The 144,179-nt window shown below is 39.4% G+C and overlaps 3 protein-coding genes across 14 annotated transcripts in view; 1 reads left to right on the top strand and 2 right to left on the bottom strand.

Annotated features, from left to right (window-relative positions):
* ATF7IP (activating transcription factor 7 interacting protein) overlaps window positions 1-48,538 on the top strand; it is an 82,587-nt gene extending 34,049 nt beyond the window's left edge. For 7 of the 12 annotated variants that reach the window (XM_054631607.2, XM_054631613.2, XM_054631609.2 and 4 more), the window contains 15 exons: window positions 2,764-3,812; window positions 7,857-7,943; window positions 9,935-10,080; window positions 11,220-11,357; window positions 12,460-12,525; window positions 13,052-13,125; window positions 13,612-13,700; window positions 15,002-15,640; window positions 17,173-17,240; window positions 18,666-18,884; window positions 32,611-32,689; window positions 38,254-38,433; window positions 39,301-39,486; window positions 41,658-41,770; window positions 43,166-48,538. In XM_054631607.2, the coding sequence (XP_054487582.2) occupies window positions 2,771-3,812; window positions 7,857-7,943; window positions 9,935-10,080; window positions 11,220-11,357; window positions 12,460-12,525; window positions 13,052-13,125; window positions 13,612-13,700; window positions 15,002-15,640; window positions 17,173-17,240; window positions 18,666-18,884; window positions 32,611-32,689; window positions 38,254-38,433; window positions 39,301-39,486; window positions 41,658-41,770; window positions 43,166-43,582 (3,543 nt within the window). In that variant the 5' untranslated portion in view covers window positions 2,764-2,770 and the 3' untranslated portion in view covers window positions 43,583-48,538. The remainder of the gene's footprint in view (window positions 1-2,763; window positions 3,813-7,856; window positions 7,944-9,934; window positions 10,081-11,219; window positions 11,358-12,459; window positions 12,526-13,051; window positions 13,126-13,611; window positions 13,701-15,001; window positions 15,641-17,172; window positions 17,241-18,665; window positions 18,885-32,610; window positions 32,690-38,253; window positions 38,434-39,300; window positions 39,487-41,657; window positions 41,771-43,165) is intronic. The other 5 variants (XM_054631614.2, XM_054631615.2, XM_054631616.2 and 2 more) reach the window with 5 other exon arrangements.
* A 3,718-nt stretch (window positions 48,539-52,256) lies between these two features.
* Window positions 52,257-90,374, bottom strand: PLBD1 (phospholipase B domain containing 1). The gene is made up of 11 exons (XM_054631772.2): window positions 90,238-90,374; window positions 83,610-83,829; window positions 77,045-77,128; window positions 74,996-75,134; window positions 68,393-68,557; window positions 67,086-67,230; window positions 59,926-60,126; window positions 59,675-59,815; window positions 55,710-55,895; window positions 53,958-54,064; window positions 52,257-52,505 (listed from the first exon to the last, which is right to left on the bottom strand). Exons 1-11 carry the CDS (start codon window positions 90,317-90,319, stop codon window positions 52,338-52,340), a joined length of 1,638 nt encoding a protein of 545 aa, XP_054487747.2. The 5' UTR covers window positions 90,320-90,374; the 3' UTR covers window positions 52,257-52,337.
* A 2,666-nt stretch (window positions 90,375-93,040) lies between these two features.
* Window positions 93,041-137,262, bottom strand: GUCY2C (guanylate cyclase 2C). The gene is made up of 27 exons (XM_054631904.2): window positions 137,052-137,262; window positions 136,005-136,117; window positions 134,743-134,810; window positions 132,641-132,856; window positions 130,160-130,281; window positions 129,196-129,292; window positions 126,387-126,516; window positions 125,026-125,161; window positions 123,173-123,258; window positions 122,634-122,745; window positions 119,198-119,279; window positions 116,252-116,357; window positions 115,688-115,750; window positions 115,052-115,123; window positions 114,010-114,114; window positions 112,740-112,826; window positions 108,527-108,659; window positions 106,572-106,709; window positions 102,501-102,589; window positions 101,691-101,782; window positions 99,952-100,110; window positions 98,373-98,565; window positions 97,801-97,975; window positions 96,766-96,864; window positions 95,898-95,992; window positions 95,203-95,279; window positions 93,041-93,416 (listed from the first exon to the last, which is right to left on the bottom strand). The coding sequence occupies exons 1-27, from the start codon at window positions 137,260-137,262 to the stop codon at window positions 93,242-93,244; spliced, it is 3,231 nt and encodes a 1,076-aa protein (XP_054487879.2). The 3' UTR covers window positions 93,041-93,241.
* Between the last annotated feature and the right edge of the window lie 6,917 nt (window positions 137,263-144,179).

Here is a 144,179-nt window from a genome sequence, read left to right as displayed (position 1 = left end):
GTGGCTCATCTGTTAGGAGTTCTTGGACTTGTTCAATGTTAGCCAAGCCTGATTTCTTTTTCCAAATTTCCTTTACAAGATAAAAATCTGTAACAGCATGTGTGTTGGTTGTAGGGGTTTATATGAATGAAGGGGTTGATATCATGTGAATATGTCTGCCTTCCATTCTGAGTTCTTGGGAAAACAGATGGGATGTGCTTTCTGTACTTTCAGGTCTAAAATTCTTGCATTAAATGTATTCTCTTCTGAAGGAATATGAAGAAATTTTAGTTAGGGTGTAGACAGCTCTGGAAAGGCATTAACAGCTCACCTGGAGTTCTTAAGTCATCTGACTGAAAATGGTTGTGATGAGAACCATTTTTCAACTCAAGTAAACTGGTGTTTCAGATCAGTGTTTCTGTAGGCATTGTGTTTTGCTCCCACTAGTGGCAATGCAGTAGTAGACAATCCAGTTCAGAAAATCTAGGTCAGAATGGCAGAAAATCATCATAATGGTATTATTGCAAGTTCATAAATAGACCTGATACAACTTTGTGTCAAAATTTGTTCATCTGTTCCTGAGGTGTGAGTCAAACTGTTAAGTGCTATCAGTAACACAAATCTGAGGATTCTAGATTGTTTTGCAGAAAAGACCTCAAAAGGGTAAGGGAAGCTCAGTGCTAAGTTAAAAGGAAATATTAAAAATTGCTTTGTCCCTGTTTTTGTCAGGTCGTGTTAACTAAGTACGAAATAAGCCTTAGAATTGTAAAGTAAGGTACATCATGATTGTGGGGTTTATAGTAGCATTCATATTGTACTTTAGAATATATATTCTTACCTTACAATGTAGAATATTGTAGTTAGGGATAAACGTTAAATAATTTTCTTCACAAAAAATTGTTCCAAATAAACTAGGAAAGATCCAGCAAACCCAAATGATAGGAGCTGAAGCATGTGACCCATGATGAGATGCTGAAGGAGCTCAACAGCTTCAGTCTGCTGAAGAGGAGGCTACAGGGCAATCTTAGCATTGCCTGAGTAAAACTTGTAGATGAGGTCGGGTACAAAATGGAGTGGAGCCATTGTTATTTAGAGGCTGTGGCATCTGTATTCTGAATTTTGCGGCTTGGTTCATACAATTGTCAAATATCCTGAGTTGTAAGGGACCCACAGGGATTGAGTCCAGCTCCTCAGGTGGCACAGGACACCACCAAGAATCATTCCACCTGCCCAAGAGGGTTGTCCAAATGCTCTTGAGTTTGCGGCTACACAAAACTGTCATTGATCTGAGCGAGTGTTGGCAGTAGTCGTGCTTTCTTTTCCCAAAAAAAATTTAAAATAATTTATACCCCACCTGAATAGACAAAATGCAATATATTTAGTAATTTCTTAGCTCTGTAAATGAAGATTAATTGGGAGCTGACACAAAATGAATCATACTAAGTATTTAAAGTGCATCCTTTGCCTAATAATTCTTCTGTGTCAGTGTTATAAACATTTGTCTATCTGGTCCTTGTGGGCAAAAAAGTCACATTGAGATAACTGTCTGATGATTTTTCTCTTTTAATTACTGTTAATGTAATTTTTGTATGTTTTTGAGAAACTTATAAAGCTGTATGCTTGATGGGAGTAACTTTATGGTGGTTTGTAGCTTCAGCAGACCTAAATTGGTTAGCACCAGCTGATTCAAGATCTTGGTTGTTGAGTTACATTTAGAATATAGAAACTTTCTTAGCTGCCTCCTGCTTCTGAACATTATCTTATGTAATGCTTTAAAACTAGACCATTAAGCAGGACCACATGGGGGAAAACATATATTTAAAAGATCCCTATGGATTTGTTTTGTTTAATGGAAACAGATGAAATCAGATTTTGGTGTATTTCAACAAAATCATTATAGCTTCCTAGGTAATGCTGGATTTAACTCCATGTTTTGATTTGATGAAATAGATTTTCTAACATTTTTCTTACACTTTTCGTAAACATTTATATTTTTCTTCATACTTGTGTGGGTGGATGGAATGAATATAACTGTTGAGGGCAAACCCACCAGTTTTCCTTGAAAGAGGGAGTTTTTCTACAAGGCGCTCCTAAAGCTCCTATAGCTGTAGTTTTTATGGTCTCAAATAGTCTTAGTATTCAGTTTGTATACTACAAACTGAATGAAAGTGGTCTAAAAATCCAAGTTCATTTAACCATTGTATAGATGTGGAGGATGAAAGTCTATTGTATTTATGCAGAAAAAAGTATCTTAATGATACATTGAGAAATTCTTTGTATATAATGAAGTTTTCTTGAAAGTGATTTGATTAAAAAATCTTGTCATTTACTCCAGTTATTAATTCTCTTTGTAACTTATGAAATTAAATATATTTGGAAGGATGGAAATATTCTTCAGTGGATCTTCAATGGATCTATCAGTTTCCATTTATTTTTACCTTTTGATGAGAAGAGAGGCTGCTGGCTCTTACCTTAGTATAACATCTATTTTTATTGGATTCTATGAGACAAGTGGTCTAAAATGTGTAGTTAGAATATTACTGCATGATGTCTTAGTGTGACCTCTGTGACCTTTGCATAAATGTGTTTGTGCAGCATATTGAGAAACTTGGATTCACTTTTTGGTAAGTCAGATGAAGTGTTGACAGGTGTTTCTTTGTTTTTGTCAGTAGCATTTCAACTGGTTTACTTTAAAATGTGCTAAATGTTATAGTCTTTCTTAGTAGCAGTGTAATATGACAATGATAAATCTTAATCTTCACGGTTCTTTCTGAATTTTTTAAGGGCTAAGATGGATAGCACAGAGGAACCTCAGAAAAAAGTCTTTAAAGCACGAAAAACCATGAGAGTAAGTGATCGGCAACAACTTGAAGCTGTCTATAAGGTTAAAGAGGAGCTGTTGAAGACAACTGAAGTGAAACTGTTGAATGGAAAACATGAGAATGGAGACTCTGATATAAATTCCCTTTTAAGCAATACAGATAGTACAGAAGTCAAGAAAGAAATTAATGGTGTGGTTGACTTGTGTGTGAACTCTGAAGAAGGAAGAACAGCTTGTGATGAAATTAGTGAGACCAAAAGCCCTGAAAGTAGGGCAGGAAACATGGCCAATGACATAGAATCCAAACCTCTAGTGCTGTCTTCAGAAAATGTTACTCTTGAACAAGCTAAAGATACTGACATTGCAGTAAAATGTGAGGCTGAAAATGGAGTTGGTAGCAGTAAAGATAACTTCCATGAAGAAAATAATAAAAAAGATCATTTGGACCAAAGAAAGAATGATATCCCATTGGAAGGTGAAAGTAAACCAGTCTGTGATATTAGTGACTCTTCTGAAGAGAAGGGAGAAACAAGTTATTTACCTGTTAATTCCAGTTCATCTGGTGATGAAAAGAGGACTGAAGAAGTAACTCCTGAAGAGGTTGTTGGAGAAGCAGCCATCTCTAGCAGTATGGAAGCTGACGAGGAAAAACAAGAAGGCAGTGCAGGACCTGCAGAAACCACTGTTTCAAAGACAGTAGATGAGCCAAGTGAAAGTATCTTGGACAATGCAGACTCTATGGAAACAGATGACATTATTCCAATTCTGGAAAAACTAGCCCCTGCTGAAGATGATCTGAGCTGTTTTTCTAAAAGTTCTCTGCTTCCAGTGGATGACACAGTCCCAGATTTAGAAGAGAAAATAGACAATTGTTTGGGTTCACCATCCAAGCAGGAAAGCAATGAAAGTCTGCCAAAAGAGGCTTTCTTAGTACTGTCTGATGAAGATGATCCCTGTGATGAGAAGGAGGAACTTGTTGAAGGGATATTGCCAAACAAGTCAAGTCTTCCAGGTAAGAGTTTTCTAAATCGTTCATTTCCATTCAAGTTTGGGATTTTGTTCATTTCTTAGAATGACACACTTGTGTCAGGTTTCTAAATCAAAGAGGCAATCTTACCCACCAATGATGTTATGGAGTCATAGTTTTTTAAGGATGGTATTTGAGGCACAGGAAAAAGACTTTGCACTGAAAAATGGTCATCTTCCAGATTTGGAAGATGACCATTTGATTTTGATTTTTTTTTTTAATTTGTTTTGGATTTTGGTTTTAGGGTTTGTTGTTTTCTTGTTGGTTTGCTTTGGGGTTTTTTCATACTCTCTAAATTTGGGTGCCAACTTGGATGAGGTAGTGGGTAGAAAAAGAGGAAAGATGAGTAATTGTCAGAGAAGGAACAGAAGGATTTGGGAGAAGAGGAACTGCATTCATTTACTGCTTTCACAGGGAAGAAAGTATTTCAGCTTTCTTTAGCATGCAAATAAATGATAAGGAAAATATGCATATAATCCAGATGTGCCTCATCTTCTAACTTTTTTTTTCCCCACTGAAAGACAATATTGGAAAAGTTGAATGAAAAATGCATGTCATGTATTGTTTTTATATTATATAGCTTTTATTCATTTAACTCAGTGGTTTTTATCTAAGTTTTCTTTGACTATGGCAACTGATTGATGCTTTTAGATGTTAAGTGTGGAATCTCTTCATGTAGTTAGCAGAACATTTTTTCTAAGTTAAACTCAATGGATGTCCTTTGTAGTATACTGTTTAATACAGTTTTGTAAGCTTTTTTCTTTTTGATAATGGACAGTCATTGTTGTACTATTGCACTTCTGAAAATAAAACAGATGAATAATTTACAAATAAGTTGACAGTGTTCTTTTATATGTAATTAAGAGAGATGTTTCAGATTATCTTGGAGATGGAATTATTTTGTTGGGTTTTTTTCATCACCCTCTTCTCCCCAGCACCTTCCCCCCCACCTTGCCCCTATATAGCTTTTATTTATATGCTTATTTAGGCATTAGCTGTTGTCAATGAGATTGAAAAAGTGATACCCTTGTTCTGCACTGAAAGTCTTCCAGAAACTATTGGAGGTGGGGGAAGTAGGGGGAAAGAAAGTTGTGTGTAGTTGTGTCAAAATCATAGTGTTACTAGTCCCTTTTATGAAATAAACAGTACAAATAAATTGGTTATCTTTGTTCTCACTGCAGTTTGAGTTCTCTCATTGAAGCCATTAAGTTTACTTTTTTCATCTTACCCAATGAGAAAACACTCTGAGATCAGAGAGGAATTTGCTATGGAGTAAAAAGACGGAAGTGAATATTAAATACTGTACTATAGTTTGCAGAAGCTTAAAATTAATGTATCCAGCAATAGATTTTTAAGATCCTAAATTCTGGTGACAAGACAAATTCTTTTGACTAGTTGTTTTATTTTTTGGCTAATAACAGCTTATGACTCTTACAGTTGTGTGGCTGTAAACTGAGACTGTTTATGAAATGAAAATTGGTCACTGCGATGTTCTGCCTTAACCAGCCACAAAGATAATAGCAGAGAGGTTGCATAGGCAGGAAACAGTTTTATGAGAAAACAGGTAGAGTTACCTTATAAAGAGTAACTTTTGGAAAGGGTCTGGGAAAGTTAAAACTGTGGAGACTGTATGGAGATCATTTCAAGAAGCTATATTGGAGAAACAGGTGCAAACTGCTGAGTTAAGAAGCAAGATTTCAACAAGTCCAGATAAAAGCCAACATGGCTAAACAACAATGAAAAAATGGTACTAGAAGACTGGATTCAAATGTACAGATTAATGGAATGTCTTTCCCAAGTGGAATTAGTAACTATAATAGCTAAGTTGTCACAGATTTTTTTAATGAAAGACCATCCATCAGAAAGCCTTGGAGCTTTTTGTGTAAGGAAACAAGCTTGTGACAAGGAAGCCCTGATGTGAATTATCTTGGATGTCCCAACACAAATGATTTCTTATCAAGAAATTTTGGAAATGAAACAGTAAAACAGAAAGTCCTCGTGGAGGAAATAATCAGCTGAAGAATAAAAAATAAATTCAGAGTTCCAGAGACTAGTTCCTGAGACTGTGCTGTATGACAGAATTAATAAATAGCCTAAAATGAATGGTAACTAGTGATGTCACAGTTTGCTGATATGAAGAACTGGAGAAGAATTTTACAATGCTGATTGACTGAGAAACAAACGTGGCAGGTGAAATTCACAGTGGTTATCTACAAAGTGGTGCACATGAGTACAAAACTCATAACTTCATCAGAAGGTAGAACTGACTCACCACTCAATAAAAATGTTTCAGTATTATAGTAGGTGCTTTTGAGAAAACCTCGATAAAATGGCAGTTGAAGAAATCAAGTGAAAAATTATTTGAATCAGCTGGGAAACAGGAAAACTCTACTATGATACACCAAGCTCATAGGAGGCCGACAAGGTTGCATTCATAGCTTCTGCTTGTCTAGCATCAAGATAATGAGATCACAGCTTAGCAGTGGAAACTAAGCTGATAGCCAGTTTTAAAATCTTCTCCTCAGCTAGAGAGTTCTGCTGTGCATCATGTTGAAACCACTTGTAGTTAAATGACAGATTTGTTCATAGTAATGGAAGTTAGTAAGGAAAGGGCTTTCTCATCCCTGAAATTACTTGTCCTCTATATAGAGGTTTTTTGGGGCAAAATAAAATAAATATATATATATATATAAAGTTTTTTGAAAAATAAGACCTCAGCTTTGAAGCTTGTAACATGTTTTAAAGACATTCTAGGTATGTGTATCTTTCCATGAATATTTGTGTCTTTCAGCGGAATATTAAAATCTCTGAGTTGTGGGAAAAGTTGTCTTAAACTTAGCAATTCTCCTTTAAATTCATAGGTAAATGAGTCCTATTTTATTCATAGCAATTAAATACATGAAATTTATCTATAAGTCTTAAGAAGCAGGTGGCATAGGCATTATGCTAATTTATTACCTTAAAAGTAAATCATATTTGGATTGAAGAATTTGTATTATGAATATTATTTTTACATTTATAAGAAAAATTAAAATCCCATAGAGCCAGGTTATTGGGTTTTGACTCCTCCTTTTTCTGATTTATTGGGTAACTTGTTTTAAGTCATTTAAATGTTCTTCATAATAGAAGGGAGACTTATGTTAAGAGAGCATCAAGCATACCTTTGCAACCAGAACTTTCCTTAGAAAAGCGGTAAACTCTCCTGTAAATAACAAAATGAATACAGGAAAATGAAGTGTACAGATCAAGATGTGCATAAGAGTGCTTACTTGCTCTCTTATATTCTGGATAGATTTTAATGTAATCTTAAAAGCAATAGAAACACATAATGGAAGCTTGTTTCATTCACATTTGTACAAAACACATAATGGAAGTTCATGGTACATATAATAAAATTTTTCAGGAAGTGCTACCATTTTTATTTTTGTATGTGTGGTGGCTTCAGGTTTTTCTTCTTTTAAGCATTTCCTAAACTCAATATTTTTAAATGGTTAGTCCTAAGTTGTGATACTTTGTATTAGCAAGAAACGTCAAATTAAAATTCATATTTGTTAACCTAAATCTAGGCCTTTCCTACCATTAAGATTATGGTTGCAGTTGCCAATTGTAAATAGAGAAATTTATTAGTATTTTAGTATTCTGTTACTGAAATTGTTATGCTTTGTCCCTAAGTGGGAAAATAAGCTGAAATAAATTGTTGAGAACTTCAGCTGCATTAAAAAGATATCATTATGTTTCAGAAGTAACTGAAACATGTTTCAGTCATAATTGCAGTTTGGTAATTCTGGTTAAAATGTTAAGCAAATTCAAAAGTGAGTCTTCATGTGTTGCATGATAGTTCAAATTTTTGTTTTGAGGGTATTCCCTTATTTTTTCATATCTGCATTCCTTCTTTGTCATGATTATTTCTCTTGCCTTCCCTCACATGGCTTATTTTTCATATGTTTTTTACATTCATTAGTCAAAATAGGACTGTTACAAAACTTTTGTAGATCTGAGAAAGTGTGGATTTTTTTCTTCTGTTTATAGAAGAGGTGGAGGGGGAGAGAAAAAAGGAATGTGAAGATAAGGAAGGAGAAGAGGCCCACAAAGAAGAGGAGATACAAATAGAGAAAAGTATGTAATGTTAAAACCATTGTGTTTCACTGTGTTGTATGTTTTAGAAGCACAAAATCATTAGGTTTGGAAGGGACTTGTGATGATTATCTAGTCCAATGCCCCTGTTAAAAACCAGGTCAATTAGAAAGCAGTTCGCCCAGAACTATGTCCTGACAGGTTTTGAGTATTTCCACAAATTTCCTGTGTTCTGATCCCAGTGTTTGACCACCCTCACAGTAAAAAAGTTTTTAAATGTTTGAGTGGAAATTCTTGTATTTCAGTTTGCATCCATTTCTCTTGTCCTGTCTCTGCTACTCACTAAGAGTCTTGCTCTGGTTATTCTCCACCTGTCTGGTAGTTCACACACAATAAAATCTCCCCTAGTGGCCTTCTCCAATTGAACAATTCCAGCTCTCCTATCTCAAAAACATCTTGGTGGTTCTACACTGCACTCTCTACAGTATGCTCACATATTTTTTTGTATTTAGAAACCCAGAACTGGACAAAAGACTCAAGCTTCAGGCTCACATTCCCTGGTTAGAGGGGAACCTCTAACCTCCCTCAGCCTGCTGTCAGTACTCATTCTCAGGCAGCCAAGAATGTTGTTGGCCTTCTTTGTCAACAGGGCACATTGCTGGCCCATGATCAACTTCATGTACATGGAGACCACCAGGGCCTTTTCTGAAAAGGGGTTTTCCAGCCAGTGAATTCCCAACCTGTACTAATTGCTATCCAAGTGTAGCACTTGGGCATCTCCTTTTCTTAAACTTCATGAGGTTCTTGCTTGCCCATTTCTCCAGTTTGTCAGTGTGACTGAATGGCAGCATAACTACTTAGGAGTGTACAAATCACTCCTTCCAGTTTTCTATCACCTGCAAGTGGCTGCAGATATCTTCTTACCCCATTTTCTAGGTCATGAATGAAGATGGTGGTGTTGGTACCAGTGGCATCTGCTAGTGTGCCTTACTGAGCTCCAGCTGGACTGTGTTCCAATAATCATGGCTCCTGGAGCCCAATAGTTGAGCCAGTAAAATTATCTGGGCCATATATCAAGAATTTGAAGATGGTTTGGGTGTCAGAAGCATTATTAAAGAGGCCCTCCTCTCATCCACCAAGCTAGGTAGCAGGCTATCAGGCTGATGGTGCCTGATTTCCCCTTTGATAAATCCATTCAATTCCCCATCATCTCCTTCTTGATAGGCCTTGAGATGATTTCTATCTAGATTTACTTGTTCCATCATGTTCCCAGGGATTTAAGTAAAGCTGATAATCCTGTAGTTCCCTGGGTCCTTGTTATGTAAATCTGAAGATTTTTTAAAAGCAGCTGTCCCTCTTTGTCCTCAAGAACCTTCTGGACACAGTGCCAGGAGCTGGAGGAGTGACTGAGGTCTCTTCGGTTCTTTTGTGCTTCATCATTGTAAAAGTCCTTTTTAATAACAATCTAGGTCTGTTTTGAGCCTGTTCTTTTGTTTGTTTTTTTACTTTCCATCTTAACCAAGAAGTGGAAGAAAAAGTTTGAATGGTTTTTCAATCACGTGTTGGAGGTACAAGTTAAAACTTCATGGCAAGTAAATACAGTTAATTGCTGGCATAGTTAAATGAGATGTAGTTTTATTTGGCTGGAATTCTGAGAAGAGGATTCCTGTTTCAGAAGAAGGTTTTCTTTTATTTCTCAGAAGCCATGTTTCATTACAGGATGGTGCTGATAGGGGCAGGATGAACTGGAGGGAGGCTCTGGAGAGAGGACTGGTGGTAGTAGAACCATTTTGCATTTGGGGCAGTGACTGGGTGAATCACAAAGCAGAACTCACTGACAGGGCAGTAATGTACAGATACCAGAAGGACTGGTTTTGTACTTTGATGTCATCAAGCATGTTCTTCCAAAGGCATTCCTACTGGTTTACCATGCAAAAGCTTAAACTGAGAACAACTTCATGGTAATTATGGCATTCTGAAGATACCTGTTTTTTCAGGAGTTCCTCATGAGCAGTTTTCTCTAATTGTTCCAGATGAAGCATCAAAGAGAAAGCGTTCCAAATCTGAGGACATGGACAATGTTCATTCTAAACATCGTCGGTACATGGGAGAAGATTATGAAGCAGAACTCCAAGTCAAAATTACAGCCAGAAAGGATGTTGACCTAAAATTACAAAAGGTAAAATAGAGGTGCAGAGCAAAGTACATAAAAACATGCCTGTCACTTGTGTTACATCTTTGAATTAGCAGTCCTTCTGCACACACTCTGTGTCCTCCAACATTTTCTCTTTTTTGTGGTTGAACATTGGATGTTATTCGAATAACAAAGGTGCTTAATTCATATAAAGTTCTACATAGCCCTTCTTTTAAGAAGAGACCAAATACCATTTGAAGACTATGCTGCAGGAGTTATATTTGAAATGTATAAAATACTTGAAGTCTCATGTGACTCTAGATGTAAAATGTTAGTAAAGGTTGTATTTCACCATGATGAGTTATATGTGATGCACTTTATTCTGTGCCTAGCTTTTAAAACAAGGCAGTCTCCAAAGCAGAGTGTAATCCACCTGGCATTTTGCAGATTTTTGTAGAGTTAATAGCCTGATTGCACTATTGCTGTATAAGGAACCTGTGGTCATGAAGAAAAGAAAATTGTGCTGTTCTTCTGTTAGTTCATTAGCTAGCATGTGTTGTAACTTCATTAATTTAGGATGGCAAAAACTGAACCACATTAGTGGCTTATTTAGTTTTATTTCCTATGAAAACTTTTTAGAGTGCAGTAGGTATAGATGGGAGAAGAACATTAAATAATAACTTCTGTCAAGTAAACTTTGTGAAAACCAGTCTTCTTACGTTTTTAGCTTCTGCAAGGAAGGCAACACTGAATTTTTGCTAGGAGAAAATATATCTCAGAAAAATTTTTTGTTGAATGTTTTAAGTTTCTGTTCTTTGAATGCCAATGTCCCTCTCAAAAATAGAAAAGTAAGAAGAACAACTAAGCACTGCACTTTAAAAGAATACCTTCTGTTGTTAAGGTTCTTTTTATATATAGTAAGATTTTATACCCTTCTTATACTGCAAGGAAATTAATTTGTTGAATTAATTGAAAACCATTTGTATTTTCCAAAATGATGTCAAAACTTATCTGTGCAACCACATGCTTATTGCTGACTGTAGATTTATTTGATTGACAGGGTACAACAGTTGTCATTGTTCTGTTTATAGCAAGATATTTATTAAGAGTTGAGAATATTTTTATAGGTAGTCCCCCAAAGTCTGGGATTGCATTGTTGTATTTTTTATATAACAATTTTGCAGATTATCCAGAGACTGTTAGAAGAAAAACTTACCGCTTTACAGTGTGCGGTATTTGACAAGACTCTGGCAGACTTGAAAACCCGAATGGAGAAAGTAGAATGCAACAAGAGGCATAAAACTGTGCTTACTGAAATGCAGGTGAGTGTTTGTGTTCAGCTCCATACTAAGGTCAAATCCAAAAATAAGTTCCTCATGTTTAGTAGTAAGGTTCCTAGAGTTGCCAGTAGGGAAACCATTGTGACTCTGCAAGGGGAGGAGGTGGTGGGGGGAGCAGCAAATACTAATGTTCCTTTTGAGTTGTGAAACTATTTTCCTGCTCAGAAGGAGGGAAGCAACCAGTTAATCATACAGAAACTCCAAAGGGTATCTTCCATGTGGCAAACCGATTCATTAGCTGTTAGTAGATTACTTTTCCACTCTTCTGTTCCATTTAGGCATTTTCAAAAAAATTCCAAGTATGAAAATATCTAAGGTCTTTATGAAGCTGGAAAGTTGCTTAAAAATGGGAACATGCAGAAAGGAGAGGACAGTAGCGCTGGACTTGGAACATCCTACATCACATGTTTCCCCAGAGTGCAAATAGTTGATGTTCTAGCAAGGAGGCAAATAGCTAGTGTTGAATGCAGTATGCTTTCCTGCATTATTTATAGAAAATATGTGCATAGTGGTGACATGAAGAACATCACAAAAAAGAATTTTGAACTGACAGGACAATTAAAAGCTTATCTCATTACAAATTCAAGCAATAAGGCCATTTTACTTTTTTATGAAAAGAAACATGGAGTTTGCCAGATCACTTCCCACTATACAACTCTTGTTGCCAAAGACAATTTATGTTGACTTCTTAAGTGCTTTCTAAGATGCTTTCAATATACTTGTTCACCAGTGTCTTTCGCCATCAGCTAAAGTGTCAAAGGAATAACATCATATAAGGCTTTCATGTATGTAGTTTTGTGTGAATATGCCAGATGGATTCAGTTTGTAGAGTTGTGAATAGGAAGGAAAATAATTAAACCTTTCTCTAAGATACCTTGACTGTGATGCATACGTTTGTCTTTCTGCTATAATATAGTTGAAAATAACATAGTTGTACTGGATTTCAAGGAAGAATTATTTCCCTGATATGAAAATAGCATTTGGTTTAACTATGTCTTAGTTATATATCTTTCAGTTTATAAAATTTCTTTGATGGTTCTTGGGGATTTATGGTTTTGTTTGTTTTCGCCTTCTTCCTGTTTAGGCTAAAATTGCAAGATTGACAAAGCGCGTTGGAGCAGCCAAGGAGGACTTGAAGAAGAGACAGGAAGTAAGAACTAGATTTGTTGGGGTCTGGGGGTTTTTTCTGAGTTAGCCTAAACCTTGTGTTGGAAAACAAAGAAAATTTATATGCAGAAAGATGTGACTTGTTTATTCAATGATATTAACAATTGGGTTTGTCAGGTTTAGTTAAAGAAATCTTAACATCTGTTATGTAATTCTGAATTATACAGAACCTTCTTTAGCTGTTTTTAGTGTGAAAACGCCTTAAGCTGTATATAACTGAATCAAATTTCCTTCAGTATGAAGAGTACCATGTAAATAAAAGTGCATCCCACTACTGTGATTGTGAGAGATGAGAGAGGGAAGAAGACAGGATATAGGAGAGGGAGGCAGTAGGACCAAGGAGATTTTGTGTAGTTGTAAATTATGTCAAATTCTCCTGCAGTGTTGACTTCAGAAAATGAATCACTCGCACAGCAGTGAATGGATATGAAATAGAATGAAAATATAAGTTTGCAAGCTGCCTTAGAGTTGTTCTGTTATGGCCTCTCTCTCTCTCTCATTCTGTGTAGAATGTGGCAAATGCACCTGTATCTCCAGGGAAAGCAGCACCCGACCCTGCAAATGTAAACAATGCCACGTATCGGTAAGCAAAGCACATCATGGGACTGTGTTAAAATGCACAATAGGACACTTCAGATACTCTCTGTACTTCCTTTTTTTAATTCAAGTGTTTTCTCCTTTTCCCTCATTGCTCTTCACTTGTAAAATTTGATTTGCTTTTACAGAAGTCTTAAATTAACAGAATTGAACCCATTCTTGGTTAAATCTAGACGGTATTTAGCATCAGTTTCAGTGTTTAAAAAATTACAGATAATAGTGGAAGTTTAATTTCAAGAACAGGAAAATTCTTATGGTGCAAGGACTTGAAAATTTATAAATAATTCCATACTTCTTTTTATTTGGGAAATAGCCAAAGTTAATTTGCCTGAGAAGCAAAAGTGAGTTTTGAAAAAATAAATCTCAAAGAAGAGAACAGCTGTAAAATTAGGGATTTTTTCACCATTGTACTGTTCATAAATATACCTTATGTGGCTTTTTGAGAAATGCTAACTCCAACTTTGTTCCTTAGAAATGCTGGCACAGTAAGGCAGATGCTGGAGTCAAAGAGGAATGTAGGAGAGAGCACACCAGCAACTTTTCAAGCCCCTGCGAATCCAGGTAAGAAACTCCCTATGGACTATAAACACACTTCTTAAAAGTTCTGTTGCTTTCCATTAAAGAAGTAACTAACCAAACAGAGCAAAACTGATTTTACTCCTTTTTTCTGACCTAAAAAAAAATCATTATTTTTAGTTGTCTAGTGCATTCCCTGTTTATATTTGTTTAGTATGCTTACCAGGTATGGAAAAAAAGGTGTTGATTTGGCCAAGCAGAACTTGTGGTAAATTAGATCCTTCAGTAGACTGCATGCTGGGTATGGCAGCAAAATTGGCTGTCAAAAACTGAGATGTGTCTCAGGCCCTTTTTTGTACTTGGTCATAATAGGATGCTGATGATACCCTTCTCTCTACTTAATGACTATAGAAATTGAATTGGAAACTAAACAGCAATTATAAAGCACATTTCTTAAAGGAGTCATGTTGAAAAATGGAATTTCTAGATTAAAATTTTATAGGGAATATAGACTCAAACTCACCATTAATTTATTCATTATAGTTTGCGGTCCTTGGTTGTAAAAATAGTTTAATATCAAATGCTGAATCTTTCCCACAGGATTATCTTACAGTTTGTATGTACTGGCTTTCAGTAGCATGTTTTGCTCCTGATCTTTAGAATTAATCCTGAAATTTTGTGACACAAAAGTCAGTATCTTCTCTGACACATTAATACTTGGTTTTGGTAGAATCTTCTGGATACAAGGTTCTACCTATACAAGACAAGCTAGTCATAGCTGAAATAGTTTTTCTTTTCTTGTGTTTTGTGGAGCACCAGTTGCTCTGCTATTTCTATAATGGGTGCTTAAAATGCTGTATTTTATGTTTTCAGCAGCTAAATGTTGGAGCTTTCTTCTAGCCTGTGTCATAATTCTTTATATATCTTTTTTCCTGATATTTCTTATAAACAGAAAATCAGTATTGACTGTGTCTTTAACCAGGCCATTGAACATGAGAGTGTACAACAGAAAAATGTACCTATAGCCTTTATTTGCAAAAAGAAGTAATTATACACCACTTTTTTCATAGAATCATAGAAGTACTTGGGTTGGAAGGGACCTTTAAAGATCATCTAGTCCACCCTTCCCACCATAGGTCAGGCCATTTTTCACACCATCAAGTTGCTCAAAGCCCTGTCCAGCCTGACGCTGAGCACTTAAAATGCTAGGGCGTTCCCAGTCACTGTGGACAGCCAGTTCCAGTGACTCACTGCCCTCATCATAAATTGCTTCCATTTGTTGTGTTGCAGTGAAACTTCCCACTTGATTCAAATGCTTAATTTTTTTATTTATTTTTTATGTGTAGTGCCTGCTTCCAGTCTTGCTGCTTCTCCAGCAGTTGTCAGTGGACATCCTAAGCTTCAGACTCCAGTGTCCTCCACCAGCTCTTTGACAACAGCAGTGCTTCCCACAGCTAACACGGCTACAGTTGTAGGCACTAACACAGTGCCCACTGGCAGCACTCAGTCAGTGTCTGTCTCATTGCAGTCTTTGCCTGTAATCCTGCATGTACCTGTGGCAGTGTCATCCCAGACTCAGCTTCTGCAAGGCCACACAGGGACTTTGGTCTCTAACCAGCCCTCAGGCAACGTTGAATTCATATCTGTACAAAACTCGTCTACAGTTGGTAGCCTTACCAAAACGACAGTGTCTTTGGCATCAACTAACACAACTAAACCAAATAACATCCCACTTGTGCCCAGTCCTGGTATTCTAAGGAACTCTACAGCCAGTGCTGGGTCAGTAGGCACAACGTTGGCAGTACAGGCTGTTCCTACTTCACATCCTGTTGCCCAGACCACAAGGACTTCTTTGCCCACAGTGGGTACTCCAGGACTTTATAATGCGACTGCCAGTCGAGCGCCCCTACAAATGAAGCTTCCTCTTCCTGCATTTAATAGTACAGCTCCTACTGAACCACCCACCATTGCAGCACCCAAGACTGGTAAGTTATGCTTGAATGTTGGCACTGGCAGAGGAGGATAGTGGTCACGGGGAAACATAAAACTGCACTCTGTGGGAAATTGTTTCTTAATGTGTTTTATAGAGATAGTTCTTCTAGGTTGCATTTCTGTTGAAATTTTCAAGATCAAAATAATCTCTATGACAGATCTGTTTCAGACATTGTTGAAAGTAAACTTCTCTTGAAGTCAGCAGTGTGGCTTTGTAAGCTTTGTTTTATTTAGAGTTTGATTTATATAATTCCTAGTGTGAAGTAAGAAACTCCTGTCATTAAGAACTTGGTATTTAATTTTAACACAGCCTCTCAGAATAATATGAACTACCTTTCTAAGTAAAGGCATACTGAAAGGAAAGTATAATTGTAACTTAATTTTAACAACACTTAAAAGAAAACAAATTGGTAGAAAAAAGCAATTGAATATGAACCTAGTTCCAAAGGCGTGCATTTACAGTATTTAAATAAAGGCTCTAAAGACAATAAATGTTCAAATAACAATAATTAGCTTAATTATTTTTAAATACTTTTTCTCAGTCTTTGGTCCTGCCCTGATGGTTGTCTGCACTTCTGATTTTACATACCTTAATTTTTGTTTATAATAGGTGGGATTTTGGATTTTTTTTTAATAGGTGGGATTTCAGGGTTTATAAGTGTTGGAGTTATAGCCTCATTGGCACAATATAAGCTAGAAGGATCTCAAGCAAAACTTGACATCAGAACTAGTTGCATTTCATTTTCCTGTATCTAAGTTACTTATGCTAAAATACGTGCTCTGTAGAGTTAGACATTTATGTTTTATATTGACTCCTAGCTCTAAAGCAAAAAGAAGTGATTTAAGACAACATAAAAAGGGTTGTGCTGATGAGATACAGTGAAAAAAGGGAGGACCTATGTGTCCAAAGAATGTCTCATTTTATGCAGTTTCCATAGATTTACTCTGTACCCTAGTAGTTTTCTCACCAGAACTGAAATGCTGATTTAGGCCAGCACTGTTGCTGATGAGCTCTAATTAAAATAAGAAGGAATGAGAACTGAATTTGAATTTATATATTTGCATCAAATATTAAAGCAGCTTTTTAAATTGCTAGTTTAATGTTGGCTGAGCTACTAAAGATACTCAGTCTCCCTGCCTCAGTTATATATTTTGCAGTCTCTTTAAGCATCCTTTTTTCAGTCAGATCATTTTTTGTACAGAAATATTTAACAATTCTATTAATTTTTAGTTGAATAGCTTATCAATATGCATACAGGGGGAGGAGAGATTGGAGTTATACTTTGTGCTCAGGCAAGGAAATTGCTCATAAAATGTTTTTAATATACTGTCAAACTTACAAGGAAAGGAACACATCAAACAAACTTGAATACTTATAATGAAAACTGGGGCTAAATGTAAAATATGTCACATATTGAATGTTTAGTGTCAAACAGTTTTGAATATTGCCTTCAAATATGGCTAGTGGGTAGCAATAAGTAGTACTGAGTAGATACTGCAAATGAACAATTTTTTGACCCCTCAGAAAACCAGACAAGCAGGCCACCAACAGATACTTCGTCAAACAAGCGACCTGCTGAGGGAACAACACAGGTAGGCTGTTGATTGTTTCTGTATAAAATTCTAAAGTTACAATCCACAGGAGATTATTGATTATAATTGAACAATTTTAGTTTCTTTTGTGCCATCCTTTCTAGTTCCTCTCAGTTTATATTATTCTTCTTTTGATTCACTGTTACTTACAGCATGAGCTTCTGATAATTTTTTCAGAAGTGTTCTGATGGGATTTCTGTAGGTAGACGAGTTAGTAAATCAGGAGCAGACTAAAAGTTGTCTGCTAAAACAGAGCTAGCATACAAAGAAAAGACTGCCCAATCTTTGTCTGAATGGCTTGAACTTATATAGATACAAATATTTTATAAATTATCGCACTGCTCTCATTCCTACACTAATCCAGAAGTTAAAATTGGAATTTTAATGTTTGATTGCCATATATCATGGGAGGAAAAAAAAGGAAAAGAAACCTTCTTCAGGAATAGCTACTTCATAAAGGATAGCTTACAATACTTCTGGATTTTTTGTCTAAAATTTGTTGGACTTGCTTTGAACTTTAAAGTTTGAAATTAAGCTATTTAAATTTCTTCATAAATAATTTTCTTTCTGTGTATAGATGTTTCAAAAAGCACCTCATACTTAACTCTTCCTATTAATTAGAAGTCATGTTATTAAGAGGAATAAAATTAATTTCTTCTAGACAGCATTTCCAAATTCATTAGTGTCTCAAGGTACAGTTAATCTAAATTGTATTTCAAAGCAAGAAGAAAATATACTGGACAATATTCTGGTTTTCACCTGCTGAAAGTAGTCTGGCAAAAGTAGTCAGTATTTTAGAGTATAAACTATGCCTCACTCTTATCTTTCAATTAAGATAAAGAAAGGTTGTTTGGAACTTCATTTTTCAAAGATACCTGTGGATTATAGCTATTCAAAACCCTTGTCAGTAATTGATACGTAGGAAATCCCGTACCATAATGGATGACAGTAGTACAGTTTTAAGGTTTAATTTTCAGTATAAGATGCATATTTTGGAATTTTTCTTCAGTTAGAGCCTGAAACCTGGAAAAAATATGGAAAAACGGATTGTGTATGACAATGGTATTTAGCAGTGGAAGATGAGCTGGAAGGAGGGAAATAAGACATAGGATGTTTTCTGGTTTTCAGTCTTCTGTTGTGTAGTGTATGTTCTAGGTTTGCTTTCTGTGAAATCAGTTAAAGCTTGTGTAATGCCATGGTTAAAAAAGAAGAACCTAATGCATTTTAATTGGCTAGTGAGGTATGGAATTGACATGCCGTTCATTTGAAGAACCCAGTTAATGCCACCTGCTTTTTGTTAGGTAAAATCCAAAATATTATGTATTACTCCACACTTCGCAGCTCTCAGATCATAAAGTAGTTCGCTGTGTGCCGTATACCTGTGGCATATTTGATGGTACAACTTTGATCAATTGTTTCGAAAAGCAGTTGAAACAGGAAGAGACTCCATCAGAAAATAAAGAAGCAGTAGAAGCAGCACAGACGAATTTTAACTTCCCTGAGGATGTTCTCTTTGGCTTGGAGGAAGAGGAAGAGGATGCTAAGAGCATCAAAAACACCCACAAGCAGACTGGCTGGGCAGCTAACCTATTAAAACAGTGGCTGGCCAAAAATGGCAAGGATCCTAGCTTTGAATTGGTCCCAGTAAGTGAACTCAATGATATCTTAAGAGAGTTTTATTACACAATAAGAAATCACGATGGAAATACCTACAGTGTGGCAAGCTACAAGTCAATGCGCGCTGGCTTAAACCGGCATCTCAAAATGCCCCCTTACAATCGTCAGATTTGCTTAATGAAGGACAAAGAGTTTGCCAGTGCAAACATGGTGTTTGTGAGCGTGCTGAAGATGCTGCGCATGCAGGGGAAGGATGAGACTCACCACCATCCTCCTATAGCTGCCGAGGACTTGCGTAAGATTAAGCAATCTGGTGTGCTGGGCTTGCACAGTCCCCTGGCACTCGTCAACAAGGTGTGGTTTGATTTGCAGTTGCATTTTGCCAAGCGAGGGAGGGAAATTCTGAGAGATCTGGCTCCAGATGCATTTGTGGTTGAGATGGACAAGAATGGGCGTCGATACGCTATGTTTAGATATCCTGGCAAAGGCAAAAATGGAGAAGATCCTCATAAAATGGGTAAAATGTATGATATGCCTGGGGACCCAAACTGTCCTGTATTTTCCTTGGAACTTTATTTGTCCAAGTTGCCTCCAGAGCCCCCTGCCTTTTACCTGCACCCTCTAAAGCTAACGTCAGAGCAAATGCAAGAACAGCCTGTGTGGTACAAAAGAGAACCAATGGGTGTGAACTACCTGGGTACCATGATGCCCAGGATAAGTGTGGCAGCCAGGCTCTCTCAGCGGTACACCAATCATTCTCTCCGAACTACCACCATCCAGCTACTCTGTGAAGCAGGACTGGGGCCTAGGGAAATAATGGCAGTGACAGGCCATCGCTCCGAGTCTGCTATTAGGCACTACTGGGGATCTGCAGAGGTTCGCTACAGGGCCTGGTCAGATATAATGGAAAACAATGCCCCCAGTTATCGATATAGCAAGATCCCAAATGAAGCGAGAAAAGAATCAGTATCTGGTGCATCCACCTCCTCTGTAAAACATACTGTTCTAGAACAAAACAAAATTTTATTCCCTACAAAATCTGTGGTGCCACCTGGCACTAGCTCTATGGCTTTAGTCCCTGAGGGACGCCCAGCTCTGAATTACAAAAGCCCAGTCCTGTTGAACCGCAGTTCATCCAAGGTGTTTCTTCCCAAGAGCGTGACCAGTGGGAACCTAACTGCTGGTCCCCTTCAAGGCTGTTGTAGCAAACCTGTCTTTATAAAGCGTGTGATAAAACAAGAACCTATGACTTGATGCTTCTGTAATAGAACTGATTCCAGATGAATTGCTAAAATGGAAAAATTATCAGATTTGGTTTTTTATTTGGTCTATGAAGGAAATTCCTTATGGTCTAATTCAGCAAGAGGTATCCTGTTCACACTCAAGATGTCAGTTACGGAGGAGAAATTTAAAGTGTGGAGGGCTTGGAGTTTGTATGACTTTTTGTGGCAGCTGGGACTCTTCCAAGTGGCTGAGCAGAGTTATTTAAAAAACATTAAAGGGAGAAATTGATTTCCACTTAGCTGAAGATATGCCTTCTTCACTAAGAGTGTGGCTTTTATATTTTGTGAAGAGTGTTATTTATCGTACTATTTTGTGACTGCTGGCACTAATGTAGCATCTTACAAATCAAATACTTGATTACTGAAGAGCACCAAGAAAGAAGCTGAATGAAATAGACACAGATGCACTACAAATATATACATACGCATGAAAACACCTGGAATTGCTTAACCACTGTCACCCTCTGTTCAAATTCTTATCAGACCTACCAGAGGACTGTGCCTTTGTTTCCTTTTTTTTTGAAAACTTCTAAATTGATTTTCTCTGTGAGCTGCAGATTTGCATTGCAGGTCTTTCCTATTTAATATTTTTGGCTTAAGATTTCAGTCATTCTGTTCTCTAAGGGCATTATTGATATGTGTAGTATTAAAATTGGGATCTCTTTGGTTGTGCATGAAATGGGGAAAACATTCTCAAAAGAGCTGAAAACAATTTCTTGCTTAAATGCCAGGTAATTAGTGTTTGTGTTGTCTCTGTGCCTAACTTGTGAGAGAGTTTTTTTATTTTTTTGTATTTCCTCTCACCAACCCCCTTTGTTACATGTCACATCATCTTTGCACTCTAGTCTTTGCCAGTATATATAATTCACAGGAAGGACATCTTGTTCTTCCTCACTGAACCCCGTCCAAATATTTTTGGTTTTAATGTCTTCAGGTCAGTAAACTGGTCCTGTCATTATCTTTTCTGTAGATTTTCACAAGTTAGAAATTCTCAGCATAGTGGAAAAGTCGCAGCTGAAAGGACAAATTGACCATGGTATACTCTTAATTCTGTGGAGAACTTCCTTGCTGGAATAGGCTTTCAAATTTTGAATGAGATTTATCACTCTGTTATAGTGTATAGTCAATATAGACACTGCTATAGTCTGTACAGAGGACTTGATGCCTGAATGTTGGAGTTTTTATCTTGGCTGATAATATTTACTTTTGTGACCTTGTTTCCATTATTCATACTTACTGCATCAATTTTCCAAATTGTAAACACAGTGCTCCATTTTCTAATGGATAGTGATAACAGTTAAAAGGTTTTAAAAGTTCTTTAGTGATTTTAAACTCATCTATGGTTGAGATAGTTGATCAGATGTAATTGTTAATACAGAAATTACTTCTACACAGTCCTGCTTCCTTAGTAGGAGTGTTAATTCATGACATAAATGACTAGAGGAAAGAAAGCATGGGTCATTTTGTCAAGCCTAAAGTAAATCAATTAGAGATGGTCAAGAAACTGATCCTTTCTAATGGCAAGAAGAAAAAGTGAAAAAACAAAGGGCAAACGGTTCTCAAAATATAGGAGAACTGTGCAGTAACTTCTTCTAGGATGTTTTAGGGTAACACAGATTTCGAAATTTTAGAGATTCATGGAATTAATAACTCGGCAAAACTGGCAAAATTAATCTCTAAATTGAATCTAAACTTCCACCAGGATGGGTGTGTATTACTGTCCTCTCCCAGAAAAATGTTACCATCTTTGTCTCAGGTAGTTGCTTCTTCCAGTATATTGGCACTGAACATTTATCCTCCAGGAACAAGAAAAGTATATTGCCAGATGATTCTGTGTTCCCTCTTGCTGCATACTCTGGTCATACTGACCACATACCCTGCTCTGGTTCTTACTGCATCTGGATAACTTAGTGCAACAGCAAATTGCTGATGGCTTCATTCTCCAACACAAATCTAGTTGGTGACTAAAATGGAAAAAGGGACTCTCTAGGCCAGTATTGGCATGTCTCTCATTCTTTTTGATTATCATTTGGCTTCTAACTTGACTTCCGTTCTGTTGGCTTATAATTGGGTATTTTTGGATTCTCATTTGTTAAGTTCTTGTTCTGTTGGCACCAATGATACAGTGTCCTCTTACTACCTTCTGGGTTTTTGTATGGGAGATTTTTTTATTTTTTGTTTTTTAATAAGTATTCCTCATTTGGGCTGGAAGTATTATTGCTTCACAAGACCTGGCATCATTATTTACTAAGCTTTCTGGTAAACTTTGATTTCTAATTAGTAGAACATCTTTCTAACTTTCCAGAACTGAAAAAATCTTTCTCCTCTTTCCTCTCCCACCTAAAGTGTTAAATAAATCTTTCTTACATGTGTTTTATTTCTAGGAAAAATGAACCAAATGCATCTTCTATAGCTTTTGTGAAGTCAATTTTGGCTGTGAGTACAGTGATACAGGGAGCAGGGAGTCAAGTTTCAAGTCAGTGCTGTTCATGGCAGTACAGGTTATGCTGTGTGAACATAATAAATTATATCAAAATGGACATTATTGTACTCCTCAGTTGCAGTATCAGCAGAGAACCTCAGAATAGCAGGGTAACAAGTTTTGGGTCTTTTTCCGTTATTTTTCTGCTATAAGTGAACCTGTCAGGTTAAATATAGTTTGTTGTCTAAATTTAGATTTATACTTTGGCTGCAAATTTAATGCAAAATCACCAATCATCATTTAAAATTAATTTAAAAAATCCAAATATAAGAAATATTCTTTGAAAGAAGTTTGTCTTCTATGTTTCTTGAGTTTTCTAGTTAGATTTTCTCCTAAAATAAGATAGTCTCATTTCAGTTGCAAAAAAATCCCTAAAAAGCAAAACCAACCAAAAACCCCCAACCAAAAAAATCCCAACAAATTAAAAAAACACCAAAAACCCAAACAACAACAAACCCCCAGTGCTTAGTCTAAGTCAACTAAATTAATCGTGACTCCTATGTTGTTGATTAAATTCCATTTTCTTTGATGGAGATGACCCTGAAAACAATGAAGAATAACTGGTTCCTTATATAATGCTTCCATAAATTTAGTTTTGCATCTCATTGTCATAATTCCGCTTTGGTACTAGTGTTGTGAATACAGGACTTGTTTTCCTTGTGCTTTCCTGTTAAGTTTGGAAATCTCAGCTGTTACTTTAAGGGGTACTCGAATTACTTCTTGTTTATATGAAGTTGGCATGGTATCTTAAAGTATGTTAAAATTTCTTTGCTTATATGCACCTTCTCTGTACCATGTGAAGTGCTCCACTGTGCAGTGTTGAATACCTGAAGGCATTGGAAGGATGCTTTGAAATGGAATTTGTTCTTGGGTTTGTTGTGGTTTTAGTCTAGTACCTCTGGTTATCCTGAACTGAACAGCTTCTCAGTCGTTGCTAAAGTTTTCCATATACAGCTTGGATGTATGATTTTGCTGTGTGACTGTTTTCTTCTTTTCAGCCTTTCTCTCTGCTTCTTGCTCCAAAAGGAGTGGCTGCAGGGATGTGGAAGGGGACACCTTACTACTTGTATTAGTCTTTCATCTTCAGCTTTTTCCTGTGTACACAGAAGTTTAAGGGTTGTTATTTGGTCCCAGTCATTTTATCCGTGGCCATTCCAGTGCCTCGGGTCCTTGAGTTGCATTTCTGAAGACATGACAAGCATTTTTACTGCATTGGGACAAATGTTATTGTTATAGAGACAGAGGCATTTTTAATTATATAGCAAATCTTTAGAATGGTTTAAAAGTATTTTAGTACAAATCCAGGTTATAGATACAGGATTTATATATATTATATATAATATATAAATATAGCTATGGTATACTGAGAGAATCTATGAAAGCAGTTTTATTACACTGTAACATGAAGTAACAGTGAACAAATCTTAACAGCATTGAAAATGTCTGGCATAAGTCAATCTTCAAGAATTGTTTGAATTACATTTATTAAAACACCAGGTCAGGTAAAGAGTCTTTTTTTCCTGTTCCTACTTCATGTGCAATTTATTTTCTTAAGGAGTAAACCTGTTTTTTAGTCTAAATTTCATCTGTGCGTTTCACTTTACAGCTACTGTTAGTTTATTAAATAAAAGTCCACCAGTGTCCTACCCGTTTCCCATTGTTTCTGACACACCTTGATTTCTTTGGTTGAGCTACAGTTTAATTTAAGCTATCTTGCTGACTATTGGAAATTCATCCATAAAACATTAATAAAGTATATTTATAACTCCTATCACATTACTCTGCAATGTGTAACAAACTTTGTGAGTGTCTCTTAGGAAATAATGTGAACAAAGTGATATGTCAGCGTACAGTTTATGAGCAGCTATTAATTCTATGTTGTTGAAGCGTTATTGATGAATATGTTTCCTTGCATTTCATGGTTTTATCACTCAAAATAAACATATACAGTTATATATGTCAAATGGGCTGCTTGACTTTTGTCTCTGACCATGGGGTTATGTTCGGGCTTTTTAAAATGCCACTAGCTCTCATCTGTGAGGTGGAACCTTTGCCTGAGAATAATTAGAAAACTAAATTACAAAGTTGTTAGCAGGACATCATGTAGCTGAATTGGATGGCTGTTTTAAGGGGCACAGTTAAAGTGAATCCATTCTCATGTGACTTTTAAAATGATTGTCTTTCCCTGTGACTGTGTTACTTATATTACCCCTAACTACTGAGAGCAGTTTTTAATGAGTAAATATACTTGTGTATTCTAGGCTCAGATTTCTCATTTGAGGCCAGAAAATTTGGGAGAGATATTAAAACAATCTCACTGATTATGCCATTACTCCAGGCATGGATAATAGCTTTTAAAAGCTGCAGAAAACTAATCTGAAAAGAATTATAAATATATTCACTGTTCAATAAGATGGCCAATATCTGCTCTTTGCACCAAAGAAATGAGAAGGGTATATAATACATAGGGGTTAATATAACTGGTTATTCATTTTTTCCACACTTGTATTGTTCTTGTTTGGTAGGAAGTTAGCACAGTACCAGTAAAGGGTAAGGGGAATGGAGCAATTGTGTGAATGCAACACATAAAGTGTCTGTTAAAAGTATTTTTGAGTATTACACAAATATGCGACCACACTATCAAAACATGTATTGCAGCACTATGAAATTTTGTTTGTGTAAACTTTGATCTTGGTAAACTGCTTCCTTTATTACATTATCATTCTCTTTTTGTCTTGGTAAGAGATGACAAATATGTTTGGTACCTGGTTGAGTAGATTATCACGACATCTTTGAAAGGCTGGAATAATTACTTCAATTTTGTGGGAGTTACTGCATTGGAAAAAATAACGGTTGAGGAGTGATAAATTTGACACTGAAACAGTCTGTGGCTGAAATATGCTCAAAAATGTATGAAAAAATAATTTTCACAACTGCTTAAACTGTGCTTGAAGTCTCTAATTTTGTATGCAGATGACTCAAAACGAAATATTAACCTTATAATTATGCATACAAACACAGTATTGCCACCCTCTCTACATGCATTCCGTTCCCAAGACATATTTTAACATCACTCCCCATAATTTAAGATTGATTTTGCTATTATATAACGCCTTGGTGCGTCATGTATTATTGTGGTGGTGTGATGCTTCATTAATTGTCTGGTTTGCAACCTCCAGATTTTTTTCTAGTTTGTTACAGTAGAAGCTATTAATAAAATTGTCTGCACTGTGTCAGTGTGCCACACATACTCTTCAGAATTTCGATCTTTACTACCCTGAAACTGTTTTTTTTACTTTGCAATGTATTTTTTTGTTTTTGCATTTTTTCCCGTTAATTTTTCACTCTTACATACTGAAATGTTCCTTTATGAAAAGCAGGTGGCATTACAATCAATAACCTTGTTTATCTCTTTGTGATGAACTGAACTGTGGCGTTATATAATACCAAAACTTTTAAAATTGTGTATATCATATGTGAATAGAGAAGTGCATATTCAGAACTTTCTTCAAAATTCCAAGTTGTAGCTTTTGGTTTTTCATTTGGTACAATACATATGCATGTTGTTGAGCTGTTCCATTTGAGCTTTAGAGGTTTCTTTCCCAGTTTTCTACAGTAGTTTGCCATTGGCCCATATGTGCTGTGGTGTTGTAACTTTTTCTGTGGTAATTTTCACAGTTGCAGTTATGGTGGGAGATAACTTCTTTTCTCAATATCATGCCTACCAATATGTGCTTTGGTCCTTAAATTGTCTCCTTCCTTACCTGTGTTTTCCTTGTAGTATCAGAATTAAAAAAAATCACGGGGATGGCTGTCTGTAAAAAAGTTTTCTCTTTCTTTTCAAAATTGCAAATAAATCAACCTAATTTGCAGCAGTAATGATTTGAAAAAGTTGCTGGATAGCAAAGCTAAGGTAATATTCTTTCTCCTACTCCATTGTATTTTACGACACTGTAGAATGCTCTCTGCAAGTAGAAAAACACATATAATGGTACTAGGCTGTCTGAATGTCCCTGCTTTTCTAGAGGCAGGTGAGGGAACTGCTTCAAGAATCACTTGAATGCCAGAGACAGCCCTTCATTTATTGCAAGGCTGATGCCTCTCTGATTTCCCTTTATTAATATATTGTTTTCTAGTGTGTGGATTAATTATTTGATATTGCAGTTGATGACATATGGGATATTATGACAGTCTTCCAATAGCAGGAAAAAAGTTCCTAATTATAAAACATTTGCATTGGTTTTATTCCAAATCTTAATTGTAACGTCAAGTTCAGGTGACCCTGTATTTATCCATTTTTGACAAGTTCCATGATTTTTATTACCGCTAAGAACCTCTTTTCTGTTGTACTTACTGTTTAGATTTCTTTAATATCCATATGATATCCACTGGTTTTAGAAAGTCAATGTATAATTACTTTCTTTCTCAAGGAAACAGTATCATTGCTGCTTTTTTCTGGCAATTATCCCCACAAGTATATCTTATTTGTCAGTCCATCACTTTCTCAGTACTTTCTTCCATTCTTAAAAAGACTTTAGTGGCTGGGATTGGAAGAAAGCAGTTATGTTGTCTATGCATACATAGTAGAAAATGCATGAAATTGTGAGCATAGGTAATTTTTACTGATTCTCTTTAGAAAACCCTGAATTGGAGTGTAATTACTAAAAATGAATAGAGATTTTATGTAATCAAATAAATTAAAGTTTTGTTTCTAGTAGTTTTCATGGTCAAGAAAATCTGAAAATGTTAGTTTTAAGCAAAAGTTTTACAGTTAGTAGAACACTTAGAAGTACCAATTTCTAATATGAAGTAGGAAAAAGGCACAAATTTGAGTAGTTGCATTCATTTAATGCATACTTTTCATTGTTTTCACTTCCATATGCACTATAAAGCAGTTTCCACGTAACTGATAAAGAGAAATTTAGAAGAGGTTATAATGTCTTATTTCAGGACTTGACAGGTTTCAGTCAGATACTTAAAAGAGAAGAATGTTTACACTTTCAGTTTTACCCTTTTTTTTAAGATCTTTCAGTTGCTGCTTTCACAAGTTCTGTGCTTGCCATTAAAATACTTTTCCTTCACACATTCCAAGTTGATGCTTGCCTGGGGCATCTGACACACAAACAGATCATTTCATGTGGGTAATTGCAATAGGTGTGGACATGACTTTGCAGACTAAAGCAGCTGGGGCAGAGGGCCTGCAATTTGACAAGGTTTTCTTTAAAGAACACATTGTTCCAAACAGATCAAGGCTGTAAGTGCAAAGGGCCTTCTCCTCTGTGGGCTGTTTCAGGGAAATTACACAACACTGGGAATATTGAAGAAACTTTGCAGTACACTTGCCCCATCTTTCCGTGTTTGTGGTGGTGCAGGCTCAGTTGCTACATGGCTTGTTATTTTCTTTTCCCCTACTACCTTTCTTCTTCCTCCTGCTTCCTTTTTTCACCTTCGTTTCTGCTCTTAGTTGTACCTTGCAGTCTTCTCCCCCCCACTTCACCTTGTGTTTTGCCTTTCATCTCCAAGCTGTTACATGTGTTGTCTTGGTCTGGAGCTACGTTCCATTTCAGTATGAAATGTTCAGTTGCAGGACACATTGCTCTTATGCAAAACATTTTAATTGCAATTTGAAGTGCACCTACCAGCTGAAGACTAAATATGTGGCCATTTTAAAACTGGGAAGTCAAGAAAAGATGAAGTCTTGTATTTTTCTTACTTTCTTCCTAAATTTTTTTTACATACGTATTTAAATCTCTGGCATTTCAGAGTGGGATTTATTAGGTTGAATTTTTAATTCCATTTTTAATTCACTTTTCTCATTCCACTGTTGTATGTTAAGACTGTTACACTGCTGACAGCCATATGAAAGGAGAGATATTTAAACTAAGGCAGCTCAGATACAGTTGTGATTAACTGGATGGTTCAGTCCAGGATGTTGCTACTTCCAGGCTATACAAGCTTTGTTCACCTGCTGAGATAACACAGGTCCAAAGTGGCAATGTAAATGACAGTATTTTGGAGGATTTCTACTTACTTGGAATTTAAAGGCACATACATTAAGATACGTGAGCTGTAAAAGTATGGAAAAGGGGATTTGGTAGTTTATAGTTCTTTTGAATCTCAATGTAAACTTTTTTTGCTAGATTACTAGAAATTGCCCAGAGGCTGTGTTAAACAATCAGTTTTAAGTGCAGCTTCTATTTGGTCTGGAGACAGGTGCACTGGTTCTGACAAAGGATTGACAGGTTGGCTGTGGGGTTGTGATTTTGTTCACTTTTGTTGGGTTTGTTTGGTTTTGTGTTTATTTGTAACTGTGACATTTTAAATATATACAGATCAATTTATGATGCTGTGGTTGTTTTGTTTCTGTTTCAGTTTATTTGTATTCTAAGGTGTGTGAATCCTTTGTTACTAAGACTTGCTAGGCAGTATGTAAACCAAACCATCAGGCAAATGTTTGAGGTTCTCGTTAATGGTTTTCATTATTTCACTGATGTGGCTGCACTGATAGGTGTTAAGATGGCATCATCTGTTCTTCTGCTGAGATCAGCTGAAGCAGTTTCATGTTGTTGGCTTCCTGTGTTTGGAGATAGCTAAAAAGTGATAGCAGACCACAATGCTTTGACTAGACTTTTCTGCTTTACCAGTTTCTACCCAAATGCTTGCTGAAATCTAATATTAGGAGCTGAAAGACTTGTTCTCTTGTTTCAGTTTTTGACACATATGGAAGTGTTGTTCATATATGACTGAAAGTCCAGTGCCAGGCTTCCTCTTGACTTCATCAGGGCTGCAAGCATTCTGAAGTTGTCTTCTAATTTTGCCCAGAGCAGCACATCTGAATCTCCATTTCTTATGTCTAACATGGCAATCTTGTCCAAAGAATCCCATTCCCTCCTTTTTATGGAAGAAAAGAGCAGTTGTTTCTCTGTAGTTTTTCCTCAGACATAGTTCTGTTGTAAACTGGAGTTGCCACAAGTCCTTGTACTATAAAAAATTTCCCTGAGAGAATTTCAGGGTGAAATAGTCACGATACTAAAAAAGGGTGGTTTTATTTTCTTGTTTGGTTGGGCACAGGGTTTTCTGAAAACTATTATTTGCATTTCACAGAGAGGATGCCCTGTGGTTAAATTTGTAGCTCTTAACCATTCTGGTGGTGTCAGTACTCCAGAAACATCTGGATAAGGTGATAAAGTTGCTCTCTGAGATCATGGAGATGCTTAATTTCACCATGGGGAAGTAGTGTGGACCAGTCCTCTAACACCAGATTGCCAGTTCTTCCTGGATTTCCTTTTCATTCTCAAATGAAATCTTGAATTTGAGATATCTTCAAGTATCTGAAAACTGTCAGCATGATGGGTTATAGAAATGGATGCTCCTTCTACTCCTTATGAGTGTAGGTGGATGCTGCAAATAGTCAAAATGGTGACCTTTATGGCAGGCATAATGAGCAGTCTGTTTTGTTTGGGGATTCCCTGCCTACACCTTGCTCCTCTAGGTAGGAAACACAATGTTCAGCCTTTTTGGTTTTCCAAGTTTCCTTAAGATTTTCCCTAAATTTCATTTGGGGGAAATGCATGGTTGGTGAAGTAGGGGAATCTGGCTGGGGAGGTCATGGTGTGCTGTGTGTCGAGTACAGCATCTGCTGGGGGTAGCTGGAATGTGTGTCTCAGAACCAGGACTGGGGGTGTTCCACAGAGCTCTGCTCAAAGGCTGCCCTGCAGATCTGCAGCTTCTGGGGTGGGCTGCAGAAAGAGCCTGACTGCTTCTGCATAGCTCCTGTTGAGGAGATTGCTGTCCAGGGTCATTTAATAAAAACCTTGAATAGTGGGGCTGGCCAAGAGAAGGTCTTTCTTCCTGAGATTTGCACATATGAGACCTTGTTGGCTGAGTTGATTTAATAAGTCTGTTTAACTAAGGCTTATTCAGGATTTTGGCCTTCCAGACATTTCAAAATAAAGAAATGCATGCTGTGACACTTGCTGACTTGGAAATTCAAAGAACTTTCTCACTGGCACAGTCAAGTAGGGCTTCAAAACAGTTAGCTGTCATACAGAGTATTTTTCTAAGGATTTTGATTTCCTTGCAGAGGAAGAATTGAAAGGAAATTACTTCATACTAATGTATTTTTTAGTGGGAAGAACTTAATAGCTTGATATTCAGTTTTCTTCTTTCTGTAGTTCCTTTTAAATCTCCCTCTCCATTTATCAATCTGCTTTCTCCTGGCAGAGAGAACCATGGTTCCAAATACACATTGGTGGCTGGGAAGATCATCCAGTTGGAATGAAATTCCTCTTGACTTTATGCTAATCAATTTATCATTGATTATTTTAATGTGCCTTTTTCTTAAGCTTCAAGTTAAATCAGCTTATCATACTAAGAAACCTGAAGCTAGAAAGTATTTTAAATAGCAACCACTCAACAGAAGAATTCTGTGGTTAATAACTGAAATATGTTTCTCTATGTATTGGAAAGATGAATCCCTGTAGAGATCTCTTATATCACCTGTGAATATAAGTAGTTAGATATTTTGTACTTAAATTTGGTATTGTATTTTATTAGCAGAATTTCATCAGTGGCAGCATCAGCGGCAGCATCAGCTTTAAGACAAAAAGAAATCAGGTTGTAATAATGGATAATAAAGAGAAATGTCACGCACTCCAAATTCACTGACTGATAATTCAAGCAGCTTCTCCTTGCATTTAGTAATCATAAGATGCCTCTTTTTGCCTCTCCTCAGAGCCTTGTCTGTGTGAGGATTGCCTTTAGGACTTCCTTAAATGCCTAGTTTTTTCCAAATGAAAGGTCATAGAGCAGATAATCTTAATGCTTAGGCTTTGTGCATCTGTCACCATCTGACTGCACAGAAAAATCTCTAATATTCCTAGGGTGTATCATGTCAGCATTTGTACAGACCATGTGGGTCTGATACCTTATATTTTTTCCCATGTTAATTGCTCAGAGATACTTGATAATTATGGTGCTTTTGTAACTCCTTGTCTGTCCTAAGGAAACTTGTTTACTCTAATCCATAAATGTGTAGCAGTTCAGTCCAAGAATAAGAGATAATCTCTCCACAGAACAGCAATAAAAAGAAAAATCGTCAACTACTTTTTGTAGCAAGTTTAAGGAAGTAGAAATTCATATAATCATGATTGTTTTCTAGAAAGTGTCTTTAAAATCACAGAAATATGTAAGACCTCCCCCATATTTTTCTCATCACCTAAGGGAAAATGTTAGGGATCTCTACAGTCTGACCAGCCATGGGACAGCAGTTGATCTACAAGATAAATCTTGTTTGGTGGTCTTCTAGGGTTTTTTGTTAAAACATATAACCTGGGCAATAGCTTAAAAGATCCCTTTATGCTCTCTAAAGGGAAGATTAAAAATAGATTTGTGTGTAGAATAATAAATGCTAAAATTTTTCATAATGGGTGAGAATACAGTAATGAAATTACTGAATACAATTGGAGTTTTCTGATGGTTTTTGATGTGTTTTGTAAGCATACAAGTTCCAGTGTAGTTTTCCCTTTTTCTTAATACGAAGTCAGTGTCTTCATAAGTACAGCGGCAAAGCTGTCTCAAGATAAGTAATGCATTGTCCTGATGACTGCTCTGTCAGAAAGTTATGCAGAGGAAAGGACAGGTTACAACCAGATTAAAATGTTAGGAGTCATAGTTGAAATATACTTTATACCAGCAAATTGTTATGCATTTACCTGTAAAACAGCAACGTGCTACTATTCATCAGGGGTTTTTACTCCTTACAAAGCTGAAAATACTTTATTACTTGTTTCTGCAATACAGTCATTTGGTTATGGCCCATTTTTCAAGTCCTGGGATATTCGTCTGAAATTACCTTCTCTTGATAATTTCAGCAGTTCCTTTCTAATAAGTATCAATTCTGAGACCTCTCCTGAATGTTCAATGTGTCCCTTTTCCACCTGTGTTCCCTGGATCTGCTTTTGCAAAACAAAGGAGTTTTGTCTTTCAGAGCGGGAAGTTCACAGGAAGTGAATCAGGAGGTGTCATTGATCTTACACTGGATGAAGAGGATGACAGCTGCTCTCAAGGTAGGTGAAAAATACTTTCCTAGCTGCAGGGATAGTTGAGCTACAAGTGTTATTTCATCCTTTGAATGGCAGAAAGGAATCAACTTCTGTTTCTGCTTAGGGTATTCTTTTCTTTGGTGTTTCAGTTAGATAGGACTCCTCTTAAAAAAATTATGTTAGATATTAAAGAAAAGGAATTTTGCTTAAAGTCTTAAAGATTTTTACTATTCCTTTATTTTAAGCATTAGGGCTATCTGTGCATAAGTACCTCAGGCTTGGGGAGTAATTTGAGATGTTTGAGTTTTTGATGAACTTTTCAAAAGCTCTTCTAGATGTATTTATTTTTTCTTTTTACTGGTTATAATTAAAGGGCTTTTAATTCTACAGTTGATATTTAGGCATTAGAGTATTACAGCTTGTAATCTTTTGTTTAACTAACACTTTATGTGCAAGAGTTTAAAGACCAAATGCAAACTGTTGTTTGCTTTGGGACTGTATGCCAAGAGCAGAGTAAATATAGTCGTGCTCTTGTGTACTTTGGCAGTTTGGATGCACTTCATCATTTAAAAAAACACATTTCTTTTTATATAAATCTTGTGTAAATGTAGGCCATCTAATTATAGTTAGCATTGGATTAGTGAAGAATGGTAGTACTTCACAGAAGTAATGAGTCTCTACGTAAGGCCATGTATTGTGCTGTCATTTCCATTGGAAAAAAATCATATTTCTACTACTGGAGGTAAAATTTTCATTCTGTTTGGCCACTAAATGCATGTCCCTGTGCTACATTCTGAAGTCCAGCCACCAAGAAGTTTGATTCCTCTGGACAACCTTGTAGTTATTTCTCTAGCTTGTGCATTCAAGTTCTACACAAACATTCTTAATAGCTTGACTTGCTTTGCATTTGTATTACACAAATGTAGAAAATCATTTTGGCATGTGGTAGCATTTCTTCCAGTGAGAAATCGTAGAGTTATGGAATGGTTTGGGTTGGAAAGGATCTTTAAGGTGATCTCATTCCAGCCCCCCCTGACATGGGCTGGGACATCTCCCACTAGCCCATGTTGCTCAGAGCCCCATCCAGCCTGGCCTTGAACAGTTCCATGTGATGTTATCACCAAAAAGGGAGTGTGTGAGGTACACAAGTATTAGGGAGGCATGATGCAATTCAGATAGCTGACTCTCTGCTTTTCACAGTGAATTGAGTATGAGCCAACAGTGTGTTCTCATTTCAATTTAAGTATTCCCCCAAACTGACACTGGTGGAACCACAGCTGAAATAGGGTGTCCAGTTCTGGCTCCCTTTTCTTCAAGCTCAGAAGAGTTGTGGTAGCACTGGAGAGGCTCCCACTGATGGTGTCAGGATGTTGAAGGCCTGGAGTGCATGACCTGAGAGCTAAGCAAGAGACAATGTCGGGGCAGCCTACAGCTCCTTGGAGGATAGTTACAAAAATGACAGAGCACAACTCTCTTCAGCAGTGCCAAGTGATACATTAAGGAACTGTGGCCGTGAACTACAAGTTCAGGAATGAGGAGGAAAGAAATCAGCATAGTGCTGCACAGAGGGATGGTAGAAACTGTCCTATTGAATGTTTTTGAGATTTAGCAGGGCAAAACCACAATAAATTGCTATTGACAATCCAGCTTCAACAAGAAATTGGACTACACAGCCACCAGAGGTCCTTTGCAGCCAGGATTTTGACTTGACAAGCTGAGTGGCAGAATAGCTGAGGCAAACAAGTTTTTATCACTGTCATCTCTTCTGAGGGTTAGTTCTCAAAAAGATAAAAAGGTGGTTACCTTAAGACTGTGCAAGCCTGTCAGACAAGGTTAACCTCCCCAGTCCTATTTAATATTTTGTAAAAGACACCCAGCAGATAGATTAAAATGGATTTGGGGTATATTTTAAAGTAGCATGTCACAGTATTGTAATATATTTCAGCTAATATTTTTCTATCTTAAAAGTTTCTGAAAATAACATTTTTCTTCCTAATTGCATTAAGTAGATGCTCACCTCACAATTGCCATAAAAGATCAATACCACAGTTGCACATACAATTGTAAGACTGCTTCTGTAGGTAGGAGTGCTACAGAGTTGTAGCTCCATTGCAGCTTAATTCTTCCTCAGTTTCTTTGTTGGGGCTTGAGCCAGTATCTTAAAAATTTATCCAGTGGGATATTCTGAGATTCTTTCCCCTTAATGTCAGGTCTTAGAATACTGTCCTTCCATTAGGAGGAAGGTTATTAGTGGAGTACTTTTGTGCTGGGTTAGCTCCCCTGTGTCTCTTCCCTGAAAAGCAGAAGCTGGTAGTCTGAAGCCAATGCAGATTAGTTCATGTTGGGAATTTGTGTGAGAAGTCAGTGGTTTTTAATATGTGTAAAAACATAGGAAGCTCTAATAAAAGCTTGAGTTTCACCCTGCAGTGAGAAAACAGCACTAGGATTCTGGAGCAAGTTTCTCAGGAATGCGTTCTGATAAAAACTTCAAGGTTAAACAGAGGAGGAGTACACTTCTAACAGCTTTTGCATGATCATAAGCATCTGTATACCTTTGGCCAAGTATTTTTTCCACTGAAGTTTGTTTACAGCAAATGTGGAGCAGGTTTTATTTTCTCCCAGATTTACACAACCTCAGGATAGAAAATACTTTCAGCATTATGGTGTTCCCTGCAGGAATATTAGCTCGATACTAATTCAAATTCAAGATCAGCACTTACATAGTGTTGTTGGGAACATCAGTTCCTGATTATGTCTTTTACAGCATTGTCACCCACATAAAAAGTAAGCCTAATTCTGCTACTTGTAATAGGTATGTGAATAGATCTTATTATCTGCTAATATCTAATAACATCTTCTGATTTGTGCAAAAATTATGAATGAAGAGGGTGTGTAATTTTTGAGAAACCATGTTAAGAGTAATCTAGATACTTTCCTGTCTGCAAGTATCTTGCAATACTTGCACTTTGGACCTTGCTGGCCTTTTTATAAAAAGGATCATCAAATTATTTTGTATTAATATTGAAACAATTAATAGATTTAGTCCAAAGTGGGTCTGTAGTCTAAGAAAGATACCTAAATGCATTCTTAAATTAAAACAACTATGTTCTGCTTTTTCATTATTTTGTGAGAAAAATTATTATATACATAATCAGTGTTTTATTTTATAAGGTGTTTTATCTAGTTAACAAATCTGTAGTTCTCTGGATAATTTTTTTCTTATTCTTGAGCATGCCTGTGTCATGTTGGTGTTCTGTAATCCACCTATACCAGTTATGAACCAGAACACTGTTCAAACCTCCTTTGTGCTATAACTGCAGTGTTGTAGACTGTTTGTGGCATGGAAATTAGTCCCTCTTCTGTTTTGTGTATTAGAGTAGGAGTTTTGCTTACACCTCCAGTAGTAACAGTTTCCATTTCATGCTTATTTCCATAAACATACTTTGCTGTGTCCTCCAGGTCCACGTTTGTTGTGAATATGATGCTGTGTTCATTTAGTATTGGAAACTGTTCCATAATGACTTCTAACCTTAGTCCTGTGCTTACTATGTACCCAGTCTTCCTCACTGTTTTTTTTTTTTTTTTGCTTAAATAGCCTTTTCCTCTTATTTCCATTTATTTAATGAAGTCTAGTTAGTTATCTGTCATCATTTCCTGTGGGTGGTGCAATGCTGACCTAGTTTCCAGTCACTGGAATGCCAGCAGGGCTCTTCTTGATTTGTCAAGGGTAAATGAACTTGCTCTGTGTGAAATCAAAAACAAAAGCAAAACTGGAAAAGCCCTCTTGTTTGTCCAGACTGTCATCTTTCCTTGCACCACATTTACAGCAGTAGGCTGTAAAGGTGTTTACTTGTTGCACTGTAAGTGCATCTTGTAAATCATGACTAAGAAGGCACTTACATCACTGAAATTATTCAGTGGTAGTTGAGATGTGCAGCAGTCTCTAAATATTTGAAGTAAAAACAAATGTGTATACATCTCTGTAGGAATCTCTTTGAAGTCAAGTAGTTTATTGAACACTGGGAAATCTCTCATAATCAGGGACAATAAAAGAAGCTTGAACCAATCACAAGGCCCATTAGTTAATCAAAGAGCAGGAAGGATCTCACCTTTTGTTTTCAAAATAAGCATCCCTTCACTGCTCCTTTTATAGACTTTGGAAAAAAAACCAAACAAAAAAACACAGTATATTTTCATCCAGTGGCTTCAGTGAGGTAGCTTGGCTGTTGAGTCTACAGAAAAACAATATGGGCTGCAATTCATAGTGTGTTTTATTCTTGAGGTCTTGAATTTGGAGATATGGTCTGGGGGTGACTATGATGGTGTTGGGTTGATGGTTGGACTAGATGATCTTTAAGGCCTCTTCCAACCTTGATGATTCTGTGATTCTGTAATTATGTCTCATAGAATCATATAGCAGTTTGTGAAGGGTACTGCTACTTCAGGCTGTTAGCAGCCAGTGTTAAACACAGCTCAGGGAGACCATCCAAATAGTCTTAAACTGCCAGAAACCCCAACACTCTGAGCTATGGTGGCATTAACCCTCTTCTTAATGCTTTCAAATCTAGCTGGTATACTTAATTGAACATTTCAAATGTGGTCCTCACTATATTGTTCTATTTTCTCAAGAGTAAAATGAGTATTTACATATTGACATCTTTATATTCTATGCTCTTTTACTGAATTAGTGGCTGATGTAAGTACAGTTTTATTAGGGGAGAATTCTTTTGAGTATCAGTCCTTAAAATCTACTCTTTTATCTTGTGGTGTTTAGTTCTTCAGGGGTGGGTGCCTCCTCTGCCCATTACTGCTTTAATGTCCAGATGAAAGCTTCTCAATTTTTCCTAATTCAACTTGTGCAAAGTCTTGATTACATACAGCCTTGCACTCTAATTAATATTTTATATAGTCACAAATAAACTAAAGCAGGAAACAGTATTGCAGTAGTAAGCTACAGATACAGGCAATATTTGTCAGTATCACAAGTCAGTAAGTCATGTTGAGGAGGGTGTCAATGTGATAAAACAGATTTTCTTTTTAAAATTTTCTATAAATAATAAAGCAATTTCCCCCTTTTTAAGTAAATATTGTGAAAATTCAAAGTAGCAGCAAGAGGACTAACAGATTGAAAAAAGGAAAGAGTCAGCAAATAAAAAGATGTAAACATCAAAGATAGACAAGATTTATTTAGGGAACAAAATTTGAGTATTGCAGCGTTCAGGCCTTTAAAGGTTTTAGGATTTGCTTTTAGTAACAACTTTTAAAGACTTTGGCACAGTGTTCCCTTGAATTCAGGTTTCCAAATTGCTCTGAAATATGCAGACTTCATGATAATAGAATAAAACATTGTGGAGTGTGTCTGGACAGGGGAAATTGCAGGGATGAAAGTAAAAAGATTTAAATGAGTTTTCTGCAGATTTGTTTGCATAAGCGAAAAAGGTCAGAGAAATGTCATGCTTCGAATATCCTCACCAGTCTGTAAATGGGAGAGGGAGGAAAGGATTGTAAAACTCTCTGGTGCTTGGAACTGTGATTCAGAAATTAAAATTTCTGTTTGCTATTGCCTATATCTTTTGTTTCTTTTAAAGCAGATGGCAAGAAGCAGAAGCAGAACCAGAGCCAGGCACCGGTGCCAGGACTGAGCATACCCAGCCAGCCCTTGACTCGACCCCTGCAGCCTTTGCCACCTTTGCAGCCAAGCCCTGTGCAGCAGCCAGGTGTGCCAACAAGTGGCCCTTCCCAGACCACCATCCATGTAATACCAACAGGTAACTTCATTTGACATCACTGTGTGAGTGCAGTGGCTGCTTTTTTCCTTGAATTAGACTGCTGTGTGCTCTACATTTTGCTAATCTTTTAAAGTGAATGTTTGAGTCACTTCATAATCTTTCATTCTAGTCAGTTTCCCATAACATTTGTTCTTTTAAACTGATAAAGGGGAAGGACAGTACTACTGATTTGAAAAGAATTCAGGGTCAATTTTATTTATGGAGAGGAAGAAATTCTGCTAAGGATAGTCATGGAAGTTATTAAACATACTACTGTTGGTAAAAGTGAAGGAAAAGAAACCTGTACCTTCTTTAAGTAACGGGGGAAAAAACATTATCAGCATCACTCCTATGTCTGTCCCTTGGCAGTTAATTCTTTTGGCAGAGGGAATGGCAAGGCTGACATTGAAGTTCTAGCCCTAGTTAAATATTACTTTGCAGTGTGATTATGTTTTCCCCTGTCTAAAGAAATGTAGATCCTCTTTTTTTCTTTCTTTTATTTTTTTTTTCTGTATGTGATCGCTGAAGATTAGTTGGCATTGGAATTCCCTTATGATTACTGTGTTCTGCAGACTCCTTGGTGGATTTTATATTCTTCCACTGTCCTTACACACAAGACCTTTGCAGGGAGTGGGGGAGATATATTTATCTTCTCTGTTAGGAAGCTGTATATATATTGACTTTAATATTTCAGTAAAATACCGTTTAGGCTGTTTTCACTTCTCTTGCAATACCCAAAGCAGACACAGTTTTTATTTTACATGGCTCAGATGAGTCAGTTTTCCAAAGGAGATGTGTACTCTGGAATAGGCATATGGCTTTGACTCATGAAATTCAGATTTAGGGTGTGCTCTGTCTTTTTTTCAGCTTCGACAGCGGTGAATGTAACTCATCGGCCCGTGGCTCCAGCTAATCCCAAGCTTCCTATCCCAAGAACCCCTGCTAACCATCAGGTGGTCTATACCACTATTCCTGCACCACCAGCTCAGAATCCTGTAAGAGGAGCTGTCATGACCAGCCCAGGCTTAAGGCCAGTCACCCCACAGACTGGAGGTAAGGGATGATTCCTCCCATGTGCTTCTTACCGTGACATAGCTTGGTACGTTCTACCTCATGGATGTGGTGTTTAGGTTTTTGATTTGGATGTGTTGTTTGGTCTTTTTGCAGTACTGGTGTTAGTTAGAGAGTTTAGGGTTTTTTCCCAGTTTATGGAATTCAGAAAATTCTCGGGCTACTAAGAAATTCTATTTGCAGCTATGTGAATGAGGAGAAATTGGAGTTAAGTCATCCCAGGCACCAGCTCTGCCAATTAAGTATCTGTGGTACACATCCCACATACTTTACAAGGCAGTGGAACATAATATGACAAGCATCACCCTAGAAAATCATGTTTGATTTCCTGGCTAAAAGTTATATTTCTATCAGGCATCCTAGTGTAATTCCTTAGCAATCTCTGATGTCCTGTGCTCAGCAAATTTCTTTCCTTTCTCAAGGCCTCAAGAGATGAAATTTCTCACCAGATGTATCAGAAATTGATATATGCTTGAGTTTCCTTGAGATGTTGGCAAGCTCCCCTTGACTTTGCAAATGCATAAGTGATACCTTCTCCTAGCAATAAACTCATTTTCTGAAATGAGTAATAGATGTCAAAAATAAAGAACTTAAATGCTATTTTGTTACAAAGTGGTGGATTTTAACTGGTTTTTTTTGCTCCCCACAATTTCTACACTATGGTGGTTTTAACACCTTTATGTTTAACATAAATTTCCCTTTTTTATGAGTATGTGCCTACCTTTGTGATGTCCTGGTAGTAATGCTGCTACTGATGTATATTGATTTATGTTATCATTGCAACAGCCTTTAGTGCCAGTAGCAGATGCTTCTTGAGTAGAGTGCTGCTGCACTTTGTCTTTGAAAAATTGATTGTGAGAACCCATCCAAAGTGTTTTGCAAATTGCAGTTTTGTACTTCTGCCTCAAGTGAGTAGTATCCCTACCTAGAAGTGATGCTATGTTTGTATCTTATATCTTATTAAGGCATTTCTGACCATCTTCAGATGGTTGTAGTTTCCTGAGACAGAGCTACAGTCATACTAAACCAATGTATCTTACCAGGTTCTCACAGAGGAGGAATAGCCAGCTCAGGTTACAGTTCAAACCACAGGAGTTCACACAAGCTTCATCAGCTTCTTAGAGAGACTCCAATAAGAAAAAGATATAAAGCACCTGCCCAGTGTTTAGCACTTTATAATTAAAGCATTAAGATTTAGCACTCTGAGTCCCTGCCTTGCACTCACACATTACACAGACTTCTGACCCTCATTCCCTGTGGATTGTAGTTTGATGTATGTTTATGAAGAAAAGAAATTGCCATACAATAACTGTGGCTTCCTGATAATGTGTTGCTTTGTGAGCTTGTCTTCAGGAGTATGAGAATGTTTCAGTCTTACACAAGTGTAGAACTAGGGTATCATAGAGATTGCCTCAAATCTTGTATTTCTCGACCGAAATGGAGGGATAACCCAGGCAATCCATAACAATGAGCAAAGGCTTTGAGTTCACAGAAATGTTCCAACAGTGACTAGATAAAGTGTTACTTAAGATAGTTAGATGTGGTATAAAATGAATGAAAACTTGGTAGCTTGCAAGAGTTTTGGCTATTATTTACAAGGCTATAAAACTGTCTAGTTTATTCCTGCCAGGCAGGTTAGTTTGCTGTGGGAATGACTGAAATGTTGATGCCTGTGAGTAGTGTCCATCATGGAGTCTGTTCTGGGAGGGAGGACAAGCTTCTTGGACAGTGACTTAGCTTTTTTGCTCTCAGTGTCATCCACAGCACAGCCTTCTGAGTGAATAACATTGTGCTGCAGCAGCATTTCTCTTTTCCTTTCTGAATCCCAAAATGATGTAATTGTTCTTTTCATACTTAAGCTCCCTGTATCTCCCACGCTTCTCCTCCTCACCCATTTCTTTCATGCTACAAAGTGCTAAAACAACATTCTGTCCCCTCTGCAAACACAAGCGCTTGCTCTGTCTCACTTTTACAGCTTCAGGGGATGGGAGGTGATTTTGTTGTTACACAGTGCTTCATCAGTCTGCTGGCAGCTGGAGGAGTCTGTCTGAAATTTGGCTTCATGCAGCAGAAGCAAGGAGCTGGTCTTCCAATGTTCTGTTTAGCTGCCTGTAAGTATTGAATGCTCAGAGTGTTCGTTGTGCTCCTTGCAGGTGTGACCGTGCGGATGCCTCAGACAACCTACGTGGTGAACAGCGGGCTGGCTCTGGGCTCGGGAGCGCCTCAGCTCACGGTGCACCACCGACCGCCGCCGCAAGCGCACACGGTGAGTGGGGCTCTCCAACCACCTCCTCCAATGTACAGCCTTGTCTCTGCACTGGCATCTCAGGCTGCTCTTAGTGTGAGCTGCAGAGCACTCAAATGCCTTGTTGACACTCCACAGCCAATTCTGTGCATGGCACCACCCAGTCACCTACAGCAGCTCCTGCCCAGAATGGTAAAAGCTGTGCAATCTGTTAGCTCACCCTGGCCTTCTCCAAATTACCAGGAGAACATACTGAAAATTAGTGCATGAGCTGTCTGCAGGTGACTCACGGAGTCAAGCGTACAGAAAAACTGCCAGTAAAATGTTTTGTCATGGTTTGGCTATGAACTGGGTGGCCGCTTTTTAGTACAGCTCTTTGCAAAACTGAGGTAGGAGAACAAGGTGCAGACCAAATCTCCAAGGTTGCCAACTCCCAAACTCCAGAGGTTTTTAGTCAGTGTTGAGGGTGATCACTTCTGCATCACCTAAAACCCCTTTTGGTTAGAATTTGAGAATTTTCTCTAACACATTTAATTTCATTTCAGCTACATTGCCTGTACACTCACTGTTGGGCAGTCACATAACTTACAGTGTCCTGAAATGGTAAATATATTGTCAAGAAGGTGGCTTACCATCCTTTCAGTCTAGACATAATCAACTCAGTGCACTCTTCCATGATAAATAATGAGAATAAATGAAGCAAATATCACGCAGAACACTTAAGATGCCAACAACTACCCCAGATTCCAACCTGAAAGATCTCAGGCTTGAAGCATGGTAACTGCATTCCTAAATTCATCTTAACTAATATAAATGAGAGACCTAGGACTGTTTTTGCAGTATAAAAAAGAAGTATCACTGGAAAGACACATTTGTGCCCTTATTTCAAAATTTTCTGGAAAGTGAGGCTGAGCTTTTGTGATCAATTTAAAGTGATAGGATCTATGTGGCATCATTACCCTGTCTTCCTTTTGTGACTGAATACCTGTCTGTAGAAGAGAGGATGAGTTGTTAGCTTAATGCCCTGTCTGGGGTGTTGGGTAACGTGGGAACAGCAGCTCAAACGTAGATTGGTTCAAAGTCACTGTGAACCTGCTTGCCCAGTCCTCGTAAAGGGCACAGTGTTGAGTTCATCCTCCCCTGGCTGGGAAGCAAAGAAGATACAGGGAAATTACTGTGGCAATGTCATTCGTACAACTAGGGATTTAAATATGAATAAGAATTTATGGCATCCTTGCTCCCACCCCTTCTTATCATTTGCAGCTGCTGCCTTGCCTGTGCACACAGGACTGAGAGTTCTGATGGCTGGGTGACTGCAGGCTCATCTGCTTCCATTTACCTGGGGAGTGATGAATTAAAGGCTCCTTCCATTGCTGTAGATTCTGACTTTTCCCTTATTGCTCTTGTGCTGCTTAGGAGCCACCACGCCCCATACATCCCGCTCCACTTCCAGAGGCACCACAGCCACCACGTCTGCCCCCCGAAGCTGCCAACACTTCTCCACCTCAAAAGCCACAGCTGAAGCTGGCCCGGGTACAGAGCCAGAATGGGATTGTGCTGTCGTGGAGCGTGATGGAGGTGGACCGGAGCTGTGCCACCGTGGACAGTTACCACCTGTATGCCTACCACGAGGACCCCAGTGCCACCATGGCCTCGCAGTGGAAGAAGATCGGGGAGGTGAAGGCGCTGCCGCTGCCCATGGCGTGCACGCTGACACAGTTCGTGTCTGGCAGCAAATACTACTTTGCAGTCCGGGCTAAGGATGTCTATGGACGCTTTGGACCCTTCTGTGACCCCCAGTCCACAGACGTGATCTCTTCCCAGAGCAGTTAAACTAGAGATCTTTGGACCCTTTAAACCTGTCCTGCTATCAAGAATTACCCCAGGTTTGGGAGGAGTTGATCCCATGCATGTAATTCACCTTTAAATCCACTCTGCAGGATTGTTTTAGACAGTTGTGTGATACACTACATGCACTCAGAACCAAAAGAAAAATAAAGTCTGACCTGCAGCAAGAGAGCCTGTTTTTTCTAAATAGTTCATGCCATTGGCTATTTGAAAATTTTGTTTTTCCTTCCATGACAGGTGTTGCACCTAGATACCTACTATCCTTTATCCAAGAGCATCCTGAATGCCTGGGGTTCTGCTTCAGAATGGAAACAAAATAGTAAATTGCAGTTTGTCTAAAGTAAAATATATACATCTGTAATGTCTATTGAGACACCAACACAAGGGCAAAAACAATCTGCCTCTTGCTTCCCCCAGCATTCTGTGATGTGACATGAAGGGTGATTCAAGGTCTCACTTTTTGTACTGGAGGCTTGAGTGGTCTGGTCTTACCTTACAAATTGTAATAAGCTCTCTGAGGGGAGGGAAGGGAACTTGAGTCTGGCCAGGAACCCATGTAAATTTGGAGGTGGTGGAGAAAAAAGAATAATCAACCCACAACCTCCTACCTCTTCTAAGTAAGAATGCTCCTCTATTTTCACTATCTTCCCCTACTCATCCTGGGAGCATTCCCAGATCTGAAACTGGATTGTAAAGTCTCCATTCACACCTTGATAGTTCTGGCAGTTTCTCTGTCCCTCCCCTCATACATCCAGCCCTATTTTTTAGATTTATTTTGTGCCTTAAAGAATAATTTCAGAAATAAAATGTAGCCAGATACCTTGTGGTGTTCTTTTATTTGCTTGGAGTTATTTTTCCTTTTACCCTTCTAGTCTTTTATCAGTGCTTCTCATTTTCCAGGCCTGCAGTAATTGCTATTTATGTAAAGACAAGAAAGTGTAACATCTGCTGATTGTGAATTTGTTCTTATCTGCAGTATCACTTCAACCCTTTCCTTACTGAGTAGTTGTTTTTGTCCTGTCAAGAATATTGAGTATACAGACATTATTTTCCACCAGAGCCTTTCCTGGTTCTTTTGGGAAAGCTGCAATTCAGCCAAAGAATAAATCCCTGTGGTGCAGTGCCATGAAAGCTTCTGCCTGTTTGCACTCGTTTGGATGCTCAGTGAGTACAAAAGGAGGAGCTGCTTCCCAGTGTGCTTCTCTCTCCCCTCACCTGCCTGTGTCTGCAGAAAGCAGACATAGCCAAGGGGGTTTTAGAAACTGTTTTAGACACTGGCCTGAACCTTGTGAGCGATTGCAAATGTTAATAGATGCTTCCATGATGTTTCTGAGCTGAGAAAAGAAATTGGTGCATCTCCCCTGCTGTCATTGACTTGTTAAACTTGGTTTTTGTAGAACAAAATTGTAGCGCATCTGGACAAGAAAGTAGATGTGAGGATTGAATTTTGGCAATTTTCAGTTGCATTCCTACCCAGTAGAACCAAACAATGGGTTTAGAGGGGAAAGATATTTTTTTTAATCCACTTCACCATATAGCAAAGCTGCAGACTATGACATTTTTCATTTCAGTGCTCTCTTTCTCAAAACCAGCATGCTGAAGTGTGAAGCAAGATTGAAAAAGTATCAGAGAAGTTAAATCCTCAAACAGGGCTGAAATATTCTAAGAGATAATGGGTTCTGTAGCTGTGGTTCCTTTGTTTAGAATCTTTAAAATGAAAGAAATGCCAATGTAGACGTCTGTCTGATTTACTGCACTGCTTCATGTAGCTGGGAGTGTCACTTCTCTCAGGTGAGTTATGGATATTCTCTGTATGAAAACTTGCATTTAAAAGTTGATTTCGGCAAGCAAAAATTCTGGCCAAATCCAAGTATCCTCAGAGGAGGTTCACACTGTGTATGAACAATGTGTAACCTTTCCTTTGATCTGCAGTTGTCCCTGTACTTCTGGTGCTATTATCAAAAACTCCTTGAATTTTTCTGTGTTTAAGTAAATGTTCTGTTTGCTTATTTTAAGGAATAATTACTTAATAATGCATTTAGATTGTTTGTGGAAATAGACTAAATTATGGTCCTTATAAAGACAGTTCTGTAATAGAGATTAGAACAGTTATTTCCAGTTGATGGCTGTCAAGTCCTTGCACAATTTTTTGTTAATGTGTCTTTGAGGTGGTACCAAAGAGCCTTTGGCTGTATCAGTAGTATGAAATTTTACAGTTTGAAAGTTGAAATAAGCATGAGGATACAACCTAGAACTTCATTTTAGTTGTGATTCCAGCCCAAACAATAAGTGAGCTTTGTTATAGTTTGAGCTTCCATTTAGATATCCCTAGTTAGGTTTGTCTCCTTTGGGATAGGCAGGGGGTGCAAGTCCTGCATCAGAGTATTTTCTTTCCTCCAGTGGAGGTATTAATAGGGATGGTGTGTCATTCCATTTGGAGGTTTTGTGGCTGCATCATTAGAGAAAGAAGATTCATACTTAATTACTAAAGATTTAGTTCTTTACTGAACTGACTAAAAACTGGCTTCTGTCTTACCAGATCCATTTCTGGCCTGTATGGCAGCAGTTCTGGGTTTTTGGCAGGATTTTGTGAGACACCTTTGTTGACCAAAGATGTTGCAGCTCTGGAGTGAATGATCACTTCCCTGTTGTTTCATCCCTGCAGGGCTGTTAAAGGTCGAATTCCAGTATCTTGAGCAAGTACTGGTGGAGAAGTGTGTGATAAAGCACACCTTGACTTTGAGATGCCTGGTTTGGTGTGGAGACCTCCAAGGGAGCTGGTCCCTAAATCACTGATGCCCAAAGAGAAAACTATGCCAGTTTTGTGCAGTCACTGTCACTGTGGAGCAGATCTCTGCAGTGAGTTGCTAATAAACATGAGTAGTGCTTAACTCCTTACCTCATGGCAGTTTTTCCCATGTAGTCGAATGGCTGATGGTTTTATTATCCTTTACCTCCCAGAATGATTAAAACTATTGAGAAGCTTTCTGCTAGCAACAATCAACCAGAACAATTTGTTTCTTTTATAGACTTTATTTTAAAGTATTACCAAAATATTTGGCAACATTCAGTAGAAGTCTGTTAATACTGTGCTTCTAGACTGGTCTCTTCTTTAATGAAAAGCATCAATCACTGAAGCCTTCCAAGAATCCACTTTTAAATATGCTAAAAATTTCTATATGGTTTTTAAGTGGAATTGTTGAGTTTGGTTTCTTCTCTGCACTTAATGCAAATTTTTCCATCTTTCAATAGCTTGGTATAAAGTTGTTCCTGACTCTGTGTCTGAATTCTGTGATTCTGTATTTTGCTGCTGCCTCTGGGCACATGACATTTCAGCAGTACTGCCTTGGACTGAGTTGCCCATGTTTTAGCAAATACTCCACTGACTACAGCTGTGTTTTCCATCCTCATTTACTTTTGGGTGTGCTTTAGGTTTGAATTGTTTTCTCTGTGTGTGATACAAGGGCATCTGGATGTCCAGGTTGAAAGTAATTTGAGTTAGTGCATTTACTTGGAGAGTAGCCCTGCTGTGGAGTGCTGATGGCAAAATGGCATTCTGCATTTCTCCTACTTACAGCTTCACTGGCCTGTTTTATTGCTGTATGGTTAAAAAACTATTGGATACAAAAACATAAATGCTGGGAGGGGACAGACTGCAGACTGCAGGCATCAGTACTGTCTCCAGTGCCAGCTTCAGAAAACACAAGGATGCAGCTCTCTCAGCCTGTAATTATTTCCATGCTCTGAGCACCTTCCCCTATGCATTGGTCTGACGTTGCTCCTTGGAATTGTTTGTGCTGCCCTTGGCCATGTTAGATCACTGAGCACAAGCACTGACACCCATTCCCAAGGCTTTTAGCACAAGGCTGGAAACACTAATGGTGTTCTCCCTGTAAAATTAAGGGGTCTTACCCTGTTTCCATTGAAAACAAAGACAAGACCCCTCAGTCTTCACTGGGACCATGACTCAGCTCAATAATAGGATCTGAACATCATTTTGTACTGTAACAGAAATAACCACTTCAGCTCTTCCTTGATGTTGTTAGTCTTAAATGTACAGTAAATAAAACCAATATTATATAAAGGGATGGGTCATGTCTGTTCCTGCTCCCAAGACAGCCATTCCCCAGGATGAGTATTGCATACACTGTACAAAACCAAGCTGTGATTCTGCCTTCTTATACACCCCTTGAGTATTCTCCTTTTGTCAAAAATATCTATGCAGATATTTTAAATAGAAGCTTGATATATTAAATATATATTTTTTTAATTCGTTGATTTGGGTAGGGGTGGGCATTGTATGAAAACACTGGAGGGAGAAGAGATTAAATGACACTAAGCCAGCCCTGCCATGCAAATCTATTCCCTTCCAAACACCTTCTGAGAGGAGAAGGAAAAATATAAGGATAGCTAGGAGAAAACAAATCAATGAATTTTCCTTTTCATCCCTTTTAAGTTAAAAAGGCATCTTTCTTTCTCATTATCATTATGGAGGCTGAGCATTCTTTTCTTCTTTTATATACATATGCCTATATATATGTACAGACGTGTGTATATAAATACATACACACACACATATATATATATTTGTACTGCTGTCTTAAACTAATAGGGTGTAGCTGTAAATAAAATAGCTAAGTAGTAGTTGTTCAGGGATTCCTGTTCAGCTTTAGTAATTTATTGGTCATCAGAAGTCAAATGTGCAAAATCCTTTGTTGAAAAATTCCAAATCTGATTTCTTGTTTTGTTTTGCAGCTGGACTTGTAAATACAAAAGAAAAAATGTAGGACTGATTTAATGTCCACTTTAAACTGGGCAGTTGCCAGCTTTCCCCATTTTTGTATGTACTATAGATTAGTGTGTGTCTGTGTTAACTGTTAGTGGGGTTTTGTCTGACAAGCCTGGAATTTATACTTTGAAATAAAACTACTGGGTTTTTAACATTTTGAGTCATTTGTGCTTAGTTCCTGACACCACAGGAGGCAATTCTCAAAGAGCCCAAAGCCTGCTCCTCCTCTCCAGAGGTGTTGCCACCTTGCTCAACCAACATTGAGCAGCAAGGCTTTGGCTCGTGGTCATTCCCAGGAAGTCACTGCATAGTGCTGCCCTCACAGAAGCAAAAAACCAAAGCAATGCTGTAACTTCTGGAAAGTTGCCTTTCATGCACTTCTGCAAGGCATGGACAGAGAGAATAAAGTGACCTGCATCCCAGAGTTGCCCCAGATGAATTCAGGAATGGAAATCCAGTTGCTGGTGCTGCTCTCCTTGCCCTCCAAGATGCCAGGTTTGACCACTAAAGCAATGGTCATTCTTTCAGCAAGAGGCTTTGGTCAAAGTACTGGAGTTTCTCAGAGCACCCTTCAAGCATGAAGGCCCACTCACCTGGCCAGGAAGCAGCTGCTGTGGACAGCACAAAGTGCATCACTCAGGGTAATGAAATCAGGATTCATAAATTATAAATAAATAATAAAACATGTCTTAGTGCAGGCATCATGAAGGGCTCTGCCCCCCCACCCAGCTGCCTCAAGGGTAGAAGCCAGGAGCAGCACCATGGCAGATGTTGTGCAACTCGTTTGGGACCAATAAACAGCTGGACTAGAAGGCAGTCTGGGAAAATCTGCCTCTTGAACCCAACTCTGCTGCCAAACTGCAGAGAACTCAAAGTACACAGAACATGGAGTTACTGATGTGCCAACCCTGCATTAGTGCTGAGGCTGTACTTTGAGGGTATATAATTAATTTGTGATGCTAATAATTAGTTTCCATGCACTTACTAAAATTTGCCTCAAGTCACTGACCAGAAGATGATGGACTCTTGAGAAGTGATGCCTCAGCACAATCCCACTTGAAAGTCCTGAGTTTCTCAAACTGCCTATTTAAACTACAAGTATATGTACTGCACATAGTGCAGAACCTATGTTTTATCATCAAATACAGCATAACTACTCTGCTCAAGCACTGCTGTAATTGCAGTTCCTGCTGAAGTAGAGCAAAGTGAGAATGTGAACGTGCAGAACACACTGTTTGCTGCAGAGTAGCTCTGGCACACGCTCCATGGTAGGTCTGGAAAGTGCTACAGCCCCAGAGCAAAGTCCATTTCTGCACACCACTGATGCTTCTAGTAAGGAAACTGAAAAAACCCCAGCAGTCAGCTGAGAAGCAAATCTGAGCCAGCAGCACAGCACCAGGACACTGCCAACACAGTGCTGTTGGCTTCTCCCTGAAGTACTGTGCAGCCTGGCCTGGGCAGGCACTGGTACCATGCCCAGGTGTCTCCTGCTGTGAGAGACTGTGGCCCCTGTTAGAGCTGAGGCTGTGCAGGGTATGACCACTAGAACCAGGAGGGGCAGGTTTGCTACTGAATTTCAGAAAAGGGGGATGGTAAAGCATGTGAAAACTTGTGTTCATGTGACAATTTTGATGGTCCTGCTGAGAGAAGTCATTTCCTCTAGGCATTGACTGAAGAGTATTTTTTCATTATGGCAAGAGAGATTTATCACTACCACCTCCCACTTCCATCTCCTCACCAACTAAGTCCCTCTTCAGCCAGACCTGGAAACCTGAAGTCAAAGAATCAGAAGCCACAAGACCTGGAAAAACCTGAAAGCAGGGTATGAAAAAGGTGGCAACTTCTGCCACAAATCCTCTGCTTAGACCATACCTTCATTTTTTTTATTCCAAGTGGCATCTGCAGAAGGAAATAAGATACTCAAAGAGACCTTTAAACTTCATGTAGCCGTCTGTCAGTTCTTTTGCACCTGCCTACAGGGCCATGCAATGCTGTCAAAGTCTCCTCTGGCCACTGATGCAGCTGTACAGGGAAGAGGAGCTGGACCTAGCTGCTGTGGTCAGGACTGGCAGATCAGCCCTGGCTGGCCTGGCAACAAAGGAAGCACAAAGGACAGCACAGCAAGAGGAATGCAGTGGCCTTTAGCAGAACAACCAAAGGCAAAAAGTAGCCACAGTCACACAGACTGGAGTCCAAAGGCTCACAAGGTCCCATTGGTGTAAATATCTACTTACAGAAAGGCACTCTCAGAAGAGCTCTGATTTCCCACAACTCTGGGTTGGAGCACAAAACAGGTCATACCTCAGGGCAGGAGGCTCAAGGTGACAGAAAAGCAAAGCTGCCATTTCCAGGCATGTTGTTGTGTCATGGGCACATCACAGGTGCCACACAGCTCCACTCCCTGCAGGTGGAAGCGTCTAGCTAGCCGTGCCCTCGGTCAAGAACACTGTTCACTGCAGCAATCCATTGGCAGTTTCCTGGTCCCTGGGGACCAACTTTTAAACAGTACTTCTCCATTTGTATTTTTATATAAAACTGTGTGAAAAAGCAGTAAATTCATGCTGCAGTGTTGCTGCATTGTCTAGGAATGACAGTGAAATCAAGCCATCCTCCAGCCCCTCTATGCTTTCAGTTTCAAACAAGCAGCTGATTCTTGGTCCTCTGCTTGGTGGCAGCTCAGATCCTTGCAGTGTTCTTCATGACCCAGATCCATTCCCTAAGTGTTCTCCTTAATGCCTGCTGCAGCCTGTTCAACCCAGGTCAATTCAATCCAGTCTGTGGCAGTGGCTCCACCACCACATGGAGGAGGTCTCTGCCCACAGCATCTCACACCTACCTCCTACCTCAGCAAACAAAGCACTTCAGTCCCTTCATGAATTTTTCATCATCAACAACAGATTTGCTGTAACTGCTGGTCTCCCTCTTCCCTTGGCAAAAATCACCCTTACTCTGACAGCCAAATATTTAGCTAGAACCTCACCCAGTAACTTGCTCCCTTCCCCATCACACAAGCTAAACACTAGAGGCTTCATTAAAACCTCACACTGCTTATCATTCTTCACCTTCATAACACAGGGCAGTGCTGTGCACTATTTAGCTTGGACCATCAAGGACATGAGGAAAGAGCTGTTTGTTTTATTTAATTACACATAGAACATCTAGCACAAAACAGCCTAGTGACTCGACTCCTTGGTGTAAACACAGGTAGCTAAGAGGCTAAGAGTAGCCCTGGCCCTCACAGCCATCTCACTGTCACATTCCCCTGCCACAGCTGAGAGAGCAGACAAAGATGGCACTGAGCAACTGCATGGGCTGATCCATTCCAAGAGAGATCCCTTGTAAGAGATCCATTGCATCACATTTTTGTCCCTGCAGCCTGGGGCGGAGGCATTTCTAAAGCATCAGGCCGTTTCCCTTCACCTTCTTTTGCAGCCTGTGCTGCTCTGGCCACACAAAGGAAGTTTTGACAGTGCCACTAAAAGTCACATCCTGTACAGATCTGCCATGGAGAATACACGCTTGATGGGAAGCAACTTGCAGCACACTACTCAGAGAAAAGGCAGACATCAAGCCAGCACTGAGGTAAGGCCATCACGGCCCAAAGCAGCCACCTGGTTTGGCCCAGCTGCTAGAAACAGATCACTCTCACTGGTGGCATTGCTCCTCACTCCTGCTCTGGGAACAGCTGTGATGATGGCTCAGATCAACAGAAAGCTCTGCCACCTGCTTCTCATCAATCCCAGTCAGAGGAAGGGCCACTCAAACAGCTCAGAAGAAAGGAACTTGCTTTGGGCTGCAGAGAAGCAGCCAATATCAGTACAAAGTGCCCAGCAGGCAGACATGGGAAGGCAGGTATAAGGCACAGGGATGTGGACATCCAGGTCGATTTATTACACAAGAAATAAAATTTCCATTAAAAAAAAAATCCACTTGTGGACGCTGGCGCTGGTTTTACAGGATGGGCCTCATGGTGACAAAACCGAAGTTGTACGACTCGGGCAGGCCCTGGTGCCGCGTGCGGTTGAAGCGTCTCCAGCTGAAGACCGGGAGGCCGCCCTGCACTGGAGGGCCATTGATGGCCGAGGCCGTGAATGCTGCAGCCAGGCGGAAATCCGACACCTGGAACAAAGGACAGGAACCCTGGGCAAAAGGGCAGCGTGAGGCTTGGCACATCCCCATCCCAGCCAGCAGGAACAGCTCTGGGAGATTTGATTATAAGGTGAGGGAAGAGAGCAGAGGGAAACACGCACAGGTAGCAATTCCTCCCCTGCGCAGAGGCACCTCCAGTCATGCAGCAGCCAGTGCTGAAGGACACCAGCAAACCACAAGCCCACACTTGCCCTTGCCAGGCTGAAAGAGCCAGAGCATCTGCCCTCAGGCCAAGCCTCCCTGATTTTATGGGGCTGCAGCAGGCGGATGAGGGGTCTGCACTAAGCTCTGCTGCATGTTGAGCACCTGGGCCATCCCCGGGGCATGTCAGGGCAAGTCGGGAATGGAGAAAGGCAGCAGAATAAATATTGCTACCCAGGCTCTGCACTGCTCCTTCATAGTCTCCAAAGAGGTCCCAAGCCTCCTCCATCTTCCAGAACTCAGACACTAAATGTGTTGGTAGGGTTTATAACTAGAACAGGTTTGGCCTGTGCTCTGGGTCATTTCTTGCAATGCCCCTCTTAAGTCCCCCATTCCACCTCCAGCCCAGCCCATTCCCCTTGCCTAACTGTGCTGGCTAAGGCACTGCAGCAGGCATTGACCACTCCCTTACCAGACCCCTCTACAAAGCCATTTTCTACATTCCTCTTGTATTACCCAGCTCTGGGAATCTCCCACTACTGTCCACTGCAACACACAGCTGGCTGGACACAGCAATGGAGATATTAAAATAGGCCCCCCCAGTTCCATCCTAGCAACCAAACTCGTAATCCAGAAATGCAGCAAGCTGGACCCCACAGGATAAAACACTGAACAACTTTTCAGCACAGCTGCTTACTTGGGCATTGCTCTTCAGGGTGAAAATCATATAACCTGCCTAAGATGCATGCTGTTTTCTCCAGGACAGTGGGTCTAAGGATTTTCCCACATACCCCTAAAATGCAAAGTGATCTTCACCAAACTTTTCAGAAAGCAGTTTTGCAGAGAGGTGGAGCCCCAGAGCGGGGTGGCTTACTAGAGAGCCAGGCTTTTGTAAATGTAAACCTAAAGTGAGACTGCAACCCCTTTCCTGTGGGCTCTGGGAGGCACCCACAGAGTTCTAATGAACAGGAGGCTGAGGCTGTACCACAGTCTCCTTCCCTGAGTGAGCTGAAGACTCATTTCCTGCTGTAAGGATTTGGAGTTTAACCCCTGAATGCCACAAGCTCCCATGGATTAAGTTGTTTCATACATCTCCCCCTGTATCCTGTGTCACTGTGCCAGGACTGATGTCAGGGACAGGAAATGAGACTCTGCAGAGAATTCCCATCTGAGGAGGTGCCCAAGCACTGGGACAGCATGAAAAGAGGGAACAGACATGCCTGGCCATGTTGGCCAGGCTGCAGCCAACATTCAGCAGATATTGGAATTGAGGTAATTTACCTTCGTGTCATAGCAGCCTGCAGGCACTGGTATAGAAGGATTCAGGTCTTCCCGACAGCAAATGGTGTTGCAAGGATTGTGTTCAGCATAAGGATCATGCTGATAGTCTGGAGTGAAATGTGGTGGGAAGAGCAGAAGAAAAGAAAAAAAGTTAGCCCCCTCACAAAAAGCTGATGCCACGTACTGGAGCCACTAAAAACTGGGTAACTGCACTCTGTCACATTGCTTTTGTGCTTCTCCCTAGGTACCAGCCACAGGACATTAAGTAGACAAGCTCCTAATTCAAGACCATACAGCTAGTTCTGCAACCAAGGGGCACCATTGCCAACCTCTAACCACAAGTGTCTGCAATTCCACCTGATGAAATTCTACATGACAAAAGCTTGTAGAAACTTTGTCAGGAGAGAAAAGCAGAAGAGAAAGGGAAGTGGCAGGTTGGGGGGTGGGGAGAGAGAGAGGGGGAAATGAGAGCCTTTGTTTTCCTGTTCTGGATTAAAATAAGTGTAAAGAAGCAAAACCTTTGAACACCTACTGCAGTAACTGCAAGCCAGGAGGGGAAGGTGGTGAGCTCAGCATCTACTCACAGCCCAGACAGGAATGACACCCCACCCTGGGAGACGCCTCCCAAACCTCAAGTTCATTAATCAGCAAGCTCCCTATAATTGGGAATAAAAATATAGCATCTAAAGCTATCAGTAGTCTGAGATGGGCTTAGCCAGAAGTTAATTAAGCTGGGTTTAATCCAGTTAAGGAGAGCCCTGTCAGGAAAAAACAACAGAGCATTATCTACTGTCCTGGTTCAACCCCTGCTGGCAACTAAGTACCACACAACTGCTCATCCACATCCCTCCAAGCCTCACCCCTCACGGGATGGGGAGAAGAATTGGAAAAAAATAAAAACCATGGGTTGAGATAACAACAGTTTCAATAAGTGAATTGTTAATAATAAAAATTAAAAAGGAGAGGGAGGGCAAGAGAAAAAAACCCTTAGAGAAAGAAGTAATTCACAATACAATTGCTCACCACCTGCTGACCAATGCAATGCCCATCCCTGAGCAGGGATCAGCCCCTTCCAGCCAATTCCCACAGTTTACACAATAAGTATGAGGTTCAATGGTATGGAATATCCCTTTGGCCACTTCAGGTCAGATGTACTGGCCTTGCTCTGCCAGCTTCTTGTGCACCTGCTTGCTGGCAGAGCATGGGAAACTGAAAAGTCCTTGACTTACCAACAACTAAAACACTGGAGTTAAAATAATAGAACTATCAACATTATTCTCATACTAAATCCAAAACACAGTACTGTATTAACCACTAAGAAAATTAACTCTATCCCATCTGTAAAAGACCATTTGCCTGCACATGGAAAAAGACCTCAAGTTTTACACTAAATTCTCTGGTCTGATCACATCTAACTGTTGCTTAGGATTTAAGGTTTTCCAGATTGACAGGCTGTAGATGTATTTAGGTGACAACAGTCCATGAGGTCTCTTGGAGTACTCTCTTGGAGTCAGAAGCTTTCTGGAAAAGTCAAATAACAAGCCCAAGGGGCCTTGCTCTTGATAGAGCAACTTTAGCCCAGTTTCCTACCTCCAAAGTAAGCTTGTGTTACCTTTTTGCCTTGTGTGTACTCTGCATTTAGGACAATATAACTGATCTGTATGTGAGGCTGCAGCTTACCACTATAATCCAAGACATAAAGTAACTTTGCTTATTAAGATCAGCTCCACAGCACACAAACAGGTGTCTTACTGTTGTATCTCATGATGTACTTCATGCTTTCCAAGTTGGTCACCTTGCCCTGGTCTCGACGGAAGATTTTGGCTCTTGGAGCAAGGTCATAGGAGAAATCCATGCCATACTTGACAACGTATGATGCATACCCACTGAGATTGTAAATCTTTTCATGGAAAGGGATATTGTATGAAGGCCAGTAACCTGTCAGAGACAAATCCCAATCTGTTAATCACTTGGAAAAGCTGGATGCTCTTGCTTGTATCAGAAAAGAAAAGAATTAATTTTCCATGTTCTATTGCCTCAGCAGCATGTCGAGGAACAACACAGAAAACTGGTTTGAACACACTAAGGCAACAGTCACTGGCATGACCAGGGCTGACTCCCAGCGTAACATCACCGGAGACTGCGTACCCAGGCAACCCGCCCCCAAACTTCCAGCCTCAGGACTCATCCTGCAAAACAGCTGAGATCAGACTTGCAGGAGCCTGAACATGCAGCATGGCCACAGCCCTCTGGCAGAGGTTTCCCTGCTGAACCTTAAAGGACTGCAAAATCATTTACCTCCACAAACTTCACAGTGAGAGGCCTGAAGTCACTCTGGTTTTGCCCCCTTCCCATCTCACCAAAGCAGAACACACCATGCTGAGATGTCAGGGAGGGACTGACACACACAAACACATGGAGACCACAGACACTCAGCGTGAACAGGAGGCAGGTCAGCACACACATGCTTTGTGCAGTGGGGGTTGCACATAGCTATAAAGAAAGAGGGGGGATTGCTGCACATTTGGCAGTAGATGCCTTTGAAGGTTAAGAAGTGATCAGCAGAGCAGAGCCTTGCTCTAACTTTTCCAAAAGCAATCCTGCACAAAACTGCCTGAAAGAAGACCGCTGTGGAAAGCTCTTGTAAAGAGCCAGGAGACCTTCCAGGTCAGAATCTGGGTACAGGAAGTCCTAGAATATATAAAAATAGATAACTATACCTTAACATTTAAATTTTTTCTATTGTTTAGGCAGCAAGTATATAACATGAGCTAGGCCCAAGAGTAGCACACTTTCAAGTTGTCTCCAAAGCACTAACATTCCCTTGTTGTTCATTCTCAAATCACACACATTAGGATTTGGTTTAGAGATTTACTATCTGGGCACTGGTAAATGCAGGCCTCTACATATTAAAATCAGCCCAGCATAGTGTGAGGAGTCTGGTGTAAGATGCTCAAGAAAATCAACTGGAACTCACTGGGAGCAATACACACAAATACAAACTGAAGGATATGCAGACAGCATAAGCAGTGGAGCACTGTCTGAGTGGAGGCCTCACCAGCTTGGGTCCTGCCTAGGATAGGGAAGACAGGGTATTCCTGTCTGCTGGCATTTGCTTACGTGACCTAGAGCCTACCTGAAGGAAACAGGTTGTGTACAGGCTGTGTTGTAATACAGGCGTCCTCCAGAAATGAGCAACTTGCCAGCCTGTAACGACGCAGGCCCGAGGACACGGATACATCAGTTTCCAAACCAGTAAGGTTTAGCTGTGATTCAAAAAGTTGCTGCTGTCTCACATGAACACAGTGTGTACAGATGACCTCTTTCTCCCACCTGGAAAAACTTGTTAAAATTGCTAAAACAGAGAAAGCTATTAAAGTTCTCCTCTAGCAAGAGCTCTTCTGTGTCTCAGGCTCTGCAAGACTGCAAATCCCATGCAAAGAGTGCAGCAGACAACCTAAGCCAGGCTTTACCCAAGGGCTGCTATAAGCCAGTGAAACCTGGCAGGGTGCACAGTGACAAAAAACAAGTCAAGAGAAACTGCAAAGTTGAAAGGAAGGGATGACATGAAGACAGCAAAAAATCCCTGAATCAAAATGCTTTCCTCCTCTGCACTTAAGAGAGCAAAAGGTATCAGCAACATGGAGAGACAGAGCAATAAGAATATTGCACATATGGCAGAAGACACTCAGATCCCAGGCTTTGCTCTGATGTGTTGATTTTGATATATTACTCATTCATCATCAAGAAAAATGAAGTGCAGCCTATTCCTGTGACCTACTCCTTCTCTTCAGACAGTGTTGCCCTCCCTCACCTTCTCTAAAGGATTTCTGAGCTTTCTTTGTCAATATACAGAAAGCACCCGGACATCTTTGCCTGGAAAGGGCAACGTAAGAGATTCCTGGTAGTGAGAACTCATCTGCACTGCCCTACAAAAACAACAGAAGCCATAAAAAAAAAAAAAATCTTTCAATTTTCAAACCTGCATAAGGAAATGCTTCATTTTTCCTCAGTACAATGTTTACTACAGCAATACTTGCTTTTGTTAACCTGAGATTTCAATTCTCATTCTCTGTTGTTTCTAGGTTTTTGCTTCAAAGAGACTTAAAAAGCAGATGCTGATGGCAAACTCACCCTGACCAAACTAGCGTGCCCAAAGTGCATTATCTTGGGACACCTGCTACATGGCAATGATGGAGCTTGCCAGGGTCAGCTATTCTACAAAGGCTTTAAGCCAGCAGTGGTCTTGAGAAAAATAAACCTCCTTCACCTGAGCTGCTCCAAGCACCTGGGAACAGGGCAGGGGCCTTGATGGGACTTGCCTGGTGTCCTGCATGGCATGGAGGAGTTCAGATCTGCTGCTTACAGCAGCTGAGGTCTCCAAAACTGCACTTTGGCAGGGCTTAGCTCACCCTGTGCATTGAAGGCTGTCCTCCTAATGTTTAAATTCCCAGAGACTGACTGCTCTATTATCCAGTATGCACAAGGTACACTTAGATATCTGGGAAAAGACATACTGTAGGTATGAAGTGTAACTTCTGTAGGTAATGTGTAACTACTAATACATGCTGCCACCTTTGAGAACAGAGCAGCTACAACATCTCTGAGGGAAGAAATGGTCACTGTGTGCCCAAGCCCAGGAGTTGGGCTGAGTCCTACAGAGAATGCTACACAGCTGCTCCAAAATCATTGCTGAAAAGGAACTCAAGGTATCTGCCAAGCCTGGCCTCTCTGCACAGGTATAGCACTGCCATGCTGGGGCTGCAATGTTTCCAGTGCCAGAGCTAGAGGGTCTCTGTCAGCTTCTTTGTCTGCATCCCACGCACAACACAGCATTGAGAAGCCCAAGGTAAAGGAAGACAAAAGAGACTGACAATGTGGCAGTGCCTGGAATAAGCCAGAACGTTCCAAGAAGCTAGACACAAGGAAAAATTTCAAAGAGAACCAAGCCCAGCTGCTAACATAGACAAATTTCCCATCATTTTGATGATGAGCAATTCATCAATTTATCCCCTCAGCATGTGATTAGGGGAAGGAGCACAAAGCACCAGACACACTTAAGGTTCAGGCTTTTTGTTGATGTTGTAAGTGTCTAGTAAACACTTGAAATGAAACCTGACAGTGAATGTTCTGATTGACCAAGATTTTTGTTTGTTTTCCGTCAAGTTCTTGCTAGTCTTGCTAGGGAATTAAAGAACCTTTTAAAAAGCAAATATTTATCAGAAAACAGAGATCCAGAAAAGTTCAGGAGATTAATTTAACGTAGAACTTCTTTGGTATTCAAAGATTCATCTTCTTGCAGGGTGACCCACTCAACAATCATTTTGAGTAGCCCACAGCATCACAGTTATTTAGTACTGCCCCAAACAGATCTCACATATTCCCTCATTGGTCTCTACAAAAGGGCAAAATAATACCAGAAAAAAGGCAAGGATGCAGATAAGCAAAGAGATAAAGTCTATTTTTCCCTCCTCTGCTTCTAGGAGACACAGATGTTTACTGCATTGCTGCCACAGCATACCAGATAAATGAATAGATTGCAATTCACCCAGATGCAGAGGGATGCTCACACAAAGCTGAGGGTTGCTCACACTAAGCTTCCTTACTTTAAACTCAGGACTGGTGTTCAACAAACCCTTCCCTGGTACAAAACACAATTCTCAGTCAGCATAAAGAGATGGTTTTCCTAAGCCAATAACTACTATAGGAGCTATTACCTTTCCGGAGAACATTTGTTTGATCAGAATACTCCACAAGGGTTGGGATCTGCTCGACAATGTACAATGCACCCTCATCAAGGCTCCTCTGCAGCTTGACCTTCTTCAGGTCTAGAACCATGTACTGATTGTTGTAGGTTCCTGGGTACGAGAACAGAGAGAGTTACATGTCCTGCCAAGGGAAGGAAACAAGCACAAGAGGTAGAAGGAACACATCTTTTTTCCTAAGATGCACATACAGGTGTACTTACCAGAGTTGCACTTGGAGAAGGTCTCTGCCCAAGTTTTGCCATCATTTGCCATCATGTTGGCAATGCGGACCCTCTGCCAAGCTAGCAAGGATTCAGGCACCACTTGCTTAATGAGGGTTTCATTATAAACACTGTTGGTAGTCTGCAACATTACCAAGCCGCTGCCCAGTATGTAAAAGTCATCCAGGGACACCAAAAAGCCTTAAAAAGCAGTAACACAAAACCTGTTATCTTTGTGAACCTTTGACATACTCATAAAACAAAACAGAGATAAGTGATGAGGATATGGATGAGTCCATGCGTGTGTGTGTGAACTGAAACTGTACAAAGATTAAAGATGAGGTAGTAACTTCTGCAAGGGCTTTGGGCCCACCTGTCAACACAGTTTGAAATGAGAAACTGTCACGATTTCAAGACACCTAATTCTTTGTCTAAAACATTTGCTTTGTGTTTGTATGCCAAGCCTGGAAGCTTCTCCATAAGTCAACCTATGCCTTATGCTAAGGATTACATACCCTAAATGCCTGTCAAGTGTTTGTTTCTAACAAAGAAGTGAACTAAAAAAATATAAAAATTCATCAATGAAAACCAAAGCAAAGTACAAACTCCACAAAAACACTTTCATCAACCAGTATCAGTTTTAGATTTTTACTCTGTAAAGACAACATAAATTCATTTAATTAATTTGAATTAATCCCCTTAATTAACTCCTTCTGTATTAAATCAAGCAGAAAAATCCTCCTTCTAGTTTAATCTTTTCCTAAGTATTCTTAAAAGCATCTCAAGACACGGGCATCTCTTAAATCATAAACCACATCCTGTATATGAGGAGAAGCTCTACCTACTCATCTTCCTGACATATTGTCACGGGGGTTTTTTATTCCTGCCAGCTCTGCAAAGTCAATACAGTGATGGATCTGTGGGCAGGATTGCCTTCCAGGTTACATGCCAACAGAAGTGCTAGGTCCAGTTGCAAACCCTTTGCCAGGAGGTGGCATACAGAGCTGCAAAGGTCAGCTATATGCCTTGGATAGTATGGGGATTACTTGTACAGCAGAAATAACTTGGCCTTTAGATTACTCAGCAGAGACATGGCTGCCAGGCTGGGGAAGAAAGGTTGTTAACCAAGCTGGTCATGGGGAAGTCATACAGAGCCTAAACTCTTGTTAAGAAGTTTTTAATAGCATCCATCTTCAAAGAGTACAAAATGCTAAAATGCTGTGTTACACCATAATAGTTGAGCTCCTCTATGAAATCTTCCACAGCAAACTTTATTAACACAATCTGCAAAGGTCACCAACCTATGACAGCAAGTGAGACAACCCAGCTTTGCCTCCTACTCCTGGGCTTTTATCAAAAGGCAGACCACCTTCAAGCAAAAGTAATCTTTAAGGGCTCTAGTTCAGCAAAATTTCTTTAAAGAAGCAAGTTCTCAAATTAGAACAGATCCAGGAACATACACTGTGTGGACATCTGTTCTCTAAAAAAATATCAGTATAGAATAGACTGAGCACCCTGGCATCTGGTATTACTCATGGAGAGAGAGGCAGTACATTATGTACATTATCAGCAGAGATCTCCCTCAAATAAGTAAGGAAATGAGAAACATCCTAAACTTGGCTCTGCCAGTCTATTTTATACACAGACTTGGGATACTCTAGCAATAATAACCTGCTGCATAACAAGTCAAGTGGTGCTTGCCCAAACACAGGCAGTAATTGAAATTGTTGAAACAATTGTGATGTGAATTGAGCATCAATTCCTGTGGATGACAATGCCCAGTGTCCTACTTCAAAACAAACTAAGTAATTTCTCTCTTCAATTTCAATCAACAGCTGAGATAGAACAGAAAAACTTGACTCAAAACAAGTGCTAACACAAGGAAAGATGCTGAATGAACTGAAGGTTGAACTCTGTAATTCAAATAAACTGCAAAGCTCAGCTAAACTGAAAAGAAGGGGATTTCCTTCTGGGCCTTAGTATTTACCAAGTTTTATCCTGAAATGTTTTATAACACAACATGCCCTCCATGATACACCATTACTAACTTAATAATTCCAAGATGGCATTTTGATTTAAGGCATAGGCACTGAATCAACTGAAACAAAGGGAAGCTAAAACACAAGCAACAGGTTACCCATGGTAAAGACATCCAGAAAAATAAAACCTGGGTAGAGAAGTCTAGAGATATCAGCAGATGTTTGATGTCCTCTTGAGCCATTCTTCTAAGTGTGTATGAGAATCTGTGGTATATGAAGGTGTTATCTCACTGTATGCTTCTTCTATATTTTTCCTGTAAAACCATCTCTGCAAACCCACTTCCCATTTCTGTTAGGAATACTCAATCAAATTTGTTTTGTTTCATTGTTTTGGGGGTTTTTTTTAACCCCTCCCTCCAATGAACCTGACAACTCTACAGAGAAACAAGCAAAAGTACTTCTGATTGCATATTCTGGATCTGATCCATTTAGATTCCATTTCCAAATGCCACTGGAAAACGGAAGTTTCCAGAACATGGAGTTTCACTCACCATGACATTAATCAGCTAAGTAAAGCACAGAAAGTCAGCACATCAAAGAGCATGTGGGTGGCAGCATGTTCTGGGGTACTATTGTTCTGAAAGAGGTAGACTGCTGCTTTCTGAACCACACAGCATCAGCTTTTTTGATGTTTTAAAAGGTCACTGTGCTCTTTCAAGTGTAGCAAGGGTCAGCTTTACAGGCTGGAAGTCAAAGCTATGAGGTCTAGCCCATCTCTCAGGGCTGGGAGTAGCTCCTAGCTGAGATGCCCAATGCTCTAGTGTATAAACACACTTGAATATGGGAACATAAAGGTATTCTCTGGATTAGCAGAAAATCAGCAGCTGCTTCTCATGTCAAGACTGAACACCCATCAGCTGCCTCCCTTCCACTTGCACACCTCTTCTAGGCACTAAGAAATGGCACACACCACACTACAGCTCTGGTCTCATCTCCAAAGCTCACCATACCTTCCTTTGCTTCCCTCCAGGTTTTAAACAGATGCTGGAGGAAGCAGGAAATGGTCTGGGAATATCTCATGAGCAAGGTAGTCCTGAGAACAAAGGCTACCATCTTTTCCATGGTTTGCTCCTCCCAGCTCTTCCTCAAGCTGTGGGGAAGGATTATGCTGCATTAACACCAGATTGCTTCAAAGCAAGGGACACAAACTACCTCTCTCTCCTGCCTTAGCATGGATAGATAGATAGATAGATAGACAGATATGTATATGACGTGTATAGTCACCCATCAAGACAACTTGTGCCATCTTACTCCCACATCACCACCTAGCTCAACCCAGAAAGATCCCAATAATGGACCAGAGGAGGAGAGGTGGAAGTAAAAGTCTTCAACTGTTCTTCTTCAGCTGTTTTGTTTAAGCTGCTAAAATCAAATTAACATACTTTAAAAGATCGTGTCTCAACACAGAGAAGGTAGTTCACTATCTAAACCAGAGTGCTTAGTCAAAATGGCACATTCCTGCTTTTAAATGGAGTCCAAAAGAGCTCCATCCAAATGGATGAAAATCCTGGAAGCTGCAACCCCCCTGCTATCCAAAGAAAATCATAAATTTTATCAGTTAGTTTGGCTCATTTCTTTGAATGCCTCAATGGGCAGTGTAAAGAACTGACCAGAGGTGAGGAGGGAAAGGGGCACAGAGGGAGGAGAAGTGCAGGTTCCTGTCTGATCCACCACTGGATATGTGGCACAAAACATAGAACCTACCTTGTCTCTATCACTTCCTTACTCCCTCACAGGAGCACAGCTTCATTCAACATTTGTGAGGAACAGTAACATTCTCTGTACAATTTCAGTTCTCTCTGCTATGCATTGATTCACAAGCCACAGGAAGTACTCGTGTCCAGAGCTTGAAGAAGACAATGAAGCTCAAGCTTTCAGTTCAGAGACATTCCTCCTTTCCAAAGGTTCACAGAACTGTCTTACGTGCAGCTTTGCAGACAAAGACTATGAGCAGAGTTCAAGTGAGAATTCAGGTGAGTTAGTGTGGAAATGAGCAGCAAGTACAGAAATCATTCTGCAAAAACAGAGATTACAACTCCCATTAATTCCCACTTGACTGTGCCTCTGCAGGACTACTGCTGCTCTGAAAGGGAGAAAGCAGCAGAGAAGATATGCTGTTAACAATGGACATTTGAACTTGGTGGCAGAACACTGGTAACTGCTGGGGAAGCTGGGATGGACTCTAACTCCTGCCTGTCCTCCTACCTGCTCACTCACAACATGAGCGAAGAAGTGCAAGGCCCTCCAGCTGCACCACAATGCACACCCTAACACAAATCATGGTTAGTCAGTAGCCTCAGAACCTCTAAACTGAGTCACAGCTAATACTAATTTTTGCAATCTAGTAGCCTGTCTTTTGAAATTCAGTAAATAAAGAAATAATATAGATAATTTTATTCTGTGACCCCAGGAGAAATCATGGATTTGGCATATTCCTTCTCAGAAGACAAATGATCCCTTAACATTTTCTGACACACCTTTTGGACAGCAGCATAATTTTACTCTATATCCTATCTTACTGGATGACAACAATCTTTGAATAACTCAGTTAAGTGTCACTGAAGGCCTAGAAGGGCACCTGTCTTTTAGTGCTCTCTGTTTCCTCCAGAAGTTAAAAGTTCTATGTCCATAGGATCATGTTACTGTTCAGGTGAGATTACTAGGTAGGCCTTTCTTACTGGTTCTTATGTCTATCAGGACAGAGACTAAAAGCCAGAACATTTATGCAAGTAGACATTACAATTGTCAGGCTGAACCATGGCCAGGAGCTGCAGATTCCAGAGTCAGATGCTCTGAAAATATCTCTCATCATAACATGGAGCAGAGGAATTTGGCAGTTGCCTCCTTCCTACGTGATGTCCCTGGAGCATTATTAGGCCAGTGCTTACTCATGCCATGGAAAACTGCAGCTCTGTGAACTACACCCACAGCTAATGCAATTTGCTGCAGCCAATGGACCATGCTTGCCTAGTGCTTGTGATAGCATGGTGCAATCAGTGAGCACCCTGTGCATACCACAGGCCTCTCTAACTTCACTGTAGCCATGGGAACTATGCTTTGCAACAGCTCTCACTCATCTTGTTGGTAGAAGTACACCTTCCCACACCACTATGCCAGAGTCCACATGGCAATAGGAGGCTTTAAAATCAGCCACCTCTGCAGACCTCAGCCCTCTCAGGGAAGCACACTGGGATTTTGTATACCAATGAACAGACCCCCAACTGTCGACCTGATTTTTTAAGATTTTCTAAGCCTTCTGATGTTTACATTCTTGTAGCAAACTTTCTCACACACTTCCTGTAAATAACTTATTGTTTTGCATTCTTTTATGGAAGAAGAGAAATTTGATGGACCATAGGTTTGTCCAGTGTCATTGGAGAGGTGGCACTTTCCCCCTCCAATCCACTGTCACTTTTGGAAAACTGTAAGTGTTGGAGTCAGAAAACAAACTTTCCCTTTTCTTCACCTTGAGAGCAGCAGTGTATGCGCTTGTGTTGTTTCGTGTCCTATACTGAAACCAACCATTTCAGCAAAGCAGTAGCTGATTTTCAGGTATCCTGCCACACACTATGCTTTGCCAGTCTCATAAAACCATAATATTTTTATTTCCTTATACAAAGAATCCACAAAAGGGGACAACTGAAAGACATCACCACAGGCATCCACTAAAATTAAAATAATAAATGCTCTGTGTGGCTGATCATGATCCCCAATTTTGAATCTGCAGCACAATGCAGCATACAACAGTTGCTAAACAGAGCCACATTCTTGTCAAGGGTAGTGCTATCATCAGTATTTCAGCTGAGAGATATGAGAGCCAGAATAACCTCATGAACATTTACGTGATGAACAGAGCTCAGAAACCTTTGCTTTCAACCAAATTACACAGGCTTGGCAAAATTCCTTGCAACAAGCAAGTGAAATTCCTCCAAGGCAATCACAGATAACCCAAGCTCTTCAAAGGCTGTGCACTCAAGAGACATTCAAACTACCCCTACTCCCTTCCTCAAATTAAAAATCTCAGTTGTCAGAAAATGCTGCATTCCTGAGGAGGGTCAGACCCTCACAGAAAAAGTCTTTTTTTCAATGTGAAATGACTGCAACTGCTTTTCAAAACATTCTCCCAGACGCAGTCTCAGGAGACCCTGCCATGAAGAACCCTTGCCCTTACAGTAAAGCACCATTACTCCACAAAGCACATTTTGAAATCATTAGCCAACAAAATTTCAGGAGAATGAGAGACTCTGCTATGGTACTTACTTCATTTAAAATGTTTTATGAAAATTTTTGACTGTTTAGGTATTTTGAACTTGAAATTTCACCTCTAAAACTTTACGCAGTGTCAGCTCTAAGAGGGAGTTACAGATTTGCTTCGGTTTTTCACACTCCCATTTCTTGGTGCTATTCGGTACTACCAAGAGCACATATTATGCTCCTCAAACATTACTTGCTGGCAATTTCTAACATTTGGTCTAATCTTCCCAAAAGAATATTTTTCTAAATATTTTGGCTGGCTATATTACTAACGTACCAAATAAGCATTAAAACATACTCTCTTCTGCAACAGCTTATAGAGAAGGTGGAAAAGGAAGATGTGGGGGGAAAGGGAAAAAAACCCAAAAAACAACAAAACAACTGAAGGCTCCTGAACTCAAGACCAAAGAAGCCGATACACTTTCAAACAGCAAGTGTTTGATACTCAGTAATAATCCCATTGCAGTAGGAGTCACGTCACAGTGGTAAACAGAAGCACTCAAAATTGTCGTTACCAAACATGCAAATGCTACAGGCATGGTGAAGAGTTCAGCACTTGAGATGACTGCAGACTACACAAGCAGAATTCAAAGCAGCATGTTTGTGCCAGAGGTAAAATATTTAACCAGTACTATTCAGAACACTAAAGGTGATTAATCAACAACAAAAGACAATGACAACAATATCATGTTCAAGACAGAAAATTCAAGCTGGCATTTTGTTCTCTTGGTGGCTATAAGTTCTAAGGTGGATTGAAGCCAGTGCTTGTTGAGTTACCATCCTTTTCACAGCCAGGACAGCTACAAGACAGTAAGGTGGTCCATGCTAAATTGAATATCTACATATTTTTGGTTTTCTTGACTTTACCTGGGTAACTACTGAATGAGACACGGCCGGTGCTGGTATATGGATCAACTATATTGAAGTTCCAATGCTTATATATTCTCAGTGTGGCTGCATAAGTAAACCAGCTGGAATGGGCAAAATATATATTCTCATATCCTGGTAGAACCTGGAAAACAGAAGCAGAAAGATTAATAATTTCAGACCTCATGATATTCTGCATGTTTTCTACTTGATAGAAACTGGGAGAACTACTTGTTTTAAGTAGTTTGATTAATTGCATTATTGAAGAAAGAGCAGATTCTTGTGCTTTTAGCTGTGTACTAAATGAAATTTCTGAAACCTATAGAAACAATTCTTGCCTATGTGTTGTTTTCAAAATAAAACATCGTGGGGTTATTTGGGATACCTGCATCACATGGTATAGGTTTTCCTCCAGTTTCATTTGGCATATTTCTATTCACACATTCAAATCACATATTTTCAAACATATCTGACATCAATTTAAAACATGCCATTTCTGTGAGAATTCCTCTGGCTCATTTTGAAGTGAAGTACAGAAAGAAATGCAAGTAAATTTAATTTGAAAAGGTAAATATATATGTTGATAGTACATATATTCAAAATACTTCCCTGGTTCTACGATTTGTTGTTAGCTCAGAAACCTCTTACTGTAAGCAAATACTTTAGTTCACGTTTCTCAATTTAAGGTGAATATTGTTGCTCTGCGATACATTGACTCTCTGGATGCTGATTAAATCTTCTTAACAATTTTAACTGAAAAATGTAATTGCCAACATGATGCATCAGTCACTTATATTAAAACTGTGGGGTTTTTTTCTGTCATCGCTCCTACTGAAAAGCCATTCAAAGGTATCACTGTTAACAGAAAACATCAGCCACTTGCATCCATTTGTTTTTATGTTAACACTACCCTTTAGTTTAAATAATCCTTTTTTCCCCTGCTTATTTGCCCAATGCATTTGTAGTCACCCACAACATCCCTTTTCAGACTTCACTTCTCTAGGTGAATGAATTATTCTCATTTAGTCTTCCCTCCCTGGTAGTTCCTCATTCCCTAGCAGTTCTAGCAGCTTTTCAACATCCATCTCTGTGGTTTTAGTTTGGTCTTTTCCCTCCCCTTGAACACAAGTGAGAAAAACTGGACTCAAAATCCTATAGAGGCACAAATGACAACTGTATATACGCATCTTGATCACTGACAGAAATCTCTTTATGCACATGCAACATGAACAGGGAAGACCCCAGAAATGCAGACTCATGACACTGCAAACCAACACAGTCACTGGAGATTAAGTTCTGGTGCTCACCTTGATCAGTGCAGAGCAGTGTCCCATGTCCCACTGGTATCTCCCATGGCCTCCTGAATCCACATTGCATTGTCCACCTCGTAGAGAATAATCAAACAATGCAGGAATAAGGTCCAACAGGTCTCCAACTGCATTCAGAAACTGGACATCAAAGTTGCTCAGTGGCTGAATAAAGGAGAAGATGACAAAAAAACACTTTGAGACAGAAAAACATCAAGACAGCCTCAGTGGTTAGAATTTTTCTTTTGCTCCAGAAGGAAGCTCTCGTATGGTCTATGAAACGCCTACTGACAAGGCCCAGATGCTCACACTCACTATGGCACCAGGCACTGAGGAAGCTTTCAGGACCTGGCCCTTGTAAGTGGCATTACCAATGCTACAATTTCTGAGGCAAAAAGGAAGATGTAACTGTAACTCAAGAAACCTGAGTGTGTGTTTGCAAGCAGCATGTCAATCAGTCTGTTATGGATTTACTGAGATAAAATTTAATTTTTTTGTTTATCTAGTTGTCTTTGAAGTGTCTTCCACTAATGGTCTTGGGAGCTCTCAGACTTCTATAAACACTGCCATTTAAGACATCCTCAGGACTGAGGAGGAAGAAACAAATGAGGGGAAAAATGATAATAAATACCTATCAAATAGCTGAATAAGGAAAGTCAGTCAAAAGACACTCTGCTATGTGCTTTAGAAAACTCCTTATGGTTGGAGGTAGCCAGGGTTAACAGGGTTAACTACACACAGCTGGTTGTGCAACATGCTCTTTAGAACCTCCTCTTACTTTGCCTCTTCAAAAATAAGAGCTTAATAGCGGTTTAACCTCAACCTTCAAATACCGTGTTCTAAATCTTTCCTGTTCTTGCTTTCACCATGCCTTTTGTTAAGGCAAGGCTTAAGAAAAAAGTCAGAACACACATCACTGTGGTGCTGTGAACAGTTATTTTATAATGCCACATAATCATTTAGCAAAGAAGCACATTACTTGCAATATAAATCACTGTTACTAAACCATATAGCTGACCTCTCTACAAACCCCAGTAAAGGGGGACAAGGAAAAATGAAACAGCATCAAATTCATTTACTTTTTATTCAGAATAAACGTATTCTGAATATTTTTTATATTGAATGTAATATATTAAATATAAAAATATTGAATTCTGAATTCTGTGTTATCCATCTGCTGCTTCGGCAGAAAGAATAACCAACAGGAAAACCAGAAATCATGTAAACTCCAGTCCATGCATCCCATAGGAAGGAATGAGACCATCCCACAATGTTTACAGACAAGAGAAATAAGCCATTCTGACAATTAAAACCATTCGTGGCAGAAAGCCCCAACAGCAGCTATAGTTTGAGGGAGAAATCCAAAACAAACTTTCATGTGTTACATCGCTTTAGTTCATCATGGTTTTGCTGTAAGGATCCAAACAAGGGAGCAACATCAAGAGATGTGTCTTTGGATGGTTTAAGCAACTTAGAGGCATGAATCAGTTACAAACCAGTCACAACTTCTACTTCATTGGAATCCATGTAGAGAGACTTGGCACTGTTTAAGCACCATTTTCCCCTATCCAGCTGCACTGAAAACCCACCACACAATAAGAAAAGGCCATTTTCCAATGTCTGATTCACAAAGGCATCACTGTACAGTACCACCAGGAACGGAGCAAACTGGCTTGCATGAGATTGCTCCAGCAATCAAGATATTTTAATTGTACTTGACACCCATTTGCTACCACTCCATATTCTCCTTCATAAAAGCTGCTTTCACTGTAATATCTACAGGTAGCTACATTGATACTGCAATGGTCAGAATTGCCTGTGTATTTTTAAAAAGTTTCACATTTCTGTGCTTTCTTACCATCACTACAAATTAAAACTTCTGTAACTATTAGGAAGTCCATTCAAATTAGAACAAAAGTGCCAAGCAATGAAGCTTTCAGAACAATAGGCATAGAAAGGTGCCCAGAGAGCAGGAGGAAAGACCCACTCAAAGCACAGGTTATGCAAATTCCTAAGGCACTGGGTGAGATTAGGCTGCCAGCTGCCAAAGCCAGCCAAAATATCAGAGATGCAAAAGAGGACTAGGTTGTTGAGCATCCCCTAGAGTTCTGTTTTCATCTCCCTTTTGAGGGTCAAGAAAATTTTGTTCTAGTTTATTTCCAAAGATTCATTACTCTCCTTGAATAAACCTGGTTTTGTGTTTAAGACTGTCTCATGTGACATCACGTAAGCACTGTGCTCCTCTGGAGTCTCAGTAAAACAATGCATTCAAACAGAAGACACAAGAATCTGCACTGCAGACCCCATCAGGAGTGGTCTTAAGCATCTGCCACAACACAGCTGAGAGTCCCAGTTTTGGAAAAACTACAGCTGATTTCCAGGATATATGAAGAAATCTTCTCTATGAGGAGTTAATCAGTGTCCACTAGCAAGAATTAGACCCAAAAAACTGCATCATAACAATGCATGATAGAGGGCATATTACAATTTTTTGTAATCACTTTTTCCCATCTCATTCAGCAATGTCAGAAAAACTCCTTATAAACATTATTTAGATCCCGAAGAAGAATGAATGAACTAAACTGACAAGCAGAGAGGTGGTAAAGCCACATCAAAAGTCCTTTTGCTAGATTGTCTGTCTCCTCTAGGGTGCTGTCCTGAACAGCAAAACAAAAAATCAATTTGAGTTTGAGTTACATCCAAGGAAGGAAGAAATAAACTTACAAAGGGCAGCAGAAAGGAGAGAACCAGCCCTAAAGGCTTGGTTACATGGGACATTAAAATAAGCAAGTTATTCTGTAACAATTGTTTTCCAGTAACTTGTCAAGCCTGAGCACTTTGAGTAGAAAATAAGGAAGTATAAATAGAGATCTATCCTGGAGTCATTCTAGCATTTAAAACTCTGACACCTCCTTATTCAAGAGTAATATCCCTGCATAGACAAGCCCAAGATGAATCACAGTGTTGGAAGAGCATTAGGCAGATGAAAAGGCTTTATGTTGTTTCAGTGCCCCTCCCTCAGAAATTGTCCTGACAAAAGGGTTGGGTTTGTTTACTGGATATAAAATGTTGCTAAACCAGATGGAATAATGTAACATTTTAACATAGAGATGTATTCAAATTTTGACATCACTCTTAATGATACTTGTAAATATCAAATTCAAAATACAGAAGTTTGCAATGTACATTGCCTTCATGCAGGTCTTAATGGAAGAATCTACCTAAAATAGTCCTCAGGACTCCAAGCAACAAAAACCCAAAGTTTAGAACAAAACAATACAAAGCATTTCCTTCAGAAAGAATAAAAAATATATATACTAGTGCTACTACCAAATCATTCAAAGCCCAGATTTTCTTTCTGCAGTAAGGCTCAGTTACTTGTGGCAGACACAATGGTTCTACAATATTCAAATAAAGCAATCTGAATTTTAGGTGAGAGCAGAAAAACAGAACATTTCAGAGTTACTTGTGTGCACACAACCCAGCTCTCACTTAAGAAGTATCTGGCTCTAGTTTCAAACTACCATGCATAGTACCAGAAAACAGAATTAAAAAATTAAAAGCAGATTAGTGATGCAACAGCTTGTTTTCATTCTCCTGAAAAGGAAATAGTTCTATAAAACTCTGCCCAATGCCCAGTGTTACAATTCACAGACTCCATATACACAGTTGCTTTTCTTCATCCCCTTTATCTCTTTTAGCATATCCATGTCAACCAAACACCTTCCCAGGGCTCAGGAGACCATCCTGTCTATGTCTGAACAGTCATGCTGCAGGGAAACATAAGAACCTTGAAACTATCTCCTCTTCCCCTTCTCTTTCTCACGTCTCTGGTATTTTGGGAGTTAAGGGGAAAACCTTCCTAGCCTTTCTTCTACAGCATTTACTCTTATATAAGCTTAAGCCAGTGGGAACAATTCTCCTCTACATATGCAGAATAATATGTTGAATTTAGAAGTACACAGAGCTTTCCCAACAGCAAGTAGAACATCAGAACATCAGGCAACAAAATACAGACTGTCATATGTTGAGTTTTGGTTTGGTTTGTTTGGGGTTTAGGGGGTTTCTTTTGTTTTGTTTGAGTGTGGGTAAAAAAAAAAGGAAAATAAAAATGCCCCAATTCATACAAGAGGTATTTTTTAATATTTCTGATGTTCATCACCACCATGAATTCAAACTATTGAACTACTAGACATCAAAAGATAGACTTGTTCCTGATGATGATAATTCAAAGACAATAAACACATGGAAAGGATTCTTTTATTAATGAAATAAAATAGTATCTACTAAAGGAAAGAGGTAAGAAGAGACTTCCAAAGCACTGAGGAAAATGTGCTATAGGAATTAGATTTGATTTTTAAAACATACAGAATTTGTTACAGAGACTTTCATTATGAAATTTCTTTGATTGTTTTATTTTGAGAATTGAGTAACAGAAAAGTATTTGTTACTGGAGTTGTTGTCCAAAAAAAGCCAAAACCAAAACAATTGGGTTAATAGAACTAAAGTACAATACTTAAGAAAAAAAGTAATCTACTAGGTAAATTTATTTGCACTTTGGATGGTAGATTTCTTTAATCACAAGGAATAAGGAAGATACTGGTGGTGTTTTTGCTTGTTTGGTTGGTTTGTGAGTTTAGTTGGGACTTTTAAGTGCCAACAGTTTACAGAAGCCAAGCTGATTCTCAGGTAAATGGATGTGCCAAATCTAGAATACCAGCCAGAAGCTTTGCAGCTGCACCTGTTTTTATTGCCCATGTAAGCTCACAGCAACAGCCTTCAAGGTCTGTTTCCTTGGACATCCTAAGGACATCCTAACAGCAATAAATATGCACACACAGTGGCAGCCTAATCTCTCAAAAGTATACTTGAAAAGTATCATGGTGTCCAACAAAATGAACTCCCTGTACTTTTACAGAATATTTTACAGAATGTCAGGTATCATTCTGATGCCAAGAAAACCTAAGGACCTGGCTGCAAGAGCAGCTGTCCAAAATGTACTCAAAGAGAAGGACTCACGTTAACTTAGTGGCTGTGGCAAAGAGAGGAAACAGCAGCACCATTTCAAGTAAGAAATACATACACAGTGAACATTTTTTGCTTGGAATAAAAGTATATGCATCTCAACATAGGTGATAAAGTCCAAAGCTAAAATTGTGCCTGGCATGGAAAAGAGTCAAAATAAATCCCACCAATTGCTGCAAGTATGTCCAGGAAAAGAAAAAATATTTCATGCATATAATTCAAGAATGGAGGACACATATATTTCAGCCTGAACCACACATCTGAACTTTCACCAAATGCACCATTCTTATATAGACATGCTAGTGAGATCTCTAAAGAGAAGATAAAAATTATTCAAACACTTCAGAGGTCAGTGCTTTTTAGTGCATAGTTAAATAAGCAAGCATCAGGGAACATACTTTACAGGCAGGACATGCCTATCACAAAGAAGTAACTCAGACACAAACCAGCACTTTTCCCTTCTCCTCACATGAATCTAAAAGATTCTAAAGCAGCAAAAAAGCCAAAAACCTGATGAGCTTGACAGGGCTCTTCATATACAGGAGTTATGAAAGGATATTAATGTGTTCTTTTCCTAAAAGTCAACGTTTCTAGTGTTTTCTCCTACAAACTCAGGTCCCTCAGGATGGATTATTATTATAAACACCTTTTTTTTTTTTTTCCAGTTTGAGCTGGCTCCCCATCCATGAAAGCCCCAGAGTGACTTCTATGCAAGAAAGATGTACATTTTACTAAAATGCAATTGTTTACAATTCAGAGCTCCCAACTTCTCAAAATTCTTGGTATGATTAACCGAGGTAAGAAGGTCAACTACAATTACTCAAGTCCTTCTTCTCACACTGAAAAACCCATTAGATATTAGACTTTAGGACAGCATTATAATTGCCATATCTCTACTGGAGTTAAAGGAGCTCTGCTATTATATACAAACTGATGATCTGGAATTCAATTCTAATTGAAATTAAAGAAAAACAAATGACGAAAAAACATCAAAAAACCCAACTAAACCACCACCCAACAAAACCCCAAAATCTATCCCTTCTGACTTGCCACAACACAGACCACATCTTTTGTAACCATATATTTTTGAGACTTAAAAGACAGAAAAGGAGAAGTATTTCAGTAAAGTAAAACATACTCCAAGATAGAAAGGCTTTTAGGATTTGAAATCTAATGCTTGGAAAAAAGAACGAAAGCTTTAATTCATGCTGTTGCAGGTATACCTAAAGGGTCATTTGCTTAATAACAATTGTAAAGTGACAGCAACAAGCACTTTAGAAGTGTCAGTCCTTCAAACATTCACATGGATACAAAAGCCACCCCCAACTTAATCATCACATGAGTGCTCAGGGTTCCAAGCCCCTTGTGAGGAATCTGTGGTTACATGGGCCAAGGGCTCAGTCACATTATCTACACTGAACAGCCACTAAAGATTTTGCAGAATGACATGCAGAATACATACTTGCCACTAAGTAGCCTATTTCTGGTTTTTATTTTTAAAAAGTGGATCCCCTTCTCCCATGTTTGTCCACTGACATCCCAGCCCCAGCTACTAAAAAAGATGTGCAGTAGTCTTACTGTTAGTTTATGTAGTTTAGCCCACTCGAGGGCTCCCATGTACAGACCATCCAACTGTTCAATAATATAGCCAGCATGCCTCCAAAATGGGTCATCCTTATTATTTCTGATTTGTTGTCTTGTCCATTGATCTTGCTTCCTGCAGAGGAACAAACAGGTTGGGGTTTTCTTGGGTTGTTTTAGAGTATAATTGATAATGCAGGGAAGGGACAAATACATTATGACCCAGATGGTCCAGTCTTACTCAAGATCTGAGGCAAATCATGCTTTGGAAATCCTGCAGATATAAGCATTATATCCTCCAAGTGTAAACGTTCAGACTTAAGCAAAATACCCTACAATCATGTGCCTCTACCAGATTTTAGTGTCAAAGAAGGAATTGAACTTTGTGTTTGTGGAGGATTTTGCTATAGCAGATTTAGTCAGTAAATGGAAACAAGTGTTTGATAGGTTGGATGAAACATTCCCTTTTAAATGTCTGTTTAAGAATAAAAATAGACTGACATTTGAAGGGCCTCCTTCTCTCCCCCAGGTTCAAGTGCAATGAACCTTTCTGAGCTTTCTGCTGGTGGTGCTCAAACATTTCCTGAGAACCCTGTCTTTGCTCCTCTGAGTAACAGGTGGGAGGCCAAACTATTGTACCCTGTGCCAGATCCAGTCAAGAGCCAAATCACTCAGGTTTAGGGCATGAGGCAACACAAGCTGAACAGACCCTAGGGCAAGAGCCATCAACATTGTAAGGATCTCTCAGAATTCTCTCTTTTGCTGTGCAAAAAGAGCCACAAAAGAACCCCAGGAAATGAGAATCGGATGCTAGCCTCTTCCATCCTCTTGTATCTATCCATCCAGCACTATGTAAAGTAGCAAATTGAGAGGACAAACCTGTAAAGGAGGCAAACTCTTCCAGCAACATATGGTGAGAAAACCAACCAAAGTTAGCTTTCTTGAAATGACAAGATGCAAGAAGTATGTCCAAGGAAATAGGGATATGGTCAGAGCATCTAGGGCTAAGGACTTCCAAGACAACACAGCAATCCATATTACAAAACTGCTATAAAGTAAAGCAGTGATGCAGGAGTTGAGGAAAGAGGCAATAGAAAAGCAATACAAGGCCACCTAGTATTGCCCCCCTTCATCCAACAATGCATCTTGGAGAATACAGCTGCTTTGCCGTGTCATTCTAGGAAAAAACACATATACACTGATACAGCAGCTATCCCATTTTTCTCATAAGGAGGAGCACAGCAATGCTGAAAAATGATAGCAAGGGAGCACTAAGAATCTTTGTTCTATGTTTTAGATAAGCTAAAACTAATTAACTTAATATATGCACACCAATAACAGTCAGATATTCAACCTTTTATGGAAAGGGCAAGACATATTTTCCAAATATGGAAAAATTAGTCCCCAAAAGTGACCATTTCACACAAGTATTTGTAATGGAATAAAAACACAAGCCTAATGAGATTAAAATAATTGGTAATCATAGCTGAGTTTCCCAGTACCTGGCCTGGTTCTTCTCCTATTGTAGTTTCCCCACCAGTGTAGCTGCATTATTCGAGCAGCTACACTTTTTTTTTACTTTTGATTTTTTACAATTAAAGTGAAAAGTGAATCACAACTTTTGTGATTAGAACAGAATTTACACTGGTGGTAGAATAAAATACTAACCTAACAGAAGAAGAAAAGGATACACAATGCTAAAAAGATTAAGGTGCTAGGAGACTACTGTTCAGTGTAATATTGAAAATATCAACTTTGCAAAAAAGGAATTTTACTAGAATGACCTTCAGAATTCATTGACATTTTTCCCACCCTTTGGCAGCAATGGTTTTAAACATTTCTTGGAAAGAATCAGAATTAGGGAAGGGTATATGTACTTCTTCATGTATATTTAGAATTTCTTTTAATAATAATGGCATTCAATCAGAGGGAAAGGAAGCATATGCTTCCCTCAGCCCATAGGAAGAGAAAAAAAAAAGGTTGAAAATTCTGTCATACTCCAACTCCAAGTTCTGATTGATTTATTTTTAGCAAATAAATACATACGCCATAAAATTCTGAACTCCTCTTCGAATGGTGGGAGTCTTAATTAGCTGTGGATACATATTTGCAGCATGGTCATACATTTGCCTGAAAGAACAAGAGTAACAGGAGTTATTCCTTTGCATCTTCTGTTTACCAACCAGTTAATTAACATGCATTGACAGCAAAAGCAACACAGTCCACAAAGTAAGTTTTTCCTACTCACAGAAAACACTCCAGGGCATGACAAAGAGCAAAAGTAACACAAAAGGATTGTTAAAATGTGACTTAAAATAAATTACTTTGTCAATGTCTGCTCAAACTGCTGCACAATGGAAAGAAGATAAGCAAGAATGAGATTGAACTACTTCATAAAAAAAACTGCACCTTCAGGGAATAATTGTAGGCCAGAAGCATCTTGAAAGCATTATCACATTAATTTAAGCACAACAAAAATAGTTTTCTGAAGACCTATGCTATTTGGAATCACAAGAAACACAGAGGCAAAGGTAATATAATTTGCTGATTCAGTTCATTTCACTCTTCAGAGAGAATTTCAGCATGATATCTAGCAGGTTTTACTTGTCAGTAACCATGTTCCTTTCTGTTTAAGCTAAATATCTCAATTTTTAAGCATGTATAAAATGATCCTACATGTTACCACAGAAACTCCCACTCATGGCAGTCCTAAATAGATTCAGCTTCATAGAGACCAAAATTCTTGTGGCTTTTTCTGTTGTTGAATTCAGTTAGCTGTTTTATCCACATTAACTTTTAAAAACAGAAGTTGAAAAGGCTTTGTTGCTTGTTGGTTAGGGCTTTTTTGTTTGTTTTCTTGAAGTGAAGTACTTCAAGACGAAATCAACTGTTAAAAAAATGCTCAGGAGCCCAGAATTAAAGGCACCCTTCCTTTTTAGCTGAAATGTAATTGTCTGATCCAAGCCAAAATAAAACCTCAACATTTCTCTTAATGTGAGTCAAACTTAACCAACATTTTTTTCAGTCACTGATTAAATTGTAAAAAAAAAAGGGGGACATCAGCAGAGAATTATTTCACTGAGGTCTGGAGTTGATAGAGATAGAATTACATCCGTCATCAGTACATTTATCTTCTAGCAAGTGCTGAGAGAAAGAAAACAGCACTGAGAAACAGATACCAGCCTCAAGGAAAGCATATGCCAGCAGGGCAAAATTCCTGTAATAAAACTTGTGAGAGCAGCTTTCTCTGGGAGGGATGCAGACAGGAGTTCTTCCCAGTTTCCCTCTGGGCATAATTAAAGAATACAGATAGAGAGAATGGTTTGCTGATGACTACAGAATCATCTACTGACCTCTTCTTCCCTCTTTCTGTCCCTTGCCCCATTCCCAGACAATTGCATGAATTTGATAGCATGATCCTGCTGCTTCTTATCTCAGTTCTGGTACCATTCTGACAATCAAATCTTATTGTCTCACACGTTCAGGCAAAACAGTAATCCAGCAAAAATGTGATTTGTTTTCATTTGTAGATTGAATTAAGTTGTGGAAGGGAGATGCTGGGACAAGAGGGGAGCATTCAACAGCTTTGCACCATTACATTTCTCACAAAACTGCAGCAACAATTTTTAGTTCTAGAGTTTTCTGTCTCCCATGTAAAGCAAGACAACATAAAATATCATAATCTACTTCCAGAAGACTGCAAGAAAATTGGAGAAACAGATCAATATTCTCCGCCCCTGCATATTCACAGAGAATTTGGCAAATAAAAATCCCAAGTAATTTTAGGAAGGGAACTAAAAACAAACATACTCTATACTAGAAATCATACAAAACATACTCTATACTGGAAATCAGAGCTCTCATGTCACTAAAGAGGAGCAAATAGCACAGGTTGGTCCATCTGGCAGATGATAATTTAGTGATTAGAGCCAGATGAGGAAGATAAAATCCAGCTGGGATACTGGCCTAACCACTGCCTAAGCCAGGACAAATGATCAGGCTTCCAACTCAACCATCAGCTCTACTCTCTATTCTGCATTCAGAGGTTATGCAGATTTTACAGCAGTAGTATCTTTAAGCTGTCATGACTGATGTAGAGACTGGGTTAGGTTAGAATTGTGACTGAAAACACCTTCTTTAATGGTTTCACTCTTATTTGCTAACAGAGGACAAACAATTCCTGGAATTGATTATTTTTTTTTAATGATCAAGGTTATCAAGAATTTTTCCCCCAGTTGCTCTCTTCAGTTTTGGTTTGTTTTTTTTTTCTTTAACAAAGCTTCTATGTGCATGGCTTGTGTGTTTTGCAAGGGCATTATTCTCTGAATTAAATTAGATCACTACAGTAAGGCTTTGCAACTACATCTACAGCCAAACACAAGGCAATTGCAAATCTGGGACAAGAATTCCAAACCTAAAACCAGAAAAGCAGAGTCCTCCTTCTTTAAATTAGCAAGGAAGACGACAGGACTCCGGTCAGCTGAGGCTATATGAGGAAGAGTAAAATTAACGTTGCTTCAAATTTAAATGCTGTTTTTAGGCACCTGGCATGTCCCAGCTGGAACTGATTTAAAATAATGTCACAGATTTAGATGTGTTCTGCCACTAAGTAAAGTCAGGCCTCATTAACACTTCTCTGTTAGAAATGGGGAAAGGAAATTCATACCTAAGAAAGCCAGAGCAAGTTCCTTGGCCAGATGATATGACTGGACTTTGCAGAAAGGTGAGAGATTTGGGATAAAAACAAGTGCTTGGATCCCCAGACACTACAGACATTAGGATTCAATTTATCCAATGTCTAACTAGGCATTTTAAAAACATATGGATACTCTCATACTCTGAATCAGGTGTCAACACTAAGAAGATGAAGCATACTCTAGAGAAGACTTACATTTCTGCCATCACTGGAAAACTGGTCTGACTATTGTTTTCTCTACCACTGACCTATACAGTTAGAGCTGAAATTAATTATGCCCCAGTAATCCAAGATAAAACAGTTCTAGCATGTTTCATATTTTGATTTTTTTTTAAAATCTCATTCTTTTACAGACTGTTTAGGTTCCTACTATAGGCAAGGCATATACTTTTCAGAGAGAGACTTTATCACTCTTTTGCTTATATGCTAAAGGCCTAGCTGTGTCTGGAAACTCTCCTTCATGCCCTACAAGTAATGTGAGATCTGAGCTAGCTGAGAATTCCCGAAGGTCTCCAAATTGCAGGCCAAGTTGGACCTCCTGCTCATCCAACAGCTTCTGCAGGAAGCTGTACTTTAACATGGGTTCAGGCACCAATATTTCCATCCTATCAATGCATCACATCAGAGCTATTCCGAGCACAACTTCTAGGATTTCTGCAAAGAGCCACCCTGGGTCTGCTTCATGGAGTCTTTACAACATATGGATGCAAGACAGCTGGAGACCATGGAGATGTTCAGACTACAGGTAGCCATGTATTAAAAAGCTCTTCAATTACCAAGCACACCCCATGTTTTCACATTGGAAGGCTGTGCCTGAACGACCTGAGGTGCTTGTACAGGTAAGTCACATAAGGGTCTTCACTGCAGCAGCTAAGTGGTTGACAATGCAAATAAAGCCTTCCCCAAAGCTAAACACGTACCTACACTCTCCCTTGTTCTTACCAAGAACTTAAAAGGGAAGCTGGAGCTGTGGACACTAATGTGTGCAAAAGTAGAACAATAGTGTGTAGAGACACCTTCTCTAAGGAGAGTTGTGATGGTGCTAGAGTTTCCTTAAAACAGGCTAAATGGGCCAGGCAGTCTGATGGGAATAGAGTTACTGATTGAGAAAGGCTGTTTCCCAGTTTTACTCCAGAAGACTTGTTTAACTGTTCCACAGAAAGAACATCTGCCTGCATGTTAATGAGGATTCTCTAAATTTCTAAGCTAGATGAAGGAGAAATGGAATTCTGAGTGCAATCTTAACATCTGCAGACTCAGGGAGTTCTCACTTCTGCAATTTAAGAAATTGCAAATACAGTCTATAAAAGGATTCATTAGTTGCAGTTTGCCAAATAAAAACCCACCAAGGTCATGCAGCTAAAACCTGAAGTAGCAGGTTCTCTGTCTTATCAAGGGTCAAGAAAGTATATCACTATTTCATCTCTGTTCCTTACCTGAAACATTTTCAGAAGGTATTAGCTTCTGGAGAAGCCTTCTTTATCCAAAATAGCTTTACACAACCTGACAGAAAAAACTTGTTTGTAACTCACAGAGAGAAAGGCGCTTGCAATGCAGTTACAGATGGACAGTGGGGCAAAGAAATAGCCAAAAAAATTAAACTCAGACAGTATGTATAATATTTGATACTCATTTTATTGACAGCAAGCAATTTCAGATTTTGCACTTGCCAGGAGATTTCTTGGTGGATTTTCTCAAAAAGTCTCCCCAGAAAAGGCAGACTTTGGCTACTTCTGATTTTGCATCTTAACCCACTCTTGCACTTAATCTCCTTTCAAACAGCTGAATTTCCCATTTTGCTTAAAAGCCTAAGTCTCAAACCATACTTTTCCATATTAATACAAACCCTCAGCTTCACTTCTGTTCATTACTAGTTCTGCTACATCCACTTCTTTACAAAGAGCCACTCAGTGCTGGAGCTTTTAGCCCTAGAGTAACAGCAGCCAGGGCTAGGAACCAACCTCAGTAAGCACATAACCTGCAGAAGGCAAAAGCCTTGAGCAGAACAACTTGGGTAACTTCACTTCTGTGAATCTTCACTTAACACACATGGAAATAAAAAAGGGAGAAAACCTCCTTCCTCCAAAAGTTAGCCTAGAATAAGACATCAGATAAATCCCTGCAGACACTGTTTCAGATTCAAACCACATAAAAAGGAGCAGACACATACTTAAGTTTGTTTAAAACCCAGGAAGACACATAAATCTACTGTGGAGGCAGAAGAGGAAAGGGTGTGAGTTGTTCCTACTACAGCACTACTTGCCATCTAATTGAGCTTAACATGGACTGGGCTACCTGTGCTATGACAAAACTTAAGCTTAATCACCTATTGATTAACACACCTAGGTAAAGCCTTAGGAAAAAAATGTGTTGAACAATACCCAATTTTAACAATATTCTAGATGTAATGCTAGCATTCCCCAGATTTAGGGATAGTTTACATAAACTGGCCAAACAGGGCAAGGCAGTAACTTCTCATACCAAATAACACATCTCTCATGAGCTTAATTCCCTTTCCTGTCTGGAGTACAGGTTGTGTACTATGAATTTTAGGACTCCTTCACTCCCTCAGAAGTGTTTTGTTATTGATAAATCTTACTTTATTGAATTTCCTTTATACACTTCCAGAGACCTAGGTGCCTCACCAGTAAAACCTACTAGAGAATCACATTATCATATGCCCAGAGAACTATCCATAAATATTAACTGATCTTAAAATATCCTACTAATTAAATGAATATAATCTTGTCCAGCAGCTGTATCTGACAAATGTTCAGCAGACAACCTTCCCTTGCTGGCCTGTGCAACACAGACTATGGGTATTTATTTCAGTATTCCGAAAGCAAAACCGGTGAAGCCAAAAAGTCAAGTCACAGCAGCCATTGCAAACTCCTCCCAGCATCAGAATTTTGGCATTTTTCTCTTCCTATGAATACGTTGATAGAGCAAAAGATGGAGCTTGTTAAACAATAAGCCACGTGTCATGTTCTTAGCTGTATCACCAGCTATAGAGAATCACAGAATCACTTAGAAGATTAGAAAAGACCCTTAAGATCATCAAGTCAAACCTAGCACCGCCAGCTGCTATCAGGGAATATTTCATAATATCACTCTGTCTTCCAACTTCGCCACAGAAAGAACAAAGTTTGATTAATTTTTTTGGTTGGCTATTTTTTGGGGTTATGGATTTTTCTATTTGTTTTATTTTAGGAAAAAACCCCTGCACTGGATTCGTTAACAAGTATAAAGTTCTCTCACTTTTCATACATGTGCGCTGTGGGAAAGGCTCAGTCCCTCAGGGCTTTCAGGAGAACACTACCCCTTCTAGACACACCCCAGTCTGCCTTCAGGCCTATAGTTTTTGGGGTTTTGTTGTTGTTGTTTTGTTTTGGGTTTTTTTTAAGTTGGCCAAGACAACTCCCCATGCTGTGAAGTTTCAGTATCTGCTCTCCGGCAGTTTCTTGACATTATCTGCTGAAAAACATCCTTAAGGAAGCCCTGCAGACCTTGCTAGCAACATTTCTCCCTGCCTGAGCTGCTCTCAACTGCCTTATCAGCCACCAAACTACAAGCTGGGGAAATGACCACACTTTTTGCTACTCCTTATGCACTTCCTTACACTTACATTATTTTGTGATTACATTACTTAAGCAGTAATACAGATACAATACCCATCTATCCCACCAAGGTGTTGGGAGATGCTGCAGGATGAGAAGGGGAGGGCACATCCTGATCCCATAATGAAGAAGCTATACTTTGTACCTGCTACTAATTATAAGAATACCACACAGATGCAAAATGTATCATTAGTTTAAAAGGAAAGGAATTTAGGACAATGAAAGCAACCAAAAAACCTCACAAGTACAGAAATCCACTGGAAGTGCGATGAATTGAGTTGCTTCCTGAGGTACTTACGGAGCTGTGAGATAGCCTTCCAAGAAGCCAGCAACATACATAATATCTTCATTGCTTAAGGTCTGCGAGCCATAGCCTGCTCTGATCTCCAGGACTCCCCAGCCTGTTTTCTGTAGACTGTTGTTGTAGAAGCCATAAGCATCTCCACTCCTGTCCAGCATATTCCTGACCTGAAGTATTTTTTCAGCTTTATTCCAGTACACAGTTGCATAGCGGAGTTCTGTGGTGGAGGAGAAAGGAGACAAGGGAAACAAATATAAGAGGTGTTTACTATGCAATACTGAAATGTCATGACAGTATTTTGGTAATTTAAAAAGTTAATTTCACAGCTTTCCATCAGGTTTAGTTCTACTACAGAGATCAACGCTAATGCTAATATACTGAAAAAGGGCATAAGGACTAACTGGAGTTTTACAAGAGCTCACAGCTAAACATTCTCATGTTATTTTTCTGGAAGTTTTCTACAACTCGTTCAGTGTACAGCTCCAGCATAGCAGAGTGTTGACATGAAACTCTGAGAAGTATTTCCTTACCTGGCCCAGAAGACAAGCTATACAAATCTTATTAAAAGCAACTTTAGAAGACAGCATGCCTTAGGAATTGCAAAGGATTATAAACTACTGTTGACTTCATTTTCCACTTAAAGATTCAAAAACTTCTAAAAGCTTTCTAAACCAGTTCCTGAGATGACATAACAGAAGCAGTAGGACACAGTGGATCACAAACTTAAAGACAAAAGCACAGCAGGTATGCAATCCTTTACAAGGTACACAGTGTTTATCATGCATCTGAAATAGAATTGATTCCAAGCATGATACAAACAGGAAGGAGGGGAATAGACTTCTCAGAGTTCCATTTGGACTGCTGTTTTAAAAAACATTCTTGATTACTTGTGTTTTAATCCTGCAAAGCTGAAGAACAAAGAGCAAGGTAAACTGCTTTCTGAAAAAAAAAAACCAAACCAAACCACCAAACCAACAACATCAAAAAAATCCCACACACTACAATTCTAATTGACTTCTCTCTAAGAGGGGCTGTGATTACATCAGCTCTCTATGCATGACTGATCAAATCACTACTACATCACTGTGGGAAGAGTTTAAAAATTGTATGTCAGAGGTCCAAGAATCATTTGAAAAGTTTTAAGGGATAAATTCATAAACAGTCCTTCTGAATGACTGCACAGCCCTCTGGCATATCACCAGCTAACTTGCTGAGGGAACACTGCCCCATCACTCAGGTCATCAAGGAAGATGCTGACCAGTATCAACCCCTGGCACAGACCACTTGTTACCAGCCTCCAGCTAGGCTTTGTACCACTCTGCACCAGGTCAGTCTTCATGACATACTAGAGGCACTTCTCATGGGAACAGTAAATGCATTGGCAGAACCAGAATCTTAGTAGTGAAAGAACTTTGCTTTTTCCACATTCTATGAAAAGAAGTTGTTACATGAGTCTATTCAGAGATGAAGTAATTCAGGGACTTGGAACACAGTGTTTAAAAACATGTTTTTCATCTGCCAGGTACTGAGGCTATTTAGATTAAAAGTAAACATGGGAATCACTCAGACTGAAAAATCTGTGAACTGAAGAGCAGGCTGATAGGGGTCATCACTGATGAAAGCCAAAGACCACCTTACAAAGCTAAAGCTTATATACCAAAAAAGTCAGGGCAAAGGAAGTTCTGTGAGGGGGTGATGCAAGGGGTCAGAGCAGAACTCTGTCTGTCCAGCAATAAATGGGAGGCCTGATTCCAACCAAGAAGCCCATTGCAGGGCAGAGGAGAGACTACTTGCACAGTAAACAAAGATGTTGAGGAACAGATAAAAAGAGAAAGAACAAACTAAGGCAAACCATGACCATCTTTCCATCTCTTCAGGAGGCTGTGGAGAGGTGGCTGGAATTCAAAGGGAATCAGGGCAGCTGGGTATTGCTATTAGTGCCTGCAAACTAAATAGTGATGTCAGACTACCTATTAGACCTATACAGAAGCTGTGTCTGCCTAAAGCAAAAGAGCTGTTGCTTTCCTTTGGAAAAGAAAGTTGATGCCAAAGCCAGACAGACCCATCTGACACAGGTACTTGCACAGTGGGCTGGGTTCCCTTGTTTTATGCTCTGCCAGAGCAGGAACGCACAGAGCTATTTTCAAAAGTCCAAACAAATTTTTGAATTACCCCTGGAGTCTGCCCTGTCCCAGCTTCCCTACATGACAAATTTAATCTGAAGAAAACCAGGACTCAAAGCCAATGAGAGAGAAGGGGAAACATCAAATCACAGGAGAACTTGCAAAAAACCTTGAGAGGCCTTTAAAGGAATACCATCAAGGTAGCTGTTACAGTTTTACAACAGTGCTGCAAACCACTATTTCCCATTACAGTTTTTTCTTTTGATTGACTCATTTCAGCTTGCAGCTGGAGTTAAAACTACAAGCTTATAAACCTGTCTACACTACAATGTAATCAAAGCATTTAGTACCACCTAATTGGTACAATTTTATTCTTATTCATCTAAACAAGCAGGACTGCCTTTGCCAAGAAAACCATCCAGAAATATAATATGGAATACAGATATACCAGAAACATGTGCACATTTTCAAACAATTCTGTTTGAGTTCTGAAGAAAACAGAAGCCTTCCTATTGAATAACATTTATATTTGAATTTGAATATTACATTTATTTTTGGAGGGTGAGAGAGGAGCCCTAGCACCTCTTATCCCAGCAGTGATATTGGTCAATTTTTGCATATAAAGCAATTGCAATGTCTCCATGAACCTACAACTCATCCTTTCATCACCAAAGTTAAGACCTCCAAATGTTCAGCCTGCTAGAACTCCAACAAATCAGAGACTGTGATAATCTCTAACTATTCCACAACAGTGTTGCTTAGAATAACCTCAATAACACACCAAAGCACACACTATCTACGGCAATGAACAAGTCAAAATCCTGGGGGATGGGGTGGGCCAGTGGAATCATCCTTCCCCTCCATGAGCCAGCCAGGAGAACTGCACAGCATCAGCAATGCAGTTTCACCACAACGACCAGTGGGGTGGGAGAGAGATATGCAGAAGTGCAATGACAGAATAAGCCTGGAAAAGAGTTTCTTCTCCTTTCTGCAGGAAAGGGGGACTGGGAGGAGCCTTCCTTCAAGCTGCCTCCTTTTAAAGATACATCAACCCTTTTCCCAAATATAGATCCAGAAACAGAGATTACAGCTGGGAGAGTGCTGTACAGCAAGTGAGAAATATCAGCTTTCTGTCAAATTTATTCTCTAAATAATGGGAAAAGGGTATTCAGCCAGGAAAATAGGAGGTGGTAGCGGTCCCTTTGGGTTTTAAGCTGAAACACCAAATCTGTTCTCTGCCTTTTGGGCTCAGTACAGGCATTTCAAAAGTTATGTTAAAACAGTATATTGTCTTTTACTTGGTGGCAGCTGGAGAGTAGAAATACATACATGTGCATTAGAATATGAAACAAGCAATTAAAGGAAATACTAAGATAGAGGACTGGCATGAGATGAAACACAAGAAAAGCAGATGGTGAAGAAGACATGAAGGAATAGCAGCAATCTGCAATAAAAAAGCAGAATTGACAGAGAAGATGAAAAATGAAAGAAAAGCAGTATGGAGATGGCCCAAGACAATCTAACAAGCACACTACTAGTAATATTTATTAGATAAATTAGAGCCAAAAAAGTAACACCTAGCATGTATAAAGAACACCAGTAAGATTTATTTGGCAATATGCAACAGTTGCTTTTCCTTAGGCTTTCCCAGCTATAAGTTGTTTTTAAAACATATATATATCAAGTTAGGTTATTGGACTTTATAATTTGAGAAATGAGTAAAGCTCTTTTCCTTGCTGGATGAAAGAACTACAAGGTCTGGGGGTGAGAAATAATATTCGTATTTTTCCTTAGTCTGCCAAGCAAGCCAACTCACAAGCAATGGAACACTGGTTGGTTTACACGTAACAAGCTAAATTAACAATTGTGAGCATCTCCTACTAATATGAAAAATTAGTAGTTAAGGAAACCAGTAGTTAACTACTAAATTTTAACTGTGGCTTTCCAAATGTGAAGCTATTTTTTTGTAGAGGTGTTCTTCATAGATTCTGCCCATAAACTTTCCACTAAATAGGGAAGATAGCGCTCTCCTGCTTCACCGAAAACTAGTTTTGCATCACTTCAAAATACAAAAAAATTTAGAACAAAATTGCACATTTGATTTCAGTATACCTACCCTCACCTACAACTAATGTTCAGTAGTAAAGATTATATTATCACAGTATAGCATTTAAATATTTAAGGTCAACCATAATAAGGGTGTTTCTGTTCAATGTTTTAATTTGAAAGACCTTGACCTACTTTTCCATTAAAAATTTTATAGAATCATAGAATGTTAAAGTTTGGAAGTGACCTTAAAAATCACTTAGTTCCAACCTCCCTGCCATAGGCCTCATCACCTTTCACTAGTCCAGGTTGCTCAGGGCCCCATCCAACCTGCCCTTGAACATCTCCAGGGATGGGGCATCCACAACTTACTTGGGCAGCCTGTGCCAGTGCCTCAGCACCCTCATGGTAAAGAATTTCTTCCTGTAACTAATCTCAATCTGCCCTCCTTCAGTCTAAAACCACTACCCCTTCTGTTCTGTCACTACCTGCTCGTATAAAAAGTCCATTTTCCTCCTTTTTATAGTCCCCCTCTGGGTACTGGAAGGCTGCAGTGAGGTCTCTCCAGGATGAACAACCCCAGTTCCCTCAGTCTGCCTTTGCAGGAGAGGTGCTCCATCCCTCTGACCATCTTTGTGACACTCCTCTGACCCTGCCTATCCATGTGTTTATTTTTTTAGAAGCAGCAGTTAAACTATTTTTGAAAGGCTGTATAACTCTAAACAAGGGAGATTTCAATATATGGTTATGACTGGAATCTATTACAAAACAAAAATATTTCAGGGCTTCTTTAGAGATTAGCTTAAACCCCACAAGAAATTAACAAAGTCCAGTAATTTTCAAATAAAGGAGAAAATGCTTTCTTGATCTGCCTGAAAATAAGCTATTTGTGTTTTCTACTCTACTGGCCTTAATTAATCCTATTTCCTCATGCATTTTGGGTCTAAGTAATTTTTCAATTTGCTTCCAAAAGGCCTGTCCTTTGAAGCCTAATGCCTTGATTTGTGCTTACATCAGTGAAAAGTAATATTCAAATGTGACCTATCAGTTAAGAGTTTCAGAGTCTTGTATGGTTTTCATGTTCACAAGGATACTTACTAGTAAAGCTCAGCAAATTTGCCAAAACAGTTATAGGTACCTAGTATAGGTCACCCAGAGGAAACAAAACCAGCCATTCAACAAGTAGCTTCACTAATGTCAGAGCACCTCAATTTAAGTCATATTAAAGAACGTTCTCTAGAAACATTTTCCAAAGTGTATGATGAATAATCTTCAAGGCATTCAAAGTGCTAAAGAACAATGAACCAATTTTTAAAAACCCAAACAATGGAATCTAGACAATTCACAATGTTGAAAGCCATTTACTCTATTAAATAGCCTAAAGGCATTTCTATTTGCTCCTTTGTAGCTTTCCTAGTAACTCAATTATGATGCTAGAAATCAGTTGGGCATTAGATGAAACTACTTCATAGCCTAAACTTCCTTTCATTTCCTCTAGATAATTTACAGCTGACCCTCCCTTTCCTCTTCCTAACTGAAGTTTTTGCCGATCCAGGTAAAGGTTTTGACAGTATGTCTGCAAGATGAGATAGGACTGCCCACAAAACGATATGCTTATAATATTTTGCACACGTTGAAACAACTGTTACATGAATTTCTCCTTGGTTTGCGGCACTTCATACATTAACTGGGAAATTCCTGGAAGATAAGCACCAAATCCAGCCTTTAAAACCTTCAGAATTTATTGAAAGCAGCACAAGAGTGAGATACTCTGTCCCTGCCCGAGGCAGCGTGGTTGGAACAAGATGATCCTTAAGGTGCCTTCCAACTCAAACCATTCTGGGATTCCGTATGAGCGCTGAAGCACAGACCATGACCTGTACCCCACAAGGCAGCACTAAAACTCTGCTAGTCACAAGCTGCAGCACGCTGTAGGCCACAGCACCACAACGAAGTCTTCATCCCGAACGATTCCCGTGCCTGCATATGACATTGAAAACCAGCTCGGCTGGGAGCTCAAGGCAATTTACCACCTGTTGGATCCTCAGTTTAAATCCCCGCGCCCCTTCTGGGAACTGGGAGCATGTTTAGAAAGCGCCGGCACCGAACACCCACGAGGCAGCACGGCCGCGCCGGCCCGGCCGCCGGGCACGAGGTGCTCGCGGAGCAGCCGCTGAGGGAACGGAGCCAGCCCGGCCTGCGGGGTCCCGCCGTGGCGGCGGCCTCGCACCCGCGTCCCAGGCAGCACGGGGCGGATGCACGGCTGCCACGGGCGGGGCGCGGAGCCCGGCGGTACCCCGGGAGAGCTGCAGCCTCCGCCGCAGCCGAGCCCGGGCCGGGCTACCCTCCCGACCGCCTGGAAACACTCGCGGGGCAGCCCCTGTGACTCCTGTCGTCCCCCCCACCACGGCGAGGGGGCTCTGGCCGGCCGCCCCCCGCGCCCCCGCTCGCCTCACCTGCGCGGCCGCCCACCGCCGCCCACAGGAGGACGAGCGCCCAGCAGCAGCAGCGGCACACGCTGCCGCCCGCCCGGGCCATGCCGCCGCTCCCCCGCGACTCCTCCGAGCGCCGGGAGGCGGCGGGACTTTAAGAAGTTCCCTCGCTCAGGGCAGGTCTCGCCGCTGCCCCCGCCTCCTCCGGCGCCCGCCCCGGCAGCGGCGGCCCGTGCTGGAGGTGGCCCTGCCGGGGACGGTTGTTCCCCGCGCCGGCCGCCGGGATGTGCCCCGGGAGCGGCGGAATCTTTCCTCCTCCGATACGGGTTTGGAGACCCCAAGGCCTGGCTGAGGTGTGGGAATCACCCCTGGCCGAGGTCCGGCGTCGCAGGGTAGTGAAGGCGGGTCCCCAGGCAGGTGCCTGTGGCGCCCCTGGACTTCCCGAGGGTGATTAACCTTGAAGGGGCGAAAGCAAGAGGAGTTGGGCGATGCCTTATCAAAATATGCGTTTTGCATCACAGCATGAGAAACGACAGCGAAGGGCAGCTTTCAGCCCTGTAAAACAGTAACTGCTGTGTGTGTCCCAGCAGAAGAAATGAGGGATAGAACTTTTCCTAAAGTTTTCAGATAGAGACAACATTCCTCGGGGTTTTCCTTTGCACCCGTGATTCAGACCATTTTGAGGCACTGCGTTTTTGTCTCACCCAGTGTTGGATATTCTGCCATTATCTGAAAAGGGCCATTATTGGGTCTTTGTGTTTCAGTAATTGTTTAAGACAGTTTGAATTTGATACTGGTGCCTGTAATAGCCCTATATAACACGATCACATGCCAACCAGTTCAGGCCAAGTAGCAAGCCTTGGCCCCAAGCCCTGGGTAAGAGCACCCAGGCTGCAGGGATCCCTCCATACCTATCACCGCTTTGTTCTGGGCTACTTTTCACTTAGAGAGAAGGAAAAAACAGACATTCAAACCAGAAACCAGGATTTTTTAAAAGAGTAGTCAATGTTGATTTTATTGTGGTGTGTTGGTAACAGATATGTTCAGGGACAGAATCATGTGAAAAAGAAATCTACCAGAAAATGGGTCCATCAACTCATTGCTAAGGTAACTATTTCTCTTCACAAAATGATACAAACTATATTGTCTGAAGAACACTGGAAAGAGAAGGGCTGCTGAAAACTAAGCACTTTTTTTAAAGTAATTTTCTCAATCAATGTCAGCAGACATGCTCTAAAATAATTTGTATCTCAGGGGTGTCAAGGAACCCATAAAATTCTTCTTTAAAAAGAGGAGGTAGGTCACTTGTATCACTTCAAAGATCAGAACAGCTCTGCTTGGGGTAATCATAGTGGTCATCTTCAGGCTTGACGAGTCCAGCGCTTGTCACTACAATACAGCTCCACTTGCTGAGTGTTCCAGCCACAACAACCAGAATAGCCCAGCAGTGCCCAGTAGCCCAGCAGTCACACCCAAAAACAAAGACATAGAGACAAAGCTTGTGGATTGGCACCACGAGGTAGGAAATAGCTGACTTTATATTTTTATTGTACTCATACTCTTTTCAATACATACCAGTTTTAGCACATCAGGGTTTGTGGGATTTTTTTTCTATCCTCACCCCAATGAATGTTTCCATTAGGACACTGAGGATGGTATGGTATTAATGCCAGTTTGAGTTTCAGATTGGTTACATATCATGTGAAAGCTGTGACTGTTGGGTACACACTTTCTGTTATTTGTCTGTATCATGTTCCTGAGTGTAGGAATATCCATCTGTTAGATAAGAGTATAAGCCCTACAGAACCTCATTATTGAATTTTTCCAGTAATCTTTCACTTCAGATCTATTTACATCTATATTGTCCTTTTAACGTGTGTGTGTTCTTACAAAGCCAGCTTCTCTTAGAAAGAAAAAACAGAAGCAACTGGATTGCTCTCTTTTAATTCTTTTTATGTTATTTAGTTGAGCAAAAATGGTGTTCAAAACTATAAAAGAATGATTTTGCACCAGTTTTATTGTTGAATACTGACCAATATTTGACAATGGTGGAAGTAGTTCTGCTTTGAAAGCCAACAATGCACAAAAGGCCCTTGCAAAAGCAGATATTCTTCACTCACTAGATGTTATTTCTTCATGTGAATGCTGATTTTCTTTTACATATGACCCCTGTGCTTTTGTTGCTTGTTAAAGCTGTTTATTAAGACCAGTACCATGGTGTCAGTTGAAGAATGAGTCATCTGAGTAAAATTTGCTTTACAGTAAAACTGCATCCAAAAGTTGAATTGCAAAGGTTTGAGGTTAAGAAATCCAAATAATTTTATTTCCTTAATTTCTGTTTCACTTCTGGTTTGGGGGCAGAAACAGAAGTAGTGAAAAGATATGAAAGTGTCTTGTTTTGCATGAATGAGTTTCATTTTTCAGGCCCAGGAGATTCAGCTAAACTTTAGAAACCATACTTCTGGAATAATCTCCCAATGTAAATAACAGAAGTGTTGTCTCTTGAACAAAGTCAGCTTGATTCAAGAAAGCATGTGAAACACAGAGGAAAATAGCAGAAGAAACAAAATAGCAACATAATCAGGTTTTACATATGATATATTTAATTATATTTTCAAATATAATACACCAAATCTTTCTTCACATAAAAATTACAAATTAAATACAACATCTAAAGATCATGGCAAATTATGGTTTTCCTGTGAATATTTTCAGAAGTGGATTATTGAACAGGCTATCACAATTTAAAAAAAACCTAACTAAAACAAAAACCCCCACTATTTTCCAGACTCAAGTGCAAATATTTTCATTTACCTCAAATCATGCTGCATGGGTCCTAACAAAGTCATCCAACAATTTCAATGTTACAGTGAGGAGTGGTTTGATTTACTGATAGCAGGTTGGATGGTAAAAAGGACGCTTGAGAAGGTGTTTTCTTTTCCTCTAATTGTGTCTACAAGCCTCCAGCCTCCACATGAAGTTGTCCAGAGAGTTGCTGCAGCTTTTGAGTCATGCTAGATATCCAGTTTTAAATGTAAGTGGTGAAATTCTCTGTGCTGACCAGTTGCAGGTATTCCAGGGTACCTGATCGGTGGCTACCTACCCGCGAAAGTTCCTGTGCCTTGGATCCTTCATTTTCCCTTTTCTGAAGACTGTTGGTTATCATCTCTGCTAAGTCATCGTGTAACCGCTGCTGATTCTCCCTAAAATCAACAGGATGGGGAAAAAAATTCAGTGATTCACATGTTTTTGGTGATCCTCAGGTCCCCAAAGATTTTTAAACATTTCTATTCCCACGTTTATCTTAATGTCATTCACACACTACTGATAAAAAGTGGGGACAGGACAAATTCAGGTTCTGAATTTAGGAACAGAAGAAGGATTTTCATGTGAGTTTTCCAGATAGTATGGATCAGTGTCTTTGCACAAGAGGTCTGTAGCTGTGTCATTATTGACCTTAAAAAGTCATGATCACTTGCACGAAAAGGAAGACACAGATTCAATCCTAATCAAAACAGTTTGTAGCTTTCAATATCATTACTTTATGACACCAGCTCTCAATATCATTACTTTATGGCACCAGGACTTTAACTATTCAACTTCAGGTGGCCTTCAGTAATAGAGTTGCCATTGTTTCAGAAACTTCTTCAGTATATTTGGCTTTTGCTGGAGTACCCCACATATGACAATTTTTAAGGGGCAATCATATATGAAGAAGTGAAAACAAAAGCATCGTGTGATACAGCTCAAGAGGTACTTTAAATTGTTGAATTTCAGAAGATTGCCAATTCAATAATTCTGATAGTCTCAACAGATCATATTAATTTAAAAAAAACAGTTCTGAATTTACAAAAGAGATGTATCATGAGGTAGTCTTGACAGTATTTCCTGCTCAGCCCAGACTCTTGTACTTTCCATTTAAAAAAACAACAAAGCTCATGAGATTCTGTAGCAGATTAAAAATTTGATTATTTCTGTTTTGTAAATGCCCTGAGAAAACCCTCATATTCCACTTAATCTCCTCTTTTCTCTTAGGGACTGAGAAATTTATTTGTGCAAAGGACACACTGTGAGACTCAAAACTTGCAGTAGGAGCAAGCTGTAACATTTACTCATGCATTTCAGGACAAGGGATCCCCATGTATCTGGCAAACACCAATTTGCAATATCATTACTTCAATTTGTAAGGAAACAATGTCATTTCAAAGCAGATGGCAACAAATTCCCACTTACTGAAGAGCAACTGTACACAGGTGTTAAGAGCAGAAAATGAGGAACTTCCACATTTAGTGAGTTTGCAGGAAATAAAAAGATACTTATATGCAAAATATACCCTAAGAAAATGCAACAAGTTTTCCTGACTTCAATTTTGCATAGTTGCTCAAAAACATCACTTCCACTATTGCTACATTTTATTCAATTCTAATGCAAAATGATGGCTCAGCTCCAAAACATCAACCTCATATTTTTTTATTACTGATAACTTCTCTAAATGTTAGAAAGTAATCTCTTGTTTAATTTTTAAAGGCTTTATTCCTGTGCAGTACTACAGTAACTTTGTCCACCTCTTGTAGCAGAATAGTGCTTGAAATCCTGCAAGTTTCCTCTTACAAATTCCTCCACAAGAGTTCACAGGCACAACAGAGCTGCACACTCAATTATGGTTATCCTCTTCCTGTAGTGTGACACACAGGTGCCACTAGGACTAAACTTGTGGGAATATTATTTTTTTAATTTTCCAGTCCATGTCTTGCTTTTATCACATTAGCAACTTGTCCTGTAAGTCTTACAACATTTCCAAGGCAAAGAAGCTGCCAAACATTTATATAGACAACCTTCAGCACACACACAGTCCCACGTAATGAATATTTACATGTTTATATGCATATACACTATCAAGCCTCTAACAACTGAAGGCAAATTCAATGGATCCACAAGTGCAAAGAATGGGAACTTCTTCTCCCTTTTCACATAAAAAAACCATCTTACACAGAAGGAGGTGTTGGGAGATTGTATTTCTTGTCCTCAGTACCCGTCAACCAGTAGGTAATTTCTGTTCCTCTGCCCTAAAGAAGAGAAAGCACAATTTTGGGATTAGAATGCAATTTCCTGTAGTTAATTTACTTAAATAATACTCTCTTGCACATTGCCATGTTTGCCTTTGCTTATTTTCAATAATTGATGCTGACAGCAAAGGATTACAAATTAGATGTGAGAAGAAGGAGAATGGGGCAGATGCGGCTGCACTCTCACTTCCTTGTTCCATGACCTGAGACACAAACTGTGGGAGAGGTGAGCTGTGCTGCCTGCCATCATCTCTCAAGGACAGACAAATAGAATAGATTGAAATAAATGGATTGGTAGATATTAGAACATGAACAAATTAACACTAATATTCAGCTTCCCTTTCAGCAGATGACTTCATTCTACAATCTTCTGTTCCACATGGTATGTTTCATTTATTCTCCACATCTTTATGTTGCTTTAATTTATGAATTAGGGAGCTTTTCATTGCCTGAATTGACTTTATAGAAGTGTCTTCAACCACTAGAGACCGTAATACCTATTTTGATCAGTAATCCTTGTTCCCCAGCTGTTAATTGAGTTCTGGGGTACTCTCAGCTATTCAATGCTTTTTAAAATTCCTCTTCTCTGTGTCCATGGTTGCACATGGTAAAGGTTACCTTCAAATACGTTTCTCCTCTCTCTTCATACTGGAATTGGCAGTCTGTTCTTTTCAGGATGTTAATTGTGGAACCACTTACATGAATCCTTAAAGCTAAAAAAATAAAGAGACAATGAAAGCTCAGCCTGGAAACATCTCACACATATTAAGCATATGTGAAAACTGGTGCTATAACAGAAGCTCCTTCAATTGTTATCATCATAAATTCTGAGAGCCAGATTAAATGAGAAGCAATTACACTGCTGTATGAAAACTCTGACTGCACTACAGAGCATATCCAGGCAGGAATAGCTGGTACAGCCCTTGATCTGAAATACAGGTGACAATGGTATCTGTAGTAGTTAGATGTCAAAAGGGAAAAGAGTAATTGTGAGTGACCTATATAGGGAATGCTCATGTGAAGACACTAGGCAGAAGGAGGAAAAACTGGCTCTTGCCACAGTTCCCTAATGGTAAAGTTGATGACATAATTGCTTCAACTTAAAATACAGAGTCAATGTATTTACACAACAAAGCTGTAATACAATTCTAGGTCAAACTAAAATCTATGGTTCATAGAGTAAAATTAAATTCCAGACACATAAGTATCATATCTTCCAAAGGAACTCAGGCAGTGAACCAGCCTACAAACTCCCTGTTACCAGCACTGAAGCATGAACAGGGAACAACTTTCATTGCCCAGTGAAGTGCCCACTGTCACTTTGGACAATTAAATAATTGATAATCAAAACAAATATGGCTTCTTTATCTTTAAAACTTCTGCAAGCTGATAATATATTGTTCTCATCTGGAAACAGACACTTCAGTCACAAATTAACCAATAGCCTTTGGTCCTGTTACACTGACAGCTAAAATTAACTCCTTACGCAAGCCTGTGGATTCCATCCGCGAAGCTGTGTTTACTGTATCTCCAAACAAACAGTAACGAGGCATTTTTATTCCAACCACACCAGCCGCACACGGACCTGCAAATGGGATGCAGAGAGGTAAAAAGGGTGAATCAAAAGACTTGATTTATTTGGCACGTGTCTCATTGCTGCAAAGCACTGCAATGCCTGAGGGAACTCTGCATTCCTCACCAATGGCAATACTTTCTACCTCATTTCCCACAGTATCTTGTGGTCTCCCACTACAAACCAAGCCTAGCTCTGTTATTCTTGCATAATATAATAATATAATAAAAAGGACAGAGCTGCACAGTGTTAATTGTATTTAAGAAGAATTTCTGTGCAGAAAAAAATAAGTACATTTATTAACTGTCACGTTTGGAAGCAAGAGAAAAACAGAATAAGCTTTATTTTGCAAGGGTGAAGAGTAGTGCCTCAAGAGGCTTCCCAGTGCCTCAGTCACTTTCTCTGATGTGTTCCTCCCCTGGCAGTTGGTGTGGAAGTGGTTGAGGAATTTCCCAAAGTTGTTGCACTATCTGGAGTTCCCCTTTGATAAAAAGTATTTTTATAGGTAAATTAAAACATTAAGTCCCACACAGACTCAAAAAAAGTTTTGCCTCCAAAAGCATAAAATGCAGGCTTTCATCTTTTGCCTAGATAAGCATAGCTGGCCATGACTGATCTCCACTTCAGTCAGAGAGAAATAATCTGTGAAGGCTTATTTGATACAACTGGTTTAACCACACCAGGAACAGTGGCTGTTGCTCATGCTAGCTACTGACTTAGGCTGTCAATTAATGGCTATGGGCGATTTCACTGCAGCAGGAGCAAAACAGTGACTTATTTACTTCTGTTACTCTTCCTCTATGAACAGTTTTTTTCAACCTGATTCTTCATGAGGAGTGCTGTGGTATCAGCACTGTGTATGGCGTATTACCAGGTCTTGTATGGGTGTTAATTCTGTGCAAAACCAGGCAACAACATTGTCACTGTTGATGTAGCATTACTGTGTACCAGAGTGAATTCCAATGCGAATCCAAACAGGCAGTCCTGGCAGATGTCTCAGTTCAAAAGATCCCATGAAGCTGAGGATGTCCAGAGCCATCATGGAGATGTCCACTGCGTGCCGGTTGCCATTCCTGTTCGGCAAACCACTCACCACCATGTAAGCATCACCAATGGTCTCCACCTGTGGAAATAAAATCAGAACTCACTATTTCCAGACATAGAAGAGTACATCTTTAGTTAAAAGCAGAAAGATTTTATCAGATCCTCTTGTTCATGACTAAACATGTCTTCCCCGAGAACAGGATTTTTTTAGTTTAAGGTAGCTGACATCATTTGGGTATATAAGTGTTTATAACTATACCCAGCATTCCAATTAATGAATGTCTGACCACCCACTGTAGGAAATTTGGTATAAGTAGGCACACTGAAAGCATATTTAAATGAAGTAATCATTTAAATATGACCTGGTTTTCTTTCTTTTGCTTTGCTTAGAAGGCAGATTCCCAAATCCACCACATCATGCAATTTGATTTGTGTGTCCACTGGTTGTAAATTAGCAGAAGTACAGAGCTAATCACCTTGTAAACATCATGATGGTCAAGAATGTGGTCAAAGTTCTTGTAGATATCGTTGAGCATATCTACCACCTCCATAGGGGTGCTGTATTTGCAGAGCGTGGTGAAGCCAACAATGTCACTGAAGTAGATTGTGACTTCTTCAAACAGCTCTGGCTCTACTAGGCCAGTCTCCTTCAAAGACTTTACTACTGGCCTGTGGAAATAGAGAAGGCAGGAACACAGATGACTAGGGTTTACTATTAAAGGTATTTTTTAATGCAACCTAATTGCAGTATTGCTTTCTGTGTAGGAAACATTAAATAGTTTGCTGAAAACTGCCATTGTAATCACATTTTAGATGCCCATAATGCCTTTCAGCCAGGGACCTCAAAGCACTTACTAATGGTAATTAATGCACTACAGACTTTCAACATCCAAGTGTGTGACTAGTCATGAGGAAACTGAGACCCAGGCAACTGAGCTTCTTGGTTAAGGTCAGAAACAGGGATATTGAGTCAAATTTAAAACTGAAATTCTGAACTTCCTGATATGTAGACTACATTCTACCCATACAATAAGTAAGAACAGACATATTTTTCTGTTTTCCCAGCAGTAATTTCATTATAATAATTACATCAACTCATCCTGATTTCAGATGAGGTATCTTAGTCTGGTAATTTATGGAAGAAAAATTCAATACCATGATAGTCAATGTCTATTCAAGAGGGACCTTCTTTTTCTTGCAATTCTAAATCCAGGGAAATATCTGTTCCCAGTGGTGATACAAGAAGAGAAGAACTGAAAGAGACCCAGAAAATTATAGGTTTTGCACAATGCTGTGTTCCTCTACAATGAAATGGTAACAGACTGGTAGGAACAACAAAGAGTGGAAGGAGACACGAATTCCTTGTTGAACTATCTATACAGCCAGATCATTCCTGATTTCCCTAAAAACTGTATTCAACACACACTTTTTTTTTTACTTTATTTTTTTTGCTGATGAGTCATAAAATCAATAACTTGACTACTGAAATACCCTTTAAACTAGTAATGACATACCAGGATAGTTTTACTATTCCAAATGTGCGCAATACCAAAATTACTGGTATTGCCAATATTAGAATGTCAATAATACTTATCCTATAGCATACTCCAGAGAATCCATCTAACCCATTATGGCCCAGCCAACCTCAGCCCCTCTCTTGCACTGCTAAACCCCAGCCTGAAGTTGGACTCCACTCAGTGCTCTTTAGCTGAAGACACTCCTTCTAACCAGCAGAGCAGAGCTCTGTGATGTGGGATCACTGTAGATCCGTGTTCCCTGGAAGGCAGTGAAAGAGAGGCTTGTGCTGGAAAGGGGGATCCCGTGCATGAAGAAATGTTGAGCAAGATAATGGGTCCCAATACCATCTTGGCATGAAACTCTACCATAGAGTGGAGAGCTCAGGGCAGCTCAGGGACAGCTGCTTCTTCTTTCTTTTCTCTCAGGATTAGATTAGATGGGAAGAAAATAGAACATAAACATTAATCCCATCCCTTACTCTGCAACAATCGTATGTATGTAAATAAAATGCCAGCAAAAATCCTCCTGGCCAGTTACCTTGGAAGTAACATGAAATTAAGCCTGTCTGCTCTGTCTCTCTCTGCTTTGTACAGCTCTGTCCTTTCCTCCACCAGGTGTTCCAAGTTCCGAGAGTACAGCTGTAGACGCCGGATCAGGGTATCCATATAGCTTTCATTGGTCTGGCCATGGAAATTACTGCAAATAACAGAATTACACAGGAGTCAAGAAGAAAGACTGATAGATGGACATTGTTGAGAGCAGCTAAAAGGAGGCCAAAAAGCAGCAGCAGACAACTTCTCCAGTGTTTGACTTCCCTGTAGTTAGAGTGCAAAGTGCCTCAAGTGCATCGTTCTTTTGCTTGCTTGGAGGCCTTATGTAGATGAATTGAAAGCTATAATCCACACTTGTCAGTTGGAGCTGGTAATTCTTAAAGCACCCTTCAATCACCTAATATTGTCTCTTCCAGATTACTTTACAATCTGCTAATATTGTCTATTCCAGATTACCTTAGTTAACCCAGGAGCATTCATTTATAAAAAGTAACTGGGAAGCTCAGATTCTGAGAAGAAGCTAAAAATAGTAGGTAGAAAACTGCACATAATGTTTAGATGGGGACTGCAGCAGAAGAATTAAGACAATTTGGGGCTGTCTGTTTAGAAGACCAAAGAATACAGTGGAACAATGAACAGCCCCAGGGCTAATTTTACTCACAAAATCCTGCAGACTCAAGCCTACTAACCCCTGGAAGCAGAAGTGTGGTAACATGAGCCACTCAAACCCATGTTTGTCTGGGCAGCCTGCACTCACCAAAGCAGTCTGAAAGTAATTGGGACCAGGCTGACTGGAAGAGTCAGATTAGTATTGTATCCAACAGGACTTCAAAATCACTCTTACTTCAAACAAATTTTGTATCAGGGATTCATCATCTTAGACCCACCCATATTGCATGTGACAAGAGGTAACCTCTTTGCTTTTGTAGGATGGAGGCTTAGGAGCTGAACCTGGAGGCCTTTATATTCAGCTGCAGAAAGTTTATTCAGCTGATACATTGTTATGCATAGTACAGCTGTCCTGCCCATGTAAAATGTCAAATGGTGCTGTTGGGGTTTGTTGATTGGGAGAGCCTTAAAAACTGGAAGCAATGACCCAGGAGAAGTGATTAAAAGCTCATGGTTTGGTCATTGAAATAATTAATTCAGACCAGTGTTCTGCAGGAACAATGCAGCATTGTCCAGGTGGAAGGCCTGTGTAACCCCACTGGGTTTATCCAGCTATGAGCCTTATTATTTCCCCACAACTTTGTACCACCAGAGCCCTGTAATTAATACTTGTGTGTTACAACTCAACATTTCTAGTCAGCTTAATTTGGGACCATCCAAACTTTCAAATCATCATTCAAACATCTATGTGCATTCGTTTACCAAAACTTAAATGACATGAGTCACTATCCAACTCTTGACTCGAGATGAGGAGGGAATTACTTGATTGGTGAAAATCCCTAATTATCCAGCTTGCTACTTTCATAATGTACCAATCTGAAGTATGGTGATCATCTCACCCTCACTCAACTAGGAAATTGTACACAGGTGTATGTATACATAACATATGCACATGCTCACCTACTTTTCTGCCAAAGAATAAAAGAGGACCTAAATGAAGACATTAAGGTTTTTCACTGACTGAATCGTAATCATATCAATTTACACACTTAAAAATATGAGCTTTCTAATAGAGAAGGAGTTTGGAGCATCTTACAAAAAGCCCCTGCTACTCACCTGAATATTTTAGCCAGAGTACTCTCAATTTTCTTAAAGTCAGGCCTTTTCTCTGGATCCTCCTCCCAGCAGTTCTCCACTAGTGTATATACCTTCAAACAAAAATTTAAGGAAAAGTCTACCTGAGTAATGGATATTGACAGACAGTAGTGCTAAACAGCACTAGTTAATTACGGAATTTCCGGTTACTCTTGACTAGCAACATATTAAATTGGGTGACTAACTGTCTTGAACCTATGGTTACAACACTCATTGCAGGCATCTCAACTCTGTGATGACTACTGACATGATCTTAACTCGAATTTGCAATATACAAATGAAAGGCAAGTGAATGGATCCAGTCTTGCAGACTGGTGTCAAACACAGTTACTGAGATGGTGGTAAATGCTGTGGTAATTTCCAATATCCCATGTTTGGGATTTTTCTGAAACTGGTGATTCAGCCAAAAAGAATGGGGCTGATTGATGAATATGTGAATATCTACAATACAGACATTTTCATCCACGCAAGAAGCCATAGGGACTACACCAGTGAAAAGAGGTATACTTGAGGTGTAATTCATCCCATCTCAAAGAAACCTAGAAGAGGTCAGAAGAGTGAGAGCATAAATGTCTATTTGTTTCCAGTGAAATAATTTCCATGACTCGTATTCCACATTGCTGCTAACAACTATAGAATGCAATTTCTTGCCACAAGTTAGGGCCTTTGGAATAAAATGCATAGCTTCCACCTTCCCATGATCATAGGCTTTAGTTTGGCCAGGACTTCCACTCTTCACCCAGAAAATGGCTTTGTTAATTATTAGCTTACTTCCGCCTGCCTTTCTCCCACTGTTTCCAAGGTCAGGTCTGGTCGGAAAGGTTTTACTCCTTTGCAATTCTCCACTCTGTAAAGTTTCTCTAGTACACAAAAAAGATCAAAGTTTTAAACAAAAAAGCATAAGAAGGACATTGTCATTGTCTATAGTAGTCTATGATGTTACAAGGTACTGTACAAACAGAACTCTTGACCACAGTTCCCTCATTTTGATGTGAATTTCAACTTTGAAGCTTTTCTAAATATATGGCACAAGACCAAAAAAGGTTGGCTTGAAGGTCCCTGAAAGCAAAACAAATAGAAATGTACATGAGTATTTACTGGTCACAGCAGATACCATGGTTATGGCATCTTCCCAAATGAATGTTGGGCATTATTAGTGTGCCTCTCAGCATGAAGTATAATTATAGTCAAAAACAATGTGAAAAGCCCATTGCAACTTGATCAAAAGTGTGGAGACATACGCCGCTCATTAGAGCAGTTCAAATCATCCTGCAGATGCTTAACTTCCTTAAAACTAAGCTATTCATATAAATGGGTTAAAAGCATTGCATTTGTTAACTCATTTGTACTCCTAGTCATAAAACCCATTCTATGAAAGTTATTTGGAATCTGAACACATCAAAATCAGGCTGCATTTGCACAACTCAATTTAAGCACAGTAAGAGAGAACTAAAGCAAAAACATCTTCCTTTGTCTTTTTCCTGCAGACTTCAAGAATTCCAGGGAAAGGAAGGTGTTTAAAAAAGAGAAGTAATTTTTTACCTCTGGAGTTAAGGGAAATTGAAAGGGATTTGTGAATCAGAACAGATTATTTATATTAATAATGTCTGATTATATTTTGGATACAATTTTACTGAAGGAAGCATATAATGACATGGGGAAGATCTATAATTGCACTGGTCTAGGGCAGCTACAGATGCCTAAACATGCCAATGTGCATGATCACCCCAAAATGATACAGCAGCTTCCGACTTTTTGGTACAGAAATTACAGACTAGAGAAGGAGCAGGAAACTTGAGTCTCCCAAATGCTATAGAGGAGAGAAACTGCTGAGAAGTCTTCTGTGGGCTAAGAGACAAGAAAGTCTGTGTAGGGCTCATGTATGCAGGAGGAATGTGCTGGCTTTCCATGCTTGGACACACACCTGAGAGAGGAAGTAACAGCACCTATTAGCAATACTGCAATTAGCCAGTGACAGAAAGTAGTGGAACAAAAAGGCAGCTTGAATTGAGCATTGGTACGTGGCAAGATTTCAGAGTCTTGAGCAGTGAATGAGGTGTTTCTGCAGAAGAGTGGAGTAACCAGATGGGGAACAGCTTCTTGCAGAGATGTCAGTGAAAAGGACTATGACCTACTTCTACACATTAGAAATCCAGTTCTGTATACCTGTCATGGGACTTCTTCTCTCTCATTAGCAGTAATATTATTCTACATTAAGTTGATTGATACATATTTTCATGTTGAGAAAATTGGCTCACAGAGTAACTGAAAGTAGAGTTTAATTTTGCTAAGTTGGTGGATGGAGCTCAGGTGTGGGGTTTTTTAAAATAAGTCTTTTAAAGTCTGAACACAATCTTTGCTACTGTCATTTAAGCCTGGAGAAGTAGTTATATCAGTTATCCTGAAATATTAATATTATGTCTTCTAATTTGCAGAGACTAACTTCTGATAGCCTAGCCATTGAAAGAGTTTCTCTTGTGACTTAAAAACCAAATTAATCTAACATACAACAGGGACATTTCTTCATCCACTACCACTGACTCTAATTTGGTACTTTTCCCCCTCTTTTTATCTTGGACATTTGTAAATTAATGGTCACCCCAAGTTTAAGCTACTGTCTTCCAAAGTTAGATGATGCCACAAGCAAAATGCAGGAGTGTTTGAATAAGTTGGTTCACTGTCTTGCTCATCTTGGCTAATGAATGAATCAGGCATTTAAATGAGGAGCGACTTCAGCAATATGTAATAAAACTAATTCCTTTCTGTTACATGAAATTTGATGAACTGATGAACATTTTACTCAACTTGCATAAACAAAAGTCAAGAATAATACCAGAAGCCATTAGACCAGCAATGTGTATCTAGACATCTAACAATGCTTTTATGGAAAAAAGATTTTGTGGAGAAAACAATCTCCTTGGTGAATGGAAAATGTAAAATTTCACCTGAAATTTACAAAGCAGATTATTTTTTACGTTACAGTGGACCCAGACTTAGCAAACAGATTTCACGCCTAGTAAATTTGTTGTTGTTTTACCTCACATGCTAATATGTAACCATCTCCAGCAACATCACTTAGGTGCTGTTAGGTACCTAGCTTAGGTGCTACAAAATCTTTAAATTCCATTGATTGCCCTCTTGCTGTTTGAAAGGGACAGTCTTTCCAAAAAGACAGAATACAGCATTAAGACACAGGTCAAATATAAAACAAGGAACCAGGTTCTGGCTGTGACAGCCAGGGTCAAAGACAGAGCAGTGAGGATGCCACCACATCTCAGAAAAGCAAAGAAACACTATGTCTGAGGCTAACTTAATAGCATTAACACAACACAGAAAGACTGCAAATGCTCAACAAGCCATTAAAAGAATGTAGCTTGCTATAGATTTGCTTTACAAGTCAAAATGAGCAAGGCAGGGCATTGCACTTTCTACATGTTGGCAATATCTGTAAAATTCTTGCATTCATAAGGATTGTGCCTGCCTCTTCCCAAGAAATAGGAAGAGAAAGGCTTTATTTTCTCTACCTTTCATTAAGCATGGAATCCTGAACAGTTTGGTTTCAGGAGAACAGACATTTCTAATCTCCATTAGATCTACATTTCTATTATAGAGTTGGTGATGTCAAAAACTGTGTTTCCCCAAATATGAACACAGATTTGTGATAGTGTAGGACGATGAAGATGCCCAAGAAATTATTCTCAAATGTGACTCAGTAAAAGGGCTATTAGGCTGTCGAGCTGCTGCTCTAGATGTTTTAACAAATGTGAGGCGGATCTAACAGAATGACTCAGAGGTAAAGGCTATGTCTAAATTTGTTGTTAGTAACTGTTGTTAGTCACTAGGAATATCCCAAACCCACACATGTTTCTCTGTCAGTTTTAGTACATAATAATGCCTGGATCCTGGGAATTGGGATTGACTGGGCTGGATAGGAGTGGATATTGTCCCCGTTTTAGCTAGGCTAGCTAATTTCTTCTCAGAGACTGTTAGCATGTTGTGTTTTGATTTTGGAATAAGAATGGTAACACACTGATGTTTTGGTATTTTGCTAAGCTGTATTTATCCTAAATGAAGGACTTTTTTAAAAACTTGTTTCAGGTCCCCTGCCAGTGAGGGGTTACTTTATTTTCAATTATTTAACTGTTCTTATCTCAACCTGTAAGTTTTACTTTGATTCTCCTCCTCATTCCACCGGGGGATGGACGGTACAGAGGGGAGGTTGAGCAAGTGGCTGCATGTTGCTTAATTCCCAGCTGGGCTTAAAACCACAACAGCTACTCAAAAACAATGTCCTAAAATGCACAATACAGGGTTTAATAGATGCACTACAGGAGGAGATTATTTTTCTGACAGAAGTTAAATTGCTAAAGTTAATTATAACCAGCTTGAATGAAGTCTGAATTGCCAGTTTTTAAATGCCAACTGTTCTTGTGTCATGCAGCTGAGTTTTTTTTTTCTGTGTTGACAATGCTGATTTATGCTGCCTAAAATAAATGGCATATTACATGTTGTTTCCAAGTCAAAATAGAAAAATCTTTGAGGCCTTTAAATGTTACAGTAAGTCTGGACAGCATTGTATAATGTTAACTTCTGTAATGCTGGGCTCAAGGTGAGAAGGAAGAGGAAGGGCAAGAAAACTCAATGCAAACTTTAGTTACAGAAGTAGGGACACTTGCCCCCACAGTGAGATCCTTCAAACAGGCTCTTCATTCACCACAGAGAAAGGAGCAGCTGTTCAAGCAGTTATCAGAGACAGTGCCTTTCAGAAAACATGGAGAATGGGCCAGTTACAGCTACAACCATCCCAGAAGGCTGCAATAGAGGGGAGTCCAGTGGAATTACCTCTGTTGTCCCAGCAGTGTTTGGTGTAGAAGGTCTCTCTGCGCAGGATGATTTCTTGGGCAATGATCCCATAGCTGTACACATCACCCTTCTGAGATACATCAGCACGCCGGAGATGCTCAGGAGCTGTCCACAGGTCTGAGGATACAGATGGCAATGCAGGATGATGTAAAGGGGAAAGGAGAGAAACAATTGCAAAAAAGGGTGATCCTTCTCAGACCATCCACTGGCTATAACGATATTTCCTTTTACTCTTTTCATATCCAATCCAGAGCCCACTGCTATTGTGTATTTCCTACTTTAGCATTTTTCTTGAGAAGCTGACATCAATACAGGTTAGATAAAACTCTGATGTAGTTTTCAGTTTTCTGGGATTTGCTGACCCTGCTACTTTCCACTGTAGATGCAGACTCTTACACCTTCAGAAAAGTTATGTTTATTGGCAATGAACTTGCTCTTCTTAGCTACGTTTCAAAGACTTCTTAGAAGTAGCCTATGTATCTGGATAAGACCAAGGAGTGCCAGTGCTATAATAAAAATACTCTGAGCCATAAATTATTGAGCTAGGAGGTGCAAGGAGTTTTTATAAACAGTGTCTGATAAAAAGATGGCAATATTTCCCAATGACCTTGATATCATGAAGCTATTGAAATAATTTTCAAGTGCTTTTGAGTCTGACATAATATTACCTGCTCATAACTACTTGCCTTCTACAGAAATTATTAATCTGTATTTCTAGTGTAATGAGTATACCGCTGTACCTCAAAACCAGAATGCTGCCATGGTACAACAGCTGTGACATACTGGTGACATAACATAACAGAGACCTGAACACAGTGACCATGAAGACAGTGTTATGATATTAGGCTGTAACGTCCAGCCACAATGAATCTGTGGATCTCTTGTGAAACACTGAGTTTTCATCAAGGACATAGACTGAGTAGCCAGAAATTTTGAGTCTGTTTACAAGCAAAAAAAGAAGATAAATACATTACAATGTACTACTACTACTACTACTACTGCTACTACTACTACTAATAATAATAATAATAATAATAATTTTTTTTAAATTTAAATTAAGAATTAATAGAATATTTATGTTCAGTGAACTTTTCTTAGTCCTTTTCAATGTTCTTATTGCTACTCTTGAGTATGTTTGTGTCTTAATGTAAAAATTTTCTGCAAACCTGTTGCAACCAGTTTCTTTTCAGGTCATATGCTGCAGTTGCAGCACAATGCTGTGCTTATTATACTTCAAGCTCTACTCTACATATTCATATGACATAATTTCAGATGGGCTCATCTTTTCACTCCAGATCAAGTAAGAAGGAAAAGATGAGTAGAAAGGAGTGTTCTATTTTACAGAAATATTCTATGAATGTGAGGTGAATAGAAAATGTAGAGAAAAGCCATTAATATTATTTCAATGTGGCTGAGCATATATTATGAGATTCCTAACTAAGGAATAAGAAACAGAGTTATCATCACATATCAATACAGATTTTTTCAAGGATTATCAGAGTCATGTCTGTTACTGTTTAAATGATATCAAGGAGCACCATGGTAACACATGTATCTAGTCAATTACAAGATTTATGGTAAATTAACTCTTTTTTTTTTCTTCACACAGTTTCAGTACTACTGCTGAGAAGAGCTGTTTGCATGACTGACTTCGATACTGAAAATGTTTCTCACATCTCAATCACAGGTGAAATCTCTGTTTTCTAAACTAAAAGCTGAATATTCATCTTTCCTTTGTTCTCACACTGTCTGCTAGTAATTCTTCCATTGTGCTATGTCAGTTAAAAGGATATAATGGCTGCTATAATATGAATCAAAGTTGCATTGTTTTCTACTGTGTACAAGACGTAATTAGACCCTACTGGTCTATGAAGATAAGAAAATTCCACTGGGTTGGAAACTGTGAAGGAGAGTCCAGTCAGGCATTTTTTTACCTTTCCTTGGAGGCAGAATTGAATTACAGCCAAAATCAGTGATCTTCACTACCATGCGATTGTCTACTACACAGTTTGTGGATTTGAGTCGACCATGGACTTCAGTTTTGCTTGAGTGTAGGTAAGACATCCCCTGTGGTTGAGAATAAAGGAGAAAGAAAGCACAACTACATGTGGGACACTCAGATGTTACCAGACTCAACAAGAATGTGAATATTAGCATAATATCTGTGCAAGTAATTAGATGGACTTCATCTGCAATGGATATGCATAAATCACAATTCCCTTTCATATTATTATTTTACAAAGGAGACTTTCCAAGGTCTTAGGAACAGTCAATATTGAGAAATGAGGAAGTGGGTCATGGGAGGCTGTTCTTACTCTTAGTTAACAACAATCTGACATACCATCTTGGTTTTGTCAATATTAGAGCACATGTAATTAAGGAAATGTATTTCCTCCCACAAAAGTTTTAATTTCACTTGCAATAAATGTCTTTGGGTAAATTTAATATAGATTTCTTGGAATGTCACATAAAAAGTGCTTCCAACTACATGTTCATCCAACGGACACAAGAAGTGTGAGAGGAATTGCTTCTTATGTCTGTATTGTCTTTGAAGATCACCATACATGAGAAATGTTTTCTGAAACATTGCAGCAGATCCTGTAATTGCAAAGCAGAGGGCTCCACAGCAGTCAATGGAGAGAGTGTCAGATGATGCACTAGGGCTTAGATCAGACAGAGGATCAGATTAGACAGACATAAATGTCTCTGCTGACCTGACTGTTTATGGTTTTCTCTGTACAAGGCAATACACAGCAGTTATCCATGAGCTAAACCTGAAGTGAGCATGAGGCCTGGCCAGTACAGTTTCATCTTTATCTCCTGAGATTCAGACTCCTGACTCACAACACACAGCGGCATACAGAGGTGTGTAGCTTGCCCCTTTTTACTCATTGCCTCTAAATTATCTGATCTAGCCTAAGACACTCAAATATGGTGCAATGCATGAGAAGGGGCTAGCACTGAGGCACAGCAGGCAAAGATTATTAAGTGGGTGTCAACTGAAGAAGGGAGTAGTTATGCTAATTTGTACCATCTTGCTATTATTTATTCTGTTTCATTTCACTCTTCTGAACTACTTAAACTCACACCATCTTATAACCTACTGCTGGTTGTTCTTCTTCCTAGAGCCCTCATTTCTTCGTGCTCAGTATATGAAGTGCAATCTCTATCCTGTGGAAGTTAGAACAGGTATGTTATATCTGTTCAGTTTCTTCTCTGAATGATCTTCCACTTAGGCTCCTACATGTATAGCTCATCCTTTTCTATAACTGGTAGAATCTCATCAGGGTTACATGGCTCATGTGGTCATGATACACTGTATGACATGCTGGGTTTTCTTTTCAAATACTGGGTTACTCCTAATTGGGAATGGATCAGCAAATGCTACAAGAGATCACTGAGATACAAGCTGAGTTTTGGGCAGAGTAGGTGTATGCCTGAGACACAAGCTGCCTGCAAAAGATGCAATCTCTGGAGAATGCTGTTGGACTGGTTATCCTGGACCTATCTAGACCATGCCAAATTTACAGAGATTGTGCACACAGTATACCCAAGGAACAAATTTCTTGATTAAGCAGCTTTTAGCATGCAGCCCTGATGACACTACCCAGGATGTTTTGCCTGCTTTAGGCCCTTTTTCCTCCAGCAACGCCTTCTTCCAGCTCCTGCTTTCATTAGCCACAAAATATTTCCATTACTGCAGCAGAATTCCCAATAAGTATCAGCATCAAATGACAGGCAAAGGTAATTTAGATTTCCTTACCCCAAGGCTTTCTTGTTAACAACTTCTGGAGGCAAAGGTCTTGTAAATCTCCCTGATAAAATTTTCCTCTTTCCTCCCCACTAACATAGGCACCTACCTGAAAACACAGAACCTATTAAAAACCCACAATGTGATTTTCAAAATTTATAATGGCTTTCAGTACAATAGTTCCAAATATTTGAGCATTCTTGTAACCTTTGCTCTGGAGCTCTGAAGCTTTAGTTCTGACTGACAAACCTTTTCCTGGCACAATGCAAGAATATTACAACCCCTTGCACAATATGCTGCAGCAGCCACTTACTTAATAAATAGTATTGCAACGACAGTGTATGCACTAATAACTACAAGGCTTGATTACTGCAATTCCCTCTCAGCAGACCTTACATCAGAGCTCTTTGGGCACATGGCCAAATCCATGTAGTTATAAGGTGGTCCCATCAATCCAAGAGGCAGCTACAATAGCAAGAAAGAAAGAAAAGATGGAGGGGGGGAAGTAAACTGAATAGATTTAGGGCTTCCTCTTTGGCCACATCACCTTTTCTATTGAATTAGAGACTGCTCCAAGAATAGTCATCACTTGGCTGTTTGCTCCAGGGAGTACATGAGACCCAACCTTTGTTCAGAAACAGATGCAGCAGCTTCTCAAGCAAGCATAGTACAAGGACTGTTTGGGCCATGGTAAAAGCAGAGTGTATGAAAGTGGCGGTGTGGAGAGGGAGAAGCATCTCAAAAGGAAGGCAAAGGAACACCAAGTCATAAGTATTTTAATAGCCTGGAGAGCTGCAGCTGGACTTGAAAAGGACAGATACTGAGATGAGAGGAGCTGGAGTTGAGAGGCCATGAAATTACTTCTTTAAAAAGAGAAGCCATTCAAGTAAATATAGACATGGTGCTTGGAGGTTTAGAAGATATGGTTTGGAAAAAGCAATACTAGAATTTCATGGAAATGTGTAGGTCCCAGAAGCTTCACCATAGTATCAAGGAATAGGAGAGTTGGCAGGTCATCCAAACAACAGTAATTTTCCTGATAATCCTAGGTACATACAAGTTTTCATGAAGAGTTTGTGAACCGTCTCTCCTAACAGCTAATAATGCTCAGAAGCCATGCCACATAACAGATGCTTTGTGCCAATCCATCCTCAGGTGCCATGTCCCCTTTACCAATGGTGCAGCAAATGACTGGCTGTGCAGTCTCAGCATAAATGGAGTCATTGGGCATTTGGTCACTCCCTTCAGAGGGACTGGGATTTCTCTTTCCTCATAAACAGAGACAGTACTAATCATTATTTTCTAAGGAAACATCTGAAGGTGATCTGAGCGTACAAAGGGTTAAAAAATACCCTGGGTTTTGAGGAGGAAGAGAAACTCCTCTGCTATTTTAAATGAAACTTTAACTGAACGTTAACTGAACTTGAAAGTCATTAACAAGGCCAACAAACTGTGACAATTTGGATTAAGTGGGCTTTAATAAAGCACAAGATTTTCAATATCTCTTTAGAACAGACACAGTGGAGTCATTCATAGTGGAGACCAAATCTGAACTGGTGCATGTAGGAAAATAGGAGGCCTGTTCAACTCAAACCAGGTATAGGAAGAGGAGAGCAGCTGAGCCCTAGCAAAAAGACTCAGACTGTGGAGGGGATTCTCTACATTATCTGTAGAGGCATAATGAATTATTACACCAGTGAATTACAAAGGGTCCTTACCTACTAGCTAAACAGTTACAAGTGTCTAATGTAGAACAGAATTTCTTTTACTGTGCATATTGATTTTTCCTACCACAAGGACCTAAAAAGCAAAGATCTGTTGAAAGCTACTGAAAACCAGCCTTGGTTTCTGTACATGACTAATTTTTTCCCTCTCCAACTGCTTGAAATGGATAGCTGTAGTGAGAAACTAGAGTATTTCACTCTAATGAGAAAATCACGATGCTACATGAACAGCTTGTTTAGAAAAAGTTGATCCCATCTCAGGATAGATATTAGAATAAGTCTGTGATTTGAAAAAATACAGTTTTGCTCTGTATGCTTTACCTGAGGTTACAAAGCAGTGTGTTTTGCAGAGCTTGTGACTACATCAGCCCTACTTATCAGAACCACTGGTCAGCAGATTGTAACCCTCTGATCCCTGGGCCACATTTCTTTGGGGTATACTTCATTTGTTTATTTATAAATAGCCCCAGGCCAGTTCTGGCCCCTATTTCCTCCTTCAGTCTGAAAGCCACTGGTTTCTCCTGCCTCAGATAACTGTCCCCAGAAGAGAACAGGCTGGAAGGGCATACAGCTCTAGGAAAGAAGAAGACTTTGAGAGCTACACTCCTCAGAGGATCAGTTCTGCAAGACAGGACAGGCTGATTTACATTGCACTGTCAGCAGTCCACTTACCTTGGCAATATCATACATGACAGAGATTTTAAATTCCCAGTCCATGAACGTGCCATCAGGGTAGGATATTTTATCATTTAAAACATCCTGTCAAGAGAAGAAAATTTTTTCAGGGAAAAAGCAGAAGATGAGATATGGGTGTACAAATTGCATGCCTTTCAACCAGCAACTTTGGTTTTTATAGAGAGTACATGCACTAGAACAGAAGTTGACTCAAAAAATAGGGAATATTAAATATATATTAAGTTTAGACAGAGCTAGAAAAGTGGGGACTACAGAAAAGAGAGGTTTCTGCAACTAAAAATAGGTTGTGAATTTGGTTTTCAAAACAAGTTTTTAATAACACAAAATAGCTGAGAAACAAATGGTTAAGTTGTGCAAAAGGAAGGGAGAGGATTTTCCATGTTTTGTGCTGACAGTCCATTTCCTACCAATTTACTCCTAGCCTAACAAGTTCAAAGTAAACTGTTGCTTTATCTTTGCCTGCCAGTCATTTGCAGTTCTTTCAGCCACGATGACATCCATTGATAAAGGTAAACTTCCATGAGTATGCCAGTTTACCAGAAAATAACTTAGAGAACAATTATTTTGCTGCCTTGCTGTGAGTTTGTTCCAGAGACCACTGCTACTGATGACAGTCTTTGTATGATCACAGAAGCAGAGACAATATATACCCTCAGAAGAGCTGATGATTATCACTTCATGATTGGCACTGAAATAATATTGGTAGTAATAAACCAGTAATAAAGTAGTAAGTCTTTCCATATTCTTGATGGCATCAATTTACCATTTCTTTTTATAAACAAAAAATAAGGGTTATTTTCCCTTATAATGCAGAACTTGCCATTTTTCTCCCTTACTAATATTGAATATATTCTTTTTTTCTGTCCTTGCATACTGTGGTACACAAGCACATCAGCAGAGACAACAGCTACAGATTGGAAAATGAAGAACAAATTAAATCCTATATGCTTCCAATAGGGGACACAATACCAATACTGGCTGTTACTGTGGCCTGGGTCTGTACTTTTCCTTGGCTCGCCCTCACCTCATCCTCTTGCTGCTGAGAACCATCAAAGTGACACAGCAGAAACTGGGGAGGGACGGAGAGGGCCAAGCAAGGGAGAGGAAACTTAGAATCAGAAACCTGCCACCTCTTGCTCAGTCCATGGCTGCTGCATGAGGGTCAAAGACAGAGAGATGGGGATCTCTTTTCTTACTTTGAAATTTGATAATTTGGGGGTAGAAGGAGACCCTTAAAATTCTTTACCCGCAAAGAACCTCTTTCGCAGTATTCAATCACCCCAAAGATCATGGTGTCTATCTTCACAGTGCCATAGAACTTGGTCAGGTTGTAATAATCAATCTGTAGGAGCTGGAGCAGAGACATTTAATCTGTTTTTAAAAGCAATCATTTTTAGTACAGAAACATAGGACATGGATATTTGTGTGACATGGCTTTTTATCTCAGGCCCTGATAAGATGTATGAGTTTCCCTTAAACCAGAGTATGCTAAGGCACTGAGTGAAGTACTTGAAGACATTTGTCATTCCAGAATCTTCTGGATTAGGGAGATAAGAGTGGCTGCTGTTGGGTACTGCAAGTTAATTTTAGAGCCCACTATAGTATCTATTACTGCCTCTCTATCAAACCTCCCAGCTGACCAGAATAGCCATTATGAGTGACAGAATGATGTGAATCAGTCAGTAAATGAGCAAGTAATAAGAATTTAATGATGCTGCATGATATTATGGAGTTTGTCCATTTAAATAGACAACAGTAGTTTACTTTGAGGTATTTTTAGAGTTTACTGAATTCACAATATAGCAGTGTTGTGTAACCATTCAAAAAAAGATGCAGTACTGCAGCCAAATTAATCTCCCATGCTGAAAGAGTCTGTATGCAGAAGTCAGCAGAGAGTAACTTATATTTAAAGAGCTGCACTTGGCATTCAATAATAAGATTTAACTACAACATTCCACTACTGATGAATTAGTATGATATGAGCCAAAAGAGTGCAGTGCCTTTTAGCATCAGCTATAAAAACTGATTAAGTAAGGCCGTATGACAGCACATCAATTACTTCATTCGTCCTCAGCTTGACTGGCACACAATTCAGACTCTGAAGTGGTGATGAGATCACATAATAAAGATAAAGTTCATCAAACAATATCCTTTGAGGAATTCATTACCTATCCACCTCACAAACATGCACAAACATAGGGCCGTTGGAGTTGACAGTGGAAAGCAATGACTTCACTCATAGACCCCATCCCGCCCTGCTGTGTCCAGCTTCTATGTGCAACAGTTACCTTGTTCAGTTCTATTTTTTGCTTTTCTGAGAAATTTCCATCACTGTTTCTGAGATCCTTTAGGATCACCACCTGAAGGAAAAATACCAGTTGAGGAAAAAATCATATGTTTAGTACAACAGCAATTAGTCTTTCTCTTCCAAGAAATGTCTATACAAAGAAATACTTCAGAAACACCTGCCTACTGCTTCACTGTTGGAGTTTCAGTTAATCAGCTAATAAGTACTGGAGTTATATTTTCTTCAGAGGATTTACATCTATCAGTTGTGCAGATTTTAACTTAACAAGAATATACCTCAATCAGGCAGATAGCTCTACTGAATGCAAAAGAATTGGCATGTAAATGGCCTGTCCTCCATTGACCTATTCACCTCTTTAGTACCAAAATGTATCAGATTTCTGGTCCCTGTGTTTATGCTGCTGTACTCCTGGGCTAGGGGTTCGTGGAGTCTAATATTTAGCCTTCTGTCAGTAAACAAAATACATAGCAGAAGATTGGGAACAAAGGGCCTACTCCTTCCATAAGAGCTAACCATTCTAACCATTCTGCAAGGTCAGGGGAGGTGGAATGACCTCCTCCCAAAACGTGCCCTCCTAAAGTTGAGGAAGGGAGCATGGACACTGCAGTCAGGTTACCTTCTTGTCATACTTGCCCTGGCGAAGTCTCTGGGTGGTGTCACGTCTCTTATCTTCATCAATCTGAGAACAAAGAAGAATAATTAACTTGCAATTATCACCTACTCCTCACTTGACAGGTCCAGAGGGATTAGTAATGTCTGTGTGTGCTACACAGAGAAGCATAAACCTCTCTCTCTAGGGAGGATCACTACATGCCGCAGAAATTGTGGGACATCCATGTCACTCCCAGGCCCTCCACCTGCTGTTTTCATGCTCTGGCATTATAGAGACATAACAATGCACAGGAAATAATTTGTAACAGAGACTGGAAGTCAATACCCAGCCCATTCCCCCATCATAAAATGAGCTTTACCGATAGGAACAGGTATATTCTATTAGATGGGGAATGATCTCTATTTCTTCAATACAGCAAGTGTGGGTTAAAAAAAAAAATAAAATTAACAGGTCCCCATCCTACCAGAGCCATAGGATGCTGTAGTCAGAACATGTCAAAACCCCAGCATTGATTGTCCTTAGGAGACAGAATCGAAGATCCAGCTTTGGACACTGTGCTTCTCTTACCTTTAAACTAACATAACTTGTCTCACTGGTCTCTAGAGGCAGGATTTCCTCAGGTGGTATATGGGACCATTTCTTCCACCGGCGCTCATTATCTCTCCTGTACTTCCTGAAGAACAAGAGAAGCCTTCTGGAACATCCTCCCAGGGAACCGAAACCCACAACAGGAGATTAGGACAGGGAAGCATCTAGCGTCAGGATGACACAAGGATGGTGTGACAGGTTGATGAGACTTGAGCAGAAGCCCTGTGGCTCTCATCCAGTTTTCCAGTTTGAGGAAACTCCTTCATTCTCCTAGCTTTGGGAAAGCCTAAATGCTCATTCATTCTGTAGCAGAAGAGAAGAGATTTAGCAGAACAACTGCTAGGCAATTGCCAGAGTCTTGGGGGTGGTCAGAAGAATTTAAAGCATAAAGGACCATCTGGATTTTATCATTATTAAATGTACTTGGAAGAGAGGTCCCACAAACAAATGTAAGCCAAAGGAAGTCCTGCCATCCACAGTGGTTAGTAAGAACTGCTGTGAATACAATGCCAGGAGAGGAGGTGCTGAGTGATCAAGTGCCTTTTTGTGGGTATCCCTTGTATTCTGCACGTTTTGTAAAAATGAGGGAAGAGTCCTAGGAAATGGGAGAAAGAAACGGCTGTCTCCCCTGCAGAAATTCAGAGCAAGCAGTCTTAGAGAAAAGCTACAAGACAGCTAGTGCTCATCAAATGGTCCCCTTACTTGTGTAAGTCCTTCCTCGACTAAAAAACTGCACAGGATTGACTGGAGAGTTTGCAGGAGAATCCTAACACACTGATAACTGCTGGCAAATGCTCCAAATGGCAGAACCCATACTACTGACTAATAACACAAATATTCCCTTGTTCACTACATTTTTTTAGCATATATTTTCTTAAGAAAATGAAGACCAAGAATTGCAATAAGAACTGTTTTTCTCTGTTCTATCTTGTAAGGTGTGTCTATGTGTCATTAGGATGCGCTAGAGTTCAAACTGGTATCAGCTGGTTATTAAGAACATATCAAACTGAATTAAAACCTACTAGACCTAATATTTAGTTACATGTTTTTCAGGACTTACACTTTTTACTTTGCAGTCAGAACTTCACAGGTAGCTGTGGAATAGTTCAAGTGTGCTAGAAACTTAGGAGATAAAGAACAAATAATGAGGCATTTTGTTGATTTTCGTAGGAATTTCTCTTCTTTGCTTGTTAGGGGACAATCTTCAGTAGCAATTATATTTGAGAAGTTTACTCTTGTTTTGACACTAAAAGTGCAAGTTTTATTCTAAAAAAGTCTCAGAAATCTCTTCTATATTTGATGCTTGGGAATATCACAAAGATATGTATACAATAATAATCTAATAATCTAAACAGAATATTTAGATTTTATGCATCTGCAAATACGGAGGAGTATAATATATTTTACAAGTCCCTGCTTTTGTTTATTAATTTTCATAGGCATTGCAAACTTTACTGTCTGTATGTGAGTGCTTAGATGTGGCGATGATTAGCTCCTACATATCTTGAGTACAACTGGATGTATAAGAGTTGTGTATCTTTATCTTTGATTTTTCCCTTGTTTTAGTTAGCAACACAGATTGGTCTACTCAAAATAAGAGAGCCTGAATGGCATCTGTTTCTAATAAACTTTTCTTAAGATCTGATTTTCTTGGTTTTTTTCTGAAGTTCTCCGATACATAACAAAAATACAGATTGAAAAGAGAGGCACAGGTAAGAAAATTTTTTTAAAGATTAAAGAAAATCCTATACTTTGGAACTGTGGTGGGATTTCTTCCATCAAAAGGAGGCATCAATTATTTCTATTTCTGCTTTTTCCATAATGATAATGCTGCATGAAATTCCAAGCTGTTAAAAAAATTTGTATGCAGGGTGTTGACTGAGTTGAAGGAATGGATCCATGCAATGAAAACACCAAAACCTCATGGTGTTCTGACTCCTACAGTGTCTCAAGAGAAACACCACCTTCTAGATTGAGCTTTTATGTCACCAATACATTAAAGAAATATAAGTGAAGAAAGAAGAAAGCCAAAGATGGGTCATTGGAATAAGATCCCAATATTACCAGGTGCCTGGGCTCTTCTGGCCCTTGCTGCTTGACCAGAGGCGGCAGCTGTGGTGTTTTCACTTCAGAGACGCCCCTGGCTGGCTGTATGTTGCAGCTGGCACTTGGAACAAGTCCAGGCAAGCAGGAATTCAGTTTTTACCTCTAATGGAAAGGCTTTAGGTGAGGTGAAGAGGAAAAGGAGATGGATTCTGCTGGAGGGTTAATCCAGAGTTTTATTCCATGGTCACAGATCTCTGAATCTTGGTAACAGCTCCAACAGAATCCCGACCGCATGGTCCCGTGTCTTTTTAAACCCAGGGAAAGGGGGAGGGGAAGGGGTAGGTGAGCCACCAACCAGGTGGGAGGGGGGCAGTCTCAGGCGACAATGACACCTAGATGGGTCAATGACCCCAGGGCTGGGAAGCATCTTTTGAACTGCACCAACCAGACCACGCCCTTGCTGGAATGTTAAGATTGATGGACAGCACTTAGCAAGGGGGCAAGGGGGAGGGGAAGGGACACCTGAGGGACTGGGAAAGGTGAAACAGGATATTGCTTCACACCGCAACAGGTATTAAAGTGGAAAAATTCTGAAGATTGGTGTGAGACTTATATTTCTGTGTATGTATAGGAATCACAGCTTTTTAGCAGATGCAAGAACATTGAACCTTGCTGCATCTTCTCCCTTGATTATTAACCTGTCATAACAACACCATGGATGCAAGCACTACTTGGCATATACCAGAGTTCACACTAGGGACAACCACACAGGTCTGCAAGGTAAGCTAATGAATGGCTCTTCAAGGAGGGATCAAAGGCATTGTCCTAGTGGGAAAACTGTTCAAGGACAAACAAACAGAAAGCCAAAGGGGTTGGTACCTTAGAATCAGCAAAGAGATGATGAGAACTAGAATCACAATTCCCGTGAGCGTAAAGACAGCAATAGTCAAGATGTGTGGGCCTGCAGAAAAGAAAAAATGAAAGATAACTTCATGGAGGATGCTGAAAAACAATATTGTATTTAAGAAATTACCCTCATACACACATGGAAATCACAGTAGCTGACCAAGGATACTTTTTTGGTCACATCCAAATTGAGAGGCTTTGGTAAAGTCCAGCACTGCCTTGGAATGACACTTGCCTCTTTCAATGTGGGATGAAGCATGACCCAAGCAGTGCAGTCTTACATCCCCACCTGAGGAATGGGCAATCTGTGGGCACACCCAGGCAATGGTGCTACTGTGTGGACTGTACTCTTCAGTAGGAAATTAATATCCTGTAGAGGGAAATTAATCTGGTGGCAGCACAAAGCCAGTAAAGTACCCTTGGAAGCTGCTAGGAGCCAAATAGTTTGAAAATCATGTTGTTCAGGCATCTGAGGACTTAGATCCCAAACCTACAGAGCCCACAAGGGTTCTAATCCTGAGCAGGTACACAGGATGAAAAAGGCTGGGAACTGAATAAGGTTTTAATGATTGTCTTACTGTGGAAAAGCAAACTGAAGCCTCTCTCGTGTCTGTTCTTGGAACTTGGGGGTACTGGGAAGGAAAGTTGGTGGCCACCAACTTCATTTGAAGAATAACAGGCCATTGTCACAGAGCTTCAGCTGGTGGTCACATGACTAGAGTGAACCTACTTTACTGAGCAAATGTCTCAGGCAAAAAAGGCAGAGGAGAATCCAGTTTTGCAGATTGCCATGTTGATTAAGGACAGTAAAAGAGCTGAAATATTCAGTCTTACTGAGGCTAATATACTTCCGTCTGTGCCCAGGAACAGAAATGAAGGGACACAGGAAAAAAAAATCAAAATTAGTAAAGAAATAAAAACCAAATGTACACACACTAGCTGCCTTCAGAATCAAGCAGCAATTGAGGAAGGATTTTCAACATACCAATTTTTGTGCCTGTATCTGACATAGGATTCCGTTTATGAACTCCTCTAGATTTTGGAGCCAGATTTCTGTTTTGATTTTTCTTGTTCTGGGTATCACATCTCCCCACTTTCTTTCAGTATGTTCATCAGGGCCTCTTCAGTATGTCTAAGGGCCTCATGGTAATTTAGTATTAATCTGATGCTCTCTGATGAAAACCATCAGTACTATCGTTCTCCTCCACAAGTTAAGTCACCACTATAAAATGAGAGATAAATGAGAATGGGCGAAATACTTTTGCATGAAAATTGTCTGAAACTTCAGGTTTGTGAATTGTGGCATGCAGCTTCCACAAACAGATTACAATTTTCCGAGGAAGTGCTGTGGGACCGTAATTTCCCTTCCCTGAGGTTCTGCTGCCACCTTCTGGCTCTTAGATTTACAAGAGGCAGAGGGAGACATTAACTGGTCCTCTGGAACCAGAAACGTTTTTTTATTGAAGAATGATCTTATCTATGTTTAGAATGAGGGTTAAAACTTTCTGAATAAGGGGAAAATATGGATGAGCTCCCGTTTTTTTCACGGAATACTAGGAGGAAGGTAGGCAGCAGAACTGGGTCAGCTGTTCTCAGTTATGGCTTAGGAAGAAGCAGGGCTCTCTGGTTGTCTCTGCTGTTCACCTACCCAGAGGAAAAAAGATATTCCAGGATGGAAAGTTTTGACTGGCTTTAGCGAGACACAGTGATTACTTAAACTTTGACCATTCTCCTTTTTTGGGGGGGGTATATTTATTTAGAATCACAATGAAGGAAGGTTTATTTTTTTTTTTAATGTGAAACAAAATAATCAAGTGCCTTTGGGTGGCAGTTTCACTTTAAGTTTAGTATGGCTTGGCCACAGTGTCAGGCTTCAGTTAAGCACTAGATGTTAAGCTACTGACATTTGTAGACATTGGCTTTCTGCAATTTTCTTTCCCCCTTGTGCAGCAGCTTCAAACAAGGACATACTGAAGAGAATATTTGAAGGATATTTCAGATCCACTGACAACACAGCATGTTATGGGGCACAAGGGATGGATGAGAATGGGACTGGAGCAACATCAAGAAGACAGGAGCCAGAAAGCACAAAGCTCATGGAGCTGGTACAGGGAGACCTTGTGGCTGATGTGTGCAGTGCTGCTGTCTCTGCAAAAAAACAGCACTCATAGTCAAACCAAGGGAGACCAGAGACTTGACCAGAGATGAAAAATGAAGCTCCACTGAAATCCCTCTGCTCTTCCCAGAACTAACTTGAGTCTTATCAAAGCTGCTGCCTCCCTTCTCCTGGTAACTCCCATGGGTCTCTGGCAATAAACCACTACTCCTGCCTCTCTTATGAGGGATAAAGCCTAATTTTAGGGCATCTGATTTACTTTACTGAGGAATAAAAATGTTTAAATTTTACCACCTTATTGTGAATGGACTCTTAGTTAGCAGAAGATGTTTATCTCTCCAGTTATGCTTTGCCTACTCCCTAATGGAGGCAAGCAATACAGCAAATTAATGGGACTACTTTAGCAGAGACTTTTAACAGCAGCATCTCTAGATTCTTACTGATGGAATGACTTAGGTGAACACTAACCTACTGTGCACTAACCCTTGCAATTACTGCCACTGCAATAATTTTTATTCTGCATATCATACCCTGAAGCATATGCCCTTCCATTGCCAATCACCATGTGGCAGCAGTCTTAAAGGGGGAAACAATCTCAGTCTGATCAGACTGCCGAGGCTCTACTCTGCTATGCTGAATAACAAGGGACTTCATCCATTCTATCCAGGAGTCACCAAAAACTCAAAAGGAAAGAAGGTGGTGATTTCTGAGATTTTAGATTTGAAGTATGGGTGTAAATAGAGCCATAACCTAGTTTCCCATGGTCTTTCTTCAGAGTCAGCTCTTCTCAGAGCCCCCTGAATCTGCACAGTGCTGCGTCCTCTCCCCAGCTCCCTGCAACAAGGATAAAGCAGCAAGAAGAAGCCACCATGATCCATCAGATACAGAAATGCAGAGTCAGATAACTCATCATAACCTTAATTCTGCTGCCTTTCCTGGACACTCTTTCAAGCAGTTCACACCACTACCATATTCTAGTGAAGATTATTCATTTGGGGGTGACTTCTTCTGAAATACCCCATGGTATTCCCCATAATCACTGGTACAGTACTGAGTTTTCAAGAGACTTAGTATCAGCACCAAAACAGAAATAAAGGTTTTGAACTGGACTGGAGGCAGAGAACATGGTGGGGATGAGGCAGGAGAAGGAAAGACACTGTTCTGCACCCAGCTCCTTGCATCACTGGCTGGGGGCAGTGTGAAAGTAGCATGCTGGATCACACAGCAGGTGGATCTCAGGACTGTGTGACTTGTCTTCAAAGAGGTAGGTGGTAGGTTTAATAGGTGTCTCACCAGTGCCTGGAGTATCACTGGGCAGCTTGTGATTCTTCCAAATAAAATCCGGACTGTTAGTCGCCGCGCATGTGCCATTGCTTTGAGTGTTGAAATACAGGAGAGGTTTGAACTGCGGATGGGAGGAGGGAAGAAATGCAGTCAGCAGGTGTGTTCTCCCTCTTTTGTCCCTTGCTCCAGACTACCCTTAATAAATACATTGCCCAAACTCAAATTAATTTTCCTGCTATAGTGGTGCATTTCTCAGTGTAGCCATATGCTTGGCTGCTATATTCTTTCTCATTCCTCCCCTCTCTCTGAAAATAAATTTACCAATCCCACAAAATACCAGCTACACTTCACTTACTGAATCACCAGATTACATCAATCCTGTCAGTCTCCAGCACACCTCACATGACCCCTTTCTGGCATGCACAGAATGCCTTGGCACTCCACCACGCCTGCTGCAGTTATTTTCATCATTCTTATGCAACAGTACAGGGCATTCTGTTTCTCCTTTCATATATAAGGTTGAACAGTTGCACCCTGCACATACGTACATAATTTGCAGTCCGTGATGTGTACAGCACGGTCAGATTGGTATCAATGTCTCCAAATTCATCCAGAATCACAGGACCCACTACACCTGCAGACACAAGGAATTCGTTAGAGGGCTTGCATTTTCAGAAACACAAATATGGGGCAGGAGGGATGGGATAAAGAAAAGGATTTCTGATACTTAGGATACTTTTCTTCTTCAGGTATGTGCTAGATACGTATCAGCTCAGTGTGGTGCTTTTAACTTTTCTTTTAATACCACACTACACTTTCTCTACAAAATCCAATAAAAAGTGTTGAACTGACAGCACTGAAGAGGAAAGTCTCCCTGTTGCTATAACAAAATATATTTGTCAGATTTCTTCAGCATACCAAGAATGTCAGAGTCACCTCCCTTGAAGAGACCATTTTGGAAGTGAGAAGCAAAATAGTCTGTTTCCACCTGCAGTTTGAATCTATCTGCAGTAAAAGAAATACAAGGATACTTTCATTCCCTTTATTCTTTTGAAAGCCTAATAATAATGTTTTTACCATGTTCTTTTTGCCTTTAGCCTCCTCTCTCTGTACATCAGCAAATGTGCACATTGAGAAATTGCCTGTGTAGCACATCACAAGGATTTTAAGGTGGAACTTCCCAAATCCCTCAGCACAGCTTGACTCAGCCTGACTGCATAAGTCAGTTGCCTCAACATGAGCACAAGCTTAGCCAATATCCACTACTCCCGAAAGTCTCACCTTTGTTTTCCCCTTTTTTTATAAGAGGATTTTTTTTATCAGCTTCAGATTGTCCTTTTGCTGCTCTTGATGATGACTTGTTTTATTTCTCCTAACTTCAGTATCAACATTATTTTAGTTCAGCAATTACCTTCTCCCTTTTCACCTCAAAAACTGATGCTAACTTTTTCATGGTCTACCTTCTTAATATCAAAATAATTATTGTATGAAATCCCTACTGTACCAGACTCCATCACAGGAAAGAATGAAGGTGGTTCAAAACCTATCACTTTCAGAATTTTTTTTAACTAAACCTATAAATTATGACGAACATTACAGTGCTGTATTTTGGATGAGTAAAAACGTTTGTGCAACTTAACTTTTAAACTTAAGCAGAAGAGATAAGTTTACTGACGTTCAGAAAGGGATGCTGTCTCCAGAAGGAATTAGTAAACTATATTTTGCCAGGTATTAGATACCATGGTTAAAACAAAGATAAGCCTGCAGCCTTTCCTATCTTAGGAAAATCTGGGAAACTTCTACACACATATTTGCTGAATGTAGGTGGGGCATAAACACAAAACTTTGAGTCATCGTTTTGGTACAGATCTCTGATATGAAGCAACAACTGGGACTATACTCCCGGAGAGATAACATTTTCACTTCTTTGTATAAGTTTTGCCTCTGTCTTTTCCTAATGATTGAATTCTGTGATTTTAAGCCCATGGCCTACAAAACAAAAGCCCACCAGTGCTAGACAACCTGTGAGAGGAACAAGAAAGTTGACTAAGAGGAGCCAACCCACTGTCAGCTGGCCTACACCCACACTACAGGCACCCAGGCCTACATGGCTTTGTAAACTGGAAAAGGTTGAGACTACTTCATTAAAGCTCAGCCAAGTGACTTCAGAGTCATTTTGAACATCAAATACTGAAAATATTATATAAAAAAAAAAAAAGAACATCAAATACTGTAAAAATTATATAAAAAGAAAAAAGTCTGCGAATAAAACTCATTGAAAGGCTTGGACTTGTTTAGGGTAGAAGTGACTTGTCCTAAAGTGTTTAAAAGAGTGTTTAAAATGAAATTTCTTTCCCCTCATCAATTTAGTGAACCCTGCAAAGGACAGTACTGTTTTTACCTTCAAAAGTGGTATTTCGGAATTCACGGATTAAATTGAAAGGTGACATTGGGCTCTGTGAGATGACAAATTTCTTGACACTATGTCCAAACAGCAACACTGCATTGAAATAGCCAGCAAGAAAGTCATCTTCCATCTGGAACAAAAGAAAATAAAAATGACTGTTTGAGAGTTCCTGTTTCCGCCATAAGGCTATAATAACCTTGATTGGCTCCATTTGGCAGAAACTCCAGCAGAGAAGACCAGAATCTGCTGAACACTGTGTGAGTAGATGGCCAATGCCACATGAGCGTTCTCATTTCAAAAAAGAAAGGCAAACAAAATATATTTTTGATGTATGAAGACAGGAAGGTGCTGAAAACTTAAAAGAGGCCAATAGGTAAAGGTCTGGCATGCTGATCCTGGTGCAAAGGATTCAAGAAATCCTACACTGTAGGTTCTTGGCAGTTCTGCTTTACTAAGTGTGTCCCAAAGACCCTGGCTTTGGATATGAGTTTCTGTGCAGATAATTCAGTGTGGTGCCAGCAAGTTTGGGCTTCCCAGTGGCCACAGCTCAGGGGCAAGGAGCTATGCCAGAATTTCCAGCAGCCTGCCATAGAGCTGGCACCCAAAAAGCATTGAGCCCAGGCTGGGGGATCTAGAAGCCCTGTAAATCCAGCCAGAACCTTCAGGCTGCCTGCTGGAGAGCTGGAGCTCAAAGCCACAAATCCTGGGATGCAGAAACTATACAAGAAGGAGCTGGTTCCTTTCCTGGGCAGATGGCAGGAATATCAGTTTCACTAAACAAATACAGCATATTCACAGGTTCTGCTTTTCTGGAAATTAAAAAAAAAACTTTATTTCCGATGGAAAAAAAAAAGTTTCCTGTTTTTGAAGCTTATCTGGAAAGCCACTCAAAAGAAACTGCAATGGTTGTCATCTCTTAGACATATCTGTGCAAATTATTCAACAATTATTAGTTCTGAACTTTCCATGCTCACATCTCAATTACATGTACAGATCTTTCTTGAGTGATGCCTTGCAGTTACATGTAAGAGTGTCAGTCACTCAGATGTGGAGTGGTAAAAGCATGTGCCTGTAAGTCTCCCTCATGCCCCGTGAATAAGACACTTGCAGAACAAATTAGAAGTTTGAGTTGAACTTCACAAAGTAGGAACATGACATCCTGCAGATTTGCCTTATGATACTACATTTTGACATCATTACATCAGGAAAAAAATACCATCCTGCAATAATATAAAGGAATATCATCTTAGAAGCATGACAGGGGATGATTACAGCTGCATTTTTAGTTTTCATTTCCTCATACATGAACAGGAATGAACCAAATGCAATAATCAGATATAAAATAGTGTTCTTACCAGGATGTCGTCCTCCATCTCTATATAGTCTCTAATTACAGTATTGTAGCTGTAATTAGCTGGTGGCAGAGTCAGGACAAGTACATTGTGCATGTAATCAGCTGAGATGTTCTTCTTGAAGTACACGTTACTGCAAAGCAAAGCACAAGAGCCCCATGAACACTGAACAACAGGCTCAGTAGTATCCATGATAATCAGTCACTTGTTCTCCACAGTTCTGTTATTTAACAGGTTAAAACAGTAGTTCTAAAAATAAAATTTCATAATGCACACAACTCTACATCATTCATTCCCTGATGCTAGCTTTTGTGCCTAAATATATTAAAAGGTAGTATCAAGGCAATCTCCCAATCTGACACTCAAAGGTTGTTGTGAACTACGGTTATTATTGTAACTGTTTGTTTTCTACCCTGCTTATTTCCTCTTTTTTTTTTTCAAGTGGAGTTTATATTTATTAAAACTCAGTTTCTCTTTGGAATCTACAATATCACAATCATAGTTTCTTCATGTTACTGTGCCTGTCTCTGAGCTCTTCCGCACTCTTTTTGCTTGTTCCTCTAATTTTGATATTTCCTGCTAGAACTGAGCACAGCAGGAGTTGCACTAAAAGCATTTAACAGGAGGGAATGAAACAATCACAGAGGTGCAGAGAGCAGATTATTGATTCATTTGTTTAATCCAGTGAGATAGGAAAATCAGAGGAAACTGTGTCAACTTGAAAACTCTGCTAAAACAAGCAGAATATGTTGTAGCTTTCAGGTATCCTTGGTTTCATCACTTTGACAGGCCATCTGGAAGTGCTTCACAAATTGGCCACCACCAGATTCACATGTTAAAGAAGAATTTAGGAATAGATATTAGTGTCAACTGGCAGCATCTGTCATTGCTATGGCTAGATTAAGAGAAATAAAATAATTGAGCCTTCTCCCATTATTCATGTTTGACCATCCTTTTATTTTGTCAGTCAGTACTGATTGGCCATCTGATTGGATTCTTACACCACAGCCCTGTACCTGCCTTTCCCTGAACCTTCTGACTTTTACAATGCACTTTTCACCCTAAAGAACTTCAAAATGTTTCTCCATCCAAGCTTGGGCTGAACTAGCCAGTTGAAAAGAAAACCTCATTAATCTCCACCAGACTGGATAATCCCCCAGCATCCCACCTCTCTTGAGGGAGACTTAAAGACTGTGTTTGTGTCCTGCTTGCCAGACAACTCGGAGCTGAAGAAAATTTAAATCTACTTTTTCAGAGGCACTTCACCCCTGGAGAAGCATGGGACTTTGCCTATTCTCCCTCCTACAGCTTCAGTTTTCATCTGATACATCTGTCTGTATTTTGTTGGGCTTTTTTTAAGAAAAATAGTGTGATTCGAGATACTCAGTAAAATAAGGGGTCTGTAGAAAGCTTAAGAAGAGCAGCATATAAAAAAGCCTGAGGCAGCTGGGTATATCAGCAGGATGCATATCACAGCAAAGAATCCCCTAATCACCCTCACCTACTGTAATGCAACATCTATACCTACAACACCAGTGGTAAAGCACTCACATACACTGTTCCCATTATGCATTTGCAAAGAAAAAGAGTTGAGGCCAGTTGCCTCAGGAAAAGCAAATGGGAATTTCTAATGCCTGGATAAAATTGTGGAATGCAAAAGCTCTTAAAGGCACTTCTGAAAAATAGATATGGTGAAATTGAAAGCGTACAGGATAGAGAAGATCCTGGTAAAACCTGAACAGGATCCACTTAGGAACCAAAGGTTAAATCCCTGAAATCATTAACCCAGAGTTTCTTAGAACTGACCTGTTATGGTCACCTTTAGACACAAGAGCTGGGAAGTCCCACTGGCCCTAGAAGTTCATGGAATCTTTTTACTACACCAACAGTGAAGTAACTTCAAGGCATGGGCACACACATTTGCCTTGCATTCATCCATCCATCCATCCATCCATCCATCCATCCATCCATCCATCCATCCCACCAGACTGCCCCAGGCAATTAACATTCTCCCAGACTGTGACTCGCTATGGCAACTGGGATTATACCCAAAAAACATTTGGTTTAGGTATCTACACTTAGTTGTACCAATGTAATCTCTGCTGTGTCACATAGGTTTAGGGCCAGAGATCAGTTCTCAGTCCTCGTATATAGCCAAGGCTTTTGAGGATACCATTGGTAAAGCAAATTTTTGTCAGACATCTTCTATAAAGAGTTTTGTAATTAGCAATGTTAAGAGAAAATTAAACAATAGAAAACCAAGGTTGTATGCTAAGAAGCTTCTCTGAGAAGTTATGTTTCTGTGGTTATAGAGATGTTGAGGAGATGGTTATAAAGTGCAAGAGTTATAAACTGGGAGAACAGTTATATCACATAAATAATTTAAAAATTGAATAAATGGAGTCTAGAAAAATACTGTAAGTCTATTTACATAATTGTCTGGTTGAGCAGAGTGTATGAAAAATGTACCATATCTCAAATGGACAATATCTCACGTCCATTCTGACTTTGGACTCTGTGCTTCTTTCATGGTTTCCTGCACTGAGGAGCCCCAGGAAGGCATTAAACCTACCTGCTCTGTCGCTGCCTTAGAAAAATATTATATGAACCAAACAGGATTTTGTAGAAGATGTGCCATGAATTAAACACTACGCATGTTATAGAAATGGCAAGACATGAGGAAAGATGGCAATAGAAAACATTTTGTAAAAGAGCATTTCTTCAACAAACCAGTTCCACTCAGACTATTTCCATTAGCTATATCCATCAGCAAATTGCAGAGAAAAGAAGAAAAACAAAGGTGATACTTTACTTGAAGAGATCTATCAGGATGATAACGATGTCATTATCCACCTTCTCCGTCCCTAGGTCTGAGCTGACATTCTCTGGAGAGCCACACATGATGATCACTACAGAATGGGCAAAAATGGAGAGAGATTGGTGAGATTTACAGACAAGAAGATGGTGTTTGCCTGCTCCCCCATGTTTGAGTAGCAGGCAGTAGAGCAACTCTGGGCTAAGGCACATTGTCTGTGCTGTACTGGGGCCCAGGCACAGAGCTCCAGCCTCTCTGCAGTAAAGCCACAATATCTGAGGGGAAGTGGTAAAAGGTGCTTCAACACCTGCACCATTTTCTGTCTGATTGCACCAGAGCACTACCATTATCCCACTCAAATAAGCATTAGGAGTTGTGGTGCCATAACAGCTACTCAATATGAACATTTCTGGGTTAAATAGCCTCCAAGTAATGATTCCATTAGCTTGCTTACTCTCACAGTCACTTGGCCTGCTGATGACAGGTGCTTAGTCTTAGGAGAAGATGAGGTATTTATTCATTCATTTTTCTAGTTTCGATTAATCATTCCCAGAAGTGCCCCTTGATATCAAAATGAGGTCCATGAATGTACCAGGGCTGCAAACACATGAGTGATAGAGAGCTTGCAGTATCTATATTCTTGTAGTATTTAAAGCCCTTCTTAGAGAAATTGTGATACCTGGATTTCTGAATCTCTCACAAAAAAGAGCTTGTGCTTAGATGGGATAATGTTCCCCAAAAGCTCTCTGGAACCAGGATATTCCCCCATATTTTATGAGGACGAAGAGAGGAATCTAGGAACTTTGTGCCATTTTATCTTTACATCCATGTAAAATGGCGTATCTTTGTTTCCACCATTTCTGGTGAAAGGCTTCCCCTATAACCTAACTAAGGGGTGGGTTTGAGTTCCTTGGAAAAGCAACTCACTTGCTGGGACAGTGCAGCCTCAACCCCTCCTTACCATTGCTCTTCCGGTTTGGATTTTTCACAGTTTTTCTAAGCAGCTCTGGAGTTCTCAAAATATCCTTGAACTTGAGTTTTTCAGAGAACTCTGTGATTCCAGCATCTAAAGCATTCATGTACCTGGCACAAAGGAGCAAGGATATTGTCAGGAAATTGCTAACTCCTCACATTTTCCTAAGATGTGCAAGATAGGCTGTTCAGAGCACACAAGAGTGTTTATAAGCTGGTATGAAACCTTTTCTGCAGCAATAAAAGTGGAAGAACCAATACATGGCATGAAAGATGCAGAAATGCTTGGAAAGTCTACCAGAAGTATTTGAGCGTGGTTATAGAAAGGGTGAATTTGGAAATTGCAATAATCTAATGAGACATTAACAATTAAGAAAAAATAAATCAGGGATATGGGAAACTGCAGGAAGTGAGATTAACAGGGAGGCAGAGCCAGGACAATCTGCTATTTAAGACATCAGTGGTAATCTAAGAAGGCACATGTGAAGGTCCAAAGGACTAAACAGGAGCTACAGAAAGAACTGAGATAAAAATCACACATGTACCCTGACTGTGAGAGAAGCAAAGGAAGAAAAGCAGCAACAAGAAACCTATACAGAATCACTTAAAACTTGAAGGAAAAAGTGAGCTCAGCAAAAAAAGCAAGTAAGTAATGTTTGGTAAAAGATTAAGGAAAAACAGTCAGCTCCTCAATTTTACTCTCGCTTCTTGAGAAGAGATATTCTATCTGAAATAAAGTTAATGCAGAGGAGAAACCAAAAGAACTCCCTTTGTTTTTAAACTACATGACCTTTGATCTACCAGCACTGAGATCTCAGTCCTATGAGCTACTAAATACCTTTTACTTCCTTTTTTTCTCCAGGAACAGAATCATTAACTGCTAATTACAGAAACATATGCATAGTTGAAACATAACCTGATTTTGCTATCACTGTGGGTATTCATTTATTTTTATATGTATATGGGAAAAAACAATTAGCTCGTACAGTAATACTTGTGCTTTAGAGAAAATGGATCTTTTCAAATTAGACTTCAAAAACCTTTACGTTGACAGTTTCTATTAGGGCAGGATGAGATACATGGTTACAACTAAATTAGGATGAAAAGTGGGCAGAGATACAAAATTAATTTTTTTGTTGTTGATTCAACAATAAAGGGACTTGAACAATTCTGAAGTCATAAAGAAGGTCCTGGCCAGAAGCATTTAAAAAAGTGAAATAAGAAAAACTTGGAAAGGTCAGAAATAGCTTCCATGCAATTATTTTACTGAAAGGTATGAAACCTGCAGAATTAAAGGGATTTAGCTAAAGCGTGTGTAGTGCATTGGCAATTACAGCTGCAAATGTGGAGGAGTAGGGCCTGTAGTAAGAGGTGAACGAAGTGCACTGATATTTCAAAGCATCAAAGAGAGGTAATCATAGCAATTATATCATGTGATCAAGTTGCTATCTATACTAAGAAAGAAGAAGGAAAAAATAAAAGTCCATAAATACCTACAGAAGAGTTAAATGGAGATAAGGGTTTAGGTTTCCTAATTCAGAAAAAAAACTCTTTAATTCTGTATCCAAAATAATCCATAAGTATATGCTTCTATCAATCTGAAGCAAATACAGTCATAAATTTTGCTTAGAATTCTGCAAGTCTCTCAGGTTATAAATTAGAAATACATATAATAGTTATTGCCATGAACTCTTTGCTGCTTCTCAGCTACATTTATAAAATTAGTAGGAGAAATTAGATTTTGTTTAATAAATCAGCTTTTAATATCCCAAAATTGGGGAAAAAAAATCAAAGTAGCATAGACACACTCACGTGAGCTGAAAGTTAAATAAGACTCAATAATAGAAAAGTATTTATAAATACCAGTATATTAAAGAGTCTATTTGTCTAAAAGCAGCCTTTGTTTTCAGGCAAGGAGAAAATCCAGCATTTCTGAGAACCAAGCACAACCTGATGTTTCAGGTCACAAAATGAAAGCTGTCTCCTTTGCTCCAAACTGGTGAGAATATAGCTTAAACTCTGCAATCACTGGGGTAATTTTGCTTGAAGAAATGTAAAGCTTGAATTTTGGAAATAACACCTACATATTGAGGACATTAATGTGGAGAAATATTTTAAGAGCTTAGTAAGACCCTGACCTAAAAAGGCATCTATGGGGAGCCTATGGAGGAGCCTCTCATGTCCCACTGTTTATATTAAGGAGGCTGTAAACAAATATTTTCATCACAGACAGCATGTGGGTTACATTGTCCAAAGGAAAAGAAAAGGCTTGCAAATATTTAAAACAGACTGAGAGAAACATTCAGGTAAGTCCTACAGCTAAAAGCTACAATCCATCTTTTCCTTCTCTTGTTCCTTGGTAGTAGTAAGGCACCTCCCAGAGTGTAGGACTGAGAGAACACTTTGCAGAAACCATGTCTGAGGGTGGAGACAGCATTTATCAGAGGTCAGAGGTGGATCCAGATCTTACCAGAGGCATGCCTCTGAGGTTTCACTTCTCTTGTAAATGTAGACAGATTCCCAGGTTGTGGTTTTGAATGGCAGCTTAGAATGTCTCCAAAAATGGAAGAAGAATTGGTTCAGTTTCCTGGCTGGGGTCAGAAGGCGGGTTAGGTTTTCTTTGTAGTCACAGGACAGTCCAAAACTCCCTACAGAGATCATAGGCAGGCTCAGTATTGTTTCAAGTCTGAAAAAAAAGATAAGAGGACAAGTCTGAACAGATTGCTGTTGCACCAAGGCAGCTACCGATTTCCATCCTCACCTCCCTCTCCTCTTGTGCCCTGAGTTAGTTTAACACAGTTAATTTGAACCTGAACCAGAAGGTTCCTCAAGGTCACAAGCAGATTTCAAGCCTGTATTGGTACCAAAAAGCCCTGTTGAACTGCTCTAGGCATCTTCTTGCACTGTTCCCAGTTACCCCTACCCTTTTGGGTACCACACACCATTTCACCCCCAAGGGTTATGACAGGAGTCCAAAGGCTCAAGACAGGCTTCTGCTACCTGGATGCCATTCCCATGGGATGGATTTAATCTCCCTATTGGGACAGTGCTGCAGGGTGACAGCTTTTTGCTGTCAAAAAAGCTTTACTTCTACAATTCAAAGGAAAAATCTTTTTGTTTCACAAAGGTGTATTTTAGGAGCTGTGCAACAGCAGCAGTCAGGGAGAAAAAAATTAAGGCAACCCTCTGCTGACAAGGAATTTGTAAAACAAAAATCATTTTATATACAGAGACAGTAAGCTTTTAAGGACGAAAGTACATTTCTGGATGCTGCGATGTTATCAGACTAAACTCAAAATGCTTTTGTTCTTGTATGCTGTTTTCTTATAACAGGGAATTTTGCCTGCAAAAACCATGGCTGTAAGAGTTGTTGGCATTATTGTGACAAAATTTTATTTTCCAGGTAAAGTTCACTTACCCAACTACAGGGGTTTTACTTATTGCAATAGAAACAGACATAGATGATGTAATATATAATGACAGGGGGAGTATTCACTAATTAAACAGGCTTCTTTTTTTTTTTTTTTTTTCCTGACAGACTTAGAATAGATGAGAATAGATTATTTTGGTTAAAAGGGACCTACAAAAATCATACTGAAATAATCAGGACTGACCAAAAGCTACAGGATGTTATTCATAGAAACCTAGAATGGTTTGGGTTGGAAGAGTCCTTAAAGATCATCTAGTTCCAATCACCCTGCCATGGACAGGGACACCTTCCACTAGAGAACTTACTAACTGCATTGTCCAAATGCATTTTAAACTTGACAAGCTTAAGGTATGATCCATCTGTCTAGGAAGGCTGTTCCAGTGTTCAGCCATGCTCCTGCTAAAAACACACTTCCTAATGTCCTACCTATACACACAGCTTTGAATCATTCCCACTTGTCCTGTTGCTGAATCCTAGGAAGAAGACATCAGCACCTCCCTCTATACTTGCCCTTTTCAGGAAGCTGTAGAAAGCAACAAGGTCTCGCCTCAGCCTCCTTTTCTCCAAACCAGACAAACCCAGTGCCCTCAGCTCTTCACAGAATATGCTTTCCAGCTCTTTCAACAGTTTTGTAAGCACTCAAAGACCTTCACATCTTTCTGAAATTTTGTGGGGCCCAGAACTACATAAAATGCTCAAGGTGAGGCCACACCACTGCTGAGTACAGCTGGATAATCACCTCTCCTGACCAGCTGGTGATGCTGTGTCTGATGCACCCCAGGGTAGGGTTTGCCCTCTGTGCTGCCCGGGCACACTGCTGACTCTGGGGGTGCCAACCAGCACCCCCAGATCCCTTTCTGCAGGGCTGCTCTCCAGCTGCTCCTCAATCAATCAATCAATCATTCAACTTACTGTCAGGAGTTAGCAACTTCCCTACTAAAGTTGGGCTTTGGAAGGGTTTTTTTTCCCACCTACCAAACAGAGTGGCTATGCATAAAAGTCTTACTGCCTTGACTGTAGACCTCGAGGTGTCTGATGTACTCTAAACCAATGTCTCTGCAGGTTTGTTGCTCACAAAACAACTTTGTTCAGCAGCTGACATCTTTAACATCACAATATAAGGGGGAAGAATTGGTACTTACGAGACCATTTGGAAGGTGGCATAAGTGCAAGCGGGTCCTATGACAGCACAGCCAAGTGTGCCGTTTTCCTGCAAAGAATCAAAAAGGGTCATTTGGGATAAAGCAGAGGACTGGCAGAGAGAGGAGGATGGGAGAATGAAGAAATTTGTAGGATATGAGGAGTCACAGAATTTACCTAGCAAAAGCAAGAGAAGAGAGGAGCTACAGAAAGTTTAAAAGAACAAACATGAAGGGGAGGAGGAAAAAATCTCAGAAAGTCTAAAAAAGATAGGGTACAACATTTGTTAAGACACAGACAGCAAGTAAGGATTAAAATATTGTTATAGGTGCACATTTGAGATTAAACACCCCAGAAGAGTTTGCATTTGCTGAAGACAGGGTGGTTGGTATTAGAAGGTCCTGTGTATCAGAAAAATTATTACATAAGTGTATATGAAACTATTATTTAAAAAAATCCTTCCATGACCATCAAATGAGGCCTGATCTGTATCTTTGTGTGTCACGAGGGACAATTTCTTAGCAAAGACTAGCGCATAGACATAGATTAGTAGACTTAAAAATTCTCATTGGATTGACCAAGTTTCACTCAGAGGTGTGAAAATCTTCAGAAACTTGGCTTCTTGTAATGCACTGATTTTAACTGAAGCTTTTCCTCATATTAAAGTATTCACATAGTTTCTCTCACGTGACTTCTGTGATTTCTAGTGAGAAGCAAGCACTTCATCTTTGCCCTTTGGGCATAGTTCCATAACCACTGAATTGGTAACAGTGCCAGCCTAAGGATTTCTCTGCCCGCGTCCCCATCCTCACCACAGCTCTCTCTTTTGTGTATTGTGTAAACTGATGGTGAACCAGATCAGGATCTGATCCAGTTAGAAATTGACCTTTTTTCTCTGCTCGGGCTGTTTTGAGAGTTTGAGTTGCTGGTTTGATTTTTTTAGTTAATTGTTATTTGGGTTTTTTTTTTAATGGATTGCTTTGGCTGTCTGACCACACAAAGAATTGTGCAGATATAAAAAGAAGGTAACTTAAGCATAGGAAAAGGAGCCAAAAGCTGAAGGCAGTCTCTTGGAAGCATTCATAGAATCTCTCTTCAGTATTTGCCTACTTCTTTTCACAAAACATACAGGAACATCTTCTCTTTAAAAACTTCACTTCCCTGTCAAATTTCTTTGGAACTGAATAGCAGGATCAAAGGTTAAGAAGGAAAGACAGAGACACACATGCACACCAAGGCAGAAGGAAAGAAGTCTGCTACTCACATAAATGGCTTTGATGAGCTCCACACCTTCACAGGTGCTAGTACGGCAGGCTTGTGAGACATAGAAGGATGAAGTAAAGGGGTGGAAGGTGGCATTCACTGTAACATTTTCTCCTGTAACACAAATGGAAAAGCAAACAGCATCATGAATTGCAAGTAACCACTAATACACTATTATCCCTCTCCTTCTGACACAGGTCTGAGCAGCCCTATACTCTAAGGTCGCCCTGCTTCTGCAACGTCTACCTACAACCTAACCCACACCCCCACTACTATGGATGTGACTGTGAAGTTCACTCCAGGGTGGACTGCTGACTTCTGTTGAGTGTTAGTACTTTTAGTAAAAAGTACTTTTAGTGTTGACCATTACTAGACAAATTTTTTAAGGCTCTGTAAGAAGTAACTGAGACACCACTTTCCAATAAAATTGGACAAAATCTCTTAAACTAGAGGACAGGTAGGGAATAGATACTATTTCTTTTATTATTTCCTTGGAATCTCTTTTTCCCATGATATTCTAGAGAGTGACAGTAGATTGGTGATGTTGAAAGGAGAGGTAAAATATCAAAATAAATAAAAGCAATATGACTCTAAATGAAGAAAAATATGGACTGCAGATTCTTCACACTTCAGATCGTGATGTGATCAACAGATAGGATCAAGAGGAAAATTATTTTCAGAAAGTAGAGGCTAATCCAGTCAGGAGAGGAAGCAATGGCAGCCCAATTACTGCACGAGATGGATCACTGGTCTTGTCTGATCCAGTTTAATAATTTCCACATTACCAAACCGAGCTGAACATCTCCAGAGAGGCATGCAGGAAGAGTCTGCCCAAACACCATGAAAATATATATGGTTCTGCCCATTTGTAGAGCATTTCAATTTATACAAAGAGAGGTCATTATTTCCATAAGTTCTACATAAGATGGGCAAGCAAGGAATCTGTCTGAGAAGCACCTTGCTAAAGGTCAGATGAGTAGGAAACTGTGACACAAAGTGTGACAAGAAATCACAGGAAGAGAGGGATAACCAACACCCATTGGCTTACCTGTCATCTGGAATTCCTTTCGTACCCTTTCCAAGGCTTGTAGCACAGCTAACTTCACACCATCAGTACTTGATGGGAAATCCGTGTAATTCATGAGCATCACATTGATCACATAACTGTTGTTGTTACACTGATCTGAACCCACTTTCTTCAGCAGCTGTAGTGAGGAAAACAAAGGCCAAATGGCCAGCACCAATACCAGTTCCTTCATCGTTGCTCAGTTTAGACCCATTGTGTGTGCTCTCCCACTTCTTTTTGTCTTCTAACTCTCTTTCTTTCAGATACTCTACATTGATTTTGTTCCTGGATAGAAAGAAAAAGAAAGAAAGAGAGAAAGAGAGAAAGAGAGAAAGAGTGAGAGAGAGAGAGAGAGAGAGAGAGAGAGAGAGAGAGAAAGAAAGAAAGAAAGAAAGAAAGAAAGAAAGAAAGAAAGAAAGAAAGAAAGAAAGAAAGAAAGAAAGAAAGAAAGAAAGAAAGAAAGAAAGAAAGAAAGAAAGAAAGAAAGAAAGAAAGAAAAAAAGAGATTTCCAGAGTCAAAGACAGGCTATGCGATTCTCTCTCCTGCACTTCCCTATTCCCTTCCCTGCCTTCACCTCTGCCCGTCCCTCTAGTGTACTAGGTGGCACTTCAAGGTGAAAACTAGCAGTAGCAAAACTCAGGAAAAGAGAGAGGCTAAAGGTTGCTGAGAATGTTTGCTCATGGAAAGGCTGAGGCTATAAACTGAAACATTACCAGAAACTTTGTATGATAAGTACACTAACTCTTCATCACATGCATAAGCTGAGAGAAGAAAGAGGAGGGGACAAATGAACCATAAGGACAACTCTCCAAAATGGAAATAAAATATAAGGTTTGTTAAAGCCTAGAGAAAAACAGATGGTTACTTCATGTTTGCATTGCCCTACATCTCTTGATTACATTGCCACACCATCTCTGCTGATTGAGCTCATAAATTGAGGGTGTATTTTCTTCTGAGATAAGTTACCAATTTCATTCCTTTAGCTTATAACAGTGAAGTACTTTTTGTGTTGGCAAAAATGTCTCACTTGCAGACCTTCAGACCAAAGCCTTTCTTTCTTCTTACAGACTCATACAAGGCTTGTCCACTTATGCTCGCCCAGCACTGTGCATCAAAGTGCCCTGGGTCTGCCCCTGCTCTCATCACCCTTTCTCACCCCCTCAAATAGGGGCCCCAGATATTCATACTTTATGTGATGAACCTCGCATCGGGTAAGGATTAGCAAAGCTGAAGGACTCTCAGACCTACACGACCAAAGCTAAATTTTAAATGCCATCACAAAAAAAACCCCACAAAACAATAACAAACAACGAACAAACCCCACCAACCCACAAGCCTTATGGAAAATTCTAGGCATTCTAGGCACAAAGGAGACAAATTTAAATAAAGTATAGAGTTTGCTTTTGCTGAATATGGGGTGTTTATGCACACATACGAGAGGTTCTTTTTTTCTACTGAAACCTACACTGAGGCTGTCAGATAATAAATCAGTTAACTTTTGTTATCTTCCTGAAATAATTTAAGACAAATAATGAAAATAATCAGAAACAATGTAAGTAACAGGGCTTGTGATATAAAACAATACTGCAATTTCATGGCTTCTTTTGAAGCCTATATTTAGAAGGTATTGAATACACTTCAGATATATTTGCCCAGACCTTTTTATGTGATTCTGTTTTAATACCAAATTACTATTGCTTGAATCTAATACCCAGAGAAGACCATGACCCAGCATTTAAAAGTAGTTCATAAATATCTCTGCATATTTAATCTAGCATTTGTAATTAATAATACAGTAATTCTAAATTAACAGTCTGTCATGTAAACATGTGGACTAGTATGGTTGGCTAGAGCCACAGACTGGGAATGGAACATGGCTTTTCCTGTGGAAATCATCTGCTCATCACTGGCTCATTTTATAGGTATTTCCAATGTCCTTGAAACTTATCCAACATAAGTCAATAAGAGATTTATCATTAACTTCCGCAGAGCAGGATCTGCATTTTTATACTCTTCTTAGCCTATCTGGGAGAAACAGTCAGCATGAATAATGCAACTAGAACTGAGTATTTTACACAGATGGTCACACAGGGAGTATGTAATGGCACTGAAGTCTCCCTGGTTTCATATCTATTAATGTATTTATTTGGTTCTCTTAGCAGGTTGAAACTGTCCTTTAAAAACAAAAGTAAAATCAATGATAGCCTTATCACAGCATTTCTTTTTACTCTCTCCCTTGTCCTACACCATCACAATGCCACAGCACCAGCCAAAATATGATATAAATTTAATTGTTGACTTATAAACTTTCTAATTTCCTGGTGTGTATGTAATCTCTCAATGAATTCCCATGACAGAAGAATCTGGTGACGTGGAGCAGCAGGGAGTGTGGCAGGAGGCAGCAGCTAGGATGAAACTCTCCATAAAACCTGCCAAACAGCACACTTTCCCTTGTATCTTGGGGCTTTGGACATCAAACACAGTTGCCTGGCAGACTGATCAGTAACATCTGCCTCATGGCATAAGAGAGACAAAGAAAAGCTGTGTCATTGCACTGTAAATATGACAGTTACTGTTACTATAGATGTTCATGAGGGTGGAGAGAAGAAAAAGTAAATAAATGAGTCAGATGTGTAAAGGACAATATTTGATAGGCTTGCCACAAGGAAAAAAAAAACCATCTGTAAGTTTGTCCTCGTTGCTGCCTCTGCTTAAGGCATTGTTAGCCCTGAGGAATAGAAGAGACACAAATGCCAGTCCATTCATAGTGTCCTGGCTGCAGAACACAGTTAAGCTCCCAAGGAGCCAAACAATTCCTTCCCAAGGTCCAAACCTAGCAGTTTATAAATCCAAGAGGTTAATAGTGATACAAACCAGACAGCTACTCAAAAAAACCTTGTATATCTCTCTAGAGCACTCTCTCCACTATCTCAGTAACTTTTCTCCAACCATGAGCCAGCTCTCACACATCCAAGATTAGTCAATGAAGGATAAGTTCAGAAGTTCAGAAGACAAATAATGTGTTGGAGGCAAAAAGAAAGCTTTATGACTCCTGAAGGTGACTGCAGCTTTAACTAGAAATACTGGCTTACAACAGAACTACAGGTAATGGGATCATCCTGAAAGCACAAGCAAATAACTCTGCCTTCCTCTGAAAGAGTGTCTCTCATGCATGGAGAAACAGAGCAAGAAATTCAAACACCAGCAATATCCTGCCTAAGGTAACCTCTCCTGACAATCCACAAAATATTTTTAAAGCATATCTTGTAGAACTATTTATTCTCCCTTAAAAGTTCTGAGATTTAATCACTGTCTAAGGAATAAGGTGCTAAAACCCAGCATCTGACATCCCCAGTGCAATTCTTTTTAGCTGTTGCTTCTAGGCATCAGCTACTGCTATAATATTGGCAGAAAGGTAAAAAAGATCCTCAGTGTTACATATCTTCACTATGTGCAAGTGTCTATCCAAGAAGTCAGTTCTTCAGTGAACATCAGCTTCAGACCCTCATCTTTGTAATCCTAGCATGCTTAACAGCTCGTGGAGGTCTCCCCTTCAATCACTGTAGGTTATCACTTATTTTGGCTTCAGCAGCACAGGGATGATTCAGATTCAGATAGGCGGGCCTTGTATTTATTTGTCTGAAGAAAAAAATTCAGTTCCTCCCCAACATTACCTGTCCATATATTGTATAGATACAAAACATCAATATAGCTCTCTTTAGGCAATCTTATAGTCAGTGTTAGATTAGAAATACCACCTCAAATTAACTCACCAGAGAACTGTATCATTTGTTTTTGTGAAAAGTGACTTTCAGTGCCTGGTTCTACAGTACTTTAAAGCACTGTATTTCTTCTGCCCTAGGATTTACTGAATAATAAATTACTAGATATTATAGGGTGTATTTGCAACTGATAATCAGCACTGACTTCCTGATCTAAAACTAGTCTGAGAAGTTCTCTCTGTCTTCTGGAAAATTCAATGGTAGTCAGAGAATGAAAATTCCAGAAATCTCAGAAGAGCCAAAGACTTATGTGACAGTATCGAGTACCTGCAGTCAGTCAAACTGCTATTAGTAGTACTTAGTAACAATAGTCCTAATAAATCTGAAAATAACACAAACATGTTGTCAGCTTGTCTTCAATTTCTTTGGCACCAAAGACAGCCAAGGTAGCATTTTTCAAGCCACTAGTTTGTAAAGAGGCATGCATTGTGATACAATCATCTTATTTTGCAGATTAACATATTTTGACAGTGTCCTTCACAATGGAATTTTTCCCTGAATATTTTGCTACAATTATTTCTCAATGTCATTTAATGACAATTGTTGCGATCAGCTTATGTTTTTCACAGTTGCACATTATTTTTTATTTTCTCCAGAGCCAGGAACTTTGACAGTACACAAGAATATGAGGTTACATTAAAATAAAAGAGATACTGTAAGTCTCCAGCATTGCAGAACTGAGAAATGTGAAAAAGGGAGAGACAAAAAAAAATCTGAAAATATTCTAAATAAAAATAACAGTAGATGTACTTATGTTCTTAATTCTCACTAACTCTGAAAACAAATTTCCTTGATTTCAGTGGCACAAAATCTATCATCTCTATGTTTTTGAATAAGCAAGGCTGTCAACATTGTTTGCATAAAATACAGAGTTTTTAATAAGAAATATGCATGAGACATTATATGTTGTATAGTTCATCATATTTAGCCAACAGGATAAATGCTGAAAAACATCGATGTTGTTTTCAAGTTCTAACCCCTATTACTAAGTCTGATTCCAAATTATATTGATTGTCTGGGACTTTACCAGCACCTACGCAGTCTTTAAAAAGATTCCAAAAATCAGATTGAAGAAAAATAAAATAGAAATGTTTCAGTTTCCCTTTTCTCAGTTTTGTTAGAAGTTGGAATCACAAATATGGTTACAGACAGAAAAGGAAAAAATACAGGACTGTAACATCTGTGTTTATTTAATGTCAGTAACTTAATGGTGTCAACTGGAGAACATAAAGATGTCTTCTTTAACTTTCAATATTAGAGACAGACCAGGGGTATGAAATAATCTTTTCCCATATTTTAAATTATTTTTACAATACTTCTACTATCTAGGCTTAGAGGACAATAATGTAAATTATTATTAATATAGTTGTATAGTATACATATATAGCAGCTGTATACATAGATATAGTATTCATGTATAGAAGCTGTATAGCAGCTATATTGACTTTTCAGAACTGATCTTTTTTTCTTTCTCTTTTACTACAAAAGAACATTAAGAAAGATTTTGCAAACACTATCCTTTGGAACCAGCAACTGATAAGCAACAAGCCTGTAAACCAACATAAAAACATGTGGGTCATGTGATGCATGATCCTGATAGTTGAGCATGATAATATAGCCATTCCCATGGGTTATTGAGAGTTCAGGTTCCTGCCATAATTTAGTTGCTGGCACAGATTAGAATGAAATTACACTGCAAAGCACTGACTGTTCTCATCAGAAGTTATCACTCTAGTAAGAGGAACGCTACAGACAAGGATAAGGAAAGTGGAATTGCATCCTATTACCAACAGCTTGGGTGGTGGCCCCATCTTCCTATTGATCTATTATGTTGCCACTACCAGAAGGTGAAGCTAAATATGTGATGTGTCATAAACATCTAGCTCAATTAAGAAAGTCTTCTTCCTGTTAACTCTTTCCCAACACATATATACATTTTGATGTGAATATTTTCTATCCACCTAACTTGTATACTACAAAAATAAATAGTAGGAAGTCTTTCCTATTAACTACTGTTTTCTTTCTCTAAAGGACTTTGTTTCCAGAGTGACAGGACACATTCACCTTTTCAGCGTACTGATTTGCCTCTTTCACACACTCAGCAGGATACATCTCTGTCAAGAGACAAATGTAAGCTATCCTTAATGGACAAACATCTGTTCTGCTTATCTTTACAAAGGGAAATGGCTTGAATGTGTAATAATTTATGTCCTGGACATATATTTCAGTTTTCTTAACCTCTTTCTATTAAACATTACACATGTTTATACTATGTGCTGGGATGGAGTTATGAGATATTCAAGCTAGTGCACACTTGATCCTGTAAATCCAGATGGCAGCGGAACATTGTGCAGTTATATAAGCACATGTCCTGGGCCAGTACAACTGCATTCTTTGGGACACAGCACCTGCAGTGATGTGGCTTTCTGGCTTGGATAAGTTTGTGCAGACACAGCTCACCATGCATTCCATTTTCAGTTCTATCACGGACTCATACTGGACCAGTGGATTGTCTTGCCTCCCCTCCTTTGGTTCTACATATATAAACTTCTAAAAACTTACCTAAATGTAATGCTAAAATCAAATACAAGAACAGCTTTTTTATTAACTTGACTGAATCTTGATGTCAGGTACATGCTGGAAATATCAGAAAATTCTGAAGGTGCATTTTCCACAGACCCATAAAAATAACAGACATAAACATGAATGAAAACTAAAGTTTCCCCTTTCCAAATAAAGTTTAAAATGATGAATTTTCATGTCACCATTTGGAGGTCTTTAACTGACACAACATTTGTTTGCCTTCCTGAGCTGGGTAATAGAGACAGAACAAAAGCATTAAAGGTACACATGATCCATCAACTTACGTGTTTCAGCTTCTCTCATCATGGGTGGTCCAGCCAGGGTAGATCAAGACTCAGAAGTTGCTGGTGCCATGAAAAAAAAGAAGCAAGTATTGTTCAAGTTCCTCGCTTAAAAGGAATCATTTCCCATTTTCTCATCTCAAGGGATTGCCTTTGTAGCTGTAGCAGGGGAGCATTTCATTGCTCTCACTTTTGTGTATCATTTATCTTGAGATGTCAGATGTTGTCAGGTGCATTTTCAAAGGCACAAGACACAGAACATGGTGAAGCATCATTACTGAAAGAACATGATCTTACCCAGATATTGTGGAAATTGAAGTACACGATTGTTGCTGATGCAAAGGTCATGTCCTAACCTCTTGCTTTACTTTATATTATGATAAGGTTTTTTCCACTTCTTGCTTTTGCTTTCTTTCCCTTTTTAAAATTTCCTTCATCTCCTTTTCTTAGATCTCACTTTCCA

This window comes from Agelaius phoeniceus, chromosome 5 (assembly GCF_051311805.1).
Source record: "Agelaius phoeniceus isolate bAgePho1 chromosome 5, bAgePho1.hap1, whole genome shotgun sequence".
In the NCBI taxonomy this organism is placed as follows: domain Eukaryota; kingdom Metazoa; phylum Chordata; class Aves; order Passeriformes; family Icteridae; genus Agelaius; species Agelaius phoeniceus.
This window is presented reverse-complemented; position numbering and strand designations above follow the sequence as displayed.

Excerpts from the sequence above, each read along its gene's own strand:
- PLBD1 (XM_054631772.2), bottom strand. The coding sequence starts at position 90,319 with ATGGCCCGGGCGGGCGGCAGCGTGTGCCGCTGCTGCTGCTGGGCGCTC. Across the intron at positions 59,816-59,925 it reads CTTCTCCAAGTGCAACTCTG|GAACCTACAACAATCAGTAC; the intron begins GTAAGTACACCT and ends TCTCGTACCCAG. Across the intron at positions 55,896-59,674 it reads AACAAATGTTCTCCGGAAAG|GTTACTGGCCTTCATACAAT; the intron begins GTAATAGCTCCT and ends TGTCTCTGACAG.
- GUCY2C (XM_054631904.2), bottom strand. The coding sequence starts at position 137,262 with ATGAAGGAACTGGTATTGGTGCTGGCCATTTGGCCTTTGTTTTCCTCA. Across the intron at positions 134,811-136,004 it reads AGCTCATCAAAGCCATTTAT|GAAAACGGCACACTTGGCTG; the intron begins GTGAGTAGCAGA and ends GATTCTTTGCAG. Across the intron at positions 126,517-129,195 it reads ATCCTGATAGATCTCTTCAA|TAACGTGTACTTCAAGAAGA; the intron begins GTAAAGTATCAC and ends TTTGCTTTGCAG.